The 124,383-nt window shown below is 42.4% G+C and overlaps 8 protein-coding genes across 12 annotated transcripts; 6 read left to right on the forward strand and 2 right to left on the reverse strand.

Moving 5' to 3' along the window:
* Window positions 1-9,761: 9,761 nt before the first annotated feature.
* tmem200a (transmembrane protein 200A) lies at window positions 9,762-28,068 on the reverse strand. Its single transcript, XM_068708911.1, has 5 exons — window positions 27,299-28,068; window positions 15,584-15,718; window positions 14,995-15,293; window positions 14,694-14,857; window positions 9,762-14,020 (listed from the first exon to the last, which is right to left on the reverse strand). Exons 2-5 carry the CDS (start codon window positions 15,709-15,711, stop codon window positions 12,908-12,910), a joined length of 1,704 nt encoding a protein of 567 aa, XP_068565012.1. The 5' UTR covers window positions 15,712-15,718; window positions 27,299-28,068; the 3' UTR covers window positions 9,762-12,907.
* A 4,587-nt stretch (window positions 28,069-32,655) lies between these two features.
* tmem244 (transmembrane protein 244) lies at window positions 32,656-38,468 on the forward strand. The gene is given in 6 exon segments (XM_068708278.1): window positions 32,656-32,787; window positions 35,999-36,084; window positions 36,189-36,265; window positions 36,793-36,918; window positions 37,373-37,417; window positions 37,873-38,468. Coding segments are annotated over 6 exon segments (564 nt in total). The 3' UTR covers window positions 37,971-38,468.
* Window positions 38,469-38,909: 441 nt separating this feature from the next.
* Window positions 38,910-42,534, forward strand: LOC137871206 (inactive peptidyl-prolyl cis-trans isomerase FKBP6-like). Its single transcript, XM_068708918.1, has 9 exons — window positions 38,910-39,064; window positions 39,759-39,876; window positions 39,979-40,068; window positions 40,145-40,347; window positions 40,542-40,661; window positions 40,744-40,941; window positions 41,411-41,520; window positions 41,658-41,750; window positions 41,912-42,534. The coding sequence occupies exons 1-8, from the start codon at window positions 38,990-38,992 to the stop codon at window positions 41,734-41,736; spliced, it is 993 nt and encodes a 330-aa protein (XP_068565019.1). The 5' UTR covers window positions 38,910-38,989; the 3' UTR covers window positions 41,737-41,750; window positions 41,912-42,534.
* A 1,714-nt stretch (window positions 42,535-44,248) lies between these two features.
* Window positions 44,249-62,953, forward strand: arhgap18 (Rho GTPase activating protein 18). 5 transcript variants are annotated; one of them, XM_068708915.1, is made up of 18 exons: window positions 44,249-44,617; window positions 52,189-52,420; window positions 53,450-53,588; window positions 54,182-54,273; window positions 54,506-54,658; window positions 55,699-55,762; window positions 56,403-56,524; window positions 57,325-57,396; window positions 57,602-57,695; window positions 57,931-58,022; window positions 58,780-58,857; window positions 59,000-59,159; window positions 59,256-59,338; window positions 59,430-59,636; window positions 59,809-59,943; window positions 60,831-60,949; window positions 61,076-61,131; window positions 61,269-62,953. In XM_068708915.1, exons 1-18 carry the CDS (start codon window positions 44,493-44,495, stop codon window positions 61,358-61,360), a joined length of 2,115 nt encoding a protein of 704 aa, XP_068565016.1. In that variant the 5' UTR covers window positions 44,249-44,492; the 3' UTR covers window positions 61,361-62,953. The 5 variants fall into 5 exon arrangements, with proteins under 5 accessions (XP_068565016.1, XP_068565013.1, XP_068565017.1 ...); XM_068708912.1 differs by having other exon boundaries at window positions 44,253-44,617; window positions 60,828-60,949; XM_068708916.1 differs by having other exon boundaries at window positions 44,254-44,617; window positions 54,182-54,264; window positions 60,828-60,949.
* A 1,206-nt stretch (window positions 62,954-64,159) lies between these two features.
* sel1l (SEL1L adaptor subunit of SYVN1 ubiquitin ligase) lies at window positions 64,160-74,384 on the forward strand. The gene is made up of 21 exons (XM_068708919.1): window positions 64,160-64,705; window positions 64,881-64,918; window positions 65,252-65,480; window positions 67,693-67,860; window positions 67,997-68,102; window positions 68,384-68,546; window positions 68,654-68,707; window positions 68,802-68,861; window positions 68,946-69,027; window positions 69,147-69,301; window positions 69,485-69,541; window positions 69,637-69,705; window positions 70,106-70,183; window positions 70,417-70,479; window positions 70,652-70,739; window positions 70,901-71,049; window positions 71,150-71,315; window positions 71,483-71,557; window positions 71,693-71,865; window positions 72,004-72,132; window positions 72,270-74,384. The coding sequence occupies exons 1-21, from the start codon at window positions 64,618-64,620 to the stop codon at window positions 72,552-72,554; spliced, it is 2,475 nt and encodes an 824-aa protein (XP_068565020.1). The 5' UTR covers window positions 64,160-64,617; the 3' UTR covers window positions 72,555-74,384.
* A 20-nt stretch (window positions 74,385-74,404) lies between these two features.
* Window positions 74,405-79,776, forward strand: si:dkey-177p2.18 (phospholipase B1, membrane-associated). Its single transcript, XM_068709228.1, has 16 exons — window positions 74,405-74,681; window positions 74,947-75,011; window positions 75,450-75,540; window positions 75,655-75,713; window positions 75,956-76,023; window positions 76,292-76,335; window positions 76,463-76,583; window positions 76,680-76,731; window positions 76,830-76,910; window positions 77,021-77,086; window positions 77,181-77,272; window positions 77,436-77,517; window positions 77,719-77,820; window positions 78,072-78,167; window positions 78,402-78,473; window positions 79,378-79,776. The coding sequence occupies exons 1-16, from the start codon at window positions 74,624-74,626 to the stop codon at window positions 79,513-79,515; spliced, it is 1,287 nt and encodes a 428-aa protein (XP_068565329.1). The 5' UTR covers window positions 74,405-74,623; the 3' UTR covers window positions 79,516-79,776.
* Window positions 79,777-82,426: 2,650 nt separating this feature from the next.
* LOC137871208 (chromogranin-A-like) lies at window positions 82,427-90,486 on the forward strand. The gene is made up of 8 exons (XM_068708920.1): window positions 82,427-82,728; window positions 82,997-83,046; window positions 83,918-84,011; window positions 85,841-85,909; window positions 86,007-86,117; window positions 87,509-87,811; window positions 88,562-88,965; window positions 89,585-90,486. The coding sequence occupies exons 1-8, from the start codon at window positions 82,683-82,685 to the stop codon at window positions 89,666-89,668; spliced, it is 1,161 nt and encodes a 386-aa protein (XP_068565021.1). The 5' UTR covers window positions 82,427-82,682; the 3' UTR covers window positions 89,669-90,486.
* Window positions 90,487-91,743: 1,257 nt separating this feature from the next.
* ccn2a (cellular communication network factor 2a) lies at window positions 91,744-94,987 on the reverse strand. The gene is made up of 5 exons (XM_068708921.1): window positions 94,702-94,987; window positions 94,341-94,557; window positions 93,961-94,212; window positions 93,627-93,838; window positions 91,744-93,511 (listed from the first exon to the last, which is right to left on the reverse strand). The coding sequence occupies exons 1-5, from the start codon at window positions 94,762-94,764 to the stop codon at window positions 93,215-93,217; spliced, it is 1,041 nt and encodes a 346-aa protein (XP_068565022.1). The 5' UTR covers window positions 94,765-94,987; the 3' UTR covers window positions 91,744-93,214.
* Window positions 94,988-124,383: the final 29,396 nt, after the last annotated feature.

Here is a 124,383-nt window from a genome sequence, read left to right on the forward strand (position 1 = left end):
ATGAAACTAAACATCATATCCTCTTTGTTCAGATTTTGATGTTTCAAAGATCACGTCCATGTTGTTCTTTCTGTTGACATCTAACTACTAAAGGACACGTTTCCTGTCATGTTCCTTCACATCTGCAACAATCTTAAGTTACACTTTGGCATCCAAATGATGCTGTCATTCCTATTGTGTGTCAGTAAAACCCCATTTTACACCAATACACCATCTCCAGCAGCTTGTTCTGTTTACACGATTCATGGTGGAATCATGGATTCATGCTATTTATGCCAATTTCTCAACCCACTATCAGCATGTTAGAACAGAAAACCAGAGTTGTGATGACGGCGTCTTTGTTGTTGTCTCATTATCTTCTTCTTAGCTTATCTGGCTTGGTCTTCTGCTGTTGTCCATCTGCTTCTACGTGTGAAGAGTTGTTTGTTCCGATGCTCTGTTCCACGTCATGGTTTCAACAGAGAGATGTTGTTTCGCAGATTTGTTCCCCACCTGTTGGGTGGAGAACATCTTACCATTCTCCTCTAATCTCCTTCATTATGAAAAATGTGTTTTTTTGCCCTCATGGCGGCATAACTGGACATTGACTGGCTCTTTGTACGGTTGTTGGTGAACACCAGGCATTGTAGTCTACGAGCAAATGACGCTTGAACCGATGTTTCTCACACAAACTATTCTGTTTATTGTACATATAATGAAGGAGAAACGGGTGACTGAATGGTTTGACGCATATAAAAATGATATGAATCACCAGATCTCAACCCAAGTAAACACCTATGGGATAGATGTCTCTCTCCAGCACCATTATCAGGGAATATTTGTTGAAAGAACGGCTTTTCAGAGACTTGAATAATCAGTTCCAGCTAGCCTGGACACTGCTCATGAATGAAACTACATCCAAAGTTGATGTATTTGTCCTTCCTTTTTTCGTAAATTAGCTGAAAAGTAAAGTAACTTCTTGACCTAGAGGAGGATGTACCCACTAATATGCTCTAGTAACCACCTAATGTACTGCATGTGTGGTGTATACACAAGCAGAGGTCCAGATACGTATGATTCAGAAGACAGATATACATTAACTTGTGCTGTTGTGGCACATACAATGTTTCCTAGGTCACTCAAATTAAAATATCACAGTGTAAAAATACTGTGACAAACCAAAGTCCTGCATTCAGAATCTTATGTTACATTACATCGCTAGTGTTGCAGCTGATCGGGAACAATTTCAACTCCTTTATTTAATGCACGATAGCTTAATCCATAATAATACATCATCATCTATTAGTTGATTTTTATTTACTATTAATAATCAGAAATAAATAACTAGTAACTAATGTTGTCAAATAGATGCAGTGGAGTAAAAAATACAATATTCCAAAGTAATTAAATGGAAAATCTCATGTACTATAAATTGTATTAAGTGCTGTACTACGAAACGTAATCATTCATTTCAGAATATTGATTAAAGTAGCTTTGAAGCTATAACAAACAATTTGTGATCAACTCGTCCTTTTACTTTAATCATATAATGCAGCACTTCAGAAAACCTGTGTGTATCTCTTATTGCCAATCTATATAATACAGCTCTATAATGAGGTGGATGACTGAGGAGCCCAATTAAGCTGGTCAAAGCCAGAATGGATGAAGGACACAATGGCAGAACAGCTCGAGGGGAAAAGAGAGACAGAGAGAGAGACGAGAAGAAGGACAGACAGCAAGGGAGCCACAGATGGGAAGATGATAGTGAGACAGAGGGAATAACAATTAAAGAGAGAGAGAAGAAGAAGAGAGGCGCAGAAGGAGGAGGGGGGTTAGTGCCCTGAGGTTGTTCCTTTCAGCAGCACTAATTTAATTGGCTCGTTAAGAGGGATGTGGGATGCTTCCTCTTGATTGGTTGAGTAGGCAGATGATGCCTGCAGAGACAGGAAATACAGGAGGGGGCGTTTAAACTTTTAACACACACACACACACACACACACACACACACACACACACACACACACTCTTATACTTGTCCATAATAGAGATACATTTGCTCCACAATTGCACACACGCAAGTCCATATTCACATGTATGAATGTGTTTATGTGTGAGTGAATTATTATAGTTGGTACACACATCGATTAGGACACAAAGAAGACACACAAGCGGGAACAACATTATACAGAGGCTGAGTACACACACTGACGTTTTATTTTTAACTTTCTTTCACACACACACACACACACACACACACACACACAGAGAGAGAGAGAGAGAGATTAGCTCATTCATGCATGCGCTGTAGTTTATTAATGAGGACAGAGACCAAACGTCTTCCTGCAGCGACTATAACATTAACTGTGTGTGTGCTGCATGCTACAGCGTTAAGTACTGTGTGTGGTGAAGAAATGCAGACATTGAAGTGTGTGTGTGTGTGAGAGTGTGTGTGGTGGAAAAGCTTTTAGTTTGCTGACTCTTAAGAGACAGATAAGTCCCACCCGTAGATCACAAACCTGCACACAAAGCAAAAGACACACACATACACACACACGCAGACACACAGACAGACACACATACACACACACACAGACAGACACACACACACACAGACACACACAGACAGCTAGTTGTGTGACCTCTCCGTCGATCAAGCCACGCTCACACGATCTCTACTCATGGATGAATCCGTCTACCAACATCCAGAAGGTCTTAATTTCCCACGAGTCTCTCCTCCACTGTGTCTCTCTGCTCCTCCTGTCCTTTCATTGCTTGAACATCGTATCCAATCAAACGAATAGCTATTGTCCTTCTTAGTCATTTAATATTTGTACTGGTGTATGCTTGATTCAAATTGAAATTTGTACACAAACTTCTGGGAGACGTCGTAATAGAAATGATATTTGTAGAGGTCACTTCATTGTACCTAAACATTTGTCTAGCAAAAAAATCCCATTAAAAAGATACTATATGCTTCCTTATGTGTGTCGGATGATGTGTTAGACGCGTTATTCTAGAACGAGGAAGACCGATGGAAGAAGAGCTTTGTTGTGTTCATGTTAATCTGTCCTCATGTATCATTCATACCTGGTATTAACATATGCAATATGTATCTGTGTACGCTAAATGGACCCGATGTCGCCATGTAATCATGGGGCTTAGCACTAACAATTACAATTAACATTTATTATAAATAAGCTTTTTTGTTATCTCCATTATGCAAATTTGGTAGGCAGAGCTTGCAGGCTGTGTGTCCCGGGTCAAAGTGGAAACCATTGTGCTGGATGTGCTTGTTTTTATTTAGGTTAGAGATATGTGTGGATTTTTGTCCGTATGGTAAGAGGAAGTGGATTTTAGTGACCATTTTGGGCCAAAAGAAAAAGTCCAGCGCTTTACACAAATTCCTCTAGAATAGGGAGTTGTTGTTTTTAACGTGTTATTTATTGAGCTTTAGAGGTGTTTGTTAGTGGATATTGTTACTGTTGGGCAGAGCCAGGCTAGCTGTTCACATGATAAACTATCTTAGTTAGTTACTGTCCAAAAACATCCCCCCTCTCTATTCACATGTTTGCTGTCTAGATCTGTTAAAGGCAAAATGCCCCCAAAAAAATCATAGATTAAAGGAGCACTCCACTGATTATACATAAAGTTCAGTTTACTTGTCATTCAGCCAGTTATAAAATGTGTCCTGTGAAGCTGAAAAACAACCATAAACTATCAGCTTTATCTCAGATCAGGTTTTGAGACTACACATCTGTAACAGAAAGAGTGTGTTACAAACCGGAGGGTGTTTGAAAGACATGAGCATTCACCAGGCAAGGAAGATCAAAGGAAAGACGCTCTTGAGATGCATTATAGGAAAAGTAGTTGAACCAGTACTAGAGACTAAAGTCAGGACATCATTCTCAGCCTTTTCAATCGGCTGCATGTAACAGATACGGCCAACAGGTAGAGACAGGACTGTACGAGAAGCCGTTTAGCACGCTCACAGATGACTAGTGCCAACATCTGGGAGCGCACGGACACGGTGCACAAGGAGCCTTGTACAATGATTCGGGGCTTATTACTCAGGGATCACTGTCGCTGAACTGACAAAACACACAGAGGCGAATGCAAGCACTGCAGTTCAACGGCTTTTGACCTATTAACCAGGGATGTTGCTGATGTGCATACGTGTTGTAAGATCGCTTCCTGAACAAATTTCACGACCAGCAGATGGATTTATATGTAGTTCAGCCTCTGAAATCATGCTAAACCGCACCAGAGTCCACTTGGGAGCGAGCGCCACCTTTTCACAGGGTTTTGTTTTTGTTGAGTTTGTTTTAACCAAACCAAACAGGTTCTGTGTGAAAGCACCCGACGTTATATTCTCTTCAACGGTCATCTTTTATTGTCCAGGTAAGATCTCCACATTCAAATCTGTTAAGAGCAGGTGTAAATGGGATCTGTAAATTTGATTGGTGATATCATTTTCCAAAACGGTGACAAAAGATAGCACAAAGGTGAACAGTGTATAACGTAGACAGCACTGCTCTTGACAGTTTTATCCTCTCATCATTTCTAGCATTGTGAACTCATAAAGCAGCTCTCTCCACCTGCGTGTCTGAGCAGCGCTGACTGAAGAACGTGTGAAATATTAACACAGTCGGCGTCTTTGCTCACAGTTCATGTCGGAGCTCTCTGCTCGTTTCTACTATCATGTCCTGACAAAGGAGAACGAGTGCTGAGACAAAGGAGGATACTGGAGGGAGAGAAGGAGGGGATCAGATATGTACAGCAGAGTGAGAAGAGAGAAAACAGAATAATAATCAAAAATAAAATAATAATAAGGGGGAATACATGAACAGGGGAAAGACAAGGGGACAGGCAGTACAGACGGACAGGAAGTAATAGAGAGGAAGAGAGGAGACGGGAGAATGAAGGTGATGACAGAGCGTGGGGAAAGCAGGAAGAGACCACAAGAGAGAAAAGAAACGGATGGGTGGAGAAGCAGAAAGACAGAGACTGTATTTAGAAAGTAATGTGGAGCAGATGCAAAGCCCACCGGTGACTCACCTGGTGCTGGCTCTGTCTGTGTGTCTAATGAGCATCGCTGCGGAGGCCTTGGGCTTTCTACTAAGCACCGTTAAAGCGTTTTTAGACATCCTCATATCATACTCAAATTAGTTTTGATACCTCTGCTGTAAAAGAAAAGACTATTAAACAGTTGGCAGTCTCCACCTCTCTCCAGCGGTGTGATCTCACATATTTAAGCCTTGATGCAAAGACGATATCTGCTTTCAGGATTATTTTTTTTTAAATTATTTTAATTTTTTTTTAACATGAAGCAATCCAGTAGCTAAAACGATGCAGTGAAGAAAATATTCGTGATGAAAGTGTTTCTGCATGATGGTTCTTTAAGATGAACAGTTACTGTGTCACCACACACACACACACACACAAGCACAGTCACAACACGATAGAACATTACATTATATTAAGGCTTAAAGATGTGCATAATTAAGGGCGTGGCCACGTTGAGTGACATTACATTACGTTACAGTCATTTAGCAGACGCTTTTATCCAAAGCGACTTACAATTCAGTATCTATCTACACACCATAGACGCAGCTACGGGAGCAATTTTGGGGTTAAGTGTCTTGCTCAAGGACACATTGACATGAGACTAGTGGAGCAGGAGCCGGGGATTGAACCGCTGACCCTCTGATTGAAAGGCGGCCCTGCTCTCCACTTAGCCAGTGACAGGTGGGTGTGGTTTCAGGTCGCTTGCCACTGGATGTCTGCTCTACTGCCTCACCTGGGCCCGCCTCGGCCCCGCAGACGCTACCAGTCTTTGCCCGTATTTTGGATGAGCCGGGAGTGAGGGCGAGGTCATCCCCCACTTAAAGCTTCAAAATGGCTCTTCAGAAACCTACGGGTGATGTCCATATTTTATACAGTGTATTGATCAATCCCATAACTCTGTTGGAAATATTATAATGTGGCACGCATTGTAAAACAAAGCGATGTGAGGAGTCACTAAAGCCTTGAAGAGGAAGACGAAAAGGTCACAGCCAGCTTTAGAACTTGAGAGCGGTGTAATACAACAGGCTTATTTTGAAATGCTAGTATCACTGAACACACGTTGCTCTTGCTTCCACCATGACGGCACCACACCGACAGTGGAAGGAGTCTCCAGGCTTATAGCATGCCTGTACTATCTTTGCAGTACTACAGTCTGCACTGTCTCCTTCTTTAGTGGCTTTTTTTCAGCACAGTTCCTCTAGAGACTGATGGCTTACAGCAAAGCAGCAGTGAAGGGGCCTCCTCTTTGCCAGAATACACAATATTCATACAGTACTCCTCATCGTTTTTACTCCCCACCAGCGGACACTGGACAAATCCAGGTCAAGTGCATCAGATAAATTGTGTTGACCTTACCTGATCTGTCCATTATCTATGTGGGAGCAGCAGCCAATTGGATTAACTCCAGGATTACAGCTCAATTCTTTTTGTTTTTATTTTATTTTATTTTTCTTCTCTAAGTGCCGGTTGTTACAGCACGGGTTATATTGTTTTTTTAAAATCTCAGTTTATGCGTGTGAGTGAGTTTACTCTTCAGGCAGAGGTCCAGAGCACATCTCGGGCTGCTATAGCAACAAGGCTGGCACCCCGACTGCTGCCTCATGGCAAGTACACAAACACACGGATTGATGCACGGACACACACTATCGTCACAAGGCTCCTTCAGTGACACACACACACACACTGCAGGGAGATTTAACGCTTAATTACTCCGGATTCAGTACAAGGGGGCCGAGGACAGACTTGGAGACGGGTCAACATGACGTAGAGACAACGTGGCAGTGAGGTGATTTTAAACACAATGACGGACGCAGTCTGAAGTAGTCTGAAAGGGATTTGAACATTCTGGAAAAGAAAAAAAGAATTCCGGTGTGATCGAATAAACATTCACTGTTCCTTTCCTTATCAGAAAATATGAATAATGGAGCGTTCATCGCTCTAGAAACCAATATGTTACCGACTGGGTGACTCACTTCCGTTACTAATTCAGCCCCGCTCGCCCCAAACCACGATGCGTTGCTATTATCCGTGGCAGCTGTGCTAATGCAGTTCGCTCTAGTTCTCCTCTGCTTAATCTGCAAACCATTCAATTTACCCTCCAGATGTGCCATAGTAATTAGTCTGTTTATTAGCAAATTAATCAGTTAACTGCCCACATATCTGCTGTTATTACTGGCAAAAACACAAGGGCGTAACACGCACACGTGCAGTGTTGTCTCTACAAACGCACAAGCATAAAAGAAACCCTGTTTTTATCAAGAGAGAAGAACGAAAAAGCAATCCTCTCTCTGCTTCCTGTGGATAGGGGGAGCTCACCTGTGCCTCAAGTCTTCAAAGTCATTCTTTTCTATTGATGTGGATATAAATATGTGATCTGGGTGGATGTAGCGATGGTCGTTTTCATCCGTGTGCCCGTGTGTATGCATCCCGGTCTGCACATGTGCAAGCCACAGAGATGTGTTTATTACAGTCTTGGAATATTTTCTTTTCCTTTTGAACCAGAGTCCAGACTGGCTGGTTCTTTGTGAGTTTCTGTAGCTGGCACGCTTGCTCTTTGTCTGTGCAGCCGTGGTAGCTTTCACCGTTCAGTGTACTATTCGGTTCTTATTCAGTTGATTCCAGACTGCTGCTCTGTGAATTGTGAAAAGCCTCACTCTCTGCACATGTTTTCTTGGAGAAAGCGAGACAAAAGCAGGCGTCTCGAAACAGCAAATGTCAGAGCTTTCATGTCATAAGTACAGGTTGAATAAGTCGTTCTTTGCAAGTGAAAGGATAAGGCTGTTGTTTGTCTATATTTTTCATATTGCCACAAACCATTCTAAAGGCACCAAAATCTACAATTTGTTACTCTTTCTCCTGCATTCTTTCCAAACCCCGTCTTTGGCATTCAGCTACAAGCTCATTCGTCCCTACGGAAGACATCAAACTTTAAAAACTGCACACAAATATACAGTTTCATTTTTAGCCAAGCTAGCGGAACACCTCGAGGGATGGCAATGCCAGGTTTGTTGACAGATATTTGGTACAGATATACACAGAGCCCTGAGGATGGATCTTACTGACTGGAGATATTCTAACGTTTACTCTAATGCCATCAACGTGTCAACGTTTTCACTGATGCGATTATTTGGTCCGTTGATCCACCGCTTAACTAAATTATCCCAATATCTGTTTGATTGACGTACAATTTTTTACAGGAGTTCAAGGTCCCCAGACGATGGATCCTAACAACTTTAATGATCCCCTGACTTTTCCTCGAGTGGCACGATGAGGTTGACATTTGTGGTTTTGCGTGACATCTTTTGACAACTATTGTATAGATTTCCAAAGCAATTTGGTACAGATATCCATGTTCCCGTCAGGATGAATTGTGTAATAACTGGGGACTCTGCTTCAGTACATCAATAGCAAATTGAGAGGTTGTTGCCTCATGCACATCATGTCATTTTGCAGAATATCCCAGGACTGCGAGTCTCTCCAAAACGGACTCACAGTTCCTCAGCTAGCTGAAATGTGTGACACAGCCGAGGAGGTGAGAAGGCGCGAGCTGTCTCTCCGTAACACATCGGCTCGCGATTAAACAAGTTCCCAGATGATGTCGAGCGACGGAGCTCGTTCGTGTGCCCTGCTCTGCGGCGTTCCTTTAGAAAGAGGAAACCGAGATGCGGACGCACCACCTGTCGAAGCACCGAGGATGACGGAGAAGAGGCACTTGCATTTCAGATTCTCTGGATTTATTTCCGTGCGCACAGTAAATCATTGGGAACATTTGATTCAATTGCTTCCATTACTCAGCCATCTGTCTTGACGGGAGATGCATTAGCAACCAAAATGTAATTACAGGAAGTCCTGTAGTGCTTTTTGTGCCATGATTATGATGCAACATTCAGGGAAAAAGACTTGTTCTTGAACAAAACTGTCAGGTCTGTAGGGTCTTCGATTGCAAGAAAGACTCAAAGTCAATATTTTAGCCCGATGTTTCCTGGCAGTTAGATACTCCAACGTTGAAATTACAACACCAAAATATTGGCTCAAAAAGACTTTCGCCCCTTATTTCATATCTACATTAAAATCTAAACAAAGAGGGCGAAGGAAGGCCTCAGCAGGACGAGGTAATTTTAGTTTACTCGCTTAATGTTAACTGGAAGCGACATCATCCATCTCTACTGCCTAAATATGCATCTTGCCTTCAGAAAGGGTTAGGATTACCATCTGTGCCCTCAGATACACAGAGGGCGAGACAGCGTCAGCAGCCCTTTTTGGACTGCAGTGGCTGTGTGTATGTACGAGTGGTTATGCTTTTGTGTGTCTGTATTTGCATTCGAGGAGGAATATGTATTTATGCTCTCATTTTAATAACATTTTTGGTCCGTGCGTGAGTGTGAGTGTGAGTGTGTGTGTGTGTGTGTGTTGTTCACACACAGCTGTGGAGCATACGATAATTGACGATGATTCATCCGGACCTTTTGTTATTGTTTTGCATGCAGGGGACGAAGAGAGAAGGAGAAAGAAAGAGGAATTAATCATGTGTTTGGAATGTGTTAGGTGTGAGGTCAGACAGTTGATGCGTATGTGTGTGTGTGTATATATGTGTGTGTGTGTGTGTGTGTTTGCATATACCCAGGAGATGCCGTTACCTCCCGTTGACCCCTGAGAAGAGCTCCTATGTGTGAATCCTTGAGTAGGTCTCAGCGTTGGTTAAACACACTCGGGACACCTTACAGTGAAAATACAATTTATTTGTACACTGACGCATAATCTGCTGGGAACCAGTTAATGAAGCTCTCTGGTAAGACTCCTGCACTCCTGAAAAAAAAAAAAAAAGGCTCTGTTTCATAGACACGAGGTGTTTTATCGTTGGTGTGTTGCATGATTAAAGGCAGCTCTGAGGACGTTTTAACTACATCGATGAATGTGTTAAAATTACTCTCTTTAAGGGGATGCGGGGCGAAGCAGAGATATCGAGCAAAACGGAGGCATCCTATCAGCTCATATATGCCGAAGACAGCAAAGTCTCCACATGTTCAGACACATCTTGTCAACATGTCAATAACAAAAAATATGTTTATTAGAACGTTGCTCAGTAGCTGAATTCCTTAAAGTCAAAGCGGCAATCGTCATCACATGGTGAATAATGTCCCAAAAAATGAAATAAATAAAAAGTAACATAATTTACAAAGACAAATGGGGACTATAGCAGAAAACAGCATGTATCATATTTTAAAGTCCTTTTTTTTTTTTTAAATTAAAGTTTTTGTAGTTAAAATATTTTTTGTTAATCGTTTTTTGTTATTTAAAGGAGGAAAAAGATCTTTGGGGAAATATAAAAATATGCTCCTTTTCGTCTCAGCTGGCTGGAGGTGTGTTGGTGTCTGTGCTTGATTGACAGTAGCTGGCAGAGCCCCGGGCTGTATTCAAAACCATCTACATACTAATGATAAATGTAGTATGCAGTAGTCAGTACATACTGCATTCGTCAGCATTATGCAGTATTCAGTACATACTGCATAAAGAAGCACTGGGGCAAAAAAACTCAGACCACGATTACAATATTATCAAACTCAACTTATTGAGCCTTTTTTTTGTTTATGACTGGTATTCATTGACTTTATAAGATACTTCATGGTTTAGTTCCCCCACCCCTTAAACAATGTATTCAGCTTATTGTGAAATAAGACAGGATCATAAACGAGAATCGACTGTGAATACGAAACATTGCTCGACAAAATTTGCACAAATTACTTTTTCGGTCACAGCAACAAAACAGTGGAATTATACCTCTACAGTATTGAAGATTAGTCAGTTTAAAACTAATGTTAAAGGGTGATGTTGTGTCTCTGCCCAAAAATGCTCTGAAGTGAGTTTAGAGATGAAATAACATGAAAATTGTTAGAAACATGCCGTTTTGGGGCACTGTCGTTGTGACCATAGACTGCATCAACCCAGCGCTTTGCATTGTGGGACACAGTAGACTGGATCCTGGATTTTTTTTTTTTTTCAAAGTAGGATGACATCCGGGTATTTTTTGGCATACTGTAGCTTTTGCTTTTGTTTGCATTCTGCATATTACATTATGACCAAATCAGTATGTACTGCAAGGTAAAGTATGCGGTTTTGAATACAGCCGTTGTTACACCGCGTGGAACGAGAGACAAAGTTAACTTGCGCTGTAGCTACTGTATGACAGGCAGACAGCGTGTTTCTAGTGGTTCTGAGCAGCTAACTAGCTAATCTAGCCTGCAAAGCTGATATTAGCAGAGCACCTTTCCTCAACAAGACGTGTGTTTTTAATTTGCTAAGTTAGACTTTAGCAGGAAAGCTAATGCGGGATGTTGTTCAAGAGCAGATATGTCTGCTGTAGCAGACAAAAAGAAAAGCGTTATTAATTTCAGCTGTAGCAGACAAAAAAAAGCAATTCACTTTCAGTTGGACTTCACTATTTCAGCTTACTGGATTTCCACAGATAAGCACAAGATAAATGTGTAGATGGTGACTAACTGCTGGCTCGAGTGCAGCGGCGGTACATCACTCTGTTTTGTACTAAATTTAAATAGTGCAGAGCCAAAGGAATTGTTGATGGACTGAAAACGAATCAATGGCACTTCTCTTAATCAATTTTTTAAGTAATTCATCAGATAGAAATGCTTCAGATGCGATTAATATTTGTCATTATTTTTGATTTCGTAAAGCATTGATTGATTGAAATGAATCGCTGATCATCACTAGTTACAGCCTTAAGTGATCCTACTTCTGGTCCTACTCAAGTCTGTAAACATTCAAATATTATGACTTTCTCTCATACTGAAAATGTTTGTGAATAGCTCAACAAAAATTATAAACATATGAATAATAGACTGCACATCCTGAGGACATTTCCTACTAAGAAGTTAACTTGAGATGCCTGTAGCAGAGCCATAAACATTGTTATTACTTCTAGTTTTCAGTATCGGACATAAGAAACTTTTTACTATAGTTCTTGGGAAAGGGCAGCAATATTGAGACTGCAGGGCAACATGGACATGGTTATTGTATTTTGCAGCCTGCAGCGTCTGGATTTAACTCATATCTGTGCCGTGGCGTACTGACATTATAGTAACCGCTACGATCAGACACACACACACACACACTGGCAAACACACACATAAACCGCCTTTAAAACAAATACTTTACCACTAATATCTACTGTGTGTCTTTTGGACTTTAGAGCCTTGTCGCTGCAGTATGCCATACAGGTTTACAAAAATGATATATAAGCTGGTTTTGGATGAGTTTAGTTTTCATATCTGTTTTGAAAATGATCATTTTCAGTCCGTCTATACAACCATATTAAGCAATTCAAAGGTGCCATACAGACTAATATCATTCATATTACTGTTACTGTCTCAGAGCTTCTTCTTTTATGATATTCAACTGGCCGTGTTCATTTCTCAGGTTGTGCCTGGACCTCGTTATAAAAAAAAAATTTGCCTTTTTGTGTCGCTGCCACCCGCTGAGGAAGAAACCTGCTCAAAGCGCTTCCAGTGTGTCCTTGATTTCAAACAGCAGCTGCTGGAACGGAACCTTGTAACACTTTTTTCAAAAGACTCGAGATCCTGTTAAAAGTAGACTCGTGTTGTAATGTGATTTATTTTTATTGATCCTTGTGGCTCCCTCCAAAAAGGTCACAGGTCAGGGTCAGATACAGCATTAGTGGACCTACAGTCGGCATTCAGCTCTGTGCTGGCATGAGGCCTGAACCTTCGACGAAAAAAAAGAAAGCACGTTTTGAGTTTTCTCGCTCGTCAGTGTCCTCCACACAAACGCACTGTTCACTCATACAGTCTGGAGAGCAATTTACAGAACAGGACAGAGCTGCGCCTTAAGTTCAGAATCGAGTCTCAGAGCTGCCCCTCTTCAGTGTGCTGCTGTTAAACTCGTCGTGCTCAAAACTCAGATTGTTATGCGACCTCGATATCATGAGCAGCTTCTCCCGCCTGCTGTATTCGCGTCTCGCTGCCGCCACAGATGCCGACGCGTCCAACAGCCGCTCCCCTTGCTCCTCCCTGTCCTCCAGCCGCGTGTAGCCTTTGCTGCTGCCCCGATTGCCGCTGTTACTCCGGGTGCTGTTGCTACGGTCGAGGCGGGGCCAGCTGGGGTGCTTCCGCTGCTCCGGGTGCACGCTGAGCATGCTCGGCCCGCGCTCCAGGTCCAGAGACTTGGAGTGGCTGCCGAGCATGTGCAGAGAGGAGTTGGAGCCAAAGTCGCTCCTTGCTGCTCCCGGGGAGAGCCAGCAGCCTGAGGTAGAGGAGGGAGCAGGGGAGAGGGAGTAAGAGGAGACGGAGGAGCAGTGGGAGGAAGAGGAGGCGGAGTTGCTCCGGTGTAAGCCCGGCGGTTTGGAGGCCTTGGCAACGGATGCTACGGGAACCACCAGAGACTCCATGGAGCTCAGAGGCTGTGACCTCTCTCTGTCTCTCCTCTCTCCTCCCCTCTCCTCCTCAGTAATCGCCTCCATCTCCGGCTCATCGATAACGCAGTTGTTGAGTTTTATAACGGGGAGAGTGAACGCAGAGATAGAGGAGGAGACAATAGAGCGTGCATGGTGTCCTCCCTTCTCCCCGTCTCCGTCCACCGACCACTGGTGGCGCACCGAGTCTGAGCGGGCCAGCCTGAAGGAGTGATCCTTGTAGAGCGGCGCCAGCAGCCCCGCGAAGCTACAATCCAACCTGGCCTGCCCGCCGTGTCTGCGAAACTCCTCGTCCCCTAACAGCACCTCCTCCTCTTCTGCAGACCCTTCCCCTCCAACGCCGCCGCCGGCCCGGGAGGAGAACGCCAGCAGGGAGTTGCTGGCCAACCGGGCCGCGCTGTCAGCCCCAAAGGCTCGAAGATCCCCAACTTCTCTTGCATAGGCGCTGTCGCGGTGCTGGTGTTGTTTCTGCTCTCTCTGCCTGAGCCGATGGATGTCAATGACGGTGGAGTACATGTCTCGCATGTGGATAATCTAGTGCAGAAGAGAAATATATGATCAGTAATGGCAGTGTTTGGATTACCTGAGAATACGTTTCATTTGCCATTTCAACATATTATTCTATAGTTTGAAATTTGTACGCGTTTGTTGGATGTGACCCTGGAATACACGTTTCACATGGATTACCTGGAAAGGATGTGAGGAAGGAGGAGAGGATGAATCAAATCAAGGAAGGGAGAGAGAGAGAGAGGGCATAAGAGCGGAGAAAATGTGATCAGAGGAAAACTGCAGGGATAGGGATGGAACGAGGTTGGCAGAAATATGATTTGCATGTTAGTTATGTGGAGAGGATGAATATGGATAACTGCACTGTGCATGCCCCTCATTTTGTAGAGAGTGGAGGAAGAACTGAAATGAGAATTCAAAATTGGTGGAGGAATATTAACTACATCTTCTATTGACTGAGGTTTTGTGTTTTTCGAATTGAAAAACCTGTTTAGAATTGTCCTTCGTAACCTTTTGAAGAACCGCTTTCTGCACAAATCTGTGTTTCAGACCTTGCAAGGCAATATCGGTTCTGTTTGTATTTCTCGTTACAGCTTATTGGGCTAATAACATGTAGACCCTCAAAGTCCACTGGCAACTCTAGTGTTTCATTTCTCTGGTGCCAGGTAGACACTGATGTATTTCTTGATTTCAGCCCTACCTTAGTTTCCCGGTCTCTGTTTTCATGAAGAATGGCATTAGCACAGATGAAGATGAAAATGCCAATGCCCATGGTGAAGGGCCCGAACATCTTCATCCTCTCAGAGTGACGATGCTGCTCCAGGAACCGCGTCAGAGCGCCACCGGTCTGCCTGGAGGGCGTACCTACGCGCAGAGCACATGGAGGCTGTGAGCCATTTAATATGAAGAACCACGGAGCAGAAGAACAGATGCGTTCAGAGGAAGTCCAAAGAAACTGACAGAACCAAAAAAAGTACATTTTCATTCCTTTGTTCACTTGCCTTGCACATCATGACTCGTGCTGGAGTTGGCCACGTCCTCGTCCGTGACGGCCATCTCGGCTCCATTTCCTTCGCCTGTGGCAGATGTTTTAGCTCCTCCAGCGGTTGCTGTCTTAGATCCTCCTCCAGCCGGCGATCTGGCCGAGGTCATGGTTTCACTGTGCGGCCAGTAACCCAGCGTCGCCATGCCTATCCCTACGGCCAAGATGACCAATCCCAGGAAGAGGAAAAACCCGGAGGCGGAGTAGAGGCGGAGCCTACCGCGCACTACCACAACATCGGTGCGTCGTTTCCGCTTTCTAAATGAAAAGTATGGAAAGAAAACAGACATGGAGACGTACGTTTAGTGACATCGTTACAGCCAACATGCAAAACATTTTCAGAGATTGCAAAGCATTCGCATGGACCGTAACACCTGGCACACACAACATTTTTGTGAACAGTCATCAGTAAAATCAGTGTTGCTCATAAATCACAATTAAACTGCTGCTAGTAGGTAGTAGTACCCAAAATGAGTTGAGCTAATTTGCAATTGCAGGTCCAGGTGAGATTTGTTTGAATTTTGAATTCATGAAAATAAGATAATTACCTGGGAGCAGCTTCCTGGCCGGAGTTTCCCTGGCCAGGCGCTGTCGATGAGGGCCCGTGTGGATTGCGGGCGGAGTCTTGGCGTTTGAGCTTAGCCAAGCCTGTCAGCACACCTGCTGCTGCAGTCATACTTAACCTGCAGATACAGAATCAAATTAGCAATGAGTTGAGCACGTCCTGCATGCCCAGCATCTGCTGTGTGTGTGTGTGTGTGTGTGTGTGTGTGTGTGTTTGCACTGCCGACCACTGTTGCATGGCTGTTGCAGACCAGTGTGTTTTGATCTTTTATTATACGCTCACTCAAAAAGATGCAACTGAAAAAAACAACCTGCAAACAACCATTTGATAAGAGGCACAGAGCCACATACATTCACACAATAAAACAGCATTACCAGCAACCACATTTAAGAACAGGTCAAGGGACGCACATCTGTATTTCAGCATAGCCAAAGTCTCCCAGATGCTCTGAATATAAGACACTTAATATTCAGAGTACAGCATCTCTCACACCTGAGCAGGCGTGTCACTTTACGTGCAGGCAGGGACTTTTGAAAAGCCGCGGGTGATTTCCTGTAAAAGTGTGTCAGACTTTCAGAGTCATTTCGAGAAATGCTGCTTACAGTTTAGCAGCGATACAGATGTAAGCACACAAACATGTACACACCCAGTACAATCTCCTCTTGTGTACAGGTGATGTTTCTGTTGTTGGCTGTCAGGCCCTCAGGACAACATGGACAGGCGTGTGCATGTGTGTGCATACTGTGCGTAGTCACACATTAAACCCTGCAGAATGTTTGCTTACTGCTTTCCTCCTGTGTTTGACAGAGAAACTCAGGAAACAAGATGATAATATATATATATATATATATATATATATATATATATATATATATATAATAGAAGGAAAACAGACGGAGAGAGAAACACATCTTGGATCGTTTTTTTATTCATTTTAATTCAAATCCCTCATTTACATTTTTTTGTTGGCATTGTTGTCGTTATTTACGTTGGTGTAGCAGTTATAAAATTGGAAATACAGTGCTGCAATTATGACATAATATTCATATGAATCATAGTCTCTCCGCTCACCAGCTGCTCAGATGTCTATTAATAGTTTTTTAAAGGAAAGAGGGTTTAAAACAAACACAAGCTCATTCCAGCGGCCTTCATTTGTTTTTAAATGCCTGTTAATCTGGGCTCACATGAACATTAGCATTGTCCCGTTTAGCAGTAAGAGGATTAAACGGACTATTATTGGATGTGGAATAACCAAGGTGGATGGCAATTTCACATATTCCTCTTCAGAGCCTCTGCAGGTTGTTTGACAGGTCGCTGTCGTCACTACGTCGCTCCTCCGCATTCCAAATATGCTAACTTAAGTTCATCGGATGCAAAAAGGCCGAGACCCATTGGTTTGTGGACTGTGATGTCACGATGACTACGCCCACTTCTTATATACAGTCTATGGTTGATACTTCTGCTTAAGAACTTAAACAATTTGAGGGAAAACATGAAACGACATGTCACCACAGTGATGCCCAGCAGTTGAGATGCCAGGCGGCGTTCGGTCGAGTCACCTGCGACTGGACATCCGTAGTATCGTTTGTTTATAATTAACGCCTCTGCTTTAGCACCGCCCTCACATGGAATTGTACTGGTGTGAAAATGTTAAACCTTTTTACATCATTCATCAATCACAGTTAACATACTGACGTCTGATTTATAGTGCTGCGACTGTGCGTCTGTGCGTTCTGAGCCATCTGGTGCGGCCACCTCTAGCACTCTCCAGGCATAAATAGTATTGGGGCCAATTGCTTGTGGCGTGTCATTTTTTTCCGATTTAGACCCGCGGTTTGCAAATCCTTTGTCAGTCGGTATTTGATTTATCTCCTTGTGATTCAATAGTTTTGCCCAAAACGACTCTTCAGATGGAAAGAAAACCTGATGGTGAGAAGGAGCTCTTGTGCCTAGAATGAATATGGTTGTTCTCATCTAGACATTAATCCACTATACCTTTGCATTGCAAATAGGTGTTTATTGCTGTATTAATGGTTTGATCTATGTTTTTTTAACCGTATGAAGGGTTTAGTCGGTCATCGTCTTGATCTTAAGTAATCGGAGAAACGAGCTGAACAAACGTCAGCGGTGTCCGCCGAACAACATCACGTGAAACTGCTTTATTCAGAGTTTTTACCAGTTTTAATCACTGGGTCCGTTTGTTTTTCGGGGAGATTCGGAGATCTCTGTGGATAATTCGGCTCCCCGTAAATAAACCTTTCTCAACAATGAACACTAAAGATATTCTATCGGGGAGAAGCTGACGACAAAGAAGGCAAAGGTGGTGAAAACAGCATCTCCCATGATCCCATGCTGCGTCAAAAAAAAAACCCTCTGTATTTTGATTGAGAAACCCCTAGCGGCAGAGACTTTCATATTGTGTGTTTTAAAGTAGCAAAGTGGTTGTGAGGTATTTATTTGGTCACCAGTTTTCTGTGCCGTGTGCACGTTTGTGTGTATGTCTGTGAATAATAAGAGGATTCAACAGATTTAGCCTGGGAACAAGAACACACTCATGACCTGCGTCTGTCTATTTGTTAATTCCTCTCTCCCTCCTTGCTTCCACATGTCTCACTGTCTCTCTTTCTTCCTCCAGGAACAGATCTGTAAATATCTCTCTCTCTCTCTCTCTCTCTCTCTCTCTCTCTCTCTCTCTCTCTCTCTCTCTTCTATTCTTACACTCAGTCTCTGTGCTAATGCATTCTGGTTGTGACCCTGAATAATTGTTTCCCTCCTTTACCCCCTTTTATTCCACCCCAGCTGACTTTCTCATCTGGTCTCTCGCTCTCTCTGTTTGTCTTTCTCCTCCACAGATCTATTTTTAATCTGACATTTCTTTAATTCGGTCACTTTCATCTTTCTCTCTCCCTTCTTTTCTTTTTCTTCGACAAATCTTAAAGTGAACAAAATCTGCTTTAAGATTCAGAATCAGACAAAGCTTTTAGTATTCAAAGTGACTGTGAATCGCACACGAAACCAGACGTTCTCTCCTCCTACCCTCATTTCTCCTTCTCACATCTTAATGTATTTTTCATGTCAATCATCGTATTGGTACTACTAGTGCTCTACCACAGATGGTGAATCACACAAGGACAAACACAACCAGCCTCGCTTCTCGGGTTTTTCTGCGCTCCCTCTCACTCACTCCCTCTCTCTCTCCCTCTCTCTCCCTCTCTCTCTCCCTCTCTCTCTCCCTCTCTCTCTCTGCTTGGATCTCTCCTTTCGCTCCTTGGTGTGCGTCAAATAGGAACCCACACAATGTCTCAAGAGCAGGGGGAGAGATTTCCTCAGTTTACTGAAATATGAGAAAAGGATGGATGGGAGTACAGGGAATGGATGGAGGAAAGGAGGCAGAGAAGGCAAGAGAAGATGTAAAGGAGAGGGATGTAGAAGCACTTATCTCCATCAGTGCAACGGGGTGGGTACAACACAGAGTCATGACCGGAAAATGAAAGCCTGTACAAAAAGCTGAACAGTAAAAAAAAAAAAAAAAAAACAATGATTCAAAAACTATTTTGAGCCAGAGGAGTTGGGGATAGAAAGGCCTGACGGTGAAGGAGAGTGCTTTTCCTGCCAGTGGTGCTGGGACAGAAGCTGAAAACAAGCCAAGTGCGTCTGCAGTTTTAACAAGGCAGGAGTGAGAAACAAGCAGAGCACGGAGAAGAACAACGCTGCCGTGACCAACAAACCATCAGCCTAATGAGAAACCACTCGGGCTTCAACACAACAAGGCTTTCTGGAGAACGTGTTGGACCTGTGCAGCGACCACATGAAGCTGATATTCACTAACCGTGTGCAACACCTGACACCCCGCCAGTGCCAACCTGCAGAATATCTATAAAGAAAGCCTTTAGTGAGTTATGTTTGGGTGAGAGCAATTTGCTCTATTTTCTGCAACGACATCGCATTTTGGTTTGGGTGAATTAATCACATGGTGATCATATACACACTGTATGAATATTAATGTCTCCACCTTCTATCACATACAACTTATAAATAATGCGAAATCCACCGCTCCATTTTCCACCTCACTAATAAGCAGTTTCCTAAATTAGTGCATATTTAATCATGAATTAGCCTTCCTGTGATGACTAAATTGCTCCTGCTGTTTATGTGTGCATAAATAAATAATAATAATTTGCCACACCTCACCCCTCATGGAGGAGATTTATTCTGCTATATCTGAACATCTACAGACAATCTTAACACGAGTTCCGTTTTTAAAACATGTCTTACAGAGCAGAGATCCCCCCCCCCTACATTCTAACACTTCATCTGTGATATCATCTATAGGAGACGTCACGTGATGCATTGTCCCTATAGCAACTACATGTGCTGCTGCTAGGTGACACGTTTCTATAGCAACTACCAGCTGTGCAGGAATGACAGGTATGTCTTAATAACAGTGCATCCTTTGATTTTTTATTTTGTGCAAAAAAAAAAAAAACGAGCCTCTATGTCACAGCTTAGGGTTTAGAATGATTTGACTCCACCTCTCCATCAATCTCAAAGATGCATGATTGAGAGGGGGAGGAAAGGAGGAGACCGTAAAGGATGCTGGAGTAGGAAGCAGGGGGGGGGGGGGGGATGAAATGAGAAGAGGAGGCGGTGAGAGGGAGACGGTTATTTTTGCTGCTTGATGATGGATATAGCCGGCTAACGCGACATGAATTCTGGATAACGTTACAACCCTCACTTCCCTGGAGTCAACGAACGCAAGCAGATAGCCTGCAGGAGCGGCACCGCTCTGCCATTTCAACTCAAACTGGGTTTTTGCCGAACTAACTTATTTAGAACTTTACCAGCAAAATACCTCCTCTCATTAAACCCAAGCTCTACATTATAAGCACGGCAGTTTTGTCAAAGAAAATGATTAATATGCCTTTTTGGAAATGAATATCTCTTCTAAGTGCCTTTCACCGATGTTGCAGCCATTACTAACATTACTACTGGGAGTGAATTTCCCCGCTTTAAAACACTAACAACTTTACTTTACTTTAGTGCTGCAGTGGTTATATCAAAGGACGCAACTGCTCTGCTTATCTGGGAAATGCCTCCGCTAACTGTAACTAACTAACAGCTGACTAAAGTATTACAAATAAATCTGTTAAAAACAAATCTGAATCTGCAACCTTACCAGTCACATTTCTCTGTCAGATAAATGCAGTACAACAATGTTTCCCTCTCTTATTTTGAAATGCTTTGGGGCCTTTTGTAAGTCATGAGTTGGAGATCTTGTAGTTGGGTGCCCCAGGACCAGGTTGTCTACCCGGTCTACTGGTAAAGTCTGCCCTTGGAGATATGGAGAGTGTGGAAGAGGAAAGAGAACAGGACAGGTAAACAAAAATAAAAAAAAAATAGCAGAAGATGCGAGAAACCAGGACCAGAAGAAGACAACCAGAGGGGGAGTACTGGGCGAGAGAGAGCGGGGGAGGTGCTTTGATCCACGCGTAACAAACTCCAGAGACGCTTTTTGACTCCAGAAGCACGCTGAGAGAAGTTTGTCTCAAATGACTCAGTGAGTGAACTGCATGCTAACACGTCATCTAAGGCATGTAATATGGACACAGATGGAGAATTATTACCCATTATGTCTCCCATCATAGTTACAATGTGTTTGTAATTGTTTGTGTCATGACCTGCTCTGGTAAGGTGAACTGAGGCCATATTGCTCTATTAAATGTAAAAAAAAAAAACATTGTGCCAGTGGCTCTTCCTTTCCACTTAAAATGGAGAGACAGAAACCCTGCTGTGCAGTTTAAGGTCACCTGTCACAATATCATAGAGCTGGTATTCAGACACTATTAAGTGATGTTTTTCTTACGTATCGTGGCTAAAATTGAGTTTTGGCAAATGTTCAGAATATACAACGGTAATTTACGTTCTGTTTTCTTTCAAAGAATGATGGAAATCACCTGCACACGTGAGGGCTAAAACGCAGTGAACAACTTCTGATCTTTGTACAACCTGTTCTTCAAATCCTGAAATAGTAAGATACCAGCAAGCATATTATTAACCGGGTCAAACTTAAGTACTTCATTTGCATGTTCACCTACACCACTGTCAAGCACCGTGATTAGTCAAGCACAGTTCAGTTACAGAGCTTCTTCATGAACTGATTTTTTAATAAGAATTAATTCAGTGTTATGTATTTGACATGTGTTACTTTCTTGTTATTTAAATAAAATCTCAAAACCCACCCAACTTATTCAGCTGGACAGCTTCATGTTAGGTCGAATAAGTTGTAGTGTAGCATAGTATAGCATAATACTGTGTGAAGTATAGCATTGTAGTATACAGTATAATACGGTATAGTACAATATATGGTCCAGTATGGTATAGTTTTATATAATATATAGTGTAAACTACTATACTACAATATAGCAAAACAATATAGTGTAATATAGTAAAACATAATATATAGTATAGTATACTTATAGTAAGGTATAGTATAATCTACTAATTGATAGTCTATTATAGTATGATAAAGGATAGGATAGTGGATCTGTCTAATGACAGAGGATTATACTATTTTGCATGTTTCAGCCCATTAACGACAAATTGTGCATCCTTAATGTTCTAAATAATTGTAGATAATCACTTTACCAAATGGGTGCCGGGCAGAAATGCCATTAAAATAAAAAGCCTCTTAGCTTGTGCCTTCCAAAACCCTCAACCTTTAATGGAAGAAGTTCACGTGATCCCTTTTTCCAGTGTTCATGTTTGCTTTTTGTGCCTCGCAGGTTTTTTTTATCTTTCAGACATAATAGCTCACACTTGTGATATTTTTGGCCGCAGTGTTGAACGAAATATGTTTTCACAGCTTCCATAAACACACTAACGTTCAAAACTGATCTGCAATTACATTACTAGACAATGATAAATCAACTTTAACAACAAAAATAAGCTGTTTTCTGTAAGAGATAATCTTAGAATGTTGGCATACTGCTGTGAAATCAATATGAACTGAAAGTAAACTAAAAAGGTGGTAAACTGGTGACCACATACCTCAGGTAAACATGAGTTCTACTTTTAATTGGCTGCCACATGAAAGACCACTGTGATCCTTCACAATGAGATTTCCTGCTGTCACATCCTCCAGGATGTGACAGGAAAGACATCACAGAGAGACGAGATGACGCGTGATACGAAGCTGTGAAATGGATTACCACACAGCACGAGCAGATCTGTTTTGGTTAGGTGTTTGTTTTTTTTACACAAATTTACTGTGGATCCCTGAAGTGTAATTCTCTGTTTGCTTTTCCAGAAAGACAAAGACATGAACCCTGAGCAGCGCCACACCTGGAACACAACTGGAAACCACCATCTTGAATTCAACCCAGGGATCTGCCCGTTCATCTCTATGTAGTAGATCATTTTCATCAGCTGTCCATAACTTCTTATATTATTTCAGAGACACCCAGTTGTTGGTTAATTTGTTTCTTTATTTAGTTTTCAAAGTTTATTTGAAAGAAATGCGAAACTCTCTTGACTTCATGTTGTTGCCAACTGAAAATCCCTGCTAACTACAATGAACTAAAGGTAGCATTGCAGATAAAACACGCTTTGTCTGATATTTATCTGCTTTTTCTGGCATCCGAAAAATCCCAACTCTCCGAGTCGTTATCACAACTTTGACACGATTGACAAAGTAGAAATTGGTAATTAGATGAACATGCCCTTAGCTCTCTTCTAAAGCTGAATGTCTGTGAAACTATGCTGGGAGTTATGAGTTATATGATGTCACCATACAACAACGTAACGAGTGCAACATAGCATGAGTACACACACACACACACACACACACACACACACACACACACACACACACACACACACACACACACACTGTCCTGAGAGGAGGGCTAATCAGGCAAAAGTGAAAACACCTGTTTAGGGGCTTTTGTGATAAAGCATGAGGAAAAATGCATGCAGCTATCACATTTTCCAGCACCGAGTTGGTTCACAATGTTAATCGTCTTGTTTTCCATCGCGACACCGATTAGATTTGAGTCACAGAATCGACTGAAGTCAAATAGAGTTGCCTGTATGTTTGCGTCTGGCTGAGTAATCGAGTAAAGACCTCAGGGGGAGCCCGGTGGAGTAACCTGACTGAAGTCCTTCTTGTAGTTCTTTAAAGAAGCACACCGCCGCTTCGTGAAAAAAGTGTTTCACATCCATCCGTCTCACTGAGCGGGAGAGAGGTGAAGGAGGAATGTGTATCAGAGGAACGAGAACGAGCAGAAGATAAACAGAGAGCGAGCGCGTGTTTGTGCATCGCTTTACTCCTACAGACTCAATGGTGAGTCATCTGTCTGGAGAATATGTCACTTTGTGTTTTCCTGCTGACCTTTCGGCAGCACATTTTCTGATGCAAGCACTCGAGTGTCAAATCCTGCACCCTCTTCACCGTCTTGTTTGTATTTTTTATTTCCTCCTTATTTTGATGATACATACTGTTTTTTTGTTTTTTTTGTATTAGTCTTGCATCCTTCACACTGAATCAGTTCCGTGCCATTGCCTCCTGTGATGAATTCAGCTCTACTCAATTGAATTAAGATTTGAATTGAATCATCAGATGCTCATGCCAGGCGTGTGTGTGTATGTAGGCGTGTGTGTGTGTAGGCGTGTGTGTGTGTGTGTGTGTGTGTGTGTGTGTGTGTGTGTGTGTGTGTGTGTTTACTGGCGTGATCCCCTGTTGATTCTACAAAATGACTCACCCCGTCTCCCTCACAGTACCGATTATCAGTCAGTCACCCACACTCATCCTGAGGCACGAACCTTCCCCAACTGCCCTGCAGCAGTGGAGCGAAAGCTGGAGTCCTGGGACCTTTGTGGGGTCATTGTTTGGATTCTAGAGGCCCACAGCTTAAGAAATAATTTAATTCCTCTATGCCTCCATTAACATTTAGTTTTCCATAAACAGTTCTTATTCAATTTGTCCTTGAGAACATTCTCAGCGGAGACAGGAATTAGGGCTGAACTATTTTTTAATATATATTTAATTGCAATTATTTTTGACTGATAAGGCAATCTCGATATGATTTGTGATATTAGGGGAAATGGTCATTTTTTACATCATTATTTTTATTCTCATTAATGCACAAATTAACTTGAAACAATGAAAATGAATCAGGAATCGCTCCTCAACATAAGGCTCATATGCATGTTTCTGCTCTCCTTTGAAAGGTAAGATGCCAAGGAATATGAATCTATTGTAAGTAAACCTATTTATATTACCATTCCAGAGTAAATGTGGACAAAATAAAGGAAAAAATATCATTTTTATCCTCCTTCCCTCTTCACAGAGTCGGCCGCCATGTTTCTACAGTAGCCCAGAACGGACAAAACCAAACACTGGCTCTAGAAAGGGCCATTCGCTTTTTCACGTTTTTTTGCGTGGGCCACCGTATCTCTCCTACACGCTTGAAATGCGGGAGAAGTTTCAGTTGGTTGCAATCTGCAACCTCACCACTAGATGCTGCCAAATCCTACACACTGCGCCTTTAAACCCCAAATTGAACCCTAATCTGCACAGACACACGGGCGTTTTCAGTCACTCTGGTTGATTACGTTGTGTTCACATGGACTTTGATTATTAGGGAGCCTTATGTATCTGCTTTTTTCAGGCATTAGAAAAGTCCCAGCCTTCACAGTCATATTTACAACTTGATTGTTGACTTGTAATTAGTATTAATTAGATGAACAAGAACATAGATTAATGTCAGTATGAAGATAAAATGGGTAGTTTGACTGCTTTGTTCCCCCTGTTGACAGCGCTGTCACCGCTCTGTGTTTTGATGCAAAGTGCATTCAGATGCATTAGAAAGGTCTGAATTTCTACTTCCCAGCTATGATATTGTACAGTGGCAAGAAAATCACTTTGAACACAACTTGTTTATATATTTATGAATTGCTTAAATACTTTGTGATAAGACGTGGTTTGGACAACCTACAATTGGTTTACAGATTCTGAAAGCTGAAGACTCCATGTTTTCAAAACAGTACAACATGCATCTCTTCTATTAACATCATCATGATTGTTGTAATTGCGCCACAGGGTTGGACCCTGGATAAGGGTCCGTCAGGTTTGATTATGGTGTGATTTTAGTGAGGATTTGTACCAAACAATGTTTTCTTAATTCTGTAGAATATGATGTGTTGGCCAGGACATCCCCAATATCTGATTTAAACTGGTATTTTGACAATAATTAAATACTTAAATATAGAGCCTCCTGTGATTTGAAAGTTGCAGTACAGGCCACATGCAATTTGCTGAATTTTTTGAGCAGATAAACCTGCATATTTTCCTCAGATGGTGGTTTCTAGGATGATATTTATTATCAGGTGATGGTTTGTGAGCTTTTACATTTTGGGAGTCTTTGGAGCGAGAAAGCCCTCGGGTTAAACGGGATTATCCAGTTACTGGATATGTGTGAAGGAGAATGAGCTGATATGTCGCCTGACTTCTTAATGATTCTCAAATTAAACTCAGATGCATTTCTGCATAAAAGTGTTTGGCGGAGAAGGACGTCTCACTAAGAGCCATTTGGCTCAGTGAGTCACCCTCGTTCTTCAAACAGCTCCCAAGGAGACAGTTGCTCCTAATTCACCAACACTGTAATCACACTAAAGACAAATACAACCAGCACCAGAGCCTCTGTTGTTTAAGCCTCCCTCCACTCAAAGATGGGGTTTGCTTATTTGTTACTTCATTTGTGTGACACTAAAAGGCTGTTTTTTCACATTCATCATGTTGGAGTGTACGAATAGGATTTTGTGACATCACATATGGAAGCCTCCATTGCAAAATATTGGACTTCACAGTAAAGTAAGAGACATCTTGTGCCCCGTCAGTTTCTGCATTTTTCAATGAGTGAAAGGGAGTCGATGAAATTTCACGAATTTTGACAAAGCATCTTTCCAACCAGAGTATTTCATCTTAAAACATGTGTGAAGGGTCATTTACATTAAATATGCTGTATTTAACCAGAGAGGTGCCATTGAGATACATTATCTCTTTGGCCAGGAAGTCCAGGTCAAGATGGGCAGCAGGTAAAAAGTTGTACGAGTACAAACAGCGACAGATAATATAACAATTTAAAGCATCCAGAAACACAACAACAGACACAAAACATACAGGAATCAGAGGCTGAAATGAGCAGCAACGTTGTTCTGTAGAAGGAGATTCTAGATATTTTTGAACATGCCAAGATCTGGTCAAGATATATGTTGTGTAATGACTTGAGGTACAATGAAAGTGACCATCAGCTCTTTAATGATGACCTTTGACCCAGCTTTGAAGGTATTAAAATTGACATCATGCCTTGGTGGGCAACTAAGAAGTTAATTGCAATAAAGAGAAGAGTGTTTAAATCAACCCTGGCCCAATACATCAATCAATAAATACACAAACACACATGATCATACATAATGCTCGAGTAATTTAGATCACATTAAAGCTTAAAACACAATCAATTGTGGAAAGAAGGCCGCTAATAGATTATCAGAGTGCCTGGAGCTCATGCTAAACTTCCTTGTTCATCAAATATTAAACGCAGCCTCATTAAATATGGATGTAAATTAAAAAAAAAGATAAGACAGTAGAGCTGCCAACTTGGATTGTTTAAGAGTTGGAGAAACACTGGTCAGTTCTTACCTTTGCAAAGAGCCGAGTGTGTCACTGCCACTGTGCCTCTAGGCATGGAGGGGGATTAGGCTGTAACCTGGGGGGAAGTAAAAAGCCATCTTCCACTTTGAAGGCTACTTCCTCTGGAACGCCATGCCGGAGAAAATTCCGATAGCAGGAGGCGGTTCAGCTCCCGTGCAGGGTTTGGCACAGTCCGATTGTGGTTTGCGCGCTTTCAAAGTGTCCGTGTTGTTGACTTTATGTCGCGCGGAGCACGTTTTCCGCCATCTGGAGAGAACGTGCGCTCGGGACAATGAGGGCTCTCCTTTTTACGACTCGAGGAAATTCCTTAAAAACACTCCGCCTATTTAAAGTCGTTAACGCTCCGGACGAGGAAAAAAAAGAAAAGGTAATTCCCCTGCGGTAAAACAATACCCCTCGTCTCAGTGGTGGAAAAGACTACAAAAGCCGCTGCTGTGAAGTCCCCTCCTGGCTGCCTTCACTGGAACGCGTAAAACTCTCTCCCGATATTCGCGTCCAGAAACTTGATTTCACGTCAAAGAAGAGAAAAGAAAGGATGCAACTCTTTCTTTTTTTTAAGAAAACCTTTGCAGCGAGTTGTTGCGTTTCAAGGGAGAACGTTGAGCAGAGTAAACCGGCGAGTTATGCGTGTTTTTACGCCCCGGAGAGAGAGACGCGGTAGCTCCATCCAATTCCTCCAACGCGCTTGTGGGAATGTGAGGGGCTTTCACTGAGGCGCTGTTTGTGTGTTTGTGTGTGTGTGTGTGTGTGTGTGTGTGTGTGTGTGTGCACGCGCGTATGTGTGTGTGTGAGAGAGAGAGAGAGAGAGAGAGAGAGAGAGAGAGAGAGAGAGAGAGAGATGGGGGTGACTGGTTTGCATGCGCGCTAGAAAGATTTAAGCGCGTGTGGCGTGTGTGTGTGTGTGTGCGTGTTTATGGAGGGAAACAAGGAACCGTGCCACGCTTTTTCTCGCATGTGCAAGGCGCAGGCGATAAGGAGATGACTTGTTCTGAGGAAAGACGGAGAGAGGAGCCTCGGTGATGCACAGCAAGGAGAAAATGAATCAGCTTGTGATTTTAAATGTGAAAGCAGCAGGGTGCAACGCTCAGGAAACGCAACATTCCTGCAGCAAACAAATGCAACTTGTGAAAGTGTGTTGGAAGCGTCTGACAGCGGCAATATTGACAGGAGTGACTCCCTCCGTGTTCACGTGAGATGTACATGAAATGCACAAAGGCTAGGGGTGATCGACACACACAGAGCCCCGAGTTTTTGTTCAACTTTTCAGCTGTTTCTGTCTCCCCTGAACACAAGAGAAAGCAAGGCCATACAAAGACGTTGCAGATGTTGGCATGCGTGTCATTTCCTGTATTTACATGCTGGAGTTGATTCAATGAAAATACACCATGAGGCGAGGTGGGGAGAATGTAAGACGGACGTTTTGAGCAATAAGCTTTACAGTAAGTGTGTGTGCGTGTGTGTGTGTGTGTGTGTGTGTGTGTGAGAGAGAGAGACACACACACACACACACACACACACACACACACACAGAAATACCATTATTTGTTCAGATGGCTGGTGAGAAATGCAAATTGGTACAGCTGAACATACGGGGACACATTCACACACAGTCACTGGGACGTTGTATGGTCCTCGACGCTTGACCCTAACCCCAACCTTAACTCTAATTATAACACCCTCTCTGCACCACACACACACACACACACACATGCACACACACTAACAGTAACCCTTAGGGATCCTCAAGCATCCCCACTTCTTTTGCTCTTGTGGAGACTCCTGGAGCCTGTAAGATTACATTAACCGTCTGTAACACTCATAAAACTGCCGTATCCCTGCTGCAGCAGTCAGTCAGTTGCTGTATTTACATTCCATAATAGATCGAAATGAAAACACGCTGCAGAGAGAAACCGAACAGGAGGGAGACGTGGAGAGAGTGTGGGAGAAAGAGGAGAGGGAAAAACAAAGCCTTACATAGTTGACTGTTGCATTTCTCGTTTACAAGCCCACTTGGGATTATGGGATTTAGAAAATGTGTTGACTTTTTGGGTTATACTCATTGTAAGCAGCTGTGGACAGGAGTCTAAATAGTTAAAGGGAAAATGTAACTGACAGGGAAAGGACTTTGGGAAAGAGGAAATGGGGGAGGAGGAGGAGGACATGAGGAGGCAAGGGGAGGAAGTAGAGTGGAAAAGTGTGTGGTGGACAGCAGAGAAGTGGTCCGTTTGAACATTTTCATCATTTAAAAAAATAATATCTCAATGGATCAAAGTATGATTGACAGATTGGGGGCTTGATGGAAGCCAAAAGGAGACACGCAAGGGTCATTTCATGCTCAGTGATTGGGTAATTGGCTGGGAGAAGGCGGGACATGTGGACGAAGGGTTAAGGGCGGTATGGGTTCATCTTTTGTTCTACAACATCAGAAAGTAGTTAAAGCATCCCCTTTCTTTCTTTCTGTCTTTTTCCCGCTTGTCATGCTACAGCCTCTCTGCTCCTACAAAACACATGTTGACATGTAGGTCAATGAATTCTCATGGAATTTAAAAACAGATCAGGAGAACAGCGGAGAAACAGCGCGTTCAGTTCTCTGCTGCTGTGGATAGGACACAGATTGTTTAAAGCCACTCGTGTGGTGTAAACACTCCTTGTAGATACAGAAGCACTCTGTTGAATCGTCTGTCAGCCCCATTTATCACACTCGTGTCATCTGCTAACATGCTTCATCCTGATATCTAAATGTACTGCAATGTAGTTTTGTTATAGTTTTTTGTTATGACAGGATACCAGAATTATAGTTCACTGTGCTTCTTGAAGAAGAAAAAACCTCCTGTTTGTCGTTTGAGGTTTAGTATGGGCTTAATAATTCATAAGTGCCTTGAAATCCATCTTCAATGCTTTTAAACTTCAAAAGTTCCACTGTTCTTGTTATTCCACCACTGCTGAGCTTCTGCTGTGTTGGGCTGAAAAAAAGGATTTAGGTGAAAAATGTGTTAAATTGTCAAGTTTCGATGAATGTCACCAAAGACAAATGTTGACTCATAATTCTGATACTTAGGTTCACATGTACAGTACTTAAAGGAACAGTGTGCAGCATTTAGTGGGATCTGTTGGCAACAATGGAATATAACATTAAGGAGTATGTTTTCTTTAGTGTTTAGTCACCTGAAAAATAATGTGTTTTCATTACCTTAGAATGTTAAAGAAATACTTCAACATTTTGGGAAATATGCTTATTCGCTTTCTTGCAGAGTGTTGCACGAAAAGATCGATACCACTCTCATGTCTTTACGGTAAATAAGCCGGAGCCAGCAGCTGATTAGCTTAGCTTAGCATAAAGACTGGAATCAGAGGGAAACAGCTAGCCTGGTTCTCTCCAAATAAAAGGTAAGAATATCTGCCTACCAGCACCTTTAAAAGCTTTACACTTTATGGAGGGGTTATGTGCCTGACTTCCATAGCCGGGACCAGGAACGTCCTTGAGACAAATGGTGGATTGTCTTTTTATACTTACCAAACGGATCAAACAAACAAGACATGTTGTGTAAATGAGTGAGCTTTAGAGATGCTGGTGTGTGGATTGTGTTATTGTTGGACACAGACAGGCTAGCTGTTTCCACCAGCTTCCGCTCTTTAAGCTGAACTACGCAAATCACCCGCTCACTGCCGCTTCATATTCAGCATGTAGTCAAAATGAAATGAATCACACATGCAATTTATATTGTTGCTATTTTTTGAGTCAGAGGAAACATCTAGAGATATAAAAGAGAAACCTGTTTTCTGTGAGCTTCACAGTAATACAATGTACCACTACACACACACACACACACACACACACACACACACACACACACACTCACTCACTCAGGGGATGAATAGTTATGACGCCCACCTTGCTCTCCATCCCCCCTCCCACTCCCCTGCTCTCATCACTATGGATACGATGATGCAGGTTACCGTGGCAGCCAAGTCAGCCTCTCACACAAAAGGTGCACGTGCACATGCTTTACCCCCCCCCCCCCCCCCCCCCCCCCCCACACACACACACACACACACACACACACAGACATACGCAGGCTGTGACGCTGAAGAGTTGAATAGAGTTTCTTCAGCAATTTCCGGAGGAACATAGTTGAACTTTCGTCATTCCTCCATTTCTTTTTTTCACCCTCTTTTCTTTCTCATCACGTATTTTGATGATGGATGAACAGAGTCTCCCTCGCTTGTCTGTCTTCATTCAAGATCTGAAAGTTAAATACAACATGGAGCAGAATGATTTCTGACTCTATTGTCAGGAATCCAGAAGTATGAATGGTGCATCTGGGGGCACCTTATCTGCTGCTGTCAGTGCCGTGCATGTGGCTGTTATCTTGTGCTTGTGTTGCTTCTTCATGGGTGGATTATGTTATCTCTCTCTCTGCCTGTGAAGCTATGCTGCCACCTAGTGTTCATACTAATAACCGCCAGGCATGATCGTAATCGTGTCTCTCTTGATGTTTTGTTGCAGATCTCTCAAAAGCTGGACTTCCAGGATGAATCATAGATCAACATGGGCGTGAAAACAAGTTACTTCAGGCAAGATTCACCCAGTCACACCTCCAAAATACATTTAGGTCAAGTTAAGTTGTTGTGTGTCGTCACTGTTGGTATCAGCAGCTCCGTCATACTAGGGCTTCAACTAGTAACTATCCACATTGATAATTTCTTTGGAGATACATTTTTATATTTTCAATTATCAATAAGTTGTTTTGGCAATAATATGTTGGGAAATAGTAAAAATGCAGATCACAACAATGAACAATTTCTTATAGCAGTCCAAAACCAAACAATATGTAGTTAACATCATATAAGTCAAAGAAAAGGAGCCGATCGTCATTGAAGAAGCTGGAAATGTTTGGCATATTTTCTTAAAAAATGACTCAAACAATCAGTTGATTATGAAAACAGTTGCCGATTAATAATCTGTCCATCAACTAATCGCTTCAGCTCGACTTCATGCCGACGTATTCTTCTTCTGCGTTATATTTAAATTTTGATGGAGAGAGGAGAGGTAGAAACAGGAAGTAAAGAAATGGAAAAAAACGGAACATCCAGAATGACGTAATGGAGGGATGAGGAAGATACCCGAAGGTGTGTATGATTCAAGAAGTAATACTAGTCCAAATATAAATATATATCTATAGCACTTCCGGAAGTATTTAGTCTCATAACCAACTTTATTCTACTAGAGTATGTTCACCGTTATCCCTCATGGGATTTACTCTTAGTACTCTTCTTAGTAGTAATCCCATTTCTTCTAATCCAATCCTCCCTCCTCCCCAACATGCTCTCTCACACACAAACACATGTAGCCTACATTCTCTCATTTAGACCAGCAGCCATTCATGTTGTTGGACTACTGCTGTCGTTGTTTTGGATTCACACTCATAAAACGCCATGGACCCTTCTCCCTCAAGACTACACCCAGTGATACCTTGGTAAGCACGCTGTGTGATGAGTTTGCTGTATAACAGAGGGGATTAAGGAGGCAGAGTATCGGTGTTTACAACGCGTCTCGAGCAAATTACTTGCAATCAAGTGTGTTGCCTTGTTCCATAAATCTGATTTTTATACAGTCATTTGAATTATGTCATCCTCATTGCGGTCGTAATCAACGTTTAAGTGAGTAGTTTATAAGGTTTATGTCCTTATGTCACAATTAGACTCTTACCCTTTACAAGCATACTTTAGAGTAATCAACCAAAACTCAATTAAAAGTCAATTTACAGCCTCAAAATGTTTTAAAGTTGTCTTGTGTGGAGATGACAAACAAACCAGGCTGGCCAAGGTGTTTAGCTTTCTCTTAAGTATTGGCATGAGCTAAGCTACTTTACTGCCTCCAGACAAACCATCATCCTCTGTCTGAACGCGGCCGAGGGACCACGTGGTTCAGGTGGGCCACAATAAAATGAAATGTAGGTCAGTTTAAAAAAAAAAAATGCATTCTATATATTTACAACCTCAAGATACAGATGGGAATTTTCTCAATACTTTTAAAATGCGACTTTTTTTTTTTTTACTCCTTCTACTTCTCAGTGCTGCTCATTTTAGAGCGACAATAGAGCAAAAACAAGTGTGTTTGCACAAACAATGAATTTAGTTTTATGATTGGTAGATGACAATAAACACAGTTACAATACAATACAAACTGTACGGTTTGCTAAATGAATGCAATTATACTTTAAAAGTTACAAAAATATGTGTTTCACTGATGACGAATGTAATTATAAAGTCCAATTAGCGAGTTAAGTAAGACGTCAGCATCCTCTCAGTCCACTGATGTCCAGACTGAGACAGAGCGCGGATGACTTAAGGAGTTTGATGACTTCTGGCGGGAATGCTCTCCTCTGCCCTGTGCTTGTTGAGCTTGTTAGTGTCTCACGCGCTGACCTCAGCACATGACAGCATAAAAGATATCAGTGGTCACCACAGACTGGTATGGAGCATCTGCAGCATCTGCAGCATCCCAGCCCACTATTGTATTAATAGTATCCATAGGAGTGAACCACCATGGCATCTTCCCCCTGGATGGATACAGGGGTCAGAGGCTCAGTCCTGTGGATGTCAACAATCAGTTTCTTCGTCTTGCTTATGTTCAGCTGCAGATGGTTCAATCTGCACCACACGACAAAGTCAACAGAAAAAGGGGGGGGGGTAGTGCCCTGGGGGACCCCTGTGTTGCTGACAGTCCTTGTCTCAAAGGCAAAGTGTGACCCGCTGGTCAGGTAATCCATTATTCAGGACACCTGCAATGCCCTGAGCTCCCAACAGCAGAGAGCTGTACTGTGTTCAAAGCAGTGGAGAAATCATGATCCTCACTGTGGTATCTACCTTGTCCAGGTGGGAATAAGCCCGATGTAGCAGGTAAATGATAGCGTCATCCACTAAGGGGTTCAGTGCTGGTCTAATGACCATGTCATGCAAACAGATATCCTCTCATTGAAATGCGGAATGTTATTACCGCTGAAGCGATTAGTGGATTACTTGCTTAAGTAATTTATCAAGCAACAAGCCGTATGGGAACAGTGGTGCTTTGAGCTAAATGCTAACGTCAGCATGCTAACATTCTCCCAATGACAATGTTAACATGTGGTATTTGTGTTAGCAGGTGTGTTCACCGGCTTAGTCTTGCATCTTAGCATGCTAACATATGCTAATTAGCACTAAACGCAAAGTACTTTTGAGGCCGGTTGGAATGTCATTAGTTTTGCGAGTATTTGGTCATCGGAGGACTAAAAGTATGAGAGGGAAGGTGTTTGTCAAGTCAGCATTGCAGTGTGTTGGATGATTGCAGATTGGTTAGATAAGTATATTGACCAGGAAAGTATATTTGGAGTCCAGAAATGGAAAACCAATAGAAAGACCAAAGTAAAGGGGATCACAAAAGTCAGGATTCACCCTCTGGGGACCATGAATGCCTGTACAAAATTTGATGGCAATGCTTTTTGAGATATTTCAGGCTGAACCAACATGGTGGACCGATCAACCAACTGACTGATAACTGACTGATAAGCTGTTTTTCTCTGTTTTACAGCGCAGTAAATGTAATATCTTTGAGCTTTGGACTTTGTTCGGACACTCTACGCCAATCACATTAAAATTGACTTTGGACTTTTGGAAATTGTAAAATGTATATTTTATAGACTAATAAAGACTGATCAATAATAATAATAAAAAAAGTTAATAGATAATTTGTTTAGAAAGACTGACAGTCACAGCCTGCAGAGTGACTTTGTATCACAATAAACATGCAACAAAATGAGTGGAGTGAAAGTTATTGTTCATCTTATCCGTGGTCTTCATCACAGCTGATGTTTGGCGCAGCAGGAAAAGTACAGGTGTAACTAACGAGGTTAACGATGATTGCATTTCATTAACCAGTAAGCCAACATGCAGGGCCCTGGCACCGGCACACCTGACTAGAACGCAACCCATTATTAATGTAATCAGCAACACCTGTGTTTGACAAGCCGAAAACGTCAGCTGTGAGGAAGAGGTCTTTTATCTCTCCTCGGAGGGTGTCGCGTTACCCAATTTCCTGTAAACGCTGCAGTTAATCATCTATGAAAGGAGACTTTAGCAGGCAAGCAACAACTGTCTGCTGCTATCTATTGTCATCAGCGTTGGTTTGCTCATGAGGGAAAAGAGAACATGGAGGAAAGGAACAGGGGATTCTTTTGTTAGCTTTGGGAGAAATATCTCCAAATGTAGAGCTGTCTAGTCAGATTGAAATCACTGACATAAAGGTTTATGTTTCTCTTGGTATTTATAGTCTTATTACCTTGTTTATTTGAAGCAAAAACACCCAAATGAACGATGGAAGACAAAGCCGAAACGCATAGAATTTCATCCACTCATTGAGTAATGGTTCTCATTTATGTAATTAAAATGTTTAGTTTAACCTCAGGGTCAGCAGTCAAATGAAGGAAAAGGGAAATAAGTGTGTAAATATGGTGTCAGGAACATACAGAATACAGTAGATCAAGCATTATTCAATATCAGTAACTGAAAATAGAGATAAGACGCTGTCTGTTCCTCACTCTCCCTCAGAAAGAAAATATTAGAGCTGCTGCTTTATAGAACACAGCAGGTTTCATGTGAAATTAAAACCACGGAGCATTATTAATAAATATCTCTCCGTCTCCTCAGGTTGTCCTACAGAATCTGTTGATGTGCATGGTGTGCTTCTACTCTCTCTACTACATGGTGGTCAGTCTCTGCATCGGACTGCTCAGGTACACAAATACTGTACAAGCCTCCACAGTTTGCTCCAAGAAAAAGAATAAAATCAAAATCAAAGTGGACATTTACCGTTTGTCATCTTGTGGTGTGTCTCCAGGGTTCATGAGATCAACAGCTTGTTGGCTCCGTTTGACTACACAACACAACCGTCATGGCAGAACCCCAAATACCTCGGTGAGTAGCACTGATGGAATGTCGCTCATGTAGTTTGATTCAAGGGTAATTGTAGTTTACTTGAGTATTAAAATGTGATGCTACTTTACACGTCTACATGTAGCAGGTTACTGCTCGTTCAATTTACGTACAGATATTGAACAGCGGTCTAAAAAGAAATTGATGTTGAGAGCTTTGAATGTAACCAGCTGATCTCCTGGTTTACTACTCTTCAACTATTGTACTTTTTTCTACACCATATCAATTTTAAAGTTTTATTTACGGGTTCATTTGCAGATTTAGATTTTACATTATGAACCATGTGATCAGCTTATAAAATATGATGTGCTATAGATTCAAGCTTCACCTCAACAACAACATTAAAAAATCTGCTAACACATCAGTAAAGATAGTCCAATTGTATAATATGGATTACCATATGCATATTTTATATTACAAAAGATTTTGTTATATCCTGGCTACTTTTACTTTTGATCATAAAGAGGATCATCAAACTGGTTGTTGGTTGGTTTCTCTCCTCCCTGCAGTTGGTGTCATTTCCACAGAAGTGACCTATGTTTTGGGAGGGCTGGTATTCGCCTGGATTGTCGAGGAGTGGGTTTGGGACTACGCCATAACTGTCACACTGCTGCACATCGCGATGACTGTAGCAGGTAAACACACACACACACACACACACACACACACACACACACACACACACACACACACACACACACACACAAAGTGGATCAATAGAGTGGATCAGCTGATAGGATTGGAGGCCTGATTATGTAACTGGGTGTAGTGGTTTGGTCATGTATAGGCACACACACACACACACACACACACACACACACACACACACACACACACACACACACACACACACTATCCATTTGTGTTTGAGAATTTAAAGGACCAACATACATTTATTTTTAAACCAAATTAAAAGAAAACAAACACTATAATACTGCAGAGATTAGGACCTAAAGAAAAGCCCAAACATCCTAAACTTGCACTCTTTTTTCTACGTCTTTCACTTGTCAGTAAAGTGTGCAGCAGGTCTTATATAAAGGTAGTTTGTTTGTTTTTTACATTAAATACACCGTTTTTATGTTTCTGCAGTGATGTCCGACTTCCCTTCAGGTGAGCACTGGTGGATAGCTCTGGGTAAGATTTCTTCTTCTCTCTACCCTCCATGTGTTTCCTTCTCTGTCTCTGCCCTCTATTTCAATCCGTCTCCTTTTATCTGGCGAAGATATTTCTTTCGCCTTTTCCCAGACTTACAAAAAATCACTTCCCACTGGGGCTGGGTGATATTTCAACATGATAATTTATTGCCTTTCAATGGAATCTTATTTTGAGGAAATCAGATATCGGGATATCATGATACACAATTACTAAATTGATAATAACAAGAACATACTAGCTAAAAATGGTCAAACTAAAGTTCTTAATTTAATAAGAAGATACTCAGTACTTTTTATTTGTCATGTATTTAATTCACACAAGAGCCCTACTTCCCACAGCCATTTAGATTTAGACTTTTCAAGGACAGCTGCTGGCTGAGAAACCTTCCTTGATTTGATCTCTTTTTCCTAATCATTAAATCCCTCTCTCTGCAGGTTCAGGCCTGGTGATGATGATATTTGGAGGACAGCTCATGGCCCATAAACTCTTCAGAAGCAACTTTGTCTATCCAGCTGAACTACAGAACTTCTAATGACGAAAGCTTTTAATCGGTTTACTTGTTTAATCTAAGGTCCGGATACATCCGCTGGGTTCACTTTTTAATACTGCTAGGTTCCACGTTAACATCGATGTGAGCAACTACAGTGTATCTATCAAGAATATACTGTATTACTATATAAAGCAACCACGAGAAACTCTTTCTTTACTAGATAACTTTGTTTTTTAGCTAATAATCACATCCCTCCTTGTACAAATGGCCCAACTTTGTCTATTTTCTAAATCATATTCTGTACAGTTTAAATAATGTTTTGTATTGTTTCTTTACTAACTGAATACAAATAGAGATGACACTCGTAGCATTCTGTAAAAGACTGGATTCACAGCTGCTAAATAAAATCTGACCAAGTTAAAACAAATCTACTGACTGATATTTATCCAGTGGGGAGTAAAGTCACTGTTACTTTTGTTACATTAGTGTTATATTTATACTGAATGTGTCACATATCAAGTTTGTAGAGTGTAGCGTATAGTGTCGTAGACTGAAGGCAATTATTACCTGTATTTTAATTCTGGTTGTATATATAAGATAAAACTGGATTTACATTAAATACTTGAAGCAAAATGTGTTTTTGTGTGTGTTTGTGTCTGTACATATGTGAAACTAGAAACTAGTGGCACTTGCCTTGATAACAAAGACATATATCCTGGCTCTGAAATGAACTCGTATAATAGATCAAAACAGCCATTTCTCTCCCAAAGTCGCGGATGAGGAGGAAAATTTGGGGCCTACAGAAAGTACATGTTTCGTTGTGAAGCATCATATATTTTATTTTAAAATGTTTGGTTTGTGTATTCTGTTACAATAAAACAAAACAGGGGAAGAACAGCAGGAGTCAGTAAACTTGACGCATACTTTTAGACTCCGCCTCCCTGAGCGCCAAAACACAGCAAAACTACTCTTGCACTCAATCAAGCCACCTGGTTAGCTTCGGTAAAAACTAATAATAATAAACCTGCCTAAACGGTAGCCGTAACTAACCCACCGACTGAATGTCAGGAAACGGGTTAATATCCAGTATCCGGCGGTTAATACGCCCCGAAGAGCGGCTAACGAGGAGCACTCCGGTAAGTGTGTGAACACTGAAGCGGGTTAGCATGGCGAGCTAACTAAGCTAAGCTAATAGGTGACGTGAGAGCAGCTGTGGAAAAGACGCACTGACGTTTCAAGTCCATTACTGCAGTCCAGCTAGTTCAGCTAAAGTCATTAACTACTGATAAGTTACATCAGTCTGTTTTCTAAGCTAAGTCATATTATTATTATTATTATTATTATTATTAGCTTGTACCATGTGGCACAGTTCAGTTAATTTAGTATTTTAAGTCGGTTACATTAGCTTTATCTTCTCACATTTGATTGATATCAGGTGTTGGTTATATGACGGTCTTATGAAGTAGTTTAAAGTGTACAAATAATACACATTTGAAAGTATAATTGTGCCGTAAGCCTAATAAGCCATGTACTGTAATAACACAGCAGCCTCAGGCTTGTGACAAAAACAAATAACAAAAGAAAAAAATTCTGAAATAAAAGCTGACAAAGTCATGAAATGCTGTTGAGCCTTTCTTCTTGAGCAGTTTTCTCATCGTCATGTTTGCAACTACTGTAGATCTCTCAGTAGAATGAAAACAAAAAGGAAACTTGTGAAACTGACTACACTGCAGTTGCATTCGTGTGCTTTTGATATTAAGACTGGACATACACCAATAACTTAAGTACTGCAATGTGGAGTTATCTCAATTTTCTCTGCCCTTTCTGTAGAGTCCGTTCGATCATCTCCGCCAGCAGATGGACGATGTCCTGGGCGATGGAGGGATCCTGAAAGAGGTGGTCCAATCTGGAGAGGGCCCACCTGTACCTGAGAACGCTTCAGTATTGAGTATAAGAGCAATTTTCTTTTCTAAAAACTCCTGACAGTTTGCCAAATTTCTTTTGTTTTCCTGTCCTGCCTTAACCTCTCCTCATTCTCCTTCTTCCACAGTCCATTACTCGAGTTTCCTGGAATATTCTGACCGGCCTTTTGAAACCACCACGTACTACAAGTACCCCCGGATGATGAAGTTGGGGAGAGGTCAGTAATTCTTTGTGCTGGGGTTCAATAGAAGTTTCCTCCTCGCAGCTTTTGAAATGATCATTTTAAAAAACAGATGTGACGCTGGCCGGACTGGAGCTGGGTCTGCTGACCATGCGGAAAGGAGAGTTCTCTCGCTTCCTCTTCCAGCCCCAGTATGCCTACGGGGACATGGGTTGTCCTCCGCTCATTCCCGCTGCCGCTGTGGTTCTGTACGAGATTCAGATCCTCGACTTCCTCGACTCGGGACAAGTGGACGACTTCATCACAATGAGTCCGGTAGGGAGGCTTCAGGTCACAGCCTGAGAGTACTGTGAGGTCAGAGGTCAGACTACTAAGAGATTAAGTCATGTTTCCATACAGTTATACATGCAACAACAACAAATCTTGCACCTTGACACGTGTGAAAAGTTTGATTTTGGTTTGTATTGTTGGCGACTTTGCGTTTGCTTTTTACATTCTCTTGTCTTCAGGAGGAGCAGAACACGGTTCCTCTGTCCACGCTCCTCCAAGTTGTCAGCACGCAACGCAGCTTCGGCAACCGTTGCTTCAACCAAAGCCGCTTCGACCATGCCAAAGATCGCTACAAGCAGGTAAAACACGCTCCATTTTTTCAGGTGCTTGTTGCCCCTTTTTTTTGTGTACTTGTAAAGATGGATTCTGTGCTTGGCCAAGGCAACGCTGCTGCTGGGGAACAGGGAAACGCAGAGCGATGCGGAGGCGGAGAGGATCAAGGCGGCGCTGCTTCCTCTCTATCTCAACCTTTCTCTCACGGAGCTCCGTCTGGACCGCCCGCATAAAGCCCTGAAATATGGCAACAAAGCCTTGGAGATAGACTCTGCCAACACAAAGGCTCTTTTCCGCTGCGGTCAGGTGAGACGGGGCTCCTTTTGTCTTCAAAACCGTCAGATAAAAAAAATCCTCACAGGAAGTCTTTTTGAGTGTGTCTGATTTTAAAGGTTTTTAGGTCGCAAAGGAGGTTAAAAACAGGGACGACAGCGCAGGAAGACCCAGATGCAATAGATGCTCAGTCCTTGGAGAATTGTATCAAGTTTGATATGTTGAATGGAGAACTACTAACGATAATGTGATGACTTTAAATGTCTTGTTTTGTCCGTCCAAAGATCTTCAGTTTAATATGATATAAATCACAAAAAGCTGAATGCCGAAAACAGCATTTTCTGCATGAAAAATTGCTCCTGCAATCAATCGATTATCAAAATAGTTGGTGACTATGTTCCTGTGGATCGACTAATCGTTGCAGCTCTGCTCTGCTGCTGGCTGCTTACACTCTAGATAACAATCAGTCCATTATTATTCACCCTGATGTCATCTCCGTCAGGCGCATCTGGAGCTGCGTGAGTACGAGAGCGCCCAGGGTTGCCTCATAACCGCTCAAGCAAAGAAGCCCTTTGACAGCGACATCAACAACCTACTGAGGAAAGTGGCAATGTAAGATGAACGCGCTCACTTATGCTTATTGTATTGCGAGTGTTCGGTGTGTTAGTTTTAAAATGGCAGTGCTACCCGAGGCCACAAATCACGTCGACGATATTCTATGTGTATATTAAACTGTGTCCATATTTCAGATGCTATAGAGACAGCTTAGACAAACAGAAGGAACTGTACTCCAAGATGTTCAGAGACTTGAGGGGATTAAAGATGTAAAGATGAGTGAAAAGGTAAGAGATCCTGTCTGTCTGTCTGTCTGTCTGTCTGTCTGTCTGTCTGTCTGCCAGGGGTCCAATTAGATACAAATTTAACTTCATTGAAACGGACAGGGTTTGAGCTTTTCCTAAAGACTGATCTCATCGATCTCATTTCACATGTTTGTGTGTTGCAGATGACTTTATGGCTAAAGAACAGCACAATTTCTCTCCACTACTGCAAATTCTGAAAGTTTTTATATATATATTTTTTATTTTATTTTTTTTATTTTTATTTTATTATTTTTTTATTATTTTTTTTTTTTTTTTTTTCGGGTGTATGTTATGAAATATTGTTATACAGCTGTATCGTTATTTCGAAAGAATTAGTTCTTTAAAATCCTTGTTTGTTAATAATGTAGCTCAACTGTTCTGTTTTGAGGATATTTTTTGCTGGTATTTGCTTTTGTCTGGAAAACCTAAATGTGACGGCTGGAAGAAGATTTGCGTGAACAGTCTCAGGGAATGTTGAGTTTTCTCTAACGATACCGCCTCTCTTTAGATTCTCTTTATAAAGAGAGTGTTGCTGGAGCGTTAAATACTTGAACCATGTCGGATCACTCTTACAGGTATTAATGATAAACAAATCAAATGTTTGTAAAGATATCTTGTCATTTTTTCTTTTCTTTAGATCAAATTTGCACGTTTTCACGATCTGTTATTCTTAAAATGAATCTTGACACTTGGCTCCTGTTTGATTTAGAAGATAATCGAATTCCTGTTCCTGCATAATGTGTTGTTGGTGTTTAATTGCTGTGAAATAAATGGCCTCAGATGTAGAAATGATGGTTGTCCGTATATATATTGCTTTGTTTATCTGGTGACAAAGGAATGCATAGCGAGTGTGTTTGTGGCTGATAAATAATAGAGGACATGGCCACATGGCATTTAACATGCCGACTTATGGACGTCATCAATGCACCTCAGTGGTGTGGTTGTGGTCAGATTTGGCTCACAGCGACGTAAAAGCCAGACAACAGAGAGCAAAGTGTGAGTCTGTGTGGGTTTAAGTACTCAGAGATTATTAGCATCTTGATTGAAGGGCTGCTGGTTGTTATGTTTACCACGAAACAGCAGGGGGCACACTTCAAGCAACATCAGAAATGTTAAAGTCAAGCTTTGGTGGAAAAACTCTGAATACAACAAAGATGTGAGATAGTTGACTCTTTTAAAATAGGAACAATTTTAATGTGCAAGTTAGATGTCTAATAGACTTCTTGAAGATATCCTTGAATTTACCGTAGCCCATTATGTGTTTTCCAGAGCCACCACCTCCCTGCCTTTTTGTTGCAGCCTCTTCTAGCAGTTACTCTACTGTCCTCATTAAGTACCGTATTATGGGAGAAGTGTATATTTGGCACAGTGCAGCAGAGTCTGAGGGTGATTCGTAGTAACTGGACAGACGGAGGGAGGTAAGGTGATGATGGGGGAGGAGGAGGGGGGGGGGTTGGAAGTTCGGACGGGCAGATGGAGGAGCAGAAAAATCTGATTGACCTCTCTGGCTAATCCGCTTGTCACAGTGTGTGAGTGTTGGACCATTATCTCCCAGCATACGGCCAGCAGGTCGTGCTCTGGTAAAGACTGTGTGTGAGTGGACAGAGACACAGACAGACAGACGGACACAATGGTCTCCAGACTCGCCTGCTACCTTCATCTCAGGTGAGGAACCAGAGAAGAAGAGACGGCGTCCGCGTGTGCGTAAACCTTCTCATTTGTTTAAGAGTGTGTGTGTGTGTGTGTGTGTGTGTGTGTGTGTGTGTGTGTGTGTGTGTGTGTGTGTGTGTGTGTGTGTGTGTGTGTGTGTGAGTGAGACGTGCATCACTAGACGTGTTCAGACTTATATGGAGCTGGTGTGATATTCTGTGCTATGTTTGCTGCAATGAACACTATCCAGAGATGTTGGTTAGTGCATAATATAAGTACATAAAATAAGAATTTAGCTGTGAGGTTTTCCTGGTTTGTGTTTACCTCATTTACCTGATGGATCTATTAACACTTTGGAATATTAAATAGGATTCATTAAACAAGCTTCTGGACCATCTATTCAAAATAGATCTTGGATGATTATTCATTTCACAGTAACCATGTCATGTTTCACATTGCAGTGTTGCTTGTTTGCAACTTCGAAAGCCACAAGCTGATAGTTTGAGCATTGACTTTGACCGTCGGGGACATTTCTCTGTCTGGCCTCAAGCATCTCATGTTTCTGATGACTGTCCAAAAAGTGTGAACGTATGTTGATGCAGTAAACTGTGCACTTAATAAGCAGATGCATTATGTCAAGCTTGACAGAGAAAGATGTGAAAACACCCGCCAAAAAAAATCCTTATTTCTTTAAAAAAGAAGAAGAAAATAGCATCCATTGAAGCGTTGCACCAGGAAGTAGTCTGCAACTTCGAGCAGCAGGGGGCGCCACGCCAGCCATTAGCCGTTGCCCCTTGTGGCTTCAGCCAATCCCAGCGCGGTGTCGTATCTGTAGTCCAGCCCCTGTCCTGCCTCGCAAACACTCAAGTTGTGGAGAAAGACGAGAACTAAAGAAAGGGAGGAGGAGAGCTTGGTGTCAGAATGAGTCGGCAACATAACAGTCCCGCGATGGAAAGCGTTGGAAGATAGAAAGATAGATTGACATATAGGTGAATAGATCGAGTACCTATCGGCTCGTGAGTGCATGTCGGCTGTGTGTGAAGCGGAGCACGAAAGAAGACGAGGAGGAGAAACATGAGTCGGCAGCAGCAGGAGTCCCAGGGAGTGGTTTTAACGGGTTACCACAGTAACGCGGAACTGTTGCCCAAAACTGGAGCCAGCTGTGCGTCAGCTCAGGACCACGAGCCCCCCGTGCCCAGGTGGGACATGCGCGCGCGCGTTTGTGTGTGTGGGTAGTTGGAATAACAAAGGCAGTTGCAGCTAAAGGTGTGAGAGAGAGCGTGTGTGTGTGTGCGTGTGTGTGTGTGAGAGAGAGAGAGCAAAGGTCGCAGTGATAGTGTTATATTCTTCATGTTTCTACCTTGGAGCGGATCAGAATATGTTTTGAATGAAAGCCACCATCCTTCAGTGTGTACACTTCTTATTTTCCATGATGGGGTAAACTCCGCCCTAGCTCGGCCTTGAGGTTTTGTTTTTCCATTATTTTTAATCAGCTGATCAGCTGGTTAACCTTGACTCTGTTATTTATACAAGTCCATATTTTGCAAGGTTGCCTAATATCTTAACTCTTCTGTAACCACTGCAGCTCTCATGACAGTCAAAGGGAGGACCGTTGTTCTGAATCAGTCTTGTGACATTTAATAGCCACTAGGTTGTTGTTGTTGTTGTTGTTGTTGTTGTTATGGCTATAATTGAAAGAGTATTCAGTTAGTCAACCAACAGAAACTGTACCAGCAACTAAGTGATTAATTAACAACCGTCATAAGCGGCACATTATGCTGTATAGCAGCAGGACTAAAGGGAGTGTGTTTTACACCCACGTCTCTTCATGCAGTAAAATATAATAACTCTGCAATTACTCCTTCTTTGCAATGAATCGTTTAGCCCATCACCCATTCTCAAAGCCCAATTTAACATCTTCAGATGATCTTGTTTTGTCGGACCAACCGTCCAAAACTCAAAGATGTTCACTTCACAGTGATACGAAACACAGGAAAGCAGCAAGTCACCACATTAGAGAAGCTAATACACCACGATTAATGAGACTTATACGCTCGACTAATGACTTAAGATGTAAAAAGTGATATTTTAATAGAGAAAACTACAGATGGGTATAAATGAAGTGGGGAAAACATATTGTTGGGACACAGAACAGCATCAATGCTCCTCAGCATACAGATTCTCAGAGTCTTTGGATGTTTTTTCTTCCAAAACATTCTCCCTGATTTGGTGTTTTTATGCTTGGACAGCATTGCCCGACGCAATGGATTCAAATAGGCGTTCAGTTAGGCTGAGGTGTTTCAGTGAGCTGTACAGAAGCATTTGTGTGGTTTCTCCATCCACTTGCTACGATTCGGTCACATCATCTGTTGGGACCTAAGCTCACATGGAAACGGCTGTACCATTAAAGTTTTATTTATAACGGGGCACACTTGTTCATCCGTCCAGGCCGGCGCTGTGTGTGTGTGTGTGTGTGTGTGTGTGTGTGTGTGTGTGTGTGTGTGTGTGTGTGTGTGTGTGTGTGTGTGTGTGTGTGTGTCCAGTACATGTTTAGATCAGCAAACAACTGCTGTCAACAACCGCGGCGTGGTGAAAGTAAACAGCTCTCAGAGAGACTGTCCAGCTGGCACACACACACACACACACACACACACACACACACACACACACACACACACACACACCTGCCTCTGTGTGTATATGTACAATATATGTGTGTTTTTCTCTGTGTGTGTGTGTGTGTGTTCCAGATGGCTTGACCATCTAACTAGGAAAAAAAAAAAGCAGCATCACGTTACAGTCTGCCTTTGTCTCACCTCCCACAGCAGAGTGTGTGTGTCCTGTCTAGGTTGACGTGGAGGCTTAGTTTTGTAGTCATTGTTTACCCCGAGTCAGGAAATAGAAGACAGAGGGACTCAGACAGACAGGCGGAAAAGCTTCTTGCCTTTTTAGCAGCAGGGGACATCCGACATAAGGAGCCTGCTAAGAACACGTGTCCCACGGGAGTCATGCACATGGACGTTTTAGTTGCTCTGAGAAGGAGAAGTTCAGCTTTGAGCTAAAGGGAAGCACATTCCCGTTGTGTTTTCCATTGTTGTTGTTGTAGGAACCAGTGCTTCATCCAGAGTGTGACTCAGTCAGTGGACACACACACACACACGGTTCGGATTAATTCACTGTGTGATGCAACAGACGGCCGGACCCCGCAGCAGAAATACAATGCTGCGCAGGAAATGACATCTGCAGAAAGGAAGGCAAGCCGTGAAAGGTTACAAGATCTGCGGGCTGCAAGGAAACAGTTAGCAAAGCTGACAACTGTTAATGAGCAGAAGCAAAGCTTAATCCAGAGAAACAGATGGAGGGAGAGAGAGAGAGAGAGAGAGAGAGAGAGAGATAGACTGTCCCAAAACAGAATGAATAGGGTGCTGGACAGAGATGGAGGCAGAGAAACTGACAAAAACAAACTGGCAGATTCATCCGAAAATAAACGCAGATGATTTATTCAACCAGCGGCTCGATGCTGGGACCAGTAGAGAGGGAACAGAGGCAGCTTCTGTTTTCCACAGAGGGCAGCTGGCACCTGTTGATCTGAATGGGAATACCACACACACACACACACACACACACACACACACACACACACACACACACACACACACACACAATTGTCATCCTCTTTCCCCTTCAGCAATAAACATCCTCAGCTGCCCATTGTTCACTCTGATCCCTGACAAGATTATTTTTCACACTTTGGGAAATAGTGAGCTTTCTTCCTGAGCAATATATATATATATATAAGAAGACTGACACCCCTCACTCATGTACCAGTAGATGTGAAGCTTCTTGTTCAAACGAGATATAATGCGTTAACTAGTGAGCCAGCCAGGCTAGCTGTTTCCCCCTGTTTCCAGTCTTTGTGCTAAGCTAGGCTAACCAGCTGTGCGCTGTAACTTCATATTTATTGTACATGCAATAGAGTGGCATTGATGTATTCATCTTACACTTCGCTAAATAAGCTAATATATTTCCCAAAATGTTGAAGTATTCCTTTAAGTAAAAGTAGTATTACCACCAGTCAATCTTTGACTAAATAAGCATTATCAGCTAAACGTACCTGTAAACGTGCTGAACATGCAGAATCGCTCTTTTGACTGAATGTTTCGTTGGGATCTTTGTCACAGAGTGGTGCTCTATAAACACACTCGGGTCATGTGCGCTCCAATAGTTGACCGAGTTCACTTCCTCACATCTTGACTCACATTCAAGTCATCAGTGCTGACCTTGCTCCTTGTTGGGTGATACCGTTTCCTTCTGTTCCTGTTTGCACCTCACAAGCTCTCTCTCTCTACACACACACACACACACACACACACACACACACACACACACACACACACACACACACACACACACACACACACACACACACACACACACACACACACACACACACACACACACACACACTCTCACACACACACACACACACACTCCTTCTTTATCGTCAGCTCTAAGCAGCTGATAAAAGGTGTGAGGATAAAGGTGCAAAGAGTAGAACAATTACACAGCTGCAGCACGGTTTTCCTTTGAAGGTGACAATGTGTTTGTTTCGCTCACAAGGGCAGCACACCTGACGTGTGTGTGTGTGTGTGTGTGTGTGTGTGTGTGTGTGTGTGAGAGAGAAAGAGAGCCACGTCTTGTGTAGCGTTGTTTGTAAAGCTTCTGTTTGCATTATTGAGGGCGTCTTTTTTTTGGCACTTTTCTAGCTTATGAACTGGGATGGCCTCACTTCAGAAACTCATCTCATTATTTTGAGCAGTTCACTTATAGGAAGCATGCCTGTCATGCTTTTGAGGTTGGCAAATCGTCGAGTAGTCAACAATAATTACTTGAAAGATTTAAAATACATTTTTAACTGGTTGTAAATATGTTTTCTATTACAGGATCAGAGTTAAATGGAAAACGAGGCGTCTTTGCCAAGTGCCTCGGGTTGCATCACAATTTTCTAATTCCAGTCAATAGATACACATATTTCTTGTCAACTTTGGATCCTTGCGGTGTGTCAGGCAGATTTAATAAGAGCTAAAGTGTACAAACTGGGAAGTTCATTTTCCTAAAAATTAAGAAAAAGAAAAAATATGAAAAATGTGCTTCAGATCCCTCCGCTCTTCCCGATGCTTGCTATTTAGACACAGCCGTGCTTTGAAGCCAAATGCTAACGCTAGCATTGGCAACATCCTTACATTGGCAATGCTAGCATGTTGATGTTTAGCAGGTTTGCCATAGTTTAGTGGATTAGCATGCTAACACTAATTAGCACTAAACCTAAAAACGGACGTGGCTGAATGTCACATCGGTTTAGCGAGTATTACATAAGCCAAAGTATTGTGAAAATAAGAGATTTGATCTGGTGATGGTGCCAGATGAAAAGTTAAGGGATCACCAAAGTGATTAAGAGTCATCCTCTGGGGAGCACGAATGTCTGTACAATACCTCATGGCAAACCATCTGACAGTTGAACGCTGTCGTCCTTGGAGCCATGATGCTAGCACGTCTAAAACTAATAAAATGTAAGATCACAGATAACATAAAAGTATCATAATTTGAGTTTAAGCGAGCAATAATTTAAACTAGCAACACTGACAAACTGATAATGTTGGTTAGTGTGTGTGTGTGTCAGTGTGTGTGTGTGTTTGCTAATCTCTGATTTATGGTTTTGTCAATCCGTTCTGTACTACCGCACTGTAGCTGTGGATGAAGGTAAATGATTAACTCCTGTTAGTTCATGTGTGTGTCTGCCAGGTTTTAATCTGCTTCTAAGTTAAACAAATCTTCTCTAGTACATCAGAAAACAAGGACATTTTTGCCATTCCTTACACATGAAAACATTGGGGAGAAAAGAAAAATGGACAGAGAGGACAGCGTGTCTCTACAGGTTTTATCACACAGTGCTGTGTCTAGATCCTACAGGGAGGAGAGGAGAAAGCAGAGGAGATGGCACCGTAATGAGAGAGAGAGAGAGATATAGGAAACCGGGTGAAATACAAAGTACCAAGTAGAAAGGAAAAGGAAGAACACAAGTCCCCAGCGAGGTGTAGGAGGAGAGGAAAGGGATGGAAGGGAAGTGGGAAAGAAAATAGATTGGCGGAGGAAGGACAGGAGAAGGTCAAGTGTTAAATACCTGATGTTCTTTGTAAAAAACAGATCAAAGTGTTTGTGTATAAAACCACTGGTAAATATAGACTGTGTGTGTGTGTGTGTGTGTGTGTGTGTGTGTGTGTGTGTGTGTGTGTGTGTGTGTGTGTGTGTGTGTGGGGGGGGCAGGAAATCAGCTGTGGTATGTGGCCTTGGCTCTGCGTGAACCCTCAGTGTAATGCTCCGCTGATAATTCCAAATTAATTAATATAGAACATCAACTCGATGTTGTTCAGCCTGACTTCCTGACCGCCTTCGAATTATTCTTTTCATGTCCTAATAGTCTGATAATGAAAAGTAATCAAACTGGTTGATTTAGTATATTTGAAACATCATAATTGTTGACTGAATTGCTTCCATCTTGTCGTGACTTGGCTGTCTAGAAGCCTAATTGAGAAACCTTTTACAAGTTTTTGTCTTTTAAACGTCAGTCCACATGTCACTACATATGTTGTTTTTAGATATGTGACAGTACTGTCTTCAAAGTTAAATAGAAACTGAACCTATTGTTAATTTGCAGAGACCTGAAAGGTGCTTTTCCCTCACAGTAACAGCTGACACATCCAGCATCAGCCGTTGCTGTGGTGGGGCTCTACTTTTAACAGCCCCACTGACAAACATCCAGCTGTGTTTGGATAGTTGAGACTGAACTGAGGATTGTTGAGCGGGTGAAAGAATGATAGCAACCTTCCAGCTTGATTTGGCACGGGACACAGCAACCACGGACCGGCTACACCATCGGTCAGTTGTTCTAAAATAACTGTTCTTCCTAAACGGCTGAGGTTCTACCCGGTATCAATTGCTTCTGAACAACCCTTTTTGGAAGATTGTTTGGGGTTGTTGAGGGTTCTTTGTGACATAAAGGACTTCGTTAAGAACCCTTTATGTCACAAAGAACCTTTTTTGGAAGAAAGAGTTCTTCAAGGATGTTGAAATCACACAACCAAACTGACACAACCCTAAAGAACTGTGACTGTGAACCGTGATTGTTGTTCCCCGGCCCTTCAGGGTTCTAGATGAACCCTTTGAATTTAAAAGGGTTCCTTGTAGAACCCATTGAGTTGATTGTAGACGAAACCCTTGGAATATTAAAGGGTTCTTGGTAGAACCCTTTGGGTGTGTTCTTGTTAGCATTGCTAGAAGGTTGAGTGGTTTTGGATAGAACCTCAGGAGAGGTGAGACGTTGGCGTCTGGGCAGGTGAGGTTAAATAGTGTAGGAACACTGGCCAGGTGTTTCCAATTAGGGTGCTGCCACCCAGCCGAGGACCTACAAGCACATACACACAGTAGCAGGGCAGCAGGACTCTGAGGCCGTCACAGGGAGTTATGGGTGAAACCTTTCACAGATGGTTCTAGGTATAACCCTTAACGTTGGGTTTTAGACAGAACCCTCTGAAATTGCTCCAGGTGGTGAAACCTTTATATAGGTTTCTATCAGGAACCAAAAAAGGGTTTTCCATGAGGACAAGCTGAAGAATGGTTCCAGTTAGCGCCTTCATTTCTAAGAATGTAGCTGCTCACGCAATGATGAGTGTAAACTGCAGCTTTAAGTGGAAGACAAACGGGGAGAGAGAATGTGCTGCGTCAGATGAAACTTCCTGTCACAACAGAGGGGACATTCAGTCAAACATCAGCAAAGCCAGAAGAAGGAGACCCATGTTAAAAAACATTTAGTCACGATTTACCAACACCTTCGCTTCATATTTTAGCAGCACTTCTATTGCTGTTAGTATTGTGTACTAACTCCGTCCAAATGGCCTTGTGCAATGCGTCTCTTTTTAGATGATTTAATTCTACAATAGAAAGTAGTAGTAAAAGCAGTTTCATGTCTTGAGTAACCGGGTTCATGATTTCTGGACGTTATTATTTTGTTATCTTGGGCACCATAAGCCCAGTGGCATACAGTTCCATTATATTCAGGAGAAGGCGAACATCTCTAAGGGGCCACTTTTCAAAAACTAGGCAACTTTCACTAAAACAATCTAGTTTGATACATAGCACTACAGGTAAGAGGGAACATATGTATCTATGAGTTTTGGGTGAACCGTCCCTTTAAGGCCTCCCATGCAATAACTATTAAAGCCATGCCATTTGTGTCACAACAACACTAGTACAGTGTGTGTGCTGAGATGAGCTGGCTGTGTGGGAGCTGCTATTCTTAGTCCCGGCTGACTTGACTGGGAATTCAATATACTGCAGTCTCGTCTGACTATCTGACCGCGTCAAAAGCTATCTCTCTCCTGTCATGTCATCGCAACTTGACTGAATCAAAGCAAAGATAAAAAACCTGTCTTTTAAAACGGTGCTGCATACACTTCCCTGTACAGGGCACAACACAACCGGTTATGATCCAGGGATGTTTTTATGATAGCTGCTGGAATGAGGAATCTATCACAATGTCACTGGTAAACAAGGTGCAAAGTGCACAGCAGTAAGACTGTTAGTTTCGTTGTGGCACGTCGGTCAGATTTTGACCTGCGTTAGAAATTTGTGCCAACCGATGAAACGGTTTAGTATCATTCCAACCGTCTAACTTCTCCGTCTCTGCCACCACCTGTCTGTGTCTCTCTTGCAGCCGCAGGACAGGCCACTACACTGTTCAACAGAACCAGAGCACACATCATGGAGACAGATCTGGCCCTTCCACTACCAGCAGCGGTACAAAAGCCACCAGCACTGACCCACCATCAGTACTCACTTACCCCAGGTCTCAGGCCTCCTGCAGCCCCAAGCCAGGCTCCAGCCCCAGACACAGTCCCAATTCCAGGTCCAGACCGCGACCCCCGTGTCAGCGCTGCAACTCTCAGGTAGGCCCAGAGTGATGTGAGGGATTTGTGGTAGTGCCTCACTGGTGAGCTGATAACTACTACGAAAGAAAACACTAAAAACCATTCAGACAACAATGCAAAATCTTTTATTTCTGCACAATTATACATTTAAACAAATAATGTATAATAATAATGCTTGTATGTTAATCAGCAGCCCGGCGTTGCTGTGTTTCCTTTTACTCGGTGGTGTTCGGATTCACAGGCAACAACCTATTCTACTGTTGTACTAACTCAGGATAAGAATGTCTGCCGTAAATGTCTAAATCGTAACCGTTAACATTTTACGGGGGGTTTGGTTGGCAGACGTACAATTGTTGTCCCTCATATGTTTAAAGTAATTTACGGCTCTCTGGGAGGCTGTACTTTCAGTCTGAGCGGTGATTGCTCTGAGAGTGAGCGTGGGCTCAATGACAGCATGGAGACTCGGTAATAAACCAACGCGTTTACTCAAATGAAATGCCTTTTTTTGGAAAAGCAGAGGGAACTGGAGAAACATGCTCTGATGTCTGTTTGAATTCCAGGTGTTTTATGTAAAACATTTTTGTGTGTGTGTGTGTGTGTGTGTGTGTGTGTGTGTGTGTGTGTGTGTGTGTGTGTGTGTGTGTGTGTGAGAGAGAGAAAGAGAGCCACGTCTTGTGTAGCGTTGTTTGTAAAGCTTCTGTTTGCATTATTGAGGGCGTCTTTTTTTTGGCGCTTTTCTAGCTTATGAACTGGGGTGTGTGTGTGTGTGTGTGTGTGTGTGTGTGTGTGTGTGTGTGTGTGTGTGTGTGTGTGTGTGTGTGTGTGTGTGTGTGTGTGTGTGTGTGTGTGTGTGTGTGTCGGAGAGAAGCCGCACAGACGGTTTCAATTGAGACGCTGTAAATATTGTGGTTTTTTTTCCTCATATTTGCATCAAATCTGATCAACAAAAGCTCCTGCCCAGGACAGAAACGAGATATGAAACACGAATGGGAACTTGAAACTAAATGGTGAAATCTGTGTATATGTCTCTTTTCGCATGTATCGCAGGACTCTCTGGACGAGCTGGAGATGGACGACTATTGGAAGGAGGTGGAGAATATCACCCGCTCAGGAGGAGAAGCGGGGAGGGGAGAAGGTGGAGGAGAGGGGGAAATGCAAGAGGAGGAGCAGCAGAAAATTCCTGAGGGTAGGATACACCGTGTCCATGGATAGACCTCAAAGAGACACACATCTCCCCTGTTCTTTCATCTGTTAGTGTGCATGGATTCAGAGCGTTCGTCTTACAGAGGAGATGATGTAGTGGCGGAGTTTGACCATCGGCAAGTTTGGGCATGTGTTTCCAAACGTGGCAGATATACGAGACAATGGAAAAGGTAGAATAGAGAAGTGGAATGACCTGGAGAGGCCGTTATGAAATGTAAATAATAGCTGTTTATCAAAGTCACACTGCCAGCTCAGACTTGTGCAGTCTCGCTTTGCATAAGAGGTATGTGTGTGTTTATATGGGTCTTATTTAGCCTGTTTATGAAGACTATTGTTCTCTGGAGCAAACACACACTTCCTGTATAGAATGTTTGTTTGTCCTGCTCTGTCTGTGGTTACACCTTTCCCTTTCCTGCACCTGTAGAACTGTCTCACATGCTAATAACTGAAGACTTTTGTCATCTTTCATACCAGTCTTCCTTCATTTTAAGTCCCAGAATTGTGATAGTGATGTACCATCTCAGGAATCCCAAAAATAAAGTCCTTTTTTTATCTTCCTCTCATTTTCTCTTTCAGAAGGGGAACAGGAGGAGGCGTGGCTTACAGAGGCGGGACTAGCACGGCTGTTTGATGATTCACTGGCTGCTGACCAGGATCAGGTGTCAATCGTCTGTCCCTTATTTAAATACTTGGTCTAGGTTGAGTCATAGTTTATCACTTTCATATTTGCAGTTCACATATCTCAGGGAGCATAAACTGTACTGTTTACTTACGCCATGCTTTGAACCTGCTTATATGAGTAAGAATGAGTCTGAAGAAGGCATCAGATAGGTGGAGGGATCTACTGTACAGATGTTAAACCTATTGGCTCATGCTTCGGTCTGATCGATTGAATGGCAGGAAGAAGACAACGCAGTGTTCCTGTCCACACTGACCAGATCTCAGGTGGCGGCGGTAGAACGTCGCGTGACGTCACTACAGCAGACGTTGCTGCGGCGGCGCAACCGGCAACACGTTCCTGATGTTAGGGATATATTCAGACCTCCTGAAAAGGTGAGGGGATGCACGCACACACACACACACACACACACACACACACACACACACACACACACACACACACACACACTCAAACTCAGACTAATGATATTGTGTCAACATCAAAGGGTATCAGAGAATGTACAGTAAACTTGAAACTCCAGAGAAATGACATTTACAGTTCTGTTTACTCTGACTGGATTTCATTTGTAAGACATTTTAATTCAGTCTTTATTAAAGGTATAGTTCTACATTTTAGGAAATGCACTAATTGGCTTTCTTGCTGAGAATTAGTTGAGGAGATTGATACCACTCCTAGACATGAGAGGGGTATTGATCTTAATTGAGGTCGGTCACAGTAAGCGGTGAAATCATGTCCGATAAGTGTCATGAAAAAGAACCTGACACCGTTTTTCCCCTCATGATCTCTTCCCTCTTTCCTCATGATCTCTTCCCTCTTTCCTCATGATCTTTTCCCTCTTTGAATTGAACATCCCACCACAACACACAAATGATACATTTCCTTTTTTCTTTACCACAAAGGAAGTGGTCACAACTTCTTTCAGATGTGCGTTTGTTGTTACTTCTCCAGTCTGGTGGCAATCAGTAACCGATTACCAAGCAGTTTTTTACACCACCAAATCCCAACTCCTTTACTGCAAAATCCAGTTCCTTCAATACTCTGAACTGACTGGATTCATATTCAACATATTAAAAGTATATGCACTTATACTAATTTGGGTAGAAGTAAAAGTATTACTGCTACTCCAAAACTACTCCGGTCAGCAGAATAAACTGTTTTGCACATTTTTTCACTTTGGCACGCAGTTTGTCCACTAATTAACAGACGAGATAATATGTAACATGAAAGATGCAACGAGGAGGGGTGTGTGTGTGTGTGTGTGTGTGTGTGTGTGTGTGTGTGTGTGTGTGTGTGTGTGTGTGTGTGTGTGTGTGTGTGTGTGTGTGTGTGTGTGTGTACGTGTACACACATGTTCCTGGTTGAACATTACTCTGTGCTGTACGGTTATGTGTCTCTGTGTTATCTGTTGCAGGATGAGGAGCCTAGTAAACTCAAAGAGGGAAGCGAGAACGGACAAAAAGATGTCACTTCAGCTGGTGCGTGCAACACACACACACACACACACACACACACACACACACACACACACACACACACACGTAAAGTGTGAGTCACCATCAAGAATAACCAACTGAGGCCCAAATAAACATCTGCCTAGCAACTCACACACACACACACATCTTGGAAATGATAGAATAGAAACCATTAGAAGTGATCTGTTATGTGATACAATACAATTGGAAACAATACAGCACAAGTGTGTGGAGCTCAGCTGTTTGTGGCTACTATAAAATGGTCTAATATTTTCACCATTTCAGATACAACCTCAGAATGATTAACTTAGTACATCACTTTAAAAGGTAAAACTGTGTGGCTTCATCCACCGACAGAGAAGTTGTGGTCACAGAACAAGCAGCAGGCCTCTCCTTTCTTCCTCTTTGTGCTGCAGTTACTTAAACACTGTTGCATTAACAAGACACATTTAATTGTCTGTCTCTGTGTTTATACAACTGCACTTTGCCTACAGTGCGTAAACACATTCGCACTTCACCTCTTGTGTGGTCGTAGCTCTCATTTCTTCGTGTGTGTGTGTGTGTGTGTGTGTGTGTGTGTGTGTGTGTGTGTGTGTGTGTGTGTGTGTGTGTGTGTGTGTGTGTGTGTGTGTGTGTGTCTCAGCAGAAGCGGAGACAGAACTGAACGTCGAAGTGGCGTTTTCAGAGCAGGCGCTCACTTACAGGGACAACCACCAAATGTTAAAAGTCACCACTAGCCCGAACTCACCAGACGACAAACTTCCAGTGAGTCACATACCTGCACACAAAAGGCTGTGTGCACTTCCTCAGCTGTTCATTTAATGATACACTGAGCCAATGATACAGTGAATAAACTGCGTGTACTGATGATAATAATAATGCATTGGCATGCAATCACACTGTGTGCCTCTTTGAGTGGCCTTTTTTGCATTCTTTAGTGCCGGGTCACGTTAGAGCTTGTATTGATAACGTATTAATTGTTGTGGGTCAATGATTACCAGAGATATAGCAGACAGACATCTGTCAACAAAAAAAAAGAAAGAACCTCACTGCACAGGATTGTTTTTCTACTGCTCACTGCACATGTTTAGGTGTGAAAAATTTAATCCGATTCATTCTTAAAATAGTTGGGTAGTAGCTGTGGTCGGATGATTGTTCTCGCTGTTTTACAACCAGACAAGTATCTACTTTATGATCACAGGTTTTACATTATGCTGCAGCTGGCGTTGAAAATTATATTTTTAGATAATACATACATTAGAATTATTAATTATTGTATGTACAGTTAGTCTTTCGCTTGAGAGTTGAGAGCAGAAAGTTTCGTTTGTGTGTGAGTAGTTTAAGTGTCTGTAGTGACATCCGGTGGTTGAAGCTGGTACAACAAAAGTCTATCGTCACTTCACATGCATTTCATTCAATTCAGTGCGACACAGCCCACATTCAGCGTTCGATGTAAAAGTAAATTCAGTCAGAAAATAAATTTGGCGTAGTGTTTACTTTTAATGGCGTCTCCCACAGTTACTGACGCCCCTCTGTCTCCCGCCGCCTTCGTCTTTCCTCTCCAGAACTTTAAGCTGCTCCGAGACAAAACGGGTCAGACCAGAATAGGAGATCTGTCTCCTCTGGATATGAAAAAGGTAAGTAAGGGAAATGTGTTAGGACGAGATATCATGATCTGTGGATGCATTCATGTCTGTTTATTTCATGATTTATTATTGTATGATGCCTTCATGAGACGAGCAGCCCTAGAAGAGATTAGTTAGTTGAGTTGTGCCTCAAACCAGTTACTATTTATAAGCGTTGTCTTATTTATATTTCTGTCTGTTTGCAATGTTCTGTCAGGTGCGAAGACTTGTGCTTGTGGAGTCGACTGCTCTGTTTGACACTGCTGGGATAGACCTGAAGGCGCACAAAGCTGTCAAAGTTAAGACTAAAGGTAAACACAAACTCACACACGCGCATATAATACACAAATAAGAGCTTTACGCAAACACAAGTCATTCGAAATAGAAACTAAACTGAACACAAATTACCATTTTTTTCCCCCAGGTAAACATGTGCAGCTAATGTGGTGCATGAAGATATTTCTGTTTGGCTAAATATTTGTGTGTGTGTGTGTGTGTGTGTGTGTGTGTGTGTGTGTGTGTGTGTGTGTGTGTGTGTGTGTGCAGAAAGTGGTCTTTTTGGTGTTCCCCTTGCCACTCTATTGGATCAGGACCAGAGGCGGGCCGCTGGTACCAAAGTGCCATTCATACTGCAGAGGGTGAGTGAGCAGACCAGCCTGTCGCATCGTCAGTCTGAGACACGGACGACTCGGCGTCACAGCTGCGACGAGAGGAAATCTTATAATAGGAATCAATTGAACAGCAGCTGTATGTCAATGCATCCTACTGTAGTTCATCACATTACATATGAGTCTCACAATTTACTTTAAACACAGTGCAACCTGAATCGAAAGTATGTGGGACTGACTTTGCCTTTTCTACATGTTTTACCTTTACACTGTCTCTCAGAACATATATTGATGTTTTCTTCTTTCCTTCAATAATTACAATTTTAAGACAAAAAGACTAAGTCAAACACCAAATGTGTTATTTACATTTGAAATAGTTTTGGCCCCAAAAGAAGAAGAATGAATGAATAAAATGTATGTTTAGTCGATGTCCCCACACAGAGAATACTGTCGAACCATGTTGCTTGTTGCTAAGCCTCCAGTCTCTTTTACCACTGACTGGTAATTTCTTCTATTCTTATTCAGCTGTTGCTCAGAGGGATCTTTGTCTCTTTCTGCACTTTCATTTGTCAGTCTGGTTAAACCATTGTGCAGCGTTTTCTTCTCCATGTACAAAACAAACCCTTCATGCAAAATAACATCTATTTGTAAAGACTTCCTGCGATCTAAAATCATGAAAGATATTTTTAAAAATACAGAAGAGTGCTCTCCGCCATCTGACTGGAAAAAAAAAATCATGCTTCTGCGGCAGGCAATCCCAAACTATTTCTGTCTCTCTCATTCCTAGCTTATTAGTCATATTGAGGAGGAAGGGTTAGACACAGAGGGGCTGCTACGGATCCCTGGAGCGGCCATCAGAGTCAAGGTGGGTTAATAAAGCATTTCAGCGCCACCTCTACAGGCACATTATAACATGTTGTTAAGTCTGTAGCGTTGTAAAGAAAGGTTGATGAAGTAGTGAAACAATCTTGCCTGTGTGTGTGTGTGTGTGTGTGTGTCTGTCCCAGTCACTGTGTCAGGAGCTCGAGTCCTCTTTCTACGACGGGGTGTTTCAATGGGAACAGATGAAGCAGCACGACGCTGCTAGCCTTTTGAAGCTGTTCATCAGGGAGTTACCCCATCCATTGCTGACCGTGGAGTACCTCAACGCCTTTATCGCCGTCAACAGTACGTTCGTGAAGTATTCTGCTTAATCGCGACAGCTTTAAAGCCATGTTTTCTTCCATTAAGCATTTTCTGTGCATGTGTTTTTTTTCTTTAAAGAGCTCCCCACAAAGAAGCAGCAGTTGCAGGCTTTGAACCTGCTGGTCCTTTTGTTACCTGAGGCCAATCGGGATACCTTCAAGGTATGTGTGCACACACCGTGTGAAAGGAGCTTCATGTTTCACTGCAGTGAATAAGAAACCTTTTGACTATGTCTGTTTCCGTCCCTCCCAGGCTCTAGTGGAGTTTTTCCAGCGTGTGATTGACCACCAGGCCAAGAATAAGATGACTCTCAACAATGTCTCCGTGGTCATGGCCCCCAACATCTTCATGTTCAAAGGCTTTCGATCCAAGGTGACGGAGCAACAGGAGTTCTCCATGGCGACCAGCACAGCCAACATCGTCCGGCTGCTGATTCGGTACCAGAATCTTCTCTGGACGGTGAGCGTCACAAAGAGCCCTCTGGCTCGACGCATGCAGCCATTCAAATCACCACTGTAAACAAACTCCCAAAATCAGATGGCACAGTGTGTACCAAGGGTATAAAACCTCCCGTGTGTGTGTGTGTGTGTGTGTGTGTGTGTGTGTGTGTGTGTGTCTCTCTTATCTCCAGATCCCCAAGTTCATTATGACCCAGGTCAGACATCAAAACATGGAAAGCCTTCGGAAACAAAACAAAGAGAGAGCTGTGAGAAAGCTGCTGAAGAAGATTACCACCGACAAACCATCCGATAAAGCTGTCCCTGAGGTAGGAGTTCTATTCATGTTTCTAATGTTATTTATTTATCTATTCATTTGTTTGTTTGTGTGTTTATGTCAGTGTCATTTTTTGATAAATCATTGTTAATAATCCTGCTAAGAAATGTGCAATTTTGCGCTTCACAGTAGTTATTTCCATTCACCTGCTGCACATTATTGTGACACGTATTGTTATTTAGGACTACATAATAATATGCATTGATTTACATTTCATTCAAATGTATTTAGTTGACACCCATATCCAGCTTGTTTCAGAGCAGAGCACTGTATGCATCAACTCCATTGTCACCAGTAAACAACCAGTAAAGGTTTCAGAGCCACATGCAGCAACGGTTTGCCTACATTTTAAACCTGACCATGTATGGCACTGCTAGATAAATAAATCGCATCTAAATATAAATAGACGCAATGAAAACCTTCATATTTGCAATTTGATACCAACCAATCACGCTATGGTGGTCATAATGAGAAACAGTGACAGCTAGTGGCGATATGTCAGACTGTTGTTTCTATGTGGACATGTTTGTTTTGTTAGAGATTACTGTTCTCCTTGACAATATCGTGGTGAGCGAGTGAATACGGCAACACTTGACCCTGCTAAGTCCTGTGAGACCAAACAGTGTTTGGAGTTTATCAAACAAAAGAGCAGGAATTCATCCAAGTCCACATTCCTGTCGTCTGAAGTCTCCGTCTCTTGTGAGTGTCTGTGTGTGTGTGTGTGTGTGTGTGTGTGTGTGTGTGTGTGTGTGTGTGTGTGTGTGTGTGTGTGTGTGTGTGATGGGGACAGTGTTTCATTGTAAAGTGTTTATTTATGGCGGTGTGATTGACTGTATATTATTTTCCCGTTCTCCGTCCGTCTGTGTTTGCGACCAGGAGAGTTCGCAGGGATTCATTCGAGTTCAAGCGCCACAGTTCAGTAAAGTGTCCATGGCAGTTCAGCTCACTGGAGATCTGCTGGCTGCGGATGTGTTAACCCGCTTCCTCAGCCAGGACAGGTAACGTGTACAGTATGCATAACAGTACTCACACAAATACACACACACAGTTTCTAAGTTATATAAAACCTGGCCTCTCTCTTTGTGTCTCCTTCACTCTTTATTTTTCTCTCTTTGTCCTCCCAGTTCAGTGCCGGTGAAACCAGAAGACCTGTGTCTCTACGAGATTGGTGGAAACATCAGTAAGTCCTGCTCCTATTAAAATCTGATTATAACAATGTTTCGATTTTGTATATTCTCTGCTGATCACCGAAGCTAGTGAGCCAAGAGGCCTCATGGTGAATAAATGTGTCTCTCATCTTTGTCTGTCGTCCCTCAGAGGAGCGGTGTCTAGATGGTGAAACGTATATGAAAGACCTCTTCCAGCTGAACCCGACAGCAGAATGGGTCATCAGAGCCGTGCAGCGATAAAGTCCCGTGTCCCACTGAGAAGAGACGTCGCCTGGTTCTCTGTGGGTTTTTTTACGCGGGTTCGGGACGCACTCGCACCATTTGCTCGTAGGAAGTCGATTGGCTGCATTAAAACTTATAACCTTTTATTGAACTCTGTGTTGCAATAGTTTCTCCGTTTTATTGAACAACCAGATTATCAGACAAGAAAAGGGAAAATGATGTGCTTGGGTTTACAATGACTTAGACCTTTCTATTTTTTTCCACCCTGCCTTATGCTACATGTATAAATTGTGGGCCTGGCGTACTACTAGCATAAAGTTTCAGACAGTTGAAAGAAAGCCACTTGACCTTAACGTCTCTGGAGGCCTGACAAACCACTTTTGTACCGTGGAGGAAATATACCATTTCTCCCAGTTTGTCACTGCACTTACGCCACAACATTGTGATTCTTAATATTATGTGATACTGTAAGTGTTGCAGTCGTATACTGTGATTCATTGCCACTAATCACTTTGTTGTGTCTGCAGCAATAAGCTGAAATTATATAGTTTCGGACAATAAATAGATATATAAATTCTATTGAATCATGAGAGAATTACATAACATAAAAAAATGGTATACCTAATTTTGAGAACATTGGCTTTTATATATATCATTTTTATTAAAATTCCTAAAAAGTAAGTATGTGGTCACATCATCGAATGTGAATTTCTCAAAGCACTTCACTGTAACCAGGAGGGATGAGCGTTGGAGTGAATGTTAGGGGGGCCTCTGAGATGGGAGAGGTGATGGAGTACTACTGTACTGTGAGATACATGCGAGGGAGGGTGACCCCGAAAACCACTTATAATAATGACGTCACCGACGGCGAACCAGGGCACGCAATGATGACATCACTATTTTTAACGCTACTTTAATATTGCTGTACATTATAGCTTTAGAAACCGTTGATGTTGGAGTGTGTTACATATATAAATATGTGAACACACATATTTATATATACATAGTAGCCTGTGTGTTTTTAGGCATGGAAGTCATAAATTGCCTATTAAGTTTTCTATCACAGTAGTGATCATTTTAAAGATATGTCGGACTCTTTAAGTGATTGTTTTAAAGAACTAAATTGCTGACTGATTAAATTGCCTTCTTCAGTGATCTCACAGGATGGGTTCCAAAACTATGTGGATGCTAATACTTTGGCTAATGTTTGGCTCTGTACTCTTCACAGTCTGGATATCAGTTGCTGTAGTACACTGGCGAAAGTTGTATTAATCCAGGAATAGAAAAACTCCATTTTATCTTTTTTTTGGCACATAGCTGTGCTTCTCTTGGCTTTCAACAAAAGTCTAATCTGATTCTGTGTGGTTTCTCACAGTTTCGACAGCCTGTGGAGGATCGTATCTACAGCACAGAAATCTCTCTTGTGGAAAACTGTGGAGTACAAATATCGTGTCGCTGTTTGAAAATGTATTGAACTGAGTCACTCCCTGCCTTGTATTATCTTGTTTACTGTGAATGTTTTTTTTCCCCTTAAAACCATGTCTTTGTCTTATTATTGCCTCTGAAATGACCACTAAAACAGCCTGTAAATAAAAGTGCAGTTATTAATTACCACGTCTGTTCATTTCTGTCATACTCTATAATCTCCACTGTTAAACTGTTACAGACCTCCCTACACTAACTCCCATATCAGGCAGCTGACGGCTCTCATCATTTCCTGTGAGAATTAATGGCCCCAGTAAGTCGAATGGTTAGAGTGCTAATGGTTTTAGTGGGGCTTATAAAGCCTGAGCCATAGTGCACTGGTTTATGGGTCAGAGACGGACAACAGATTTAACGGAGCATAGTGCCCTGTCCTTGTCGAAGCAGTTGAAGACTATCCTGACTGCAGGGGTCATGTGGTGTTTTGGATTGAATTGTGTAAACTATTATTCATGCTGAAACCATTGGGCAACAGGACAATATTACACCCAATTCAGAAAAGGACAATATATATATTAAAATAAAACTAAAGATGTAAGTCTTTTATTCTTTATCTGATACAGGGCCTTCCATTTTAACAGTGATATAAATAAACGAGTAGCTATGCTCATACATTTTATAAAAGGCTACTTGTATTAGCTTTACATCTTGGTAATAGAATCTTATCTGTTTTATTCTCAAGCATTTTGACTGCTCTTGAAATAACAGCTATCAAGTGTGTGGTTATTTATGTTAGTAAAAAAAGTTGCATGTTTCTGCAGTTAAGTTATGTAGATATACTTCCATTATACATCCATTGGTTACAACAACTTTTAAAGCCTTCCTACAGCTTGCATTTAATACGGTAACAGTATAATTAATTCTCGGTACATCCCATAACTACACTGAGACATAAAATAGGCACTAAAACATTTTTTTTAAAGACTTAATACTTTTACAAGGCGTTTGCATAATAACAACCGTCTGATGTCATGCAGATAAGTGACAGTTGTGCAGCATTACCTGCATAATTATTGGACGTCCTGGCAAGACACATTTGATACACATTTGATATACGGCTACCACATAATTTTGTTTATCTATGTAAATTATTAAACTTCTATATTTCGGATTTATACTAATTTGTCCAACTCAACCGCCTCTTCCGTCCATATTACCTTCATAACGTGTTGTGGTGTCGTGGACAAACCACGGACTGTATGGGACCAACCCATCAACTGGAAACATAATTGTGTACGCACCTGATTGGCTGACACATCTTTGCGTTGCGCTCATTGGCTACTGTCAAACTAAACGCGATGTGATTGGTCGAGCTGCGAGAATAGGAAGTGTCGATCAGTAGTAGGGGCTTAACATGGACAGCTAAGTAGTATCTGGTTAATATAATTCAAAGGTTAAAGCTTTTGCGTGTTGCTATTAAAGTCGGATGTTTTGGAGTACCGAGAGGTACTGGTCCACCATTTTTTGAGACCGAGGAGTTGCGTCTCTTGCAAATATTACGCTATTTGTTTGGTCGTTTGTGTGACTGTGTTAGCTTGTTAGCTAGCTGACGTTAAACGTCATTCAGCCAGGTACTACTCTGCTAACGTAGCGTAGCTTGCTTTTACAGCTACAGTAGCTAAAATCAACCGCGGTGTCATTCAAAGAGAATGCGGGTCTGTTAAGTTGAGCGTGTGTGTGTGCATTTATTTATGCTACATATCGCAGTGTGACTCGACTGTAACCGAATGTTTGGCGATAGAAATAGCAGCAGCTACAGCTAACAGATTGTTAGCTTGTCAACATCAACAACAATGGGCTATAAAAGGTGTTCTAAAAATGCAAGAACGATATATATTTGGACCATTCTGCTGATAGTCTTCGTCAAAGAAATAACAGCTGGTAAGTATTATATATATATATATTTTTATTTTATTTTTTTACTGGCTAATATCTGCGTCTGACGTTACGTTTCTGAAACTGTTGCAAGCAGCTGTTTTATATTTAGCTAACAGCTTTTTTTTTCCATCTCAAGTTTACACTGTGTTTACTTCTCTGCCGTATTAATACCTTTCAGATGAAGAGCAGCATGGGAATGACGGACCAGAGCTAAAGGTACGCCATGAAGCCATTTGATATTGGTCTTTGAGTTAAACCCTGAGGACGAATGACTTGATTTCTGTTAAAAATGTACATGTGATGGGCAGCAGAGGGGTGTCATCTGCTACCAAGCAAAAAGCTTCTATTATTTTTATAAAGCAATAAAGAAATAGTGAGGGGACAACAGTGTTGCAGGATGATCCATACAAATCCTAAAGCCACTTGAGACAAATTTGTGATTTGTTGAATTGTTTTTTGTTGCTTTTGCCTTATGCAATTGTATCCAACCTATTTTAATAAGCAGTATGATTCTGTTACTTTACAATAACTTCTTGATCATCCCTCCAGTCTTACCACGAACCGGACTCTGAAGAGGAAGACGTCCGTTTGGCGTCTGAAATCGTGGCCAGTGCCTCTGTCACCTCGGGTCAGGAAGTCTCCCAGCCGGAGGAGGAGGAGGAGGAGGAGGACGAGGACGAGGACGAGGAGAAACAGTCACCGGCGGAGGGACTGGAGGGAGAGGAGAAGGAGGACCTGCCTGAGCAGCCTCCTCCAGTCCAAGAGAAACCTAAAGAGGGTAAGGTAGCTCACATTCTGGCTCAAGCAGTGAGCTGTAGACACTTCACGCAGTGCAGTCAGAAAAAAAGAAATGCATGTTGACTTAGAGTAGGCCCTCAGGTACTTGAAATCCTTAAGCACGTCTTATTGTTGTATTTTAATTGTTGAGTTTTGAGCTTCTCTGTTTTAAATGCCGAACACGCGCTCTGACTTTCCTGGCCAGTATTTGTTGTCTTGGCTTACGTATGTGTCTTCAAACGTCCGTGTGGGACAGAGTGAGCAGAGTGGGTTTGCCTGTTCAATCAAAGCCAGAAATGGATGCAATAGTGGAATAGCCAGAAACAGTGGCTCAAGCAGCACGCAGTTGCACGTTGGACACCTCTAAAATATCGTGATCATGATGAACGACGGCTGGTTATATTCGTTGTCTATCCTGTAAGGCTTCACATAGCTGTGTTAAGAAGTTTTGGTGAGCCACTGGGCATCGGATGATGACCTCGTAATGAAGTGAGATTTGAGGTTGAGGCTTGGCTTTGCAGTTTGAAATATAACAGCTGACAAGTTAAAACACTGTGATGTTAGAATTTCTAGAGTTTAGCGCCGTCTGAGTTCTAATTGTTAAGTAGTGTCAAGGACCACTAGTCTGTTCTACCTACAATCTTACAACATCTTGGCTCTTATATAAGCACTCATGGCTGCTGACTCTTCAATGCCGTGAGGCTTTCACATCTGGTTTTTGAGAATGAAGACTGTCCTGTCTTATTTCGTGAGTTCCGTTAAGTCTCGACACGTTAACCCGTTTTCAGTATTGCTGACTCCGAGCAAAGACGTTTGTGGTTTCAGAGCAGCGCCGCGTTGGATAAGCGGTTGAACCCCCCTGAGAAATAAACAGCTCCCTGCACCTGTGGCTCCTCTTGCAGCCGGTTACATCATATTACTTGGGGATTGTTAGTAATTTCCCTGCTGCCGTCTTGCACAAGTATAACATTAAGATTGTTTGAAGATGGATTTTTACTTGTATTTAATTAGAACTTACAGCTTTTTCATAGAAAGAAAGAGATCACAATGGACGTGGTGCTTTTTATGTTTAAAAAACAAAAGATTTTTTATTTACAGTCTAGATAAAATATTACAAACAGACACAAAATGGAGAGGAAGAGAAAGTATATACTGATGGGATGATACAGTAAAGGTTATGTTTCATAGTGTGTTCCGGTGGCAGCTCAGGCCTTTAGTTTTAAGAAAGGCTGCTGCTCATAACAGAGATAATCCTCCAACTAGTTACTTATCGCAAAGCAGGATGGATTGTACGCTTACCAGAGCATCCCAACATGAAAAGATGTTTTTTATAGGAAATGAGCAAACCGCAGCTCAAACTGGGAAATTTGCATGAAGCGTTTCATTCATGCCGTAAACATGTGTGCTTCTGGGCATTTCCACAACAGATGTAACAAAGAACTCCTGCTCCCAGAATCCTTCCAACATTTGCCAAGATTATTGTCCTTATACATTTTTATACTAAATTACTTACACAGTTAGAGGACTTGATTGCCAATTTTCCCCATCTATACAAGTTAGGAATGAATTCAGATCCTCCTCTCATGCAAGCTGGGAGCAGCAGGAGCCATCAGGAGATGCACACAAACTAATGATGTATACATATTGGCTGCTGTACATTTTGAGATGGCGGCCATGTTGTGAGCACAAGGCAGGGGCAATACCATCCTTAAATTTCTGATAATGATAAGTATTGTACATGCGTAAGAAAAGCACCGCAATCAGTCAGTCTACCGGTGTGTTTGCTGATTACATTTCACTAAATACCCCTCCGCTCACTCCTCCCTTTCCAATTGCTGTTCACCTTGCTCGGAGGCCATCTTTACCGTAATAACACTACATTAGGAGCCACGGAAGTCACCCGGCGGGTGGCGGTACCACGTTTTTGCATACAGCAGCTTACGTAAACGGCAGTTTCATAATCACGTTGGAGAGCTCTTGCTAAAGCCAATGTTTTGGTTTGTCCGTTCTGGGCTTCTGTAGAAACATGGTGGTGTAACATGGTGGCTCCGTGAAGACGACCTGCTCCCTATGTAGATATGAACAGCTCATTCCAAGTGTTTCTACTCCTTCCCACAAGGAGGTTTTTATACATATTGCGTATGAAATTAATGTTATCATTCCATATTCAGTTATTTTTTTCTCTAATATCATAACTATATTTGTTATGACAGTTCCTGTGGTGAATGGAGGCACAGCCCATGGAGAGCCCTGCATCTTCCCCTTCCTCTTCCAGGGGAAGGAGTACCTGGACTGTACCACTGATGGACGGGGGGATGGACGGCTGTGGTGCGCCACAATCTACGACTACGACCAGGAGAAGAAGTGGGGTTTCTGTGAGAGTGAGTCTTCAACACGGCAGTCAAAGCAAACGTGGCAAACATGTACCTACCTTTGGTGTGCTTGCCCCCACTCTGCTGCCAAAGTGTTTTGTTTGCGTCTGTATCTTCTCATTGGCTTCTCCTCTCTTTCCCTCAGCGGAGGAGCAGGCACAGCAGAGGCTGCAGGCCGAGGAGGCTGAGGAGCAGTATCAGACGGTCCTGCGTATGCTCAATGCCACCACCAGGAGGACTCAGAGGAAAGAGTAAGTTTCTACCGTCTGATTTATTCCACTGGTTTTCATCAACCTGCTTTTTAGAAAATGCCGTCCTATTATGTGGCCTGAAGCTTGTCGTTTACCAAGCAGTCAAATATAGTCGGATATGTAAATGTGGCTGCGACTGTTTTATGTGTGTTTTACTACCACGTGACTTATATTTGCACATCCTTATTTGCTTTAGATGTCATGTCAGTACTGTTTGTGTCTGTGTCAATCTGACTTCACTCACGGCACCTTTTTCTTTTATATCCAAACCACACTTCCAGATTGTACGAAAAGCTGCTGAAAGTAGCAGAGAAAGGCCACCAGAAAGCCATGGAGAAGGTGGCGTATGCCATGCTGTTTGGAGACTACATGAGCCAGAACGTGAGCAAGGCCAAAGACATGTTTGAGAAGCTCGCCATCGAGGGCTCGCCCAAAGCTCAGACGGTAAAGATGTTAATGTGTCACTGAAGTAGTTGATGTGAGATCTCATCAAGTTATTATTTGTGCTTGGAGAGCCGGTTGTGTAAACGCTGTAATTTACTTTCTCACAGGCTCTTGGCTTTCTGTACGCAGCAGGACTTGGAGTTAACTCGAGTCAGGCTAAGGTATTGTTTTATGTTCTGTGGGACCGAATAGAATAATGTTACGTCTGTTTATTTGTCCAACGATTGTTCACATCTTACCGTCTGTGTTCGTCAGGCCCTGGTTTACTACACCTTTGGCGCACTGGGGGGAAACTCGGTTGCTCATATGATCCTGGTGAGTTGATTTGTCAGTAGAGCAGTTTGCAGTCCCGTTATGTCGTAACGTGCATTAAAACCTTTCCTCTTGTTGTTTCATTAGGGATACAGATATTGGGGCGGTGTGGGTGTTCCCCAGAGCTGCGAGTCAGCACTAACGCACTACAGACTTGTTGCAAATCAAGGTGAGCATTCTTTAAATATGATATTCAAGTGTGAACCGTCTGGTTGTTCTTGGGCAAATAATCTGATCAAAACGCTTTTCTCTTCCATCTGTTCTTTCCTCTCCGCCGCCACCTTTCAGTGGCCAGCGATGTGTCTCTGACCGGGGGCTCGGCGGTGCAGAGGATCAGGCTGCTGGACGAGGTGGAGAACCCGGGATCGACCAGCGGGATGCTGGAGGAGGACTTGATCCAGTACTATCAGTTTCTGGCTGAGAAAGGAGATGTTCAAGCTCAGGTAAAGCAAATGTCCTCATCAATAAGTGTTCTGTTCAGGAAGCTAACAAAAGACAAAGCAGCAGTTGACAATGGTCATAATTTGTCCAACGCTATTCACTTTGTATGCAAATATCTACAATACTACATAATAACATAATGCTAAATATGTGAAGTGAATAAGGTTCCTTGTTTCCGCTGGTAGGTGGGGTTAGGTCAGCTACACCTGCATGGAGGACGAGGAGTAGAACAGAATCATCAGGTGACTTTCTTTGTTCGAAGATGGATTCTTAATATTTTTTCCTTTTTTTTGTTTTTGCACCATTTAAATGTGTTTCTTATGCTCCTATCCAACAGAGGGCGTATGACTACTTCACCCAGGCAGCAAATGCAGGGAATACACACGCTATGGCTTTCCTCGGCAAGGTGTGTGAGACGCCTGTAGAGACCCTCTTGTGTCTCGATTAGCCTCTGGGAAAGTGATCTGTTTGTTCGTGATAGTCCGTTTTATTACACTTCCTTCTTCTTTGTCTACACTGACAAGCTTGCTGGACATTGTCCCTGTTCCACGTCTCTATTTGTAAACATTCTAAATATGTCGCTCATACTGTGTGAGAACTTGGGAAGGGTGGGGGGGGGGAGCGAGCGAGCAGCAGTCAGCGAGTTGGAGAGCTGAGAGCTGTTCTAAATTGCATCCAAAATAAATAAGGCCAATTATTTGGCATCACTGTTCTAACCGAGGGCGGTGCAGTGCATTGATATTTTCGGCGGTGCATCAAGTTTTTGATTTCACTCCTTCTGTCCTTTTTTCATTTATTTTTTTTAGATGTACTCAGAAGGCAGCGAGTATCTCCCTCAGAACAACGACACGGCCCTGCAGTACTTTAAGAAGGCCTCTGACTTGGTAAGAACGAAGCTGTGGCCTCATGTCTGTTATCTCTATCTGAACTGGGTCATCTACATTTTAGTGTTTTTTTTTTTGTATGAGTGTTTATCATATCAGTTATTCTTTAAGAGAAAACAGCAGTCCTAATACCTCTGGAGAGGAACAGCTGTTACTCTCCGCACTTGTACCTCAGAGCGGACCTGCGTTATGATGATGATGATGATGATGATGATGATGTTGTTTTAATCCAGGGTAATCCAGTGGGACAGAGTGGGCTGGGCATGGCCTACCTATATGGGAGAGGAGTCCCAGTGGTAAGAAAGCTTTACATATTTCAATCCTTTTTAAAATACACTCTCTCTCAAACTTTTAATTTCCAGCTTACTCTGTGGCGCAAATGTGGTTTGGTATGCGAACCGCCCGAGTGTCCCTCGGGGCTGAAATCAGAGCGGCCGTTTGAAAGTTGTTTGATTTTTGTGTCTTCAGAACTATGAGCTGGCACTGAAGTACTTCCAGAAGGCCGCAGAGCAGGGCTGGGTGGACGGACAACTCCAGCTGGGCACCATGTATTACAGTGAGTGATAGAGTCTGTGTGTCTGTGCATGGTGTGTGTGTTTGTGGTACACCATGTGTCATGGCCTCCTGTCAGACGTTTTTCCTTGTTGACTATAATACTTGTTTTCTCCTCCATTTGATTGCCTGCGTTTCTTTCTCTCCTTCCCCGTCGCTCCTCAGATGGCATCGGTGTAAAGCGGGATTACAAGCAGGCGCTCAAATTCTTCAACCTGGCCTCACAAGCGGGCCACATCCTGGCCTTCTACAACCTGGCCCAGATGCATGCCACTGGCACCGGTGTGATGCGCTCCTGCCACACCGCTGTGGAGGTGAGGCAGCTCTAGTCTCTGTTGGTTGCGACGTCTTTTGTGTTTCGCTGTTGACCCGGTTCATGGTGGCTCACGACGTGCGTCTGTATCTCGGTTGCAGCTGTTCAAGAACGTGTGCGAACGCGGCCGCTGGTCGGAGCGACTCATGACGGCCTACGCCAGCTTTAAGGAGGGCGAGTCCGACGCGGCGCTGGTCCAGTATCTGCTGCTGGCCGAGCAGGGCTACGAGGTGGCCCAGAGCAACGTGGCCTTTGTTCTGGACCAGAGTAAGAGACACCATGGCATCAGTATCATCAAGTGAAAAGCACATGCGGTTAAAATGCTTGTGCGTTGTATTATGCAAATGTCCCAAAGGTATTGACAAACCCCCATCTTTGGGAGAAGCAACATTCTCACCTTTTTTGTTTTTATTTGTACGGATTATAACCAACAGAAGGAGCCAGGATCTTCACTGAGAATGAGACCTACCCTCGAGCTTTGCTACACTGGACAAGAGCTGCAGCACAAGGTGAGTACACACACACACACACACACACACACACACACACACACACACACACACACACACACACACACGATAGAAAAGCAGTTCCATTTGTCTGTTCAAACTTGTGTGCTTGATGCATATAATTATCATTCCCAGGTTACACCGTGGCAAGGATCAAACTAGGGGACTACCACTTCTACGGCTACGGGACAGATGTGGACTACGAGACGGCCGTCATCCACTACCGACTGGCATCCGAGCAGCAGCACAGCGCCCAGGCCATGTTCAACCTGGGTTACATGCATGAGAAAGGCCTGGGCATCAAACAGGTGGGCGCAGAGTCACACCGGTGACTCTTAGAGCACCAGCTCGCTTTAAATGCTTCACTCGTATCCACTCAAGTCACATTGATTTAAGTGCAGTTAATGTATTCGTTGGACTGAGAATTGTTTCGTGTGCTACTGCAGGACATCCATTTAGCCAAGCGTTTCTACGACATGGCCGCTGAAGCCAGTCCTGATGCCCAGGTTCCAGTTTTCTTGGCTCTGTGCAAGCTGGGCCTGGTTTACACTCTGCAGTACCTGCAGGACTTTAATGTGAGTACATCATCTCAAATCCCCGAGCTGGACCTGTGACAATTTGGCTTTGAAATAGAAGGAATTGTAATTAAACCAAGTTAAAAGCTGAAATGAATCGTGTGTCTTTTGTCCCGTCTGCTTTCGGCTCCCGTCAGTTAAAGGAGCTGATTACTCAGGTGGACCTGGACCAGCTCCTCGGCCCGGAGTGGGACCTCTACCTCATGACCGTCATCGCCCTGCTGCTCGGCACGGTCATCGCCTACAGGCAGCGCCAGCACCAGATCATCGTCCCCCCTCGACCACCTGTCCCAGCTCCAACGCCCCCAGCCAGACCGCCTCAGGAACAGTCGCAAGCCGAGGCCGAGCCCCGGGGCCAGGAAGAAACGCCGGCCCAGGGCCCGGCCCAGGAGGAGGAGGAAGAGGAGCAGCAGCAGCAGTGAGAGACGGCCAGACGGAGCGAGGGCAGTGAAAGACGGACAGGAGGCTCTGCCAGCCCGCCCCGCCGGAGCAGCTGGTGCTGACTAGCTGAATACCTGCCAGTCTGAGCGCCTCTCTCACTCCACGCGCTAAAAGAAGACTTAAGATGGCTGCTGAACTGTGCAGTCTGACGACTCCCTTTCTCCATTTAAAATGTGCTGGTCCTGTGTGCTGAAGAGAGACAGTGGGGGGGGGGGGGGGGGGGGGGGGGGTTTATGGACAATGCTACCGATCAGAGCGTTGAGAGGATAACACAGACTTGGGACTTGCTAGTCTGTGACTCAGGATACTGCCAGAAGCACTCGTGTCCTCAACATGGAAAAAAAAACAAAAAAAAACAAATCCTTGTGGTTTCCTGATCAAAGGCGGACTAATCTAAAATGTGCATTAGTGTCTTCTTACTTTCCCTTTTTGAGAACATCACACTCTGCCTCAATTCTAATTTAGCACAGTATTTAGAAAAATAACAGGCAGGAAAATGTGAATTCAAATAATTTTTATTTGCAAGTTGGTTTAAAAAAAAAAAAAAACAATTCATGTTTTTGCATGTTTTCTCTCATTTTGACTTTAATTTTAGCCCCCCCCCTTTTTTTTTTTAGATAATTGACTGAACTAATTTTACATTCATTTTTGATTTAATTAGTTGTTTGGTTGATATGTGGAGTCGGTACTTTTTCATACCTGCGATTCCCTGAGAAAGCTTCATTCATTAGTAGCAGTGCTAAATCTGTCCTTGAGCCGCGTCGCGTCATTAGTACGAGAACAGGAAACCTGTTGAGCAGTTCACTATAACCGATACCGGATAGATCATTTCAATTTGAGCTCACACCTTGATTATGTTTTCAACACGGCAGACGCAAAGGATGAGAAGCTGCTGAAGTCTCTAAGCTGTCAAAAGATTCCTCGATGCCACATCCTTTTTTTAAAACATCCAGACGCTTCTTTCACTCCGAGCTCAGTGAGAGTTTAAACGACCTAAAGAGGAGATCTGATGTGTGTGATGTGTACAGTCCAGTGGAAGGACACGGAGAAGAGATTTTTGAAGATGTACGTTGGTGTGATACGCTTCCATCGACGGGCTTTGATTTCACTCTAGTGGTCGGTAGCTCAGTAGTTCGTCCCACAGCCGCCTTTTCTCTTTTAGTTCATTAAGCCTTGAGTTTAGCGGAGGCAGAAATTGGAGCAGCCTTAAAGATAGCAGCGCCTCAAACTCTGGATTGTTTCTACATTACAGGAAGTGGATGGTGTGTGTGTGTGTGTGTGTGTGTGTGTGTGTGTGTGTGTGTGTGTGTGTGTGTGTGTGTGTGTGTGTGTGTGTGTGTGTGTGTGTGTGTGTGTGTGTGTGTGTGTGTGTGTGTGTGTGTGTGTGTGGTTATACAACTTCAGCTGTTGTGAGAATTTTTCGCCCCCTCACCAAAAGTCCATGCTGGAGCTCTGCCAACACTTTTTCAGCTAAGATGGACCTGAATCTGAGAAATGAGGCCACAGTGAGGCCATCCAGTATTCATCAAAACTAAATTAAAAACTTCTTCTTTTTCTTTTTTTTTTTTCTCCCAAAGTTCATTTGTTCAGTTCCACAGTACGTGCTCGTTGTTCTTGAGAATCGATGTGACGATTCGCCTGCATGAAGTGTATGAAGTCAAAAAGGAACGACGGGAAATGATTCCAAACTGTCGACACAACTCCCAGTATGTCTGAAATGAAACACTGGTCAAGAATGTCGAGAAGACTGCATTTTTACCATCGCAAATACAAGTTTATAAAGAAATTAATAAATGATATATGGATATTTACTGCTCGCTCTGAATGCTTTCTTCCTCGTCGTGGTTGTTTGTAAGTTAGGACCCTTGTAACGTAGCAAAGCGCCTGCTATTGTTTGTGTTGCTGACGTTGATTGAATGGCTCTCACTGGACCTGCGGCTCGTCACTCGGCTTTAGAGGGTGGGCGAGACAAAGTGGCAGCGCTGTAAAGCCCGGCATCACATTGTGCAGGCTGCAGGGGCGACCCATTGACCGGCCCGCACGCGCTACTATGGAGCGGCTTTGGATCGCTGTGGCAACATGTCTGCTCACGTCCTGCTCTGTCAAAGGTAAGTGCTGGAAGCAGCACACGTGAGCCCGTGTGCCTGTGTCGATCGTCACAAACAGCCTCTGAAACGGGGCCTGTTGATGGTGGGCATAATATTAGGATATGATAACAGAAAAACATGTATATAATAAAAACATTTTTTTAAAAAGACGCCAATTTTGCTGTAAATGTCGGTTATATATCGAATAACACGTGCTAAGAAGTGTCTTTTTGGGCCAATTGAGAAGTTTCAGATGGACACTTTAGTAATAATCCTTCTCTTGAAGGCAACGACTGGTGGTGGGAGTATGAGGAGGGGATCCGACACTACAGCAAGGAGGCGCTCAACAAGGTACCGGGTTCAGCACCGATCATATAAATACTGTCGTTCATAGAAATCTCCTGGCAGACTGCTTGTTATTGAAATCAAATAACTGAATAACAGACTTTGATTAAAACGACTTGACTGGGAAATGTATTGAAAAGAGACACAATTGGATGGAAAATGAAGGAGACAAAACCAATATGAGTATATGGATAACCTACTTTTAATATAAGGGGCAGGTTACATCATGGGTATGCTCACAATAAGCAAAGCTATGTCAGACTAAAGGGTCAATGAGTGAAAATAAGTATTAGAGATGGATTAACTGCCTCATAGGACACATTCCATCAGTACCTGAAAATAATAATGGATTTAAAATGTTTAGTCCTGACAGTGATGAGGTCTCTCTCTCTCTCTCTCTCTCTCTCTCTCTCTCTCTCTCTCTCTCTCTCTTTTCTTTCTCAGGAGTTTCCAGAGAAAACTCGACCGGTGAGCTTCAAACATCCTGTGTTCCAGTGTCCAGACATGAGTCCTTCTCCCTCTGTCCCCTCCTCAGGTCGGTGGTCGGTGAAGGTAGCGTCACCATGCATCTCTTAAACCCGAGAGTTGGAACTGCAGAGTAACGTATTCTCTTTCATCTCCGTCTCTCCTTTCACCCTTTGGTGTGTAGTTGAATTTGTGAAGGCGGCAGATATCAAAGTCATCGCTGCTTTGGGGGATTCACTGACAGTAGGTGTTATTTTTTTTCAGTTGTAATAGTAATACAGTATAAGTAATATGCTATGCAATTAAAATCAAGATGTTGTAGTGATAATAGTCTAGCCAGATTGCTTGTTATTACTGTTCTCAGTTAGTTTTTTGGTGCTTTTTAAAAGCAAAATAGGTGACAAACATGATATTTCTTAATTTTTGTTGGGGTTCTGATCATAGTTGTTGTTTCTGATCATAGTTGTTGTGTCCTTCCTTTTCAGACGGCCATCGGCGCCAACGCCACCACCGTCCTCGGGATTCCTATTGAGTTTCGTCACGTGTCGTGGAGGTGACAGAGATCGTGTGTGAAATCTGTAATGGATCTCTTACCCGGATAATAACCTTGCTGCAGAGGTCCTGCATGTGGCCAGCATATGATATCATAAATATTCACGCGCATACTTTCCTTATGTTTCAAAATTATGTCTTAATCTTCAAACGTGTTTTGATGTAAGAGTTGGAATTTGTTCATCAGGCTGTTGAAGATGATTGGATTTTCATTTTTTTAATAAACATAATTAAATTTGGTACTAATTTGACATCTGTCCGTCTTGCAGCATCGGAGGCTATGGCTCATTTCAGCATGTCATTACTTTGGCAAGTAAGATGTTTGAATCACCGATGATATCTTGGATAGCTCATTATTGCATATGTTCCATACAAACGTCACTCGGCTGACCACAGTACATCATCTTTTCACGTTTCTTTCATCCAACTGTGATTTTCAGACATCATCAAGCTGTTCAATCCCAATCTGCTTGGCGCTGCTCCCGGCAAGACGGTTCACGGGATGCAGGCTCATATCAGCGACACGGGCTTCAACCTGGCTGTGACCGGACACAACACCTTGTAATGACTCAGCAGTGCGACACAGACAGTTTTACGTGTTATTAGTTATCCATCACGATGCTTCTGAAGACTTACGTTGTTGTTCGGCCTTTCTAGCAACCTCCCCAGCCAGACGAGACATTTGATCGACACGCTGAGAGGTTATGAGGTGCAGTGAGTTAACAGATCTGCTTATTAAAACTGAGATATCCTGCATTAAGATGCTGTACCTGAACCTGTTTTTCATGCACCGCACTCTTCCTTTAGGGTCTGAACTTTGAGGAAGACTGGAAGCTTTTGACCATCCTCATGGGCATGAATGACATCTGCGACTACTGCAAGGATAAGGTTTGACTTTTCTTCTTTCTGTAAAAGAGTTTAGTTCAATAAAAAATCTCTTTTTGCAGGAATGACAAAATACGTCACTAATCTCTGCAGAGTGTCCGTGTTCTCTCTAGGCTCTGTTTTCAGTGGATAACTTCATTCACTATATCACCGTCTCCTTGGAGATGCTCATGAACGAGGTAAAGTGAAAGGAAACGAAGCGTATTTGGTCTTAGTGAGGTTTCAGTGTGGTGCTGCGGTTCACCGCGGCGGGGTCTCCATCTTGTGCTTCAGGTTCCTCGTATGATCGTTAATATCGTTCAGATACTTCCCATGCAGACTCTGAGGGAGGTGCAGAAGCCCACCCCGGGGTGCCTCCTCCAAAGGTGAGCCGCTCATTCTGAACATTAACATTTAGATGAGTCTTAAAGCCCCCCCCCCCCCCCCCCCCCCCCCGCTCAATGTTATGTGATGTTTCACCGTCACTTGATACAAACAGGCCGTTTTCACATTCGTCTGCTGCTCCTTTTGCTTTTCACTCTGATTTAGGTCTTTCTGCTCGTGCCTGATAGAGCCAGTAGCCAGGTCTCCTGAGCTTCAAGAGCTGGTCGAAGTCAATCTGAACTTCCAGGTAAAGTTTATACTTCTCAATTTATAGAGCGGGCTTATCATCCATAACAGGGAAGCATTTGAATGCATCTTCTAATCAAACATAATGTACAAAGTGGCACATGGACCCAAAGCCGTTCATGTTGGTTTCATGTTAATCACTCTCTGTCAGTAATTTGCATGATCGCTGTTGCTATCAATTGATTTTACTCCCCGTCCACAGAAAAGACTCGAGTCGCTGCTGTACAGCGATCGCTTCTTCAGGGACGACTTCGCCGTCGTTCTTCAGCCCTTTCTGAAACACGCTGACCCTCCCCGCCTCCCGGTAATCTATCCTCACCTCACTCCAAAGGCAATAACGATATGAGAGGCGTCTGCTCTCGGGAGATGAATCAGCGTGAAACGTTGCACAGTAACGATTGAATCACTAAGGTGCTGAGTGTGACGGCTGTAGCTTTTGGCTTTGCCAACACCGGGCCGAAAAAATGAGAGAGAGAAGTCACGTTTCACCAACGAGACGCTCCATCGGTAAAACTACACCAGCGTGTGTTTGTTTGTTTTCTTCTCCCTGAGCAGAATGGGAAGATCGACATGTCCTTCTTCACTCACGACTGCTTCCACTTCACCATCAAGGGGCATGAGGAGCTGGCCAAGGGACTGTGGAACAACATGGTGAACACCGAGTCCCACTTGTATTTAATGGAACAGGAGGTTAAGGGTCAACAGTCAGCCCCACTGCCATTCAGATGGTCACAAAATGATGCAGTATGAGTAATCGAATAGGAAGAAGCTGTAGATCACAAACAAAGGAAAATTAAAGACACAGTCTTTTTTTTTTTGAATAAGCACGATTACTGCAAAAACAAAACAATAATTCTTCCTCGTCTGTCTGTCTTCTGCTCACAGTTTCAGCCTGAAGGGGGAAAGATGATTGTGAGCAGCTTCTCTGACCCCATCAGTCTCATCTGTCCACCCATGGTAAGGTCTCTATAGGACAGTGTTGTTAACACGCCAGAGCAACAGTCCCCCGAGTCTTTAAGTTTCAGGAGTTTTTGATAAAACCGCTAAACTAAACAAGAAGAAACTGACCGTCACTTTTAATAATAAGCTACAGCTGCGAGCACTTTGTTGATTTTTATAGTACTTTCATTTGATTCTACTAATTTCCGTGCAGAATTAAAACTTTTTCCAGAAGTTTAAAACCTTCTTAACATAGATACTCTTTTCCAGTTAGATTGTTGTTTTCTGAAAGTTACACTAACACACTGTTTTGAAATCGTTCTCTGTTAATGTGTTCAAGAAAACTCAGACCTCTGAGACTTTGGAGTCAGATGTTAACAGCAAAATGTTCAAAGTGACCAATTTCAAAGCATCATTTTTACACTGTGTATTTTTACACATGCTTGCTTATTGTCTGTTTCCTGGGTTTGGTGTATTTTTGTGTCTGACTCAGCTGTCAGAACATCTTAAATACACCAACACATGCTTTTCAGAAGAAGGTAGGCCTTTAAGAGGATGTGCCTTCACAGTATTTGTTTGTGGTGCTCAACCAAAGTCCATACGTTGAATACCCAAAGGAAAAAAAGGCAGCACACTTGCAGATCTTCTGGCCATGTCAAACAAACAAGCTAATGTTTCGGCCTTGTGGCCTTCATCCGAGCATACGCTGAATAAGACTAAAAGGGAAATAATTAAATAGAAGTAAATTAGATATTAATTGCAAGTCTGAAATGCATGGAAACCAGTGTTAAAGACCATGTCAAGCGTTGGTAAATGTTCCCCAATGATGTGTAACTAAAGAACAGTACGATCATTGATATTCATGAAGATGCACAGCTCAAGTTGATTATGACGTCCCATCTCCTCCATGTCTCCTCTGCAGGAACACCCGTACATCTTCACCCGACCGATAGCAGCCAAGTCGGGTCAGCCTCCGCGGCAGTCTGACGCTCTGTCACAGGCAGCCGTCTTCCTGCTGCTCCTGCTTCTTGTGGGTTTGGCATGTCTCGGACTTATGTAGCGTCCACCTGGACGGTCTTGTTTTACAAGCGCTGCTTCATGGGTTTTCTGTTGAGGTGATTCAGTGGATCTCCTGCAAAGGGAAACCCGTGAGACACTGAAACTTAAACATGTCTGTGGCCCCAAATAGCAGCATACAGAAAGTGACTGCGGCTTTAAGCTCTCGGACCCGGATGAAACTATTTCTGCTCGTAGCAGAAATAGTTTTCTATTTTGCTTTTAAATTTGACTTCTGTTAATTATGTAAATTGCAGATTTTGTAAGAAGCCAAGCATGAAGTAACAATTTTGTGACATTTATACACCCACACATAAAACATTAAACTAATCTGACTTTGCCCAAAAGTGAAGTGAATGTCTCTTAAGTGTTTCCTTTAAGAATCCTAAACCCTTTACTATTTAAAAGGGTTTTTTTTATTCCAACTTTTCTGATATTAACAAAGTGCTTTACGTTCAGTGTTGTCAAGCTGACATTAGAAAGGTTGTCACAAATTCCATCAATCACAGCATTTAAATGAATGTACCTGGGACGGTGCCAGAGCTCAGACTCTCACTTCCTGCAGTCACACAGAGGCCCTGATCAGCTCAGTGGAAAACATTTAAAGATGGAAAGGGATTTGTTCAAATGTAAATGTCGCCAGAAAGCTGTGACTTTACAAACCAGGGACGATTTAGTCACACGTCTGCTCCTCAGATCTCCAGGCTGCTGCTGGCCCACTTTCACTCCTCCGTCCTCCAGGAGCCGCGTTATTATGCGCTGAGCACTAGAAGAGACAAAGTAACCCACCGCACTGAACAAGCACTCTGAATATCGTAAAGGCTCCTGGATGTTCTTGTTAAGAGTGTACAGTACACTGTGTATTGACTCTGTTTAATTAGTCAAATTACGAGGGCAGGTGGAAGCTATATTAAGCGCAGCTCAGGTTACTTTGATTTAGCTCTTGAAAGGAAATGAAAACCATTCCCTGTGTGCTCAGCATGGGAGGGTTGAGTTAGAGCAGAATGGGATGGTTGTCATGGTAAACATGCCTTACATAATGCTGGCAAAACTTTGAATGGGACATTTGAACGGGTTTATTTCGTGATCACTTAACCTGGGTGTAGAAACACTGTAGGATCTGAAATATACATTTCTCCCGTTTTCTACCGGTGCTCTTGGATGTCGCTGCTGAATTTCAATGAGTCCTCGTAGCCGTCGGATGTCATAATGACCTTATTATTGCATTCAACGAAAAACCCCCTCTTCATGTTTAAACAAAGCCGTCGCCGGTTTACGCGGGACAAACATGGAGCTGACGCAAATGGGCCTTTTATTGTGTCTCTGAAAGCACAATGGGGTCTTTGGGATCTCGGTGGACGCTGCAGCAGGACATTTGAAACGGCAAACAGTCCGACCCACATGTCGGAAACCTCTTTGTCTGCCGTTTCTGGCTCGTGTACATCTGCCCTTATGAGGTAGAAGAGAGTAAACAGTTTCATAGGTTGGTCGTATTTACAATGAGGTTGTTAAAAGATAGACACACGTTCATCTAATTACACTATAAAACGTAACTACGTTCTGCATCCTGTGTTTTATTTCAGTTTATTTAAATTACTGCAGAACCTTTAATGATTAAGTTACATATGTTTCATACGTTTATTTATATTTCCACCAAATCAGGTGGAATCCGTCTCTGGATCCAGTTTCACAGAAAAAGGGCATTTCAGATGCAAACGCCTGCATGTTGCCGTCTGACCCAGCGGTCAAAGTAATCGATAGTAATGATGACAAGTCCCAATCTGATTCCTGACACCGAAATCTATACCCATTGTTTTCTGTTTCTCATTTTATTACAGTAATGTATGCTTGAACGCGTCTGTTCATTCTGCTCCTGTCAATCGGCACCTGCCCGGTGTTGTTGGTGTTACTGCACCATTCTCCCCCCCGAGCTCCACACTTCTTTAACAAACTAATTAAAATGATCAAATAAAAAAGAAATACTCAAATGCCGTCCAATAGCTTGTAAATGCGACACAGACAAAGTCTTTTGGATCATGCAGCATTTTGATTTCAGCAAGTTGTATAAATAAATGTATGAAATAATTGTGAATCAACATTTAATATCCATTCGGTGTTAATGAATCTTATAAAATCACCATTTATGAATGGTGAGCGACAGGAATTCATGTCACATCCTACATTAATTCACACGTTACTTAACCATGTTTTGTACCCTTATTATATAACAGCATCTGCAATTTTAATCTGCACATCTTCAATGGTCCAACCATAGATTGTCCAGAAGGAATCTCCCCATAACGGTGTCAGTGACCAAACATCTGGGAGTGCGCTACATCACGTATCGGATACATTTATTAAGTATTTATCAACTCATATTTATAGTTATTAGCTATATAATTATTCTGATTCCATCTAGTCTTTCATAAGAAAGGGTAAATGCTGCTTTGTCTTGTGAAAAATAGAATCCATTCAAGCCACCTGATCAGAGTATAACACAATAGAGCCGTGACAGCAATCATTATTAATAAGCCGTCACCCAGCAACACATTCAGTCAAGAAAGAGACATGATCAGCAAATACAGCGTTGATGGTGGAGCTTTGTCCTGGACGGGAACACAACACAATGGAGACAGAGACGTGAAATCTGTGCATCTGTATTCATAATCACACACTTGTTTGATCGGATTAAAGGAATTTTCCACTTATACAAATTTATTTTTAGTATCTTCTATGTCAGTTATGTCACCCAATCCCTGGATCTACTCTATAGCGGTGCACATGAATACTTCTATAGAGCACTCTAAACCGACACACGCCCTGACAACCATCGAGGTGTAATCAGGTACAAGAGTAACAATTTGCCCCAGGATGATGTCACTTCCTTTCCACATCTTCCCATAAAAGCGGGCGCTGTTGCGGCTCTCGGTGTCGGTGGAGAGACCGGAGAGGACGGAGGCTGCCGGGTTCACCGATGCTGCCGCTGCTGCTGCTGCTGCAAGACATTTAGCTCTCCAGAAATACCGAAAGGCGACTAAGTTTAGTTCAGGATGCGTCCGTAAATCCACCGACTGTCTCCAAAAAAAAAAAAAGGGTGAAAATCACACCTTCTGATATAAGCTTCGCTATCTTTCTATTGCTGGAGAGCTTTATTGCGCCTCGCTGCCGAACATGATCGGGAGAGGACTCTTCGTGTTGACAGTGCTGTCTAACTGCGGTAAGTTGAAGTGACACCGTGTTATCGGCGGAGTTTGTTGAGAGAAGCCTGCGTTAGAGATGTGACTGCCTGGGTTCAGCACCAAGGACAGCGGCGCGCACGTCTTTAATTGCGGCGGAAGAATTCACCCGCGCCTTTTGGCACATTTAGTCCCCTGATGAAACGGCCGGGTGTTTTGGTGACAGTGAGAATAACATGACATCTTCGGGGATTATAGGAACACAATGATAATGACAGGACGATGCGTCTTTTCTTGCTTTTCTTGCAGTTCTGTCATTGCCAGTGACTCCCAGTCAGCTGGAGAATGAGGACGTGAAGGTAAAGCTTTTGTCATTATTATCACCATTTGCACTACAGTTGTATTAATGTGATTATTATTGTAAAAGTAGCAGTAGTATACAGTAACCTGCTACTAAACCGAATGCTTCTTCGTCACAGTGTGTAGTCCTTCTACTTGCAACAGTGAAAAGCCAGGCAGCGATTATAAATACTAATCACTTGAGTACCTTCTCCACTGCAGGGCAATCTCAGTATGTGACCTTGTTCAAATCAATTCTGAGAGCAATGGAGCCTTTACCTCCAGGATTTGGAATTGCCAGATCCATTTCACATAGTGATGGGGGGGGGGGGGGGAGAGAGAGAGAGAGAGAGAGAGAGAGAGAGAGAGAGAGAGAGAGAGAGAGAGAGAGAGAGAGAGAGAGAGAGAGAGAGAGAGAGAGGTGGACGACGCAGGAGTTGTGGAAATGGACTGAGTAACACTCAGAGATGTGGCTGTCGTAACGCTTTGAAAATAGATGAAAAAAAAATGAGTGAAAAATCCTCAGGCATGTGGGAATGGCTTGACATTGAAAGCACAATGGGAGTTGAAATGATTTTGATCTCTCATCTGAGAGTTTTCGCATCTTTTGAATTAGCGGGCGAGTTAGCACAAGAGCAGCATTCAAAGAGAAGCAGATGAGTTTGAATTCTCTCAAGCTGTGTTGATGTATTTCCATACAGCCCTCACCAGAGCATCCCTCATTTATTCTGATTGTTGTAGCATCCTAGTCTACAGTGGCATCGCCTGCGTACAGAATATCAACGTGGACAATTCAAACTATTACATTATGACAACATTATTGGATGTCATAGGCACAATCCAAGAGAATATGATAATGCAGTCATTGTTGTGTTCTTTGTATGTCTGCAGGTGATGAAATGCATTGTGGAGGCGCTGGCAGATGTGCTATCGAGGCCCCGCCCCTTGCCTGTCAGTGAGGAGTGTTTGGTCACACTGAAGACAGGTGAGTCACTCTGAGTATTTTTTTATTATACATCAATTTGAATTGTGTTGACGTGATTGTGGGTATGACTGTTAATGCCTTCATGTGACAGAATAACTATTTTTAAAAATGTATTTATTGCAAGTATATGGACCAATTTATACAAATACACACAAATACACAAAGCGCAAATAGAAAATACATACAAAACACACACTGCTTTGTCACTGAGCATCTTATGTGTAAATATGGTTATTTAGGATTCTATTTATGGATGTGGTTAATATTAGCAAATTTAATTAAATGATTAAATAAATATTTAGTGGGATCTTAAGCTATCATCATAAGAGGCCTGGTTGTTGACCAAGAAGTTACTCAGTAACTTACATTTTAAATTATTTTCGTTTGCTACCTTTCTCAATATTTTCCATTAACTTTTAAATTAAACGTATTAACTTCTAACGAAGGTCGAGCGCTGGAAGAAAAGAAAACTGAGAAGGTTTTCTTAATGTTGTCTCACCTAGAGTGTAAAATTGTATCACTGTGAGAAAGAAAAGAAAACTTTAAACTATATCACATTAATAAAACTCTAGCCAGTATCTCGTATCAAAGCATTGATGGTGTATTTATACACTGTATTACTCAGCTCCACCACCTCAAGTGGAACACACACCAAAAATGTTGTCTTTACTGTATTTCCCTTAAAGGGATAGTCTGGATGTTTTGAAGTGGGGTTGCATGAGGCACTTATCCACAGTCAGTGTATTGCCTGCAGTAGGTGGCGGTCAGCACGCCCCCAAGAGCAAAGCAGTGTACTGCTGTCAGCAAAACATATTTTAGCCACCTATAAAAAATAAATAAATAATCAATATTTGTTTGAGTGAATACTATATGTAGAATATGTTCACTGCTTTACCTTGCAGTCAGACAGCCCTCCATCTAGCTGTCTATGCTCTAATCAAAGGCTCTGATGTATTATTGTGATGATTACTTGATCAATACTAAATATGCAATTATTTCCAAAATTCTGCAACCTACAAGGATTTAGTGAAGGCTTCTTCTTTATGGTCGTTTAATCAGATCTAAAAATGAGGTTGTTGAAAAATGTTCAGCTTTGCTTTCACCATTTTATTATCATCATCATCATCAAGACTGAAACAAATCAGGCATCGCTGGAGGAACCAGTCTCCTTTTTTATCGAGCGCATGACGCTCGCATCGTGAGGTTAATAGGTCGACGCGATGGCTGCACAGTAAAATAAAAACCTGCTCTGTTGTGTGCAGCGAGCTCACGCTAAAGAATATTCAGTTACACAGCCAGTGTATTACCTTCATGCTGTCCTTGTTGTAAAAAGAAAGAAAAAAAAAAAAAATCAATCGGAGCATTACTCACCGAGCGTTTGTTACCGAGAGAGAGAGGAACTGTACACCACCAGAGGGATGTTAAGGGAGGAGAGGGAGAGAACAGAGGAGTCAAAGTCAAGGAAAGGAGGAAAGATTGCAGGCTGATATCAGAGCACAGTACAGTAGTTGTCTCTGGTGTGCTTGCTGCGTACAGTATGCAGTGTGCCGTTTGTGGGTCAGCAGAAAGTCCAGTGCTGCTGCAATCCTCTGGGGGAGTCTCTGTGGGCCAAATGATTAATTGTGCTCTTGCTTTGAAAGCAGTAAATTTCAGGGCTATTAACTCTGACGAACTGCTGAAGCAAATTTGCTGAGTCCTTTGAAAAAGCGAAGGGGGAAAGACATACACCTGTGTTTTACCCTCTGTTTCTGCCCATTGTCTGTTCTTTTCTTTCTTTGAAGTGAGACGTTCATCCACTGATTTGCTTCATTTGAATGTGTGTTTCCCAGATGACAGGCTGGTTTCTGTCCTTCGCCATCACAACTTTCTGAAGGTGCTGCAGGACATCGCCGTTGAAGGTGAAGTCACGGATCACCCACACGGCTGATGTCTGTTTGGGTGCTGGGCGCGCTTTGTTTACACACGGGAAGCTCGACTGACTCATTGTGATTGCAGGTCGTCAGGAGAGAGCTCAGCAGCAGAGAGACGGCGGTACCACCGGACCGACCGGACCGACCGGACCGACCGGACACACTCCTCACGCTGCAGATGACGAGGATGTCGCTGGTGAGTTCCTCCAGAAGCTCAGATTCATACTTTTTTTCTGCATCGTTATGCCGTTTATTTCTTATCACAGTTTTAAAAAATGCACCAGCTGTCAAAAATGATGAATCACTTTCATTATTTAATATTGTCAGCAAGGCAGGGCTGACAGACAGAGGAGCTACATGTATGCTGAAGGGGGATTGTTACTCTGCTGATGCTTTCTGTGGACAGAATCAGGACAAACACGAGGTCCTTCCACTCCACAGGCTTTTTCAAAGTTATGTCAGACTCCCTGTAGAGCACCGAGTGGGCGAGTAGCAAAGCAAGAACAAGTTCAGTAATGATTAATAAGGTCCACCGACCCTGATCCTCTGTTCTCTGACAGATAGACTGATGTTAAAATAGTTAAGGGATACAAGTGGCATTGCAGAATATGTGTAAAGCCAAAAGATAAACATGAAGAATGCACTAACAATAATGTTGTATAGCTCTGTAATGCATTGTGTTTTATTCAGTAACAGTGAAAACATGTATATTTAATGATAAGTGCAGTTTCACCCACGCTGGCCCACTATGTGTGTCTAATCAACGATGATTTCCATAAATTCTGTCTCAGCTCTATTAGACAAAGCACTGCTCAAAAATATTATCATTGTCACAAACTGAATCTGTGTCTGTTATTTACCTTAGTTTATCTCTTTAACAGCACTTGCAATACAATTATATGACATTATAATTTACTAATTATAACATATATTACTTGGTATGCTAATGAAGGCCACACATTCCCACAGTGTCAGATAGCTTTTCCTGCTTTTATTAGTTAAGGTGTAACTAACAGCTGTTTCAATTGTTGATTAATCTTTCAATTATTTTCTCGGTTAATCGATGAAATATTCAGTATAGCCCAAGAGGAGGTCTCCAAGTTTTTTATCTGAACAATATTTAGTTTATAATAAGACAAAACAAAGAAAAGTAGCAAACATTTATATTTGAGAGGCTGGAACCATCAAATATTTGGCATTTGTGATTAAAAAAAGACACTTCAAACAATCTAAATTCATTTAATAATCAGCTTATTGATTCAGTTCTAATATAAGTACCTCCTTTCTGTTGAGTTTTAAACTTACAAAAGCTGATAAATATGGATCTTGACATGTCCCTATGAGGCTTTGGTGAGAAAGTTACAAAGACAGACACATGTTAGCGTCACATGATGCACTATTTTATTACTGTTAAGTGAAATCTGACATTCTGACCCACTCCGTCAAGCAAAAACACACAAATTCTGACACAACACAAAATGACACCAGCAGTAAACTGTTGTGCTTTTGTGTAAGCACCTTCTTTTAGCATCACAGGAAAATCAATGCTCTCTAGTAAATTAAATTCCTACCCCTCCTGGTTTTCAGATCGATCCATGTTGGAAGCTTTAGGAGGCCCAGGTGAACGATCCATCCTGTCCCAGAAGAAGAGGACGGGAAATGGAGACGGAGAGGAAGAAAAGGATGACGGCCTGGGAGATGGAGACGTTGTTGAAGAGGTGAACGAGAAGGAGGAACACGACGAGAGTCCAGGAAGCCACGCGTCTGCGTCTGTGGATGAGTCGAGGGAGGGCAAGGCTGAAAAGAGGGAGGAAGAAGAAGAAGAAGACGAAGATTATGAAGAGAAGAGAGCTCAATCAGAGGAGGAAAACATGATCAAGGATAAGAAAGGCAAGTAGATATCGTCTTTCTTTATGCATGCCTTCTTTTGATCGCAAATTCATTTCAAAAAGGGAGAACAAAAATAGAAAGAAACTAATAACATTACAGCAAAACGTGCAGCTTGATGTTGTAAGTGCCTAGTTAAGTCAAATGTATTCTTATTCAAGAAATAAATGACATCCAAGCTAATTCAAATACGTAATAAAGTTGACTAAAGATATGGAGAGTGCAATGCTTTGCAGATGAAATCCCCTGCCGCCACAGGACCGGCTGATTGATGGAAGTGCTTCCATCTACATGATGAAATCAGCCCCCTGACAGGGGAGCGGGGACAGCATGGCTGGCCCACTGGCAGCACACCAACAGAAATGATTAAATGTCTCCATGTCCCAGAATTCAAATGAGCTGGTGTGCATGATTACAGCTATCCTTGGATCAAGACCGCAATCAAGATTTAGCTTCTTTTTTTTAAACAGTCAAAGAAAAGTCTTTTTCTCTGCGCTAAAAATGGCAAAGAACGATGAAATACCTATTCTATCAAAGGGATACTTTGCCAAGTCGTCTGAATGCTACAGTCATGCTGTTGATTCCCATAAAGCACAGCTAGCAGTGCCGGGTGCAAAGCTGCCAGCTGGCAAGAACTATTTCATTAGAAGAAGTGGAATCTTGCTAATGGTGGAGAGTTTCTGGCTCGGTAGGTGTTTCAGTAAAAGAACAGAAACGTGTCGCTCTTCATTCTTTATTTTCCACATTTCCCAGGTGCTGGATCTGGAGAAAAGAGAGATGCATCCAGAATCAAATCAAAAGAGAAGAAGTTTGTTGAAGAAGATGAGGAGGAGAAAGACAAGCCATCTGCGTATCTCTCCCACAGCCCTAAACAAGAGGTGGAAGAGGAGGATGAAGGCGAGATGAAGAGAGAGAGCGAGGAGAGCCATAAGCGATGGAGCAAGAGGGGCAAGGCGTTGCAGATGAAGAAGAAAGCGGTCGAAAAGGAGGCGCAGCAGGAAGCGCCGCATCACTCGAAAGAGGCCACAGAGGAAGAGAAGAAGAGAAGACACACGCAGAGGAGTCCGGAGGAGAAGGAGCTGCAGATGATCGCTCGGGGGGGACCAGAGGAGAGCAGGGGGTCGGAGGAAGAGGGGAGCGCCAGCCCGAAGTCCGAGGTGAGCTGAGAAGAAGAAGTTAGATCGCTTTCTTCCTGCAAGTTCGATGAGAAGATTGATACCAGTTGTGTCTGAGAGTGGTACCAGTCTTGTCACGTAAAGTTTGTCAAGAAAGCGAATGAATGTATTTCCCGAGTTGTTAAACTATATTCCTTTAAATAATGACATCATGCAGTATGTTATTTTCTACATAACAAGGCTAACTCTTACCTGTTGTACCGCTGAGCTGTCAGGTTCACTAGAGCTCGAGCCCAAAAACTGAATAGGTTTCTGTGTTTCTACCTTTAAAAAAAAAAAAAAGAAAAGAATGAAGCAGAATCCTTCCTGCAGCCTGAATCCCATAAAGATAGAAAATGTCCCTGCTGCTGCTGCTGCTGCTGCTGCTGCCTGACAGCTTGCACAGAGGAAGCTATTGAGACTGTGGTAGCCTTAATGGCCACAAACTGTTATGATGTAACCGTGAAAACATCAATGCATGGGTCCAGATATATTTAGCTTCTTTATATATATATATATATATATATATATATATATATATATATATATATATATATATATATATATCATTGTTTGCACTCTCAGTATTTTTTCCCCACTTCTCCTCTCATTATATTTGCAGGAGCCAGAGATTGAAAGCCTGGCAGCCATTGAGTCAGAGCTCGAAAACGTTGCCCAGAAACTCCATGAGATGCGGCGAGGCTGAGAGAGAGAGAGATTGGTAAAAGAAAAAAAAAAAAAAAGAAATAAGTTGACACTGCAGCCTCCTCTGCCTCCTCCGCCTTACCAGCTGCCTGGTGTCCACACTTAAAGCGTTTCGACGAGATATTATCTTTCGCTGTTTTTTTTCTCCAGAGGATGCACACTGCTGCAGCTTCCTTTGTGACATCCTGTCCGTCACATTAACATACAGTAGATATGCACATTGCAGCTAGACATGCATACTAAAAATAAACAAATGCACAAGTTCAGTTCATTTAAACTCATGCATATATGATATTCAGAACACACAGTAAAGGAAAACCTTCACGTCAGTGAAGGTCGACGGCTTGTTTTGTTTTTTCATTTTCTCAGAAAATCCTCTCTCTCTTTCTGCAAATGTATCTCGCCTGCTATTCAAATTATTTGAACATATTGATTTATGTGAACGGTTGAGGAAGATCCAGGAACACACACACACACACACACACACACACACACACACACACACACACACCAAACAAGGTGAGGTTTTACAGTAGCGGCATGTATACATGTACAACGCTCTGGCTGCTTGCTTGCTTATGGGGAAGCAGTAGAAGAAGACGTAGATGCTTATTTATTATAGATACAATCTAGCCAAGGCAATAAGTGAACATTTTTAGCAGATTAATGAACTGTAATTCATTTATGTAAGAAAACCAATAAATTGAATAGTTTAACTGGAAATGTCTGTTTTTGGTAGATCATTTTAATGCCTCTAAAATGGAATGAATATTTGCATAAGACGATTAATGCAATAAACTCTGCGTGATAACTAATTTACTCCTGTGTAGTTAATGGAGCGTTTGACTGGTACAATTGATGGGTTTTGAATCACTTTCATTACAATATATGCATGTAAGTGAAACTGGTTAAGATTACCAGAGTGATGATTCATTCAATGCTGTCTAACGTATTCATACACTGTATTTTTTTTACTCACACAGCCCATAGAGACACTGGTTCTCACTGTAGATACGGTCTGCACTTGGTTGTGTTTGTGGGCGAAGAAGCTGAGAACATGAATCATCACTCTGACACAAAAGCTGTTTATACAGTATATTCAAGAAAACAACATTTCAACCCCTAGTTTTGGCATGAGCGTTACATTATTAATGTGTTGCTACTATCGAGAGGAAAGAGCCATGTGTGGTGAATCGTACAGTACGGCTTCAACAGCTTTTGTGTTAGGAAAGCAAAATGTTGAAAGCTCTTGAAGTTTAAGGAAAAATGAGCAGAGGAGAAACTAAATATACAAATATATATATATATATATATATATATATATATATACTGTATATATTGAGCTGCTGTAGACACAACTGAAGGCTTCAGTAGATCTCGGTCTATGTACAGAATGTACCATCCAGCACCAATGAATGCAAATACAGTGAGTCTTAAAAAGTCTGAATAACAAGAGAAGAGTTTTCCCCTTCGTGGGAAGCTAACTGCTAAAAATCACAACTATTTGAAGGTGGTTTCGTATTACACGTTCATTATAAACCGATCTAACGCGCCATGAAACGAGTCGAATTACGATTTAAAGTTGACAAAGATGGCGAAGAAGACGACTAGATTGACTTCGTAGTTTACTATTGGGCTATAGTCACTCAGCTGTTGTTATCTTACTCGTCAGACATGTTATATTTAGAACTTTCTGAAGAAAACCATTATGCTGTTTGATTAATATTACAGCTGTGGATCAGAGAGATTCATTTAAGGTGTATGTGTGTGGGTGACAAAACAAAGCTGAACATTACATTTAAAGACTCCATGACAGAATGAAAAAGGTCACCAGGTGGCGGCATTAGTCTGACTGACTTTGTTTTTGTTCCTTGGAACCCAGGTTCGTTTATTTCCATCTTGTCTTATGTAATAGTTACAGTAAACCAAGCAGGAATGCTTTGCATCAAAGCTTAAACTAATACATTTAAAAATATCCTCTTTCTGCTCAGCTCACAAATCAATAGGGAGCAATTTAATAAACAGCCACAAGTTCTGTGCATTATTCATGTTGTTTGCTGGAAGAACTCATACATGTTTTAAACGTCTGTGTTTATTGAAGAAGGCATTACAGTATTGTTACATAAACCTGAGTGGAAAGTGGGAGAACAAACCAACATATGTGTGTTACTCCTGTAGTGGAATAAAACAATCGTTATGCTTTAAGATGAGGACAAGTCCATCCTCCCCATGTTACTCACTTCAGCTGCAGACATGATGCAGTAACTAAACAAGGTTGATTTCAGAATATTTGTGTTAATTACTAATTAATACCTTCCCTGACTAAGTCAAAAGCATGAACACTTGATGTCCTAGTTATGCAGATCCGTCACATGTGTAAGTATGCTTTGTAATGTTAGTTCATAGATCTTGTAGTACACGGAACAAACAGAGTTGAAGACAGAAACATCTGGAAACTTGTTTGTATAAAAAAATATAACATTTTATTTCCAGCTACAAAGTGAAACATGTAACATTTTTGTCACACTTCTCAATAAAATAGTAAAAAATACACTATCGATACATTTTGAAGCACAGAACAAATTTGGCTTTTTAAATTAACTTAAACTGTACAAATATATACATAATTTACACACAAACAACAAAAAAAGGAATGAAATTAAAATTCTTCCAGTCTTTTCTTCTATTTTTGTACAAAATAGACACTTTGTTCCTAAAACCACTTGGTTTCGTCCCTCTGACCTGAATCAGTAAAAGTCAACATGTCATTTCTATCTTTATTTTTTTCTTTCTCAGTGCCGTGGCAAAGCCCACTGTGTCGCATATCTAACCTTAAACTCAGCACGCTGCTTGCTTTCTCCTCCACATACTGGGCGGAAACTCTGACCTTTCCTCCACTCTGTGAGCAGGGTGAACCGCTTAGAGGCAGAGACAAGGCCAGCATTCAGGCCTGCGCTAACACACACACACACACACACACACGCACACACACACACACACACACACACACACACACACACACACACACACACACACAAGGACACATTCAGACCTGTTTGCACAGGGGAACACTGGCCTGCTGTGGTCTGCGTGCTACATCTACAGCTGCTTAGAGTTTCCAAGTCTGGTCTGGGCCTGGGGGGGGGGGGGGGGGGGGGGGGGGGGGGGGGTTATTGGACACTCAATTAGGGAGGACGTCAAGGTTTAGATAAGGTTAAAAAATGCATACAGTAGAAACGGACGGGTCTGTAAAAAGGGATTTCAAGGGGAATGGGCGGCAACCTGACAGTAGGTTTGTCAAAAATAGAAGTTATAGTGCAGGAATCTCTCGGAGCTGCTATGCAACCCTCTGTCTGAGTCTATGTGGCTGATGTGTGCCAGCCATACGAAACACACAGACACCTAGATAAGTGTCTCGACTACTTTTACAATGAGAAAAAATGACAAAATAAAACAATAAAAAAAAAAAAACATATATACTGAGCTGCAAAATGAGATGGAGTTCTGTTTGTTTTCAAGTCATAAGCTGCGGTCGTCCTTCAGCGGCTCACGCCATGTCTCCCATCATCTTCTTGTAATACATGGACTCGAAGATGTCGTTCTCCCCGGGGCAGTTGTGGTGGCAGGCGCAGGACTTGATGAACATCATGTGCTTCTTCATGAACTGTCCGTCGGGGCATTTGAACTCCATGGGCAGGGTGGTGGTTCTGTGGGGTGTGCAGCAGCGGCCGTCCAGGCAGACGCCGCAGAACTTTGGCCTGTAGGACTTGGTGGTGGTGCAGCCAGAGATCTCAAACTTCATGGGCTTGGAGAGTCTGGGTGTACGGATGCACTTTTTCCCTTTCTGTAGAAGGAAAATGAAGAGAAAAACAACTTAAATGAAGCATTCTTTGGCTGTTTCAGTGCAAATACTGTAACTGTAGAGCTCATGAAAGCAGTGCAGATGAACAAAAACTCACCCTAATGCTCTGCTCCAGCTGTGACTCGCATGGTCGCACCATACACAACCGGGTCTGTTTCTCCAGGCGGCATTCGCGGTTATCATTGGTGACCCTGGTGGAGACCCCGAGGCCGCAAGTCTTTGAGCACGCGCTCCATTCAGTAGTCTGAACCAGGCAGTTCTCCCTCATCATGGAGGGATCTGGGCCGTAGGTCTCCTCCTCTCTGTACGCTGCAAACACAGGAGCAAACACTGGATTAGAAATACCATCCTGATTATTACCTCCTCTCTTTGTAAAGACCAACAAAGAAACTACAGTCGCCTGTGCTTAAAAGAAAAGGAGACTAACTCACCAGCCAGAGCTGAGCCCAGGAAACTGTGTCTGTTGGGAGAATCACACTCCCACTCCTCGCAGCACTTCCCTGGCACCTTGACGCGTCTCGGCATGGGGCAGTCGGGGCTGGGCAGCCGGACGTCCATGGCGCAAAGCGGCACACAGCCCACGGCTCCATCCAGACAGGTACACTGGTATTTGCAGCTGCTCTGGAAAGTCTCTCCGCTCTTGTACATCATGCCTCCGAACACACAGGTGGCTCCCTCTGGAGCTGCAAGGGGGGGGGGGGGGGAAACGAGGATGGAAAGGTCACTATACGGTTCAAACTTTTAAGGACGGCTAATGATCGACAGCAGGACATCACAGAGAGAGAAAAAAGAACAACTTTCAATGGCTCACCTGTGCACACTCCTATGCGTCTGTTGATGGGGGCTCCGAAGTCACAGTAGAGGCCTTTGTGCGGGTCACAGAGGTCTCTCTCAGTGCACAGCTCCCCCATCTGTTTGGCACACACCCTGCAGCAGCCGCAGCCGTCCAGCACCAGGCTCACTCCTGGGGGGCACTGAGGGGGGGTGGAGGGGCACGAACACTGGTTGCTGCACTCCTGACCAGCGACCTGAACGCACACAGACACATGCTTGGTTAAAACATCTCCACAAAGTGTATTAAAGTTCCAGCACATGAAGAAAGCCAGAGCTCACATGAGTAGGTAGACTCAAAGCATTAGACTAAGAAGTCATTTTCAATGAATTTTACTTACCATGTATGAGAGCATGATGCACAGGAAAGGCAGCAAAATCATTTTCTTCATTGCGGCAGACATGTTTTCTTCCTTGTAGAAATAGATTCTAGCTTTTCCTTAAGTCTCGTTGAGAAAGTCTTCCTTTAGTCTCAGAGTTTGAGCTTGAGAAACCGTTTCTGATCAAGTCGATCTCTTGTCTCGTTCGTCTCGTAGAGTTTCTCTGCTGCTCCGGTCACAGTCTTTCTTTCTGTCTTGGTGAAAGCTAGAGTTTAGCTTCGGTAGAGGAGCTGATCTGAGTTCTGACTGCGGAGCCCAGCTCCCTTTATACTCGCTGGCCCTCGCAGCACGTCACTGGGGGCTGAATGGAGAGCCAGCCCTGGACAAACATGGACATGCTTGGCATTCTTTCCTCGCTTCCTGACCCCCACTCCAGACATCCCACATTCCTGCTGTCTGAAGGCAAGGCTCTGCTGCTCAGCCAAACAACACCGTCTCTCTCTCTCTCTCTCTCTCTCTCTCTCTCTCTCTCTCTCTCTCTCTCTCTCTCTCTCTCTCTCGCTCTCTCTCTCTCTCTCAGAGCAGCTTTCATCTGGAATGGGAGGTTAAGTCTGGTTAGAGGCTTGGGACCCCACACTGGGAATTCCTAAAGACTGACTTCACAAACAGACAGCCGGGACCTATAAATATTAATTCAAAAAAGAAGAAGAACAAACTTCAGCGCAGTTCAAAAGCGAAGACAAAATGAGCTTTGAGTGAAAGAAGAACAGTTTAAAAAAAAAAAAAAAAAACACACCAGGTTGAAATTCATAAAGATGCGTCAACATGTAATGGTTTGGATGAAATGAGGATGTGTCAGCTCTGGCTTCAAAGGCGCTCACACAGCCTGTACTTTAGTAAATTAACAGCCAGCTGTTGGGGAAAGGAAGTTCGTTTGAGTCATTAACGTGAGCTGGTTATCTAACAGGCTGCTCGTTCCTGCACAGAGACTTGGCAACTGCTGTGAGCTTCTTGTAACTTTGTCTTCTGTAATTGTGCGGTTACATCTGGGACACTGCAGCGGCATTTTTGTGCACTGAAATCAGTGGCTGAACTGCAGCTTTAAAGCACTAAATATTTAAAACACATTATGGACATGTTATGATCTCTTTTGCATGAGTGGAGCGTTTTGTTCACAAACACATCCTCCAATCATTTTGTATGATGCACCTTTATGCAGGTTATTTTGCCATGATCTTATTCCCTTGTGACTTATGTACACCAGATACATGGACGATATTATGAAAGAAGTATTCTGATCTTTTACTGAAGTAACAGTGTCAATATCACAATGTAAAAATACTCTATTATTCTTTTGTATTGCAACATTATATTGTTAATGCCTGCTCTGAATGTTGAATATTGCTCCTTTAAATCATTGTGCCTCTTTGGACTTCTGACAATCATTAAATGACACTATCTGAGTTTACAGGGTAAATTTCTCCTTAGTATAGCATAATAATAACACCACTGGTTTGTTTAACAATGCTTTGCATTTTATTGGCTCATGATTTGAATGTCAAATCTTAATCTGGAAAGTAACTGATACATGTAGTATAGTAAAATAAGTACAATATTTCCTTCCAAAATGTGGTGGAGGTGAAGTATTAATTATATAAAAAGGATATATATATAACTTCAATTAAATGTACGGTACAATTGTTGATTGATACCAAATTATTCAAAATGTTCTTATTAGTGATGCAAATAAAGGATCAGAAATCCTGTGACACTAATAGATTCAGAATGATTAATAGGATGTGTGTTCTGTTTGTCATTTTGACGGGATGATCCTGGTGGTCTTTTACCTGAGTTATACCTGAATATGCCGCTCTGCCGAGGTATGCAGGACAGGTATTTAGGGGACAAAAGACTAATGTTCTCGGTCAATGGCACTTCCAGTAATGGATGTTTGTTGGTTTGAGCATTAGGCTGCTTTTCTCACTTCCTGAAAAGAAGGATTCTGTTGAAAACAAAAGCTGGGGATTTTATTTCACATTTGACTGGCCGCTTTGACTCCAAGGGTCTTAGTCAGGACAAATCATGATTCAAAATCCTGAGTCGACTTTAGCGAAAGTGCGGCCCGGCCCCATGAAACATGAGGGGCAGATATTACAGGAACAAAGGCTACATGTTCTCTGGCTTCTCACCTGCCTCATGAGGTTTAGTCTGTGACGAACTTAAAAAGGCCAGGTGTGCCCTGTCCCTGGCCAGGATTATTTTACTACATCAAACCCCAGAGTGGAGGATTGCAGGAAAGAGACTAGACGGAGGTTTGTGTATTTTTTTGAAAAAGGGGATCACACACCAGGCCAGACTCTTATGAAAGGCGGCCCTGCTCCCTCTCGAGCCAGCGAATCGGAAATGAAAAACTCCCAGAGAAACCTGGAGCAGAAGGAATGTGAGTGAGAAGCCAGCAGACAGGGCAGTTACTACAGAGGAAGCTTTTCCATATATGGACGTCTGCTCTTTTCCTAATATGGATATGTTGTTTCTCTATGCTGGCTCAGTACAGTAGGGACTCCTATTAGACCATCTGAGCAAGGAAAAACACAGCCGTGAGTGAAAGTGGTGTGTGTGTGTGTGTGTGTGTGTGTGTGTGTGTGTGTGTGTTTGTGTTTGTGTTTGGAGTGTTCTGACTAAAAACAGTCCAGAGAAAGTGTGGAAAGTGTGTGTGTGTGTGTGTGTGTGTGTGTGTGTGTGTGTGTGTGTGTGTGTGTCATCGCAGCAGCCTCGGGGCCTAAAACCTCAACTCCGTGATATCTAAAGGAAACAGCTTGATGGAGGAACGTGCTCCGGCCACTCTGCAAAACAACACTCAAACTTGGCTGACATTTTTATCTTACGTGCAGAGTAACGCAGTTTTCTGTCAGCTTGTTTATCGAGTCACTTTATCTTACATCACAGGCAATTTGATTTTAATTGGTTTGAAGGGATGTTATTTGAAATTCTGTCGTAATTTTCAAGCTCTAGTTTTTCAACAGATAGAATCAACTCAGACTGAGTATTGGAGGTATATCTGAATGGTATACCGCTAACAAAGGAAACAAAGGAGTCTATTGATGGCTAGATTATAAGAAAACAAAGTGAATGTTGTTTTTTCCTACACTCTGAGTAAAGTTGTTGTTATGCTGTTGGTTGTGTGAGTGTGTGACTCAGCCCTTCAGTCTCAGGATTTCCTCTGCTGCATATCAGCGGGCTGACTGGCCGCATGCTTCCCTGTTCTGCAGGTCTGGATATGTGGATGGGTTGACAAAGGAAGCATACGGCTCTGTGTGCGGTAGGCCCAGATATGTCAAGGCTAAGTATAGACCGAGATATTTGTCCAGGAGAGTAGCTGTGGGATAAAATCAGTACTGTAGCTGTGGTGGTAATACAACGTCAGGGGAGTCTGTTCAGCTTAGTGCTTGTTGGCATCGGTGTTGTTGAACATACTTGTGTGCAAGCAGCCTGACCTTAAGTCTTCTTCTTTCACACATGTTGGAAAAACGAATCGAGGAAACCAATGCATGCTAATTCTAAATGATTCATTGATTTTTCTCACTGCCTCCATGTTTGCAAAGTTCTCATTAAAGAGGTGAGAACCTGAGTTCTATTTGTACTGCTAAGGCTCGGATTGATTGGTGTTCAATTAGTGTAAAAGTGTTTTCATGTGTGTGGGCTTGGCATTGACATACTGTATACAATTACACTGATTCCAGGAATCAGTCTCTGGATTACAGCTCACCCACAACAACCCAAGAGAATACACTGATGGAGGTAGGTTCCTAATAGCTTTGCAGTACTCCTGATTGCAGGTCATGTGACCCGTGTAGTTATTCCAGGTCAAGGCCTTCTATCTCAGTCTGGATTTACGCACATCGCTGCACTGCCACTCATAGCCTCATACTTCTCTGCTGGTTTCATAGCTACTGTGTGACATCACAAGGGTGCGTAACCTTGTTAGCCGGGGAGATTCCCGCTTGAGGACGTGTGGTGATGACAGACCCAGTGTCTGACCAGGCTAAATTCTTATAGACCCACATCAGGCCCTGGTGACGACACTGTCCTCCTTTACTCCCCTTCAGGTGTGGAAGGGGAGTAAAGGAAGGAAAGGAAAGTGGATAATAGCCCCTGTATTCGTTGACACCTCATGTGTGTGCATTTCCATCACTCCATGGTTGATGATGTCATACCTGGTGCTGATGTCAAAGAGGAGGCCTCTTTTAGCTGCCTCCACAGTTCTCACACACTGCTCGTATTCAGCACTGCTCCAGTCATTTCTTCCCTGCACTTTTACACTAAATAGGAAGATAAACGTCAAAAGTAAACAAGGCCCGTCAGTTGCACCGAACACTCTGAAGTGAGCCTGTATTTTTGCTCCACAGCGGGCCAGATGTAGAAGTTAATTTCTTTTTTTTAGTGCACTAGCATTTTTAAAATGATCTTTCTTTAATTTTCTAATTAGTTTGAAAAAGGAGTTGTGAGGTTTAGTGGATATATTCATCCAAACCAAGCTGCAGTATCTAATGGACTTTATATGTACATTTATGTTTATTAGGTAACACTAGTTAAAATGCAGTCTAATACAATACAACAGCCCTGCAATAAAACCCATATTCATTAAAATATTAGGTTGAACTGGCAACTATGCATATGATAATGTATATGTTTATGTACAGTATATGTATATGTATATGTAGGCAAACCCAGAGTGTTTTTCCCAAACCGGGTGGGTCTGTATTTGAAGCTTTGGTTGTACTATCTGCACTCAGCTGTCCATTAAACTAAATTCCATTAGTGGTAGCTGGCAGGCTATTCAAGGAATGTTCCTTGGCTTTAGCCTTCAAACCAACCATCTATATACCACTGTGTAAACTGAACATGAAACCAAAATCTCAAAACGATTTTCCTGCCTGTATATTTCTGCCTCTTTGAACTCTTGGGCTGCCTGCCTGCAGAGAGACAGTGAGGGTGGAGAAGTCGAAAACAACATGGTTTTTTTTAACGGGAGAGAAAAATTGTTATTTTGTAATTCATTGCACAGTAAAGAAAAAATAATCACAAACATTTGTATCAACACTACACACAGCCACATGTAAGGGATACAGACCAAGGGAGCAAACCTGACAAGACAGTAGAATAAGTCCAAGACATTAATGTGTCATCTGCAATATGTTTCATCAGTGAAGTGCACGGCTAAAAAAGACGACGTGCTGGGAAGGTAAATTGCTGCTTTCTTTTAAGCAGCAATTTTTATTTGGAGCCTGTCTGCAAAAACACTCATGGAAAAAGAAATTTAAATGGATGGGACAGTGATCTGTTGAAATTTAACAATGTAGAAGGGGACAGGTCAATAACTTAGAGATGAAAGACTTGGAAACGTTTTGAAGCCTGTCTATGAAGAGACAAGCAGTGGAAAGTAATAATGGATCTGGAGCCTGGGATGATTTGTTGAGATTTAACAATGGGGTTGGTGGGCAGATGAACTGTCAAGATGGAAACTGTGTCTATTTAAAGCCTTTGGTGGTGGAAAATGTTCAGACTGGAAACATGCATGAGACTCAATCTTTTTCAGGCACAGCCAGCACGAAATAGTTGGGTTTAGGATTACTCGGGGTAATGGGCCGAGGTATAATATATTGACCGTTTGATGCCAGAGGGGCATATTTGGAAGGTGAATTGCATTTTTTGGTCAAATTATCTAATAAATCATTTCGTTAGAGACATTTAGGGGAATGTATTTGCCAGTCTGTGTTAACAAGGGAGAAGATATTGCTTTCATCTACCTTGTACAAAGCATTTTTTTTTGTCTGGCAGAAGCTCAACAGGTGGAAACTCGCGCTACATATAGTGCATGGGAACATTTCTGCACATATAACAAGGGGGATTAATGGGTGGCTGAAATGTCAAAGACAGACAGAGAGAGAGAGAGAGAGAGAGAGAGAGAGAGCGAGAGAGAGAGAGAGAGAGAGAGAGAGAGAGAGAGAGAGAGAGAGAGAGAGAGAGAGAGAGTGAGTAAAATGCCTTTTTTTTAACCCTGTGTCCTGGAAAGTGTTTAGACTAGAGACACTGATGAGAATTTGGGCTGTTACTCTTTCAACAAACAGCAGAAACTCATCTCAGCTGTGGATTCACTGCCACACACATGGATGTGGAAGTCAGGTGGTCTGTACTTAAACACAGCTCCGTGTGCGTCCAGGATGGCCTCTGTTCTGTTTCAGTGACCTTTCAGCTGGAGGCGGGGGGGGGGGGGGGGGGTTCTATTCTTAGACATCATGCCCGGCACACTTAGTTCTCACAGAGTGCTTCCTCCTGTGGAAGTCATATTGATGATCAGATGAGACCAGGCCAAGTCTTGGGGTCATATAGTCCCTATGACCCTAAAGATGGTCTGCCCTTTGCAGGTGATGGTTCCTAAATATAGCGTCAGACCTGCCACACACAGCGCTACAGCTGCAATGGAAGCATTTTACTGCATTGAGAATGACTCAGCTTTCCCGTTCGTTTAACGGAATAGATTAACATCTTGGGAAATGTGCTTATTTGCCTCTTAAGAGGAGTTAGATGAAAAGATTGATGCCGCTCTCATGGTGGCCTTGTGTATGGAGCTAGAGTCAGGAGGCGATTAGTCGAGCTTAGCATAAAGACTGAAAGTAGAGAAACAGCTAATATACAGGAAATACACCTGTCAACTACCCTAAAGTTCACTAAATCATTATATATCCCAATTGTTTAATCCACACACAAACAGAAATATAAAATGACAAGTTGTGATTCGACGTAGACATTTTGACATGTCAAAGTAGACAAATCATATTTAAATGATAAAATGAATGATGGCTGGATTCCATTTAGCTGCTTCAGTTTCAGGGTCCTGGTATTGTTCATGTTAGCTCACTGTCACGCCGTTATGTTATGACTCACTGGGACACTTATACAACAAAACAATTGTGCTATAAACAAGATTCAGAGCATTTTGGTTGCCTCTCAACATAGCGACAGCTGAGCCGGCGGCTCACAGCTAACAGTGCTAACAGCAGTAACAGTGCTAACAGTGCTAACAACAGTAACAGTGCTAACAACAGTAACAGTGCTAACAGTGTTTGCTTCCGAAACGCCGCCACCGTCTACAACACCATCTGCATGTGCTTTTCTCTTTCTACTTTGCTCTTTCGTGGCCTCTGGTGCATTACAGTATTTTGCCCAATATAACGTCTACCCTGCCTTTCTTAAAGTGGACACATCTGTAGCAGCGAGTCTCTGAAGTATCAGAATCAGTCACTGTTGCGATTTTTATATATCAAAGTGACTTTTATCCTCCAGTAACAACAGGATAAATAATCTCAGCAGGTTTTCAGCATTCTCAAATTTTCTCACCTTGTGGTTCGAGCCAGACCACATCCCAACTTTTTTTCAATATTTGAACGTGAAGAAAAGTCCATGTCGTGAAGTGTTTGAATTGAATGTCTTGTGGCTCGCACAGAGTAGGCCGTGAATGTAAATACATATTCTGTAGCTTTCTGAGACTACCGCTTCCCTGCAGGAATGTCAGCTTCCCCCCCCCCATTAGCTTGGCACACGACCGCATACCTCGACTAATTAGCTTCCTGTAAAAGCCTTGAATAAAAACATTGGCTTTAATCACATGCTGCTGCTTTGTCTCATTCACTGCCAAGCTAAATGTTACTTCAAGGAGAGAAAAAAACTGACATTTTGCTTTGTGGGTTTTTGCTTCCCAGACAGGTGTTTCAAGCCGTGATGTGCAGCCATCCAGGTCAAGACTTCACCTTAACATTTCTCAACATCAAATAAACTCCGGCTGTTTTTCTACTTTTTAAAGGCTTTCAGTTAAATTTCATGTCTGTTTTATTGTATGGTTATTTACTGGCGGTCAGCAGGAGAACTGTGGTCTCATACAGTTTCATAAAGCTCAGTGGCTGCTTTTACAGTTTGTTGGTTTACTGTCAGAAACAGAGTGTTCCTGCTACACAGCTTTTGACTAGTTTCTGTTTATTTAGCAGCTGCCTGCCAGTAACATAAATCTCAATTTACTGTACCTCAATCAAACATAGCAATTATTTACAAGCTGTTTACCAGATTTAAGCTGCTTATTTACCTCATATGAGAACACACCGTCTCACAGAACTTAATTTATTTAGATGAAAGAGGCTCCATAAATTCTTGAAGTTGGAAACAATCTCACTTCAGGTTCAAGCAGATGTTGTGGAGCTTTCGATCGTCTAACTGATCATGTGATAAGCTGTTGATTTGTTGCCATTAGACAGCAAGTCTAATATTCACTCTCCTTTTTGCTCTGTTTTGGTCTCCTCCTGAAATAAGACTCTTTCTGGTAAATGCTCCACTGTGTTCACCAGCTAGCTGCTAACTGTGTTTGGTGCTGGGCAGGTAGCGCACAGTGGGTCTTACACTGATGAGAGTGGTGAGAAGGAACCAAAACAATGAGCTAAAAGACGCTCTGTTAAGCTGATGGAAGCTGTGGAGTCATTTGTCACTCTGAGCGTCCCCTTCCACTTCCACACCGTCAACTGATTATAGCTTAATAAGTATGTCTGTACACTGTCTACTGCCCTTGTGTAATCACGAATAGCAGTAGCCCTGTATCAACTGTATGACTCATTCATAAACTTCAAAGCATTTTGTGTGTGGGTTTAAACATAAAACCAGACAACAGATTCAGCTTCCTATACTGGCACTAACATCAACACAAAGAAAAAAGGGACAATGTTCAAGCCAGAAACGCTCTTATTAGAGAAGTGTGCAATGGGTTTTGGCTTTACCTATGAAAACCCAGTCAGACCCTTTCATCAGTGTGGTCCCTTTGTCTGAAAGAACATTCAAAGTCAGCAGTAGATCTGTCCTCTGATGGAGGTTTTTAGTGCTGAACGCTGAAAAGGGAACGCCGTTCTCAGATGACTAATCAAAATGAACAAAAGGTGAACGATTAGCGCGAGGACGGCTGTTCCTTTATAAACGGCTGTGAAAATATTACTCTTCAAGGGCTTTCCCTTTTGCTAGGCTGTCAGAGTAAACACAAATGTGTTCTTAACTGAAATGAAGGATTGAAAAAAACAATATTGTTAGCTCTTGCCTCATCAGATGTTGACGGAATAATGAACTTTGCTTTCGTGACTGGCGGTTTCGGTCATTAGGGGAGCGAACTGTTACCAATAACGTCTTGTGCTGTACCTTATAGAAACAGCCTGGCCATAGCTCCCATCTGCTCTAATTGTTTCCAGATATGAAGTTTCTGCACAGTGGCCCGCTGGACCCCTCCCTGTCTGTCTGTGTGTCTGGAACGAAAAGGCCTCTCCCCATCTGTCTGCTGTAGCTGCAAGGTCGGACTGCAGCCTCCACCCTCGTCCCATGTCTGTCTGTCCGTCTGTTTGCCTGTCCGTCTGTTGGCAATCCGACCCCTCTGTGCTCGATTATACGTCTGTTTGCTGGTATAGGTTACAGCTGGCCAGGTGTTCCACACTGTTTTTTTTTTATTGTTATGTCTCCCTTTCTAAAAGTAGCTCTCACTGTTAGGCCTATCACGCTGTCTCAAGTAGAACGGCTGCAACCTTTTTCTAAAGCTAATGAAAACCAAGAGAGCCGGAGCAAAGCAATGCAGCTGTGTCTGATGCTGTACAAGTGTTCTTTACCTGGCAGCAGACCTGCCCGGTCCAAACTGACAGCGGAAAGATATTACGCTCCCATCATCCTCTTCACAACAACACGGAATATTCCGCAGTTGGAACAGTGGACGGTGGATTTCTCAGCGACGTGAGGAGGAAGTGATGACGCAGGAAGGAGTCATTGCTCAGCTAGCTGTCAAACCGAGTGCAGGCGACCCGAGTTTCACATGTTTCTCCTACCTCAGCACAGACGCAAAGACATTTGTTTTCCACACTCTGCAGGAGTGAATAGGGTCAGAAACACAAAAGTTTTTAAATAGTTTAGTGGTGAGTAAAATATGCTGTCCATTTGGACCAAATATGTTTATTTTCTTTCTTGCGGAGAGTGAGATGAGAAGATGGATACCAAGCTCATGTCTGTACGGTCAACATGAAGCTACCAGGTGATAGATTAGCATAGTTTAGCACGACTTTCAATTTCAATTTTATTTATATTGCTCAATAACCAAATTTGCCTCAAAGGGCATTACAGTCTGTAGAATTTAGGACATCCTCTGTCCATTGACCTTTGTATTGGATAAGGAAAAACTAAAACAAAAAGTAATATGAGACAAGAAACAGCCAACACATAACGTGTGAAATCACAGCCTACAGGTTTATACTTTGGTTTTAGTGCTGATTAAATGTAACGTTTTATCTTTAGAAGTTCTGGTTGGTGTATTTTGTTACTTATGAACGGATATTCGTTTCTTCTTGTCTCCTTGTTTTTATGCTAAGCTAAGCTAACCCTCTCATGGCCCCTGCTCCAGATTGAACAATCAAACATGAGAGTGGTATCAATCTTCTCATCTAATTCTCAGCAAGAAAGCAGAGTAAGTGTATTTCCTAAAAAGTCTAATTATTTGTTTATTTCATAAAGCTTGTCCGCTTTTAATACAATGTGCAAAAAAACCTAACCTCAGTGTACCCTTCAGTACATCTCTGGTTGACAGAATCTTGGCCGTTGATTAACAATCTTAATCAAGAGCCAAAACACATTGCCACATACTATAATGTCTGCTTTAAGGATTATTAGTTTGTCAGATTTACAAATCTTAATTAAGCTGAAAGTATAACCACATGTGTTACCCCAAATGTATCTCATGCATCATCAACTGTGAGTTCACCGCTATTTTTCCAGCTGCATCCAGTTCTGCTCAGTGTATAAATCCATCAGCAGCGGAGGAGGAGGAGACGATGACGCAGGAAAGAACTATCACGCTGGTATCTGTCAAATCTGTGGCAGCAAGCTACGATTTTTTACAATCCATGTAATGCATTTGGTAGATGTGATTACATAATGACCAGTTATTATCAGAATGTGTCATGCGTAATGAGTGTTTTCATTGCTAGATTTAATTATAGCATTAGTTTCTTGCTTTCACTTCTGTTTCTGTTTTTGAGATTTTCCTTCAGGATCCAATACGGAGGCCTGCTTGCAAAAAACCCAAACCAAGACTCCTGTGCTATAACAGTCGGGCACGTATGACCAGGGCCCCTTGTGAGGTCTCACTTACAGTACAATGATTGAAGGGTGCGACAGTTACGTAACGACAAGGTGTCGCGTGATGCTGTGTGAATATGAAGCCTTGTCCCACTGGGGAGAGTCTGCACAGGGTCTGACAGGTAGGTCTTCTATCACAGTGTGTCAATACGCAGCCTGCCTCAGGGGCCCGATTTGCACTCTCTCTGGTCCTAACACATTTTTGCTTTCAACCTTTATACGCTCATTTTACCTAATCATTCTTGACGTTTCCAAATTGTTTTTCTCACCCAATCTGATTTAATTTTTGACATTTTCTTCCTTTTTCTATGTCTCCTCCACCCATCTGGTTTCTATTCTTTCTCCTCCTGCCTCTGATAGCGAAGGGTATTTTGCTAGTTATTTGCTGGTCCTTTTTGCTACCAGGTATGTTTTGTGTGTACAATTCTTACTGTGTGACTGCAACCTTTTGTGGTTAACTGTATTCTACTTTACCTCTACTTCTCACGGTAACTGTTCCCAGGTATGTTATTCTCCTGCCTTTTGGACATGTGGTTTAGCGTGCCTGGCAGGGCGGCGGGCAGCTCTCCTGGCTCGGTGTGTTTATGCAGGTGCGGGACATTCAGGACACACCGCCCTGCAGAGTATTTTGGAGGGGCTTTTCAGGGCAGCCTATCCTGCAGTATTGGAAGGGGGCCGCCTATATGTGGCATTTTAGTGGGACAGCCCAGAAAAGGCATTTCCTCAGGTTACTGGAAATGGAGCAGTAAAGTGTTTGAACAAAGTCAAATACATCAAATTGAGAAAAGCTTTAATGACAGGCGGAAGATTGATGTTCAGAAAAACATCATGAACAACAGGAGTGCTCAGTACACATTAGCTCTTTTATCACATTTGTATTATATTAGTAAATGTGTGGCTCAAAGAAAGTTCCTTGAACATACTATGGACTAGACATTTAAATACAGTTCTTATGATCTTAATTTTTACTTTTTTCTTACACTGCAAATAGATTTTTACGGTCCTGCAGATAATAATAATTAACCGGAGGAGATACAACTCCTTTAGGTCTGCAAATGTGAGGAATGACCTAATTATCTTGGTTAAATATCTCAGTTGAATGAAACAAGAGTGAAACACTTTAGTCCCCTGTCCGTCAAAAGACAGTGTGGAGTAAAAAACGTCACCTAGTTTACAGGCTTCTTGTTTGACATTATTATAAATAATAATGACCTATACTGCTATAATGGATCATTCAACTGCAGGACATTTTTGGATATTCAATTTGTAAAAACAGCAAGGAAAGACATAATACAGTGCACGCCAGTGGTAACAGGCTTCATTGGGACATACAGCTGTGTGTCATCTGCATAACAACTGAAGTCAATATTATGCTGATATTATGCAATATCATATGCTGATGATATGCTATCCCAAGTAATAACAGACCATCGTTGCCTAATTCATACCTTCAAGACAATTGTTGTGTAATATTGCATTCTTATAAGCTTCTATGTCGTTTTGTAACATGTTACATTTTTCATATGTGACCTTGCTCCTAGTTTCTCTTGTTTATCAGCCTACTTTTGGAGTTTTCTGTGGTGTTCCCATGTCTCCACATGTTTCCTCCCACAGTCCACAGACATGCAGGTTAGGTGAATTAGCAACTCTAAATTGCCCATAGGTGTGAATGTGAGTTTGAATTGTTGCCTACTATAGTATGATATTTTAAATTATGTTTAAATTGCAAACGATACAATGACTTTTTATAACATACTAAACCAAGTTTTTTTTTAAACAATTTTTTCATGACATATTATATTATGAGTGTTTTATGCCCTACTATAATGTAACATGTTTGACTTTTTCTTCGACTTTATTATGACGCACTAAACTATGACATTTAAAGGAACAGTGTTTAGAATGGAGGTGGATTTATTGCTAGAAATGGAATATAATGTTCAGAACTATTTTCATTTGTACAATGACCTGAAACTTAGAATGTTTGCATTTTTGTTAGCTTGGAATTCATATCTAGGGAGCGGGTCCTCTTCACTGAGTCCACTATGTTGCACCTCCATGTTTCTACAGTAGCCCACAACGGACAAACCAAACACGGGCTCTAGTGAGACACTTCCGTGTTTTTTGTTACCTTAAGGCCGCCGTAGTTCTTCGACATGCTTGGAAAGGGAGGGGGGAGCCGATCGGTATTCAGTTGGTTCTGATTTGCAACCTCAATGCTAAATGCCACTAAATCTTACACACTGCCCCTTTAATGGCATACTGTACTATGATTTTTGTGTGACTTTTTATGGCATTTTAATGGCATGCTATACTGTGACTTTTTGTATGACATTTTCTATGGCATACTCGATATACTTTGACTTTTTATAAGACACTTTCTATGCAATACTATGACGGTTTGTATTACATACTATACTATGACTTTTTTATTAACTTTTTATGGGATACTATATTATGACACTTTTATATCTTTTTCATCTATATTATTTGTCAGCCTTGTCAAAGACTATTTGACAAGACTGCCTCTCATTCCATTTGAGCTGTGATAGGCTACTGCTCCTCGTAATTCTGCAAAATAATTAGTGAGTAGAGATAGCGGATGGATGCATGGAATAGCTTTCTTAAAATTTGTCTCATTGAAATTGAAATTGACACTCAATTCTTGATATGACTGCATTATTGTCACATATTTCAGTCCCATACCAAAATGTAAAAAAGTCAAATTAACTCCATATAGAGAATTATCCTTCTTTATTCTGAGATATCCAAAGACATTTAAGTCATCTCAGCCTGTGGAACGATGGTCAAAGTTTAGATGGTGTCTTTACTATTGGAACAAAGCTGTGATGTGCCTGACATTTTCCTTACAACCAGTCTCTTTACAGATACAGCCAGTCTCTTTACAGATACAGCCAGTCTCTTTACAGATACAGCCAGTCTCTTTACAGATACAGCCAGTCTCTTTACAGATACAGCCAGTCTCTTTACAGATACAGCCAGGCTCTTTACAGATACAGCCAGGCTCTTTACAGATACAGCCAGGCTCTTTACAGATACAGCCAGGCTCTTTACAGATACAGCCAGTCTCTTTACAGATACAACCAGTCTCTTTACAGATACAGCCAGTCTCTTTACAGATACAACCAGTCTCTTTACAGATACAGCCAGTCTCTTTACAGATACAGCCAGTCTCTTTACAGATACAACCAGTCTCTTTACAGATACAGCCAGTCTCTTTACAGATACAACCAGTCTCTTTACAGATACAGCCAGTCTCTTCAGGTTGAAAACAAGACTTCCAGCGAGCCAGATACAGTTCATATGGCCAAAGAACAGTGGTCATCTGTAGCAGTAATAATAGGTTGATTGTATGCCATGGGTTCATTGTCAGGAAGGACAGGAAAGAAGAACAGCTCTGTTCTCCAAAAAGTTTCCGGGATAATGAATTCCTCTGGTTTGGTCAGCCAACAGAAGAAATTAGGAGAAAGGGGGAAGTGGACTGTAGAGGAAAGGTGTTTGTCCAGTCAGCATTGTAGTATTGTGGATAATTGCAGATTACCGGTTAGATTAGTGGATTCAATGTGTTGGAGTCCAGAAATACAGAACAACACATTCAAGTTCAAGGTTTTGTCTTGGTGCTGAATGAAGCAGAAATTTAACATGTATAGTCTTTAGGAAGACAAACAGCTGAAAATCCTGCCTTAATGTAAATGTAAATTAAAATTAAAAACCCGGCCTTTTGGCTACAGAAAGCTGAGTTTTGGTCCAAACTGTAACTCTTCACATTAATAACTTATTGCAGCTGGCTGGATATACTAGGCTCAAAGTTTATAATTTTTTAACACTCCAGTATGTTCCACTTAAAAGCATGTGAACTTTGGCACTGGCTTAAAATGAGCACATGCTCAATGAGCCATACTGTTGCTGCATGCGTACAAACACAGATGCACACTTAGCGCACACCTTAAAACACACACACACACACACACACACACACACACACACACACACACACACACACACACACACACACACACACACACAGTACACTGCGCTTCCACATCGGAGTGAACTAGGTTGAGAAATTTGAAAGAAAACAAACAGGATTCCAGAACGGTGCGGTGTGGCGTGAGGCTGCTGGAGTGAAACACAAAGAGAGGCCTGTTCGCAGCGTGCAGGAGCATTCCAGCTAACAGAACAGGCTCTGGGACACTGTTGACCTAAGCTACTTTAGAATGTTTGTGCAATAGCTTTTGACCACTTGATTAAAAATATCGTTTGATGCTGGAGTGGCCGTGTCCTAGCAAGGGGCAGTTCAGACTGGTCTGAGCAGAGCAACATGTTGCCGCATGAAGGGAGGGCTCTTATGAGGATGTGAGCACTGAGCCATTTGCCTGTAAAAGTGAGCCACAGTTGAACCATTGAGGATGACCATCCATGCTGTCTGGCAATTCTGGAGTTATATAATGTCAATTCCGTTGAAAAATGTGTCATTTTAGTGCCAACACTTTGAGCATAATGGACGGAAACAGTTGTTGAGCTTTTTCATGGTCCATCTGTTCTGAGCCATGCTAGCACCATCCACCACTTCGGTGCATACTGAAATATCTCAACAGCTACTGGAGTGATTACCATTACATTTTGTGCAGACATTCACCCTCAGGATGTTAGCGTGCTGATGTTAGCGTTCAGTTCAGTGTTGGGTCTCACAGAGCCTAGCAAGTAGACTCTTGTCTAGTCTTCACCGAATCTGATAAAAAGGAAAACCAAACCTGGAATAACTAACTGCAAAAATACACTATTATGACTAAAGTAATAATGAAGTGAAAGCATTTTGTTTTATTTCAGTTGCTTTAAAAACTTGATAGGGAACATATGTAGGCTATTGTAGAATAAATAAAATGGGTTTAGAGGGACTGATGCCATAAAGTATTTTATTGATTTACTTTCCAAAATCCTTTCACTAAATGCTGGATTGTTTCTCTTCAAAATGTCTTTCATTACACAAAAGGTCTAGTTCCAACATGTGCAGACATGAAGTTTGGACAAGTGGGTTGATGAGGAGCTTGAGATGTTGGATCCCTGATTTGCCAAGAAAAATGTAGTTTGGTGAAGTGAATGCAGCCTGCTCTCCTCTCCTTCAGCTAACACCAGAGAAATGTCCTTGAGCGCATTTCTTAACGTCCAAATTGCTCTGGTGGAGCAGCTCAGTGGACCAACACTAGAGGACTGTGGTTGCACTGGGCAGCTGCCCAGGTATGAATGTGTGTAACTTTGAACGTGTTAAGCAGAGTGTTGATGAAAGAGAGCATGTGTGCTTGGCAAATATTCCCAGGATAAATTATGGCAGAAAGCAAAAGTCTATACTGAGATCTACAGTAAAAGAAAACGTTTGAAGTGTTGGCAGATTTGTGCTTTGAAGGTCGGATTGAACCGGTCACCGAACAGAAACGTGGCGAGTCAAACGAAGTCTTACCCGAGTCTGTTTGTTTTGTATCTTTGGTTTAGAAGTTGCTGCTGTAGCCCACAGAGAAAATCCAAAGAAAATCCCCCAAAAAAATTAATTAACTTCAATTGAAGTTCATCTCATCAATGAAGTCAATGTATTGCTTATCTAATCTCATATCTTCTCATCTTGCCGTTTATAGCAATTATCAATTTGATCACGTTAATATTAAAGATCATCTTGTCTCAACTAGCCTCACCTCTTCTTATCTTGTCTTATTTCATATTTACCCTAAAGAAAAGTTTATGCTATATTTTTATTCATCTCATTAGTGAAGTTCATCTTGTCTCATCTCATCTTACATAAATTCATGTGATCTCACTTTTCTTATTTCACGAGAGAAATCATCTCAGTCTCATTTCATCTTTAAAGTACGTTACATCACATTTAATTTCATGACGTATTATAATCTAATTCTTTCTCTCATTGTATGTATTTTGTCTCATATAGAGCTCACACCTCATCAATACTATTAACCCCCTTGTTATCGTCTCATGTTGTATCATCTCATCTTGCATTTTCAGTAAAAATCTATTTTTTAAAACTCATCTGTGAACGTCAACGTGTCTCATTTCCTCTCAGTTACATCCAACATATTTCTCACATGTTTCTTGTCTTTTATAATCTGCTATCACATCACTTCATCTTGTCTCGTTGTTTATTCTATCATCTTATTTTGCCTGCTTGGTAAAGTTTATGTCATCTTGTGGGTCAACTTGCCTTATTTCATCTCATTTAATGTTATCTCTGTCCCACCATTATTGTCTCATTTCTTTTCATCAACTAAATAAACTAAACAAATCACCTCGTCTCTTCTCCTGTAGTTAATTTCACCTCTCCTCATCTTTTCTCATCGCTTATGTCATCTCATTATAAATTAATTTAATGTCTTTTCATATGTCATTTGTGAAGATCCATTTTTCCTCATTTTATCTCAGTCTGCAAACTTCATCTCATGCTGTCTCATCGTGTCTCATCCATCAGCTATACTCAGCTCCAGCTCGACAATGGAGGAAAAATCGCAGACAGCGAAATGGAAACACGCTGTCCCAGAATCCCCCCGGTGTGAAAACATGACGAACATATCACAACACTGTGAGTAAACCGAGGGCCTCCCTCCTTCACTCTTTCCCTCCCGTGAGCTGTCTATCTGCCTCGCTGCCTTCCTCTCCCTCTCTCACACACTTATCCTTCCTCTCCCTCTCTCACACACTTATCCTTCCTCTCCCTCTCTCACACACTTATCCTTCCCCTGACTCTCTCACAGACTTGTGGCTGTTCGTACATCTCGTGTGTTTGAGACAGCAAGCTGTGTTTGCCGAGCAGCTTTCGCCCGACCACCACCACCACCGCCCCCCACCCACCAACCCCTCTTAGCCTTTGACCTCAACAGCCCCACCTGTCTACCCAAACACGCTCACATACACACTCTTTACGCCTCTTGTTCTGTTGGCTTTGTCCACCTCTGACGTCAAACGCCTTTCAATGCAGCTGATTAACAGGTAGAATTCAGTCAGGGCTCAGGGCCAGGACCTGTGAATAATGGGTGTGCATTCCTGCTTGTGTGCTGCTTTACGGTAAATGGGCCGCATTGAGCTAAATAATGGAAAAATAAAACATCTCAAAAAGTGTTTTAAATCTCAATTTTTAATGATTTCATTTGTACAAGCAAAGAAAACTTATCTTTAAGATTTATGAACATGTCACACTGTTATCAGTTATGCTATGTTATCACTGTTAATAGTCTTTATTTTATGATCGTCACCAGAGTGACATTGATATTTGATAACCAGAAAGTACCTGTTATATTTAGTAAATGTCACTTAGGTGACTATGATTACGCTGAAACTCAAATATAACATTAATACTTTAGTACCTCCAAAGAAAAGAAAGAAAGAAATCTCTGAGAAGCTATTTGTAACTTGTTGTTGTGACTAAATAATTGTTTCTTATTTAGTCAAGAATATTTGATGTTATAGACATATGCTAAAGAATTTAAACTAAGACTTCAGGGGGTTTAAAATGAAAGCTTTGCAATGAAATGATAGTTTTTCTAAATTCACATGGATTATGTGGTTTGCACTGCGAGTCACCTCTCTCCGCTTCTTTCGTTACATGTAATAGTTTGCTATCAATCTAAATAGCCAAATACGTTAGATTGCACGTAGCTGTCACCGTGAAGGATCAACTAACATAGAATTAATGGATTTGGTTCCCTAATTACCTAAAATTATACAGTTTGGATGGGAAGCCGTCTAGCTTACTCCGCTACCATGTTTTTCCTGCTTTATCCAAATCCTCTAAGTGTAACTGTAGTTCCACAGGAACTTCTAACCCAGAGCGTAATTCCTTCGCGTTCCCAGCATGACAAACACCCACAATTTATCACCCACCGTTATAGAAAAGGCAGAATCAAATACCTACCAGTGGACTAACCCAGACTCTAATTCCCATGTTCCCTCCATAGTAAAGGCCCAGAGTTAAATCCTAACCACTAAATAACAATAATAAGAGCTGATGCTTGGTTAGGCCTTGTTGCTAGTGTCCGTATGTGTGTCTCTGTTTAAGTGTATGTGTGTGTGGTCTGACCCGTGCCCACATCCTTCCAGCGCAACAACATGGCCACCTAGGAGACACATCCATTCCTCAATTACCTCCTTGCCTCCCTCCATCCCTACCTCCATCTTTCATTCTTCATTCCCACCGACGGCGAAGGGGCGGCCCGGAGGTTATGACGTCTGTTGCGATACACAAGGTCACCATAGTTTGTCTTACTGCATTTTTCACTCCTGGTTACGTTTGCCTATACAAAACAGCCCCATACACATATAGGAGATGATTTGAGGTGAGCATACAGGGATGGTATTTAAACTTGTTCACACAGGATGTAACAAAAAACTGTTTGAGGTGGAGGTTGATGAGGGCCTCTCTCACTTACTCCTTTGTTACAAATGAATAAATCAATTTGTGCTGTAATCGGAGATGTCTGCGAGATGAAAGACTGGGAGTTCAGGAAAGCGTTAACACAAATCAACCTCCAATATCTGCTCCCACCGCAGAAACAGCCCTCGAGTGTTAAGGTCGGCATTTCAACCACTAGGCACAAGTAGTTATAGGAACAAGTTGGAGACTGTAAACAGTATAGGAGAACATGTTTTTCACTCTGGGACCCACCCAGACTTGTGAAAATATAGTGGTATCCCTGTGATGCAGAGACGTGGAACACATAGACCTGTGAGACGTTTATAGTAGGAGCTTGAGAAACATCTGGCTAGGAGAGAGGAACAAGTGGCTAGGACTAAGCAGTACAAATATATGACAAAATCCACACATGACTCAACCTGGAAAATGATATTTCAATATTTTCTGGTTAGCCAGTTGCCTATTTACACATCCAGCAGAGATGGACCAACATTAGCATTCATTCATTCCTAGAGAATGCAAGTCCAATATCTATTCTAATTTTAGCTCTGTGCCCTCTCCTGAGAACAAATATCTGGCTTTTTGGATGGTAAACGCTCCACAATGTCGCTGGAAACGCAGTCGGGAGATAATTCTCTGAGGATTGGTTACTACAAATGACCCCTATCGCATTACACGTCGTCATTTGATCCATTTGTTTATGCAAAAATACCTTTTAGTGCAGCTTAAGGATACTTCATCAGAACTGAAGTAATAATAGATATTGCATGAGGCAATATGAGGCAATTGAGGCTGTAAAAGAGAATAAGGTCTTAATAAGACACTTTCATTTTGTGCTTTTTGCAAATGCAAAATGAGATTCAGGGTATGGACACTAAAAGGGGGTTGACTGTAGGTAACGTAAATAAATATTTTATCACTTTGGTGTACTTTGGTATCAAAAGACCAGCCACTTTGGTAAATATGAGGATAAATGGACTTACATTTATATCAAAGAGCTTTACACAATGTCAACATTCATCCATTCACACACACGTTCATACACTGTTAGAGACGGCCATCCAGCTGGCACAGCCTAAAGGGAGCAATGTGGGGTTCCGTATCAGTGTAATGAGACTCAGGCATTGGGATTGAATCGCCAATCTTCCATTTAGTGTACGATACGCTCTACCTCCTGACCACAGCCGGCCTGCACGCCCTGCCCAGTGTTTACTGACATCACATCACAAGGTTTCTGGTTATTGAAGTTGTTTAGACATTTACCACTAGGCCCCCACCAGCAGCCACCAGCATATTAAGATACCCGCTTTAGGCTTAAATGTGAGAGGCCGTCCAAGTTCAAGAACAGAGACTCTGCACTCTCTTGATGTTAGTTATGTATTTGTTTTTCAGTGCAGAGGGAATAAACAGTTCAGCACAGGTGTACTGTGGGTTTCTTCGGTGTGCGAGTTGGGAATTTTAACTTTGAAATGGCAGGTGAGGGTAGCAGCTTCCTCTCAGCGTGGAACATCATGTCACATGCCGGAGAGCTACTTCCTCTTCAGAAAAACATCAATATTTACCAGAATACACTGAGGCCTCTCTGTTCTAGTGCCAGTCGTCATGCCACCAATGCCAGCTCTACCACATCTTTATTTATGACTCTTTTTTTTTTTTTTTACCAAATTTTCCTTTTTAGAGAGAGTACACCTCAGAGAGGATATTTAACAGCAACCACTCTGCATTCCTCCTGCTGGACCGGTGCTGGACTCCAAAGTTTACATTCCTGGGCTGCTGGGAGGAATGCTGCCCTCTGGGTCTCTGGACCAGTCCTGAGGATTACAAGTCAGGGATCACGGACGGAGACTGGGATGCTCAGTTACAGGTACATTTTCAAGATGTCAAGAGCACAGGCTCATTTACACAGACTTGCTTCTTCTAATGGTTTGACTTTGTGAGGCCCTGATCGCATCTACAGACTCGGGGAGGAAAATACATGAATACCATTTTATAAGCGTTGATACTTTAGTGATAATTTAGAGTCACTCGCGTGACTCTGGGTGGCTGTTAAAAATGCAAAAGTGTCTTAAAGGAACACTGATGTAATCTCAATTTTAATTCCCAGAGTTAATGATTCTGTGTTGAAGTCTGATTAAGTCTTGAAACAGGTATGATACTCGGTGATGAAACCTCTTAGTCGAGTATTCAGCGAGCCAAGATGAGGCTAAATTCAACAGAAACACACTCACAAGTCCTACAATGTAATGAACTGACTTAGCAACCTTCATATTACTTATCAGTAATATGAGGGGATCGTGTGCTCTTCGGCATCTAGTTTATTTCATGATTGTCCTGAGAGGGAGCTGACATCCTGTGGGCTTTAGCTAGCCCTAAAAATAGTGAGGACATCTGCAGCCATAAATACAGCACTGTAGATGTGCTGTAATGGAGAGGAAAGGAGAGAGGAAGGGAAAGGAGAGGAGGGTAGGAAGAGAGTGGAGGATTCAGTTTTGACAAGCTGATTGCGAAACACGATTTCAGCTGAAAAAATACTGTACTACTGTATAGCTATTATGTATCCATCGGATGATTATTATTATAGGCTGATCGGCACTCCGGAGCAGACAGGGGTTCATTGTCTCACTCGAGGACTCTTCTGACTGATGGTTGCTGAAGGGACTGAAGCTGAGCAGCCACTTTGAGGGACAGTCTAGACTTTGATCTAAGCTAATTAGCATGGGTCGGACCAGAAAGATCTCACTCGGGAGAGATCAAAGCCCTGAATGGCTGTGATAAAGGTCTAATGGAAGAAGCGCTTGGGTTTATTCTGTTGCTCAATGATAATGGCAAAACGTACTGGTACATATGGTGTGGACGTATGGGGGTTACGGTAAGCACTCCAGCACTGCCCCCTACTGGAAGCATTACTCATCTAATTTGGTCCTATGTAACGAAAACATTACTCACATGTGTGGGTCCGCTCTTCTGCAGTATGTAGACGACTGTCTCATTGTAGCACCAACCCAACAACAATGTCAAAAAGATACATTACAACTATTAAAACATCTGGCAGCAGAAGGCCATAAAGCCAGCCTGTCCAAACTGCAGTTTTGTATCTCAAAATGTACATTTTCTTGGTCATGACATTTCAGGTGAGGGGAAAACCCGATCTCCTAAGCGCATTGCATCAATAGTGACGCTTCCAAAACCAACAACTAAGAAACAAATGATGTCTTTCTTAGGGATGTGTTCGTATTGTCGTTCGTTCATTCCTAACTACTCTCAAGTGGAGCAACCTCTGTCTGAGTTAATTCATGGCAAAAACCTAACTGCGTATGACAAAATCCTTTGGACAACACCAGCCTCTCAGGCCTTCACCAAAATGAAATGCGCGTTACAAACTCCGCCTACACTGGGTTTACCAGACCCACACAAACCGTTCACTCAAACAGTCGATGAACGCTCAGGTTGTATGGCATCTGTGTTATTACAATCTCACGGTGACAAATTGCGTCCTGTAGCATATTTCTCCGCAAAACTCGATCCTGTCGCTGCAGGCCTGCCACAGTGTCTCCGTGGCCGCGGCTGAAAAAGCACGAGCAGCTTCTCGTGATATTGTGGGTTATGCGCCGTTGACCCTTTTAGTCCCTCATTCTGTGTCTTTGATCCTTCTCAGAACAGAAGTCATCACATCTTTCTGCAGCGCGATATTTGCGTTATCACACGTGTCTCTTGGACATGCCAAACGTAACTGTTAAACGCTGTACTAATCTTAACCCGGCATCATTACTTCCTATTCCTGGTGATGGTGAGGAGCATAACTGTTTGGCTGAGCTCCAAGCTCAGTGCACTCCTCGACCTGACCTTCTGGACACTCCTCTGACCAACTGTGACCTGGTAATGTATGTTGATGGATCTGCCTCTCGCGATCCACAGACTGGTACTAATCTTGTTGGTTTTGCTGTCGTTTCTGACTCAGCTGTGCTCTGTTCTGGTCCTCTTCCATGTCACCTCTCAGCCCAGGCAGCCGAGCTCATCGCACTCACTGAGGCTTGTAAACTCGCTAAGGGTAAAACAGTCACCATTCACACTGACTCTCGCTATGCATTTGGTGCAGTTCATGACTTTGGTGCTCTGTGGAAACACAGACATTTTCTGAAATCAGATGGCAAACCAGTTCTACATCACACACTCATTGCAGAACTGTTGGAATCCATTTTGCTACCAACTGAAATTGCAGTATGTAAATGTGCTGCACACACATCTAACACTGATGACATTTCAAAAGGAAATGCTTGTGCAGATGCTGCTGCAAAAGCTGCTGCACAGCTTCCTCTTCACATTTCTGCTGCTGTCAAAACCCACTCATTAGTTACAGTCCCTTCTTCTCTTTCAGCCATACAGTCGCTCTCCACACCGGATGAGAGGCGCCTTTGGGCCTCGGCTGGCTGCAAGTTCACTGACGGTCTGTGGACTGGACCTGATGGCAAACCTTGTTTGCCTAAACATTTCTTTTCTCACTATGCCAAATTGACCCATGGTTTTGACCATGTGTCAAAAGGGGGAATGTTTAGTGCACTTAGTGAGACTTGGTTTACAAAGGGGTTCACAGCATATGCACAAAAGTTTTGTCAATCCTGTGTAACTTGTGCAACTCACAACACAGGCAGACCTACAGGGGTAACCAGACAAGCTGCACACCCACCACCAACACGTCCGTTTGAACACGTTATGATGGATTTTGTCGAATTATCTCCATCTGAAGGTAAGAAACACTGTCTCGTGATGGTAGACATGTGGTCTAAGTGGGTTGAAGTTTTTCCATCCAGCAAGCAAACAGCTGCAACAGTAGCAAAAGCTCTGATTGGTGAAATCATTCCCCGATGGGGTATTCCAACTAAGATATCAAGTGACAATGGTTCTCATTTTGTAAATCAGGCCATAACAGAATTAAGTGCATACGTGGGTATCGACTTAAAAACACACTGTGCATACCATCCAGCCAGTGGTGGCGCTGTAGAAAGAGAAAATGGAACACTCAAGACCAAGTTAGCGAAATGTTGCGCTGACACAGGTCTTCCTTGGACAAAAGCCCTGCCTCTAGTGTTGATGTACATGCGAATGAGAAAACGAATACGCAGCAATCTGAGTCCTTTTGAGATTTTTGTTTGGAGCACCGAGAGCTCCTCTTCCATCCACCGCACTATGTAAACATGAAATGTTAACATATTGTGCACAACTCTCCTCTGCTTTATCTAACATAAGAAAACAGGTGTCTGCAGCCCTTCCACAACCAGCAACAGGACACCGCTACACAAGCTGCAGCCTGGTGATTTCGTGGTGATCAAGGATTTCAGGAGGAAAAGCTGGAAAGCCAAGCGCTGGCAGGGCCCGTTCCAGATCCTACTCGTCACTCACACAGCGGTCAAAGTAGCTGAACGTGCCACTTGGGTGCACGCAACTCACCGCAAAAGGGTTCCACCTCCTGCTGAGACGACTACAACTCCTCCTGCTCCTGCACATGCCAGTGCGACGAAATAGGAGCCCTCTACCAGTGACACACTGCTCCGTGTCACCATCGAGGGATCTACGTGACGTGCGGTCACCGACGCGGGTGAAGCAAGTGACCTTCGAGGGAGCTATCCATTCGGCGCCACACCCAAAAATACACATATAGTTGCATACACACATTTAGAATCTAAAGAGTGGTAAAACAGTGTCTCTGACAGTTTTGTGGAAACCTCACGGTGTCAACGTAAGCAAAACTGATCACACAAACCAGTTGCTCGGTTGAATTCCATACAAACTGGTTGGCTGTTAGCACTCTCTCTCATCATGGAACGACAGCGACCACGGAATCCGTTCCGCCGCTATGGTTGCGCTCGTGTATTATGTGTAATGTTTTTGGTTTTATTCTTTGTTGTTCTGACTTGTATTGTGATGTATTTACATTATCACATTCGTAACCCTCCTTACCACTCGACCGACACAGACCGACCCGACAATATAACAACCGCCTCACCTGCCACACCAACAACACCGTCCGCTGCAACAATCAAACTATCGAAACGAAATAGACGCGCAGTAGTCAAGAATCAGAGACATAGTTGGTTGGATGGTAATGTACAACACCCACATGTCTACTCCTCAAATATGTGGTGGAGATATGCACAATATGTGGCCAAAACACAAAAAAGGACAAACTGTTACGTCTGTTCCATGATGCCAGTGTCATCGCATCAACCCCGTGTTCAAGCCACAAAACCTTTAGGACGAACAGAAAGCTGTTTTGTCAGCCAGGCCTGCGTGGGACACTACTTGAACTACGCAGCATGGCCGGTCATGAATAGCACAGAATGTGAACAAGCACACTCAGTCGAAAGGTTTCGGGGCAATAGTGCTTCCTCGTCACAATTTGATACTCAGGTACAGTATGCTCCAGGGTTAAGATTCAAGTATTGTTATGCACGGAACGGTTCCACGTTAATGGGAAACCTCAATCCCGCGTTATGTGACTACGTATTCATAGGGGGAAACACAACGTCAGACCCTAACTGCAATGCTACTAACGGAGTATACAGATATTCCTGTGCAAATATGACTGGACACAATGCCACCGATTGTAAAGATTTGGCTGCGAAAGAGGACGCCGACAACACTCCGTTTTATTTAGAAACTTTGTCATGCGACGGTTACAAATATGTTCCTATAAATCAACACGACTGTCCTGCTGGTTATAATTGCACCACCGTTAACCATTCAGTGGTTCCAGGGGCTAATGGCACATATCCGGTGTCAGGAGGGTGGTGGTTATGTGGACATTCCGGCTACGTATCTCTCAGACCCGATTGGGGTGGCGTTTGTGCACCAGTATCCCTGTCGGATCATACCATCATATTGTCCGCAGTCCAATTAACTACAAAACGTCAAAAACGTGACGCCTCTCCAAAATTCAAAGAGCATGATTCTATCCATGGCTCAGATGTCCCTGAAGAGTTCAAACACTGGAACACACTGCAGAAAGTCATTTTGGCACTATTTCCATGGGCAGGTACTGCCAAAAACATGCTCAGACTAGAAACAGTTGACTACCGTCTCAAAAGCTTTTTGAATTCAACATTGGCCGCTATCAAAGGCATCAAAGAGGAATTAACCTCCATCCGTTTAATGGTAATGCAAAATAGAATGGTGTTGGACCACATAACGGCAGCTCAAGGGGGCGTATGTGCTATGGTAGGAGAGTATTGCTGTACTTTCATCCCCGACAACGATGCAGACGGTCAGGTGATCTCTCAAGCGATATACAATATCTCCCAGCTCCAGGAAGCCATGATTAAAGACGGCACACCCCCACCACATTTTTTGACAAACTTATGGCAAACATGGAGGAGCTCCCTCATTCAAGCTGGTGTTTTCATATTGATATTTATCATCTTTGTAACATGTGTGGTCCCTATGCTCAGGAAGATGGTCACTAACTTAATGTCTGTCCAGACAAATGGTCCAGTACTCACTCATTTTGCGCGAGGCCAATGACGGAGACCATCAGCCTGACCTTTTCCCTATCGCTGACCACCAAAGCGACACAGACTCTGACTCCGAGATTGACGAGGAGAAAACGAAGGTGTAACATGTGACTTCTTTGTTTTATAGTATTCAATATTTTAATCACCCACACATATTTAGCTTGCTACATCACAGAGATCTTTTATATCACAAAAACAGCTTTTTCTTAAGACATCTCACATGAAGATGTATTTTAAACCAGATTTTAGAGTAATACTTCCGATGTTATTGAAATGTCCTTGTAACATATTTTTGCAATATAGTGTGATTAATGAATAATCTAAAGAGTGGAATGTAATGGTAAAAATATGCATAAATAACTGTGGGTCCCTGCTCTGAACCAGAAACTTACGTATCAGCTATTAAAGGAAAAGGCTACTGAAAAAGTAGCAGAAACAACTATCTGGGAATAACAGCCTGTGCTCGTGATATTTTTTGTTACCTTGTGTACCGAAGCTGAGGGAACTCAGCAGAATACAACGAGATACTCCCTAGGGGGTGTGACTCCCTTAAAGAGATAACAACTGTATAAAGGATGTTGAATATTGTTTTTCGTTGAAGGCTTTTTCAACAGACTGCTGTGAGACGTGCTCTGTTGTACAATCTTCCGCTTGCAAGCAAATAAACGACAAGACAACTTTGATTCTCATCAAGACTCTGTTTATTTCAATTGATTGAACTACAAATTCTTCTCCCGATTTACATAGAAACTTTCCAGAACAATTACATCATATCATACGATGACTTTTTATTCATTTTTTTCCGCATACTAGATTATAACTTCTTTTATGGCGTGCATTTTATTTTATAACATTTGTATGGCACATGATTTGTATATCATGACTTTTTTTGAGCACACTATACTGCTACTATAATGCTATATATCCCCATTAGCCTCTGCTAATGCGGTTGCTCGACTTCCTGGAGTCTAAAAATACACAAAAAAATGAAATAAAAGAAATCAAGAAAAAAAAGTCAAGATTGAATTAGTAAATATACCTGTATCTTCGCCCCAGTGTCGCTTTTAAGGTGAAAATGACATATTTTGAAGTCCTACTTTCAGATTACTAATGGAAAGGAAAACCAATAGCAAATAGTTGCTCCAGTGTTTTTTCTAATGACGCAGGTTAAAGACAGTGAGCTCAGTGTTTACCCAGATGAGTAATTGTTTCCAATGTATGTGCATCACAACAGTTTGAAACTTCTATGAACACCCCTCCAGTGACTACACTTTCTGCCATTATCTGTGATCAGCAGGCAAAACCAGTATCTGTGCCCCAGACACATTACGCTGTTATTAGGAAGGACACAAATAAACAGGTTATTGTCAACCGACAATAAATGAAAATGTGTGACATGTCAACTCAAAAGACAACCCGATCATTGTCCATGTGTCTATCCACCTCAAAGCAAAACTTCCTTTGCAGTAACTTTGCACCCGGTCAAAGTTTCCTCATCCACCTCGACTCTGAAGGAAAATCCTGCTCAGCTCTTTGCGGCAACCTGCTACTTTGTGTGTGTGTGTGTGTGTGTGTGTGTGTGTGTGTGTGTGTGTGTGTGTGTGTGTGTGTAACCAGCCCAAAATACTCCCTGTCCTACTGACGCCCAGTTCAACTTGTTCTCTGCTCAAATGATGTATTTACAACACTGGGTCCAAATCCTCCAGAATCTCTCTCTTTGCCAAGGAAACTTTTCCTTCTGCGTCACAGCACTCCGTTACTTCCACATCTTAATCCAAGTCCAACAATCCGTCCTGACATATACGAGCTACCTCCTGTCTGCTCCTTGATCTCATCCTCTCATGGCTGCCTGAAACTTACTTTCTTCACTCTTTATGGAGAAAATATTATTATAAAATGTTTTGGACCTAATGTTTTCAAAACGGATTTAACAAATGTACCACATGGATCTGTTATTGGTCCTCTTATATATATATATATATATATATATATATTTTTTTTTTTTTTTTTTTTTTTTTTTTTTTTAAATAGCCCCAACAATTAATGAGGCATTAAGCTTCTCAGCTGCAGTCAGGTTTTAATGAGGTTTAATCTTAGCCGTGAGAATGTAAGCTGTTCTTGCATGCGCACAATGCGTCTTAACCGTACAACAGCTGTCGCCAACATCAACAAGCGTCATCACTTTGATCGAACGTTCCTCATTGGGACATCATTTTTCCTTTCCATTTGTCCAAATGATGTTTGGACCTAAATCCCTATTTATTTTCCCCAGGGAAAGTAAATTGAATGTTGTTTTCCAGCTTCACACACGCAATATGCTGAGTTGTACTGAAGCAGTTCAGTTAAATGTCTTGATCGGGTTAAGAAATAGTCGTGAACACATAGACCATTATTCATTTATCTTCCCAATATATAGTCCGATCCAAACTCCTGACAAAGAAAGGTAATGACGTTCAGTCTTTTCTTGTACACTCGCATCTAAATAAAAAAAACAAATGTTATGTAAAGCGACCGGTCTACTGACTCTCAGCCAGAAACCGGCTGTTCTTCTCTCATTTATTTCAC

Source organism: Cebidichthys violaceus, unplaced genomic scaffold (assembly GCF_023349555.1).
Source record: "Cebidichthys violaceus isolate CVI_PGR_0920_01 unplaced genomic scaffold, fCebVio1.0.p SCAF_14, whole genome shotgun sequence".
In the NCBI taxonomy this organism is placed as follows: Eukaryota; Metazoa; Chordata; class Actinopteri; order Perciformes; family Stichaeidae; genus Cebidichthys; species Cebidichthys violaceus.

Coding starts and splice junctions, on each gene's coding strand:
- ccn2a (XM_068708921.1), bottom strand. CDS start 94,764: ATGTCTGCCGCAATGAAGAAAATGATTTTGCTGCCTTTCCTGTGCATC. Junction 94,558..94,701: donor GCATCATGCTCTCATACATG/GTAAGTAAAATT, acceptor GTGTGCGTTCAG/GTCGCTGGTCAGGAGTGCAG. Junction 94,213..94,340: donor ACGCATAGGAGTGTGCACAG/GTGAGCCATTGA, acceptor CCCCCCTTGCAG/CTCCAGAGGGAGCCACCTGT.
- si:dkey-177p2.18 (XM_068709228.1), top strand. CDS start 74,624: ATGGAGCGGCTTTGGATCGCTGTGGCAACATGTCTGCTCACGTCCTGC. Junction 76,336..76,462: donor GCATGTCATTACTTTGGCAA/GTAAGATGTTTG, acceptor TGTGATTTTCAG/ACATCATCAAGCTGTTCAAT. Junction 76,911..77,020: donor GCGACTACTGCAAGGATAAG/GTTTGACTTTTC, acceptor TGTTCTCTCTAG/GCTCTGTTTTCAGTGGATAA.
- tmem200a (XM_068708911.1), bottom strand. CDS start 15,711: ATGACTGCAGCAGCAGGTGTGCTGACAGGCTTGGCTAAGCTCAAACGC. Junction 15,294..15,583: donor GGCCAGGAAGCTGCTCCCAG/GTAATTATCTTA, acceptor CTTTTCATTTAG/AAAGCGGAAACGACGCACCG. Junction 14,858..14,994: donor CACGAGTCATGATGTGCAAG/GCAAGTGAACAA, acceptor CTCTGCGCGTAG/GTACGCCCTCCAGGCAGACC.
- arhgap18 (XM_068708912.1), top strand. CDS start 44,493: ATGAGTCGGCAGCAGCAGGAGTCCCAGGGAGTGGTTTTAACGGGTTAC. Junction 54,659..55,698: donor TATTCAGACCTCCTGAAAAG/GTGAGGGGATGC, acceptor TATCTGTTGCAG/GATGAGGAGCCTAGTAAACT. Junction 58,858..58,999: donor GAGCGGCCATCAGAGTCAAG/GTGGGTTAATAA, acceptor TGTCTGTCCCAG/TCACTGTGTCAGGAGCTCGA.
- LOC137871206 (XM_068708918.1), top strand. CDS start 38,990: ATGTCAGGAAACGGGTTAATATCCAGTATCCGGCGGTTAATACGCCCC. Junction 39,877..39,978: donor TGAGAACGCTTCAGTATTGA/GTATAAGAGCAA, acceptor CTTCTTCCACAG/TCCATTACTCGAGTTTCCTG. Junction 40,662..40,743: donor CCAAAGATCGCTACAAGCAG/GTAAAACACGCT, acceptor TGCTTGGCCAAG/GCAACGCTGCTGCTGGGGAA.
- LOC137871208 (XM_068708920.1), top strand. CDS start 82,683: ATGATCGGGAGAGGACTCTTCGTGTTGACAGTGCTGTCTAACTGCG. Junction 84,012..85,840: donor TTTGGTCACACTGAAGACAG/GTGAGTCACTCT, acceptor TGTGTTTCCCAG/ATGACAGGCTGGTTTCTGTC. Junction 88,966..89,584: donor GCGCCAGCCCGAAGTCCGAG/GTGAGCTGAGAA, acceptor TTATATTTGCAG/GAGCCAGAGATTGAAAGCCT.
- sel1l (XM_068708919.1), top strand. CDS start 64,618: ATGGGCTATAAAAGGTGTTCTAAAAATGCAAGAACGATATATATTTGG. Junction 64,706..64,880: donor CGTCAAAGAAATAACAGCTG/GTAAGTATTATA, acceptor AATACCTTTCAG/ATGAAGAGCAGCATGGGAAT. Junction 65,481..67,692: donor CCAAGAGAAACCTAAAGAGG/GTAAGGTAGCTC, acceptor TTGTTATGACAG/TTCCTGTGGTGAATGGAGGC.